At 41.8% G+C, this 144179-nt stretch overlaps 1 protein-coding gene across 1 annotated transcript; it reads right to left on the bottom strand.

The window, feature by feature from the left end:
• Nucleotides 1-38494: 38494 nt before the first annotated feature.
• LOC126424583 (15-hydroxyprostaglandin dehydrogenase [NAD(+)]-like) lies at nt 38495-120550 on the bottom strand. Its single transcript, XM_050087325.1, has 7 exons — nt 120471-120550; nt 77786-77879; nt 61396-61519; nt 60019-60125; nt 49255-49428; nt 44907-45061; nt 38495-40324 (listed from the first exon to the last, which is right to left on the bottom strand). The coding sequence occupies exons 1-7, from the start codon at nt 120548-120550 to the stop codon at nt 40198-40200; spliced, it is 861 nt and encodes a 286-aa protein (XP_049943282.1). The 3' UTR covers nt 38495-40197.
• Nucleotides 120551-144179: the final 23629 nt, after the last annotated feature.

Raw genomic sequence — 144179 nt, 5'->3', positions numbered from 1 at the left:
AAAGAAATAAACTCAGTTAGAAATGCAGTATCTGACATTGAGGGTGTAGTAGAGGATCTGTCGAGGCAGATAGACTCAATCAATATCGAAGAACAGGTTAAGAGCACCGTGAAAGCACACGCGGAGGCATTGTCGGAACACTACAGTGAATGGATAAAGGGTAAAGATATTTTTATCGAAAAGAAGGTCAGGGAGGAGCTTAGGGAGACTGTCAAGGATGTAACTTATGAAATCTTAGCTGCTCCTGGTAAGTCTGGAGACACAGTGGTTTCTGAATTAGGACAGATTCGGAGGACACTTACACGGGATCTTCCCGAGTGGAAGCAGCAAGTAGTGGACGAAGTCAGAATGCTGAGAAACTGGGTAGAAAATCCGCACACACATAGGCAAACTATAGGGAACAACTCTTTAGACGGTGACGAATGTCAGTCAACTCCTTATCGTTCACCGCCTGATTACATGCAAAACAACAGTCCTGTTGAGTCCCGAGTAGGGAAACTAAATGATCCGCCCACAATTGTGAGTTTAATGCAAGAGGAAAGTGTGATTAAGCATCGCACTTTTCCTGTTTTTCATCCGCAGAAGCGAGAAATACACCCCATCGTGTTCCTAAAGAATTTTTCCGGCATATTTCCCAGGAGCTGGACAGACAGACAGCGTATTCAGTTCGTCACTGGCTTTATTTCTGGTGATGCAGCATTATGGGGAACGGAAATGGTAGACACGTGTAGGAATTATGAAGAGTTTGAGAAAATGTTCTTGGCAAAATTTTGGAGTAATGGGGTACAGCAAAGATTAAGGAAGGAGGTGTATGGTGCGGAAATTTTCAATGAGAAGCATGGAAGTCTCCGGTGATACTTTGAGAAGTATCTAGCAAAAATTAAATTCTGGGATTCTCCGATTTCTTCCAAGGACGTAATTATGATTCTCAAAAGCAAACTCCCTGTGTCTATTAGAGAGAAATTAGTAAATGTGTCCGAAGAAGACACGGATGCATTCCTTTCTGTGCTGGATTCCTTAGATTTAATTAGCGAGGATGTGCGCTCCAAGGTTGGCAGCGGCAAATTCTTCCCTGGCAGCCAGCAGAATGCATCGCACGCGGACAACAATGCGCCGAAGGAGAGAGCGAGCTACTGCGACCGCTGTTACCAACCTGCCAGCGGTTATCAAAACGCAAACGGCAATAACTTTAAACGGAAGCAGAAAACCAATTACAGTAATCAGCAGAGATACCACCCAATTTACAACCACCAGGTACAACATCAGTACGGAAACCCACCCTTTAATTCTGCGCCTGAGCAGTATGGAAATTCTGCACAAACTAGTGGTAATTTTTCAGATGGGCCAGTGTACAATCAAAGTTATAGGCCGAAAAATAGCAAGTGGCATGGGCAAGGCGGAGGCCACCCAGCACATCAGAACAACTTTTCACAGAATAGAGGACCGCGGAACAATTTTCAAACGGTACCAAATGCGAACTTTCCTTCACAAGGAAATGGTTCTGCCGGCAACCAAAAGATCGGGCGACATCAGCCTTCTCAAGTATTCTATTCACAAGTGAATGCACCCAGTGGATTTAACCCCTTTACACCGGCATTTGTACCACATAACCAGCACCAATATGAAACGGAACAAACACTTAAGGCCATGAATGACAAACAGGTTAAACATCCTGCGGATTTTGAGTGGGGGCACTAACGAATACTCTGATTCTGAGTATGTTAATGCGATACGGTACGACCATGAGACCGACTTACGAGATGACCTTGCACATGACAAAGAAGCTCAAGACATTAACAACATTTATGATGAACAGGTCCAGGCTTCGATTAAGATTTCTATTGCCAACATTCCTTTCACAGCCGTTGTTGATACAGGAGCAAACATCGTCATGTCACCATGTCTCTTCAGACAGGTGTCTTCTGTTTCAAAAGTTTTATCATTGCCGATTCAGGGCTGCTCCATATCGGGAGCGATTGGTCAATTGAAACAAAGAGTTAGTTTACAGACACAGCCTCAACTGCAGATAGAATCTGTTTCGGTTTCCTGCCTCTTGCGTACTGGAAATTCCCTTGTGTGAACTGTTAATGATAAGTATTGTGTTGAACAGCGCACTGACTACATGGTAACGGCTACTACATGTCATCTTTAAGTATTAAATGCTATGTATGGAAAAATTGTTTATAGTGATGGACATGAACTGATATTTCTTCAACAAGCTGAAGCAGGAAATTGAGGTTGCACCAAGAATTTCAATTTAATTTTAAGTTAGTAATAAGAAAAAAAAGTGCTTGCGAGGTGATTGCCCGGAGCTAAATAAAATATGTAAAGGTGAGAAATGGAGGAGGATGCGTAAATAAGCACTTCTCTCAAGGTACAAGAATATTTATAGATTTATTTTTAGTAATGTAAGTACTTGAAGTTCTGTAGTAAAAGCCCAAATTACCTGCTTAAAAAAAAAAGGGTACATGTTCAAACAGTCCAGACAGTGGACAGGAGTAGAAGAAATAGCTTAAAGTTCAGTTAAAGCGTGCTGTTAAATGGAAAAACAAGTGGTAACCCACATGTGTTCACGCAAGGAGACAATAAGCTGTAGTAAACTAAGTTAGGTGAAATACAGTACAAATAGAGGCAAACCATGAAGCATCAATAATGTAGCGTAAGTACTCCACGAGGCCACTAATTGCTATGAAAGTAAACTATTTCCCTGTGATCTGAGCCCAATGTAAAGAGTATATGAGGAATGTTAGCTGACGAATTGATTTCAGTAGAATCGAGGTACTAAATAACCACACAGCAAGCCCCCTGTATCATAAATAAGTCCAAGTAAAGATCTTCAGAAGATCTGTAGTGTAATCTAGCGACCATTCAATACCCTAATTGAAGGCTAATCTAAAGAACAAGCAATGCAGTGATATTTAAACTTAATATTGACTATAACCTGAGTAAGACGTAGAAGTAGCAAAGCATGCTGTAAGGAAGGAGGTTGAAGTTTATATATGTGCCTATGTTTATTAAGATAATTTTATTTACATGCAGATTTTATTGCAAAAATGTCTCCTAAGACACTCCTCTTATGAAATCCATTTTCCTTGTGCCCGTTCCTTTTGATCCTGGTTCATTAACCCAGACCAAGGGTCGACTTGTAAAAGGCACGTGTGCTTCGAAGCAAAGCAGTGCTTATGAGAAATGAGACACGTAGCGTGATGAACTTCGCTAGCTTTGGTAATGTTTGTTATGGACCGGTTGCGTAAACCCAGTGAACTGTCGGTAATTCCATTCATGCAAAAAAAATAGTAGACACGCGTTACCCTATTTTTTTTTTAACAGAGAACGATTGCTGAGTACATGAAGCGAAGAGGGAGAACTATTGTTATCCAGTCTGCCCTCAAATATAAAAAAAAATTTGGCAAGAACAAAGGAAAGCACAAAAAGAAAAAAAAGAGATTCAGCGTTAAATGTGTACTCGTTAAGTAGTAGATATGCTGCGTGGCAGTAGAAAATGATCTTGGGTGCACTAAAGAATAAATGCAACGAGTGTTGCGAAACCTGTAGTTTTCATAATGAGGAGATGAGCACTTAAAAGAAAGTTTGAAAGAATATTTTTAGGTTCACTAGTGAAAGCAAATCTTGAGATATAAAGAGTCCATTCATAAAGCAGTTGTTCACTGGACTTAACAAAAGGAGTGACCATTAATTGTAAATATTAGCTCGTAAGTGATATTTTGTAAATAGTAGAATATAAGTCTTTCTATACCAGTGGAGGAAACGTGCAAAATTGATTGTTTTGTAAATGAACTCCATCGGCGAAGGAACTAAGCACGAATGCTGTGTGAAGATGCACACTAAAGTGCGACGTGCATAATAAAAGTAACTGTTCACTGTATATTAGTGGTAGTGTTGTACTGCAAGTGTAAAAAGAAGTCAAGGCTACGACAACAGGTGCAACGAAAAGTTCAGTGTTGTTCTAAGTGCAGCGACAGCTAAAACATTCGTCGTCACTTACCTGTGAGCCTCATGGGAGGCAGTTGACAGAGAAGTATGGAGGCAACTTCAGTGTCCGGCTCCTCCGATGGGAAACGCGCGCGAGGTGTTTGTATCGATGCACTCGTGTGATACGAAGTTCACAAAAAAAAAAAAAAAAAAAAAAAAAAAAAAAAAAAAAAGGGAGCAATCGACGACCAGCAGCTCTGTTACAGCCTGAGCGCGAACGGATACTAAGTATTGGAGCTCACGCAACACTGTGCAGCCGCTGTGAGTGGCTGACGTGTGGGTGACGAAACAATCCAAACTTTAAACTGCTAACCGCCATGAACTCAATCGTACATACTGGAGAAAAGATATTTGTACACTTGTGTGACTACATTTTCATATGTAAATTAAGCAATTTTCTTGAGTTGAAGTTAAGATGAGTGAGAAGTAGATTGTTAGATTACTCAGGCCTTAAAGCCATTAATACCGGCACTCCTGAACACTGCTAAAATGAATTATAATCCTGTCTCTTGATGGACAAAGAAAATGAATGTGCACTATAGGAAGACCCTAAACTCCAGACCAGTCCTGATCCTTAACAAATGTATCCAATAGGTTGTAAGTTATACTAATAATTTTCCACTTCTTCTGTTTCATATTGTAAATAAAAACCTGGGAAGCCGCATGAATTCCTGGCACCACAGCGGAAAGGACAGATGTACTGCATGATGAACGCCGTAGACAGCTAACACAGAAAGTGAAAGCATCACGAAGTGTAGTGCTACGTTATTAAACTGTAATTGAACCACAAGGAGTCAACAGATGCTCGAACATTGTCCACTCTAGTTTAGTGAAAATAAGCACTCACTGTACTCATGTATTAGTTGTTAAGCTCAAGAGAAAGTAATTTCTGAATTCTATCCCCTGAAGAGCGAAATGAACGTTCACTTATTGTTATAAGCAAACATGGACCAAACTTAAAAATGCACATAAATGTTAATCTTGGTATTATGGAATGAAGTGACTGATGAACAAAGAATGAAAAACTTTATTTTGAAAAATGATAAATATCTGATATATGTTTATAAATGTGTTTTCAATTTATGTACTTTGTACGCCAGTAACGTTATGTAAATGTCACACCAAAAATCACGAATATCTCATGAGGACATGAGGATCGAGGTAATCCTTCGGCATTCCCTCTCTCCTCATGGGAGGCAATGTGATATTCGCTATTTTTGGCTTAATTAAAACAGCAAATTCAGCCAGAAGGCAAATACTTGTTTATAAAGAATGATTAATGTATAATGAGGCGTCGCATAGCGACGGTGGAATTTTCTAGTGATGTAATTTGTCGTCTTTGGGCGGCAATAAAAACAGAAAAATACGGATAGATATGCGATCCTTCACTATTTTGTTCGCTGGAGAACAAATGAAGCCTTGAGCGCTAAAAAGACTTTTACTGTTTTTCTCGAGTAAGACGGACGCAGATTTGTGGCGGTCTGATCTAATTATTTTTACTAAATAAATAAAAACGTGTTCCGTCTAAGTTTTGAGTGAAGTGTAGGAAGAAGAACTGTTGTAACTTACCGTGACGAAGCACGAGCGACTCAAGAGGACAATGGCTATATAAAAGAGCGCTCAGTGGACATGATATGGACATAAAAATCTACCGTCATTGTAGTATTAAGCTTAAGGTACGATATATGTTTAGTTATAATACATATTTGTTCTGGGAATACTGAATCATTTAGCAGTGCTCATTTCTATTATCTCCTCAGTATTATTTTCATTTTAATTATGCATTTTGCTAATATTACAGACTCCAAGATCAGCAGTCCAATGTGCGTGTTACATTGATAAAAAGAAAACTGTTTTATCGTCTTCTTGCATCAGCTCTAATATTGAATTTCTCTTTTGTGTGATGTTACAGTTGTTTTTGCGCCCTTAAGAACTTTCTGGTCCCTTAGGAAATTTTTTTTGTCATAACAATAACTTCACAACCGGGTATGATCGTATCTACGATCATGAAGTAATTAGAAAGACGATAACGCAACTTCTTAATCAATAGCACGCTAGTTGTGACTGCCTCAAGCCACGCGAAACCGCAAGTAAAAACTATTCACATCTCATAATGCAATATTTTATGACAATGGTCAATCCATGATTCTTACGCCAATTGTGATTGATAAAACAGTTAGTTAAATCTCAATTTCCAACTTTCCATTGAATAGCAACATCACTTCTATTTTGTAACATCACAAGACCCAACTCCCAGCTGCAAGGCAGCAGTCTGCTAGTTTTGGTCCACCCTGGGTACTTTATTTTCCCAGTGTCCACCATATATGGTGAATGTTCCCATATCTGCTAGTTGGCGAGGCTCCTGATGGGAGACAAGTAACTCCACACAATGCATGAATATAATATGAAGTTATCTTCTTCAAAACAATGCAAATGAAACATATGAAAACTGAGTAAACAAATCTAGTAACACACTTTTGATAAAAAAAGGGTAATTTAATTGAGCACAAGTCACTTTTGATAAAAAAAAGGGTAATTTAATTGAGCACAAGTCTTCACAATTTTGATTTACTCATGATGCACCGATATCACTACAAATGAAACATGGCAGTGAGACCAAAGAAATAGAAACACATTCATTCTTACACTTGTGACAGCTCAGTCACACTGTGTGGTATTCAAAAGTTCACATTCTTACAGTACTAGTCGCAAATAACTAGATCAATGGCATCTATTTAAGTTAATAGCAGTAATGGTAAGTAAATAAATAAACAAGTTCTAACACTACTGTACCAGTTGTCAGATGCAATGGATTTTCAACAAATTCTTCAGATGATTAATTACTGAAAGAACAATTCTGATGATTCTCATTAGAATTTAGGACAGAGAAACAGATTTTAGTTTAGGGTAAAATATTCCTTTTCAAGAAGAACACAACTTAAGTTCATTTAAAGCACTATATTCTCAATTGTAATGTGTATGAAATTACTAAGTGGTCAATCTGCAAAACTTAATGAAGCCTAACTAAAGTACAGCAGTTCTTCATCATGTTCCCATAGCTGTTGACATGTAGAAAAATGTTGCCAATGCCACCACCTTCATCAGTGAGCAACTCCACACTTACTATTTCTCCTTAAGAAATGAGATTGTCATCTACAGACATACTCCCCATTTTACCTATTTACGTATGCTCAGTACTCTTCTCCCACATCTGCTCATAATCATATGCAGTTACTCCTTACTGCGCATGCCTGTCTAACAAGAAGCAGACTGAGTGAAGTGACACAGAGGTTAACACACTAGACTAGCATTTGGGAGGACGACTGTTCAGACTCACGTCTCGCCATCCTGGTTTAGGTTTACCGTGATTTCCCTAAATTGCTTCAGGCAAATGCCAGGATGGTTCCTTTGAAAGGGCTTGGCCAACTTCCTTCCCCATCGTTCCCTAATCCGATGGGACAGATGACCTTTCTGTTTGGTCCTCTCCCCAAAACCGACCAACTAACCAAGAAGCAGTTATATCAAAAGTACTTTAGTGCCCCATAGACCATTCACAATATAAGTGCTGTTTACAAAGGTTTTCGAATACATCAAAGCTTTCATTGTGTTTTTTCAGGACAAGTGACTCCACATGTATAAATGTTAAACAAAATCTGAATATGACAATTTACATAAAAATAAATTAACATTTATTTATGTAACTAGCCAACAGATGGCACCACAGAGTTCTCAAACATTGCTTGTGCATAGTCAATATTAAAAACATAGTTCATTAGAAAAAAACAATAATATCAATGTGTATATCCTCAGTAGAGCAATGTATGTGATCTCTTACCTCTTAATAATGAGAACTGCCAATTGATTTAGTTTCTTTCTCAAAAACTGGCATCTTGTATGCTATCGGACAAAGGTAAAAGTATTACCAACAAGAAAGTTGGTTTGAACACCATAGTGCTTTCCTAGACATGGTCCTATTGGAGGAGATAACAGACATCTCCCATTAGCTGAATCCATTGCTGACATACACTGTCTGTCTACATTTGCATAGTATGTAGAACAATCTTTTCCAGTCACCTAATAGTGTCTGGCAGAGCAAAGTAACTTGAAAACATTTGATCAGATGACCATTTGTGATGTGCTTCTCTTTATACATTCAATATTCCTTGTTAGTTTATAAAATATTCTCAGATTCTTGCCACATCAGTTCAGGATAAAACCTTAAGCTTTCAGTGATTTCCATCATAATCTTTATCAGGAATAACTCACTGTCAAAATAGCTGCTATGGTTGTCTTATGTAACCCAAAGACAAGCTTCCAATTGGTTGGCAGTTACATCATGCTGTTGCAGATGGTGTCAACATATGTGCTGATGGTGTCACCGCTCCCGCCTTAGCGTAAACACTGTGAGGAATGTCTCTGGCTCTTCTCTGTATTGAGAGCTCACTTCCATATACTACTAAGGTTATATCTACTGTCACAGTTAAAGATTTTCTCACACACTCTTATTTCTACAGCCTGTTTAATTGTAGAATCCCAGTATGTGGGAGCCTGGGACAAAACTTTAGTTTTGTCAAACATTATTTTCTATTTTTGAGGCTGTGCTCAGCAACTGCAGATTTCTCCAGTTATCAATTTTTATTATTCTGTTGATGTTCTGCACAGTGGTCAGATATGGTGTGGATGGACTGATCAATTTAATCGCTTTTGCACTCACATGGAGTGTTGTAAATCCCAGGAATCTTGAGGATAAGACTGTCCTTAATAGGATGCAGCATCTACTTTATCTTCTTCTTAGTAGATTGGAAAATAGATCTGATATTTTGTATTCCCAGGACTCTGCCTATTTTCCAGGATGTAGCACTGTAGAAGGAAAGGAATGCAATTGTTGGCTCAACATGCAATGTTTACCCTATGATTAGAGTGGTCGTGCCACCAGCACAGATGTTTGTAACCTCCCCCCTCACTTATCGACCTTAATGACAGTGAAAAATTAAACCGCGTGTACCTAATGGAAATATGGGAAAAGCAATCGTCACCGAAGTTAATCTATCGGTAAAGAGGGAGGAAAGGGTTACATCTAAATGAAAGGAAAAATGCAAATGAAACTGGTGGAAATTAATTTTGAAAAGGAGTAAAGTTAATAAAGAAAGTAAATGTGTGGCCGTTACGTTAACAATTAACTAGTGGTAATTAGATATTTGAGATTTGGGGGAAATCACGGTCGCCAGTTCTAAGGGCAATTACTATAGTAACTGAAAAAGAAAGGTTATTACACATATAATTAACACTAGAAGCGTGGCAACTGAAGGTTGACACGTGTAGTGTGAAAACTGAAAGTTTGTCAGAAGTAATAAATTTCGCTACACTCTGACTTAATTTAGCAAAAGAATTAATAAAACCAGAAAATCGAAAGTTAATTTAGTGACTGAAGTTAATAGTGAGCTTTCTTTCTGAAGCACATCGAAATCCAGTAAAATGCGGTTAGTCTTGGACTACCTCAACAATCATTTCAAAAGCAACCTGACTCTACGCAATTTAGAAACAAGAGATTTTACTTTGAACTTGAATTAAATGATTCTGAACTATTAACAATAGTAAAATTTAGTACGTACCAAGCTGAGCTGCAGTCACAGGTCAGCTAAAATATGCTAACAAAACTCGCACTCTAAATTTGTGCTCGTGTAACCTAAATATTGTAGCCAGCTACTGAACTTTGAAATTAAAGCAGTGAAATCTAATTATATTATTTTAATGCTGGCGTTTGAATTTTAACGACACTGGGTTCATTTCGGAAAAGGAAGGGACCCTGCTTGGCAATGCAATTGGGACAATGAGCAACAAAGGTTCATGCTAAGTTGCTGTAATTTTGCGAGGCAAATGGAACAATTTGAAAAGCTGAGGTCTGCCATATAGTTCTGAAACTTTACGGCTTTTAGTCTTCCTTGTGGTTGATTGAAGGTTTGAAGCCGTCGATCGAGTAGGTGGCGACAGTCACTCATTGTCGGCCGTCGCTGTTGCAGAAGCTGGATGTTGGCGCGCCTTCTTCTCGACACGGTCACCAGGCGAAATGGGCTCTTGATGTGCGCCAGCTAATGCTTCCCGTCTGCGACACCATGTCAGAAACTATCATCGCGAGTCGAGCGCAATTACATGCTGCCAAACCCCGAAAGCGCGGCAACTCGCGGGAGCGTCACACAACACCTGCTCCACTCGCTACTCCCGCCAGACTCTCACTGCCCGCGCTCCACGCGGCAGAGTTAACACTACCAAAGATCCTACACACTTTGATTCTTCACACGACCCATCGATGTAATCGTTCGATAGCAGTTTTCCCTAGGCAAGACCAGCGTAAAAATACAAATAATATTTACGAAACAAACCAATTATACATCGACATGAGTGCATAAATATATATATACAAATAGTAAAACAATTACAATATGTAAAGACACAGAAATGTCATATATTCAGGTAACAAAAATAAGGAAAAAAATTATAGTACAATAGATGAAAATAGGAGGATATGCATTTCCGGCGTTACACGTGCCCCACATTGTCTGAGGATGTTCGTGTAACGTAAACAGACTCAGAAAATGTCCCAAAAAAGAAACAGCGGAAATGCATATGCTCAAAACATCAACAAAAGTTAGCATTCGTCTAATTAACCATAAATCAATTTTTAGACAATAATAATTGAGTGGAGACACTCCTAATCTTATTCCACTCTGTCACCTTGCACAAAATAAAACAGGTTGACAACATATTAAAATTCATAGAAAATATAGAAAATGGTTTAGCTATTCCAAAATCATTAAAATTCGTAACACTATGAGAAATGGAATACTATTTGCAAAATTAATTAGATTGCATGGTCATAAAAACAGGTGGATCAAAATACGCAAATAAATAATTAAATAGACTACACATTTTATATAACCTTTTCATAATTAATATTCTCGTCACGAGAATCTACTTAACGCTAAACAGGAAAATAATATTCAGTAGATCGAAAAAAACATAAATATTGACAGCAGAATTCTTTCACATCAGCTGTCCGGGAAGAAAAACTATTCCGCCTTTCGTACCCGCAAGTACAAAGAATGCCGAGAGCGGCACGGAGAGCCTACGGCGGCACAAGAGCCGACAGCGGCTCCGCCTCGTCAGTATTGTTGCGCCCGCCTGTGCGGCACGCTTGATCTCACTCGCCTGTCTAACGGCATTTCCAGAACGTCCGCTTCACTGCATTCTTTGGGAAAAACTCACTCCCGAGTAATCTCAAGGAGTCCATTAACACTATCACAGTGGATAACTCAACACTGTCCATCATCACACGCATGTACTAGCCTAAAACTTAAAACACCGTCTAAGTACATCGGCAGTGACTAGTAAAACACATATTCATGAAATCTTACAGCTAGTTACAAAATCATATTTACATTGCTTAATCTACTGTGACTCAGCTGAAAACTTAAACTAGCAGCTTGGATTTTTCAATTGATAAATAATCACTTTCTCTTAAATCATTTAGTCAAAATTAATTACTTATTAATTACAACTTCTTTAATGTCCTCTTGGTCAGGCAAAAGCATGGCAATCTAGCAAACCTTAAATCTTACACTCTATATTTACATATTGTACAAATTACGCATTGTGTGGTATTAATCGATCCTAGGTTGGTACAATTTCAAGTCTACTATATTCCGTATACCTAATCGTTTTCCAGAGCTTGGATACTCTAAGCAATAAGCATTTGTGTGAGGTATACCAATGACTTTATATGGTCCATTATAAACAAACTTAAATTTAGATATTTCATGGTCTATCTCGCTCGATTTCTCATGAGCTTTTACAAGTACTACGTCTCCGATTGCAAACTTAGCAAAACGAGCTTTAGCGTCATGACGACGTATGCGAGCATCGGCTTTAATCTTCATTACTTCTCGCAAACGATCTTTTTTCACACCAATACTAATGTCGATCCGTGGAGGGAATTTGATTATCTCTTCCAATTCACTTTCTACACTTTTGTCAATGCCGAAATTCCTCACGTTACGGCAGTTCAAATTCATACCTACGTCAATACCACTGGGCCAGTTAACAATGCGTATAGGCTGGTATTGCCTATGCACACCGTCTCCTGCCTCGTCAAAACTAACTACTATTGTTTTATCTTGGGACGTACATGTCAAAGTTTTGCTTTCGCAATTAATCACTGCACGGTACTTTAATAGTCAATCTAACCCGATAATTACTTCCGTAGTTAAGTCTGGCACGACGACAAACTCTTGCTCAAATTGTGCCCAACATATCTCGAAGTTGACAAAAATCTGTTTTGTGACCGGTTTACTGGCCTCCCCAGTAGCACCGATAATTTTCACTCCTGTTACTGGCATAACTATGATGCCGGGTCTGTTTTTCAGTAACTCAAATATTTTCCCAGATACAGCACTCAGTTCTGCACCAGTCTCCATCAACGCGTTTAGTTGTAGGTCGTACATATTAACAGACACTACTATCTGTCTACACTTGTCCTCGACTGTTTCTTTATTTTCCCACAGTAAATCCTCCTCTATATCCAGGTCATTCCAGAACAAACCATCCGGCTTTGATCCTAAATCCGGTTTATCTGGCGGCTTTTTCAGCCTCTGTTCACATACAGTTTTAATTTCAACACGTTTGTCCTGAGGCTTAGTCTGTAGCGTCGCCTCCAATACCGAAACCTTTTCCTGTAACTCGTCAACTAGTGAGTGTTGCTTTGCTATCAATTCACTAACTGTCACCTTCGTTGATTCCTCTTTAATCAGATTGATCTCATCTGCCAATCTACCTGGAGACATGTGCCCAGTAGTATCTGCAATTACTTCCTCTAGATCTGCGCAACCCACACTGTTATCTTCTGACCGTATAATGTCAGCTCTAACCTCATACACGCTGTAATCTACGTGCTTTTCTACCAATCGTGTTCGGCTATCACTAAAATTTTCGTAATCTTTCTCCTTAGTACTCTCGCAATGTTTAAACTGGATGTTCGCGTCGGATGGGTCGGCTACTTCTACCATTACAACTTTCGGTAAAGTCTGCCGGTTAGGGCCAGAACTTTCCGTTACTACTTCAACATTCAACTCCTGCGGGACGAAACACGACGCATCTTGCTCGTGCTCCCCATTAACATCAACTATTTCTAGTAAAGTCTGCCGGTTAGGGCCAGAACTTTCTATCACTTCACAATCACTATCTTCCCGTGGGACGAGACGCGGCAAATCCTGCCCGCGCTCCCCATAAACACTTCTCCCGTACAGGCCCCTATAATCTCTTAGTTCGTCGTATAAGCGACCGAACTGCCTTAACCAGACCTCATCCCTCTCTGCATCTCCTCGCTCGATGACGGACGTTTTATCCCACATCTGATCTTCTTTCAACACTTGCGAATCATTCTTAAACTCAACCTCCAGTTCCGCTGTGGGTATTACAGCTGCCACTTTATGATCGATTTCCGGAACACTACTTAAATTGTTCTCACTGATAGTGAATGTACTTCCTACTGCCGTGTCTACAGCTGATCTACTACTTGTGGGCGCACTCCTTTCTCCTAACACTGGCACACTCTCCCGCCGTTGATTATTCCATCCGGAATTTTCATAACGACGACACCTGGGTTTTCTCCTGTTATTGGGCCGCCAAAATTTCTCCACGCCCGGTCGACCCCTCACCGACGCGGCTAATGGTTTCCCTGTCTTGTCCCAGCAGATACACTCCCCGGATACTGCTGAGGCGGCTGGTCACACCCTCTGGCGTTATTACTATTCTGCGCAGCCCGTATCACGCTAGTATGATACTGGTTTCCGTCATTCCGGTTATTATTTGCATTGTACCGATTGTTATTACGGTCCGAACCATTATTGTTATTGCTGCCATGGTTGCGGTATGCATTATTCCCATGGTTATCGTTGGTGTGGTTGCTGTGGTACCTGTTGTTGTTACCACGGCCTCTACCACTGTCGCGATTATTGCGCCAATTGTCCTCGTCCTCCACTCTTTCCAGGAAATCATTTATTGTCCTGTAATTGCTTCCTACGTAGCGTTTTGTATCATCTGGAAGCTTTTTGTAGAGTTCCCAGACTATTTCGGATTCCGTGCGGCGATCACGCAAATATTCCAACTTGCGGATCCAGCCCTCACAAAACTCCTTCATCGAGCCGCGCGAATTCGCATCGAAAGGCCTCGATACGACAAATTCGCGCCAGACACTTTGCTGTTTTTGCTCTGACCAGTATTCAGCCAGAAACAAATTTTTAAGTTCGTCAAAAGTCAGGTTGGTAATTTTGAGGTTTAGGCCCCAACGCTTGGCATCACCAGCCAACACATCAATAACCGCATTAATTTTTCTCTCATTAGTCCATGATCTGGGTAAAACTCTTTCACAATTTTTAATGAAATCCGTCGGGTGTATACCGCCTTTTTTCAAGGGGTCAAACCGCTCCTCTTTCGTCAACAACTCCGAACTATGTGCACAGATTGGCACATAGCTCTGTTTTTCGTCAAGTTTCCTTTCTAATTCCGACACCCTCGTAATCACTTGGCAAGTGGTTGTCGCAAGCGTTTCCACTTCCCTCCTTTTCTCTTCGCAGGTGTTAGCCTGCTTCGTCACTTTGGTAACTACTTCGGATACTAAAGCCTTTAAAGTTTCCACCTTCTGTTGATCCTCTTTTCTCACTAATTGAATTTGTTCCGTCACCTTATTCTCGATGATCGGAGCAACTGCGTCTCCTACACTTTTCTCGATTCTGCTAATTTCGGAATCAAAACGAGTATTTATGCTCGCAATTTCCGCCTGAACGCCTATCATTTCCTGTTTAAGGTTACCGATTTCGGTATTAATCACGACGATATCGTCTTTGATTTTATCAACTTTTGTGTTAACGACTTCAACATTGTTGTTAACAACATTAATAGCTTTGTTCTGATTGTCTAGCATTCGTTCAATTTTTTCAGACTGAGCTACTTGCTTGGCAGCCTGAGCTGCTTGCTCGGCAGCCTGAGCTTCTTGCTTGGCAGCCTGATCTTTAATTTCTGCCGATTGACTCTTGATTTCGTTAATCAAAACATTCAATAAATCAGTTAAATCCCCGGAAACCACCGGTTTTACTTCCGTAGCGGCTTCCTCTTTCATTGTCCCCCCGTATTCGTCATCAAGGGATTCAGATTTGATTTTCACTTCCGATTCCGAAACATTTTCTAAAGTCTGGAGTTCTATTTCTGCTCTTTGTTGCGTTTCGGCGGTCGCATCTTTCATGCTAGCCGCCTGCCCCGGAACAATGGGTACCGCTGTGCGCGTTTCCCACTGTTCGACCGATTGTTCCGTATCCAAGTCTACCAAATTTTGGTAATTGTTGCCTTCACTCATTTTAATAATTTTCAATATAAATGCAAAATCTCAACTCTAATTAGGATTCCTCACACGAATATTCTCGCTGACGTATCGACCATTTCGTAACCAGTACTTTGTTATGAGATTTGCACAATGCAAAATTCGTGTCCAGAACAACCTTAAATTTGAAGATTGTCCTGTCACCAGGTCGCCACGTGTAACCTCCCCCCTCACTTATCGACCTTAATGACAGTGAAAAATTAAACCGCGTGTACCTAATGGAAATTTGGGAAAAGCAATCGTCACTGAAGTTAATCTATCGGTAAAGAGGGAGGAAAGGGTTACATCTAAATGAAAGGAAAAATGCAAATGAAACTGGTGGAAATTAATTTTGAAAAGGGGTAAAGTTAATAAAGAAAGTAAATGTGTGGCCGTTACGTTAACAATTAACTAGTGGTAATTAGATATTTGAGATTTGGGGGAAATCACGGTCGCCAGTCGTAAGGACAATTACTATAGTAACTGAAAAAGAAAGGTTATTACACATATAATTAACACTAGAAGTGTGGCAACTGAAGGTTGACACGTGTAGTGTGAAAACTGAAAGTTTGTCAGAAGTAATAAATTTCGCTACACTCTGACTTAATTTAGCAAAAGAATTAATAAAACCAGAAAATCGAAAGTTAATTTAGTGACTGAAGTTAATAGTGAGCTTTCTTTCTGAAGCACATCGAAATCCAGTAAAATGCGGTTAGTCTTGGACTACCTCAACAATCATTTCAAAAGCAACTTGACTCTACGCAATTTAGAAACAAGAGATTTTACTTTGAACTTGAATTAAATGATTCTGAACTATTAACAATAGTAAAATTTAGTACGTACCAAGCTGAGCTGCAGTCACAGGTAAGCTAAAATATGCTAACAAAACTCGCACTCTAAATTTGTGCTCGTGTAACCTAAATATTGTAGCCAGCTACTGAACTTTGAAATTAAAGCAGTGAAATCTAATTATATTATTTTAATGCTGGCGTTTGAATTTCAGCGACACTGGGTTCATTTCGGAAAAGGAAGGGACCCTGCTTGGCAATGCAATTGGGACAATGAGCAACAAAGGTTCATGCTAAGTTGCTGTAATTTTGCGAGGCAAATGGAACAATTTGAAAAGCTGAGGTCTGCCATATAGTTCTGAAACTTAACGGCTTTTAGTCTTCCTTGTGGTTGATTGAAGGTTTGAAGCCGTCGATCGAGTAGGTGGCGACAGTCACTCATTGTCGGCCGTCGCTGTTGCAGAAGCTGGATGTTGGCGCGCCTTCTTCTCGACACGGTCACCAGGCGAAATGGGCTCTTGATGTGCGCCAGCTAATGCTTCCCGTCTGCGACACCATGTCAGAAACTATCATCGCGAGTCGAGCGCAATTACATGCTGCCAAACCCCGAAAGCGCGGCAACTCGCGGGAGCGTCACACAACACCTGCTCCACTCGCTACTCCCGCCAGACTCTCACTGCCCGCGCTCCACGCGGCAGAGTTAACACTACCAAAGATCCTACACACTTTGATTCTTCACACGACCCATCGATGTAATCGTTCGATAGCAGTTTTCCCTAGGCAAGACCCAGCGTAAAAATACAAATAATATTTACGAAACAAACCAATTATACATCGACATGAGTGCATAAATATATATATATACAAATAGTAAAACAATTACAATATGTAAAGACACAGAAATGTCATATATTCAGGTAACAAAAATAAGGAAAAAAATTATAGTACAATAGATGAAAATAGGAGGATATGCATTTCCGGCGTTACATATTGACACCATCTGTCACAGTGTGGTGTAACTATTGACCAATTGCAAGCTGTCTGCAGGCTACATAAGGCCACCAAAACAGCAATTTTGACAGTAAGTTACTCCTGATGAAGACAGTGGTGGAAATCATCTAAAGCTCAAGATTTTACCATGAACTACCATGGCAAAAAGTCTGAGAATCTTTTCTACAACAGTACCACTGAGAAAGACTTTCTTCTCATCCCATCTTGGTCATATTGCTATGGATCCTACACACTTGAGAAATATTCCAGAACTGGTCATACAAGTGATTTGTAAGCAGTCCTCCTTGTAGACTGGTTTCACTTCCCCATTAGTCTACCAATGAAACAAAGTCTACCACCTGATTTCGAAAACCTGTGATACATCTATACAGTGTGACAAGGAAACCATGTTGATGATGGGTAGACAGAGCAGTATGAGTTTGGCAAAAAAAAGCAAACATTCGGAAGTATGTGTGAAATGTAAGAAGTTCAACGTATTTAGTGCTGAGAAGTGCATCTCCTGTTGCTTAATTGTGAAGCTTGTGGAAAGAAACACAAAGCACAGTGCTTGTGTAGCTTCAACTTCATAATACAGCCATGAAACTGCACTTCAAGAAGAAACAAACAGCAAACTGTGCTTGTGCAGGAAGAAAGTCATTAAAGGTATCATGTGTTTTAAATGTGTGTTAAATGTGTTTCAAATGCACCTATCAACACCACCTCCAGTAGCAGTCCTTGCAGCAAAAGTAGAAACCAACTCAACATCGACCACACAAGTAAAATGACCAGAGAGATGGAGAACTGCCCCTTTTCACCATCAGGACATTTTCTTATGGCCAATGAGAAAAACCAACTCATGCTTCTAGATGAGAATGAAGATTTCCCACATAATTTAAATTCAGGAATAAAGGTAAGTGGTCAACCAAGTACAATCAGAACATACCTAAAATCTCACCAGGTCACTCTCCTTCATCAGAATATACAGTCAGTTAGGAATAAAATAAGAGGGCTTGAAATCTTGCTATCACGTGAACTCAGATATGTTAATATACTTTGCTTAACTGAACACTGGCTGAAAGAAAATGAGTTAAAGACAGTGAAAATAAGAGATTGTGTATTAGCAGCAAAAACTTGTATAAATCAGTTTACACGTGGAGGGAACTGCATATAGCGTACATATGGAAAGATATCAAATTCAATTACTTAGACAATGATGAATCCTTAAACACTGAGAACGGTTTTGAAATATCAGGCATAGAAATTCCAGCATTCCAGTTAATTGTAATATGTTCATACAGATCTCCAGATACATACCCAAAAAAATTCAATACTCGGCTTGATATTGTACTAAATAAAGTAGTATCAAATCGAAAAACAGTTCTTATATGTGAAGACCTAAATGTAGACTTTAATAAGTGAAGCAATTCAAAATCTGAGCTAATGAACATATTAACAGCCAATAATTTGGAGATTAAAATCCACTCCCCTAAACGTGAAACGAATCATTCTAGTACTACTATAGACCAAATAATAATTAGCTCCAAAACAAAATATAAATCAGTTGCAATTAAATATGGACTGGCAGACCGCCATGCACACGCTATAAGCTTGGGCAGAACTTTCAGTAACACTGCAGTACAAACATTTAAGAATTATCTCCAACAAGAATCATGGGAGCTAGTGTGTAGTACAGATAATATTTCTGATAAGTTTCAGACATTCATGAATATTTTTAAATAGTATTTTGATCTTGCTTTTCCATTGAAAGCCAAAACGACCCAAACCACTAAAAGCAACAAGTGAATTACTAGTGGTATTAGGAAATCTTGTGCTATAAAACGGTACCTTCACAATATTACAAGAAGCTACAACACAACTCATGAGTTTGATAGTTACTTTAAAAAATATAAATCTATCTTAAATAAAATAATAAAGGAGGTAAAGAAATGAGACAATGACAAATACATAGAAGATGCTTCAAACAGAACCAAAGCAATCCGGCAAGTTATAAAGAAAGAAACCAAATCATACAAAAATAGATTTAATAATATAGTATTAAAGGCTGGCTTGGAAAACATTAATAACCCACAGGACATAGGTAATATGTTTAATAACTATTTTATAAATGTAACAGAGAAACAACTACAACTGACCTCTAATAGAAAACAGCATACAGAGACAGGGAAAAAAGTCTCAAGCAGATCAATGTTTCTCTACCCAACAAATGTAGAAGAAGTACAGGTTACAATAAAAAGTCTCAAAATGAAACACTCTGCAGGTGTAGATGAAATACCTGATTTCATTATAAAGAAGTGGGGGACTTGATTACTGAGCCCTTAACCCACCTATGTAACCTATGTTTTGCTACAGGAACTTTTTCTTCATGTTTGAAAATAGCAAAAGTAAAGCCATTATACAAAAAAGGAAACAAAGATGATATTTCCAACTACAGACCACTGACACTTCAGTCTGTTTTCTCAAAAATATTAGAAGGGCTTTTCAATAAGAGGCTAATCAGACTTGTTAGAAGATAATGGCATTCTGTCTGAATCTCAACATGGATTTAGAGCAAACCATTCAACCAAATCAGCAGTTCACTCCTTTCTATTAAAGGCACTGATAGCATTAGACAACAAAAAACTTACCATGGCAATATTTTTAGATTTGTCAAAGGCATTTGACACCATAAATCATGAAAAACTGCTACACAAGCTAGAAAATCTTGGCATTGGGGGAACAGCTAACAACTTGCTCAGCTCTTATCTTAAGAACTGGAAACAATATGTGGAAATAGATCAAGAAAGGGACAATGTCATTAGGAAATATAATTCCAAGCTACTGACTGTTAAATATGGAGTGCCACAAGGATCAGTAATGGGTCCTGTTTTGTTCTTACTCTATGTAAATGACCTAAACATAAGCAATGAGAGCATTAAAATATCCCCTCCCCCCCCCCCCATGATCCATGGACCTTGCTGTTGGTGGAGGCTTATGCACCTCAGCAATATACAGATATCCGTACCGTAGGTGCAACCACAACAGATGGGTATCTGTTGAGAGGCCAGACAAACGTGTGGTTCCTGAAGAGGGGCAGCAGCCTTTTCAGTAGTAGCAGGGCCAACAGTCTGGATGATGGACTGATCTGCCCTTATAACACTAACCAAAATGGCCTTGCTATGCTGGTACTGTGAACGGCTGAAAGCAAGGGGAAACTACGACCGTAATTTTTCCCGAGGGCATGCAGCTTTACTGTATGGATAAATGATGAAGGCGTCATCTTGGGTAAAATATTCCAGATGTAAAACAGTCCCCCATTCGGATCTCCGGGCGGGGACTACGTTGTTATCAGGAGAAAGAAAACTGGTGTTCTACAGATCGGAGCGTAGAATGTCAGATCCCTTAATACGACAGGTAGGTTAGAAAATTTAAAAAGGGTAATGGATAGGTTAAAGTTAGATATAGTGGTAATTAGTGAAGTTCGGTGGCGGGAGGAACAAGTCTTCTGATTAGGTGAATACAGAGTTATAAATATAAACTCAAATAGGGGTAATGCAGGAGTAGGTTTAATAATGAATAGAAAAATAGGAATGCGGGTAAGCTACTACTAACAGCATAGTGAATGCATTATTGTGGTCAAGATAGATACAAAGCCCACTCCCACCACAGTAGTACAAGTTTATATGCCAACTAGCTCCACAGATGATGAAGCGATTGATGAAATGTATGATGAGATAAAAGGAATTATTCAGGTAGTGAAGGGAGACGAAAATTTAATAGTCAAGGGTGACTGGAACTCGACAGTAGGAAAAGGAAGAGAAGGAAATGTAGTAGGTGAATATGGAATGGGAATGAAAGAGGAAGCCGCCTAGTAGAATTCTGCACAGAGCATAACTTAATCATAGCTAACACTTGGTTCAAGAATCATGAAAGAAGGTTGTACACATGGAAGAAGCCTGGAGATACTGGAAGGTATCAGATAGATTATGTAATGGTAAGACAGAGATTCCGGAAACAGGTTTTAAATTGTAAGACATTTCCAGGGGCAGATGTGGACTCTGACCACCATCCATTCGTTATGAACTGTAGATTAAAATTGAAGAAACTGCAAAAAGGTGGGAAATTGAGGAGATAGGACTTGGATAAACTGAAAGAACCAGAGTTTGTAGAGAGCTTCAGGGAGAGCATTAGGCAATGATTGACAAGAATGGGGGAAGAAATACAATAGAAGAAGAATGGGTGGCTTTGAGAGATGAAATAGTGAAGGTAGCATAGGATTAAGTAGGTATAAAGACGAGGGCTAATAGAAATCCTTGGATAACAGATGTTGAATTTAATTGATGAAAGGAGAAAATGTAAAAATGCAGTAAATCAAGCAGGCAAAAAGGAATACAAACATCTCAAAAATGAGATCGACAGGAAGTGCAAAATGGATAAACAGGGATGGCTAAGGGACAAATGTAAGGATGTAGAGGCTTATCTCACGAGGGGTAAGATAGATACTGCCTACAGGAAAATTAAAGAGACCTTTGGAGAGAAGAGAACCACTTGTATGAATATCATGAGCTCAGATGGAAACCCAGTTCTAAGCAAAGAAGGGAAGGCAGAAAGGTGGAAGGAGTATATAGAGGGTCTATACAAGGGCGATGTTCTTGAGGACAATATTATAGAAATGGAAGAGAATGTAGCTGAAGATGAAATATGAGATATGATACTGTGTGAAGAGTTTGACAGAGCACTGAAAGACCTAAGTCGAAACAAGGCCCCGGGAGTAAACAACATCCCATTAGAACTAATGATAACCTTGGGAGAGACAGGCCTAACAAAACTCTACCATCTGGCAAGCAAGATGTATGAGACAGGTGAAATACCCTCAGACTTCAAGAAGAATATAATAATTCCAATCCCTAAAAGGCAGGTGTTGACGGATGGGAAAATTACCGAACTATCAGTTTAATAAAACACAGCTGCAAAATTCTAACACAAATTCTTTACAGACGAATGGAAAAACTGGTAGAAGCTGACCTCAGGGAAGATCAGTCTGGTTTCCATAGAAATATTGGAACACGTGAGGCAATACTGACCCTACGACTTATCTTAGAAAATAGATTAAGGAAAGACAAACCTACATTTCTAGCACTTGTAGACTTAGAGAAAGCTTTTGAGAATCTTGACTGGAATACTCTCTTTCAAATTCTGAAGGTGACAGGTGTAAAACATAGGGAGCAAAAAGCTATTTACAATTTGTAAAGAAACCAGATGGCAGTTATAAGAGTCGAGGGACATGAAAGGGAAGCAGTGGTTGGGAAGGGTGTGAGACCGGGTTTTAGCCTATCCCTGATATTCAATCTGTATATTGAGCAAGCAGTAAAGGAAACAAAGGAAAAATTCGGAGTAGGAATTAAAATCCATGGAAAAGAAATAAAAACTTTGATGTTTACCGACTACATTGTAATTCTGTCAGAGAGAGCAAAGGACCTGGAAGAGCAGTTGAACAGAATGGACAGTGTCTTGAAAGGAGGGTATAAGATGAACATCAACAAAAGCAAAACGAGGATAATGGAATGTAGTCAGATTACATCGGGTGTTGCTGCCGGAATTAGATTAGGAAATGAGACACTTAAAGTAGTAAAGGAGTTTTGCTATTTGGGGAGCAAAATAACTTATGATGCTCGAAGTAGAGAGGATATGAAATGTAGACTGGCAATGGCAAGGAAAGCGTTTCTGAAGAAGAGAAATTTGTTAACATCGAGTATAGATTTAAGTGTCAGGAAGTCGTTTCTGAAAGTATTTGTATGGAGTGTAGCCATGTATGGAAGTGAAATGTAGATGATAAATAGTTTGGATAAGAAGATAATAGAAGCTTTTGAAATGTGGTGCTACAGAAGAATGCTGAAGATTAGATGGGTAGGTCACATAACTAATGAGGAGGTATTGAATAGAATTGGAGAGAAGAAAAATTTGTGGCACAACTTGACTAGAAGAAGGTATCGGCTGGTAGGGAATATTCTGAGGCATCAAGGGATCACCAATTTAGTATTGAAAGGCAGTGTGGAGGGTAAAAATCATAGAGGGAGACCAAGAAATGAATGCACTAAACAGATTCAGAAAGATGTAGGCTGCAGTAGGTACTGGGAGATGAAGAAGCTTGCACAGGATATAGTAGCATGGAGAGAGCTGCATCAAACCAGTCTCTGGACTGAAGACCACAACAACAAGAACAGTAAACTATTTCAATTTGCTGATGATACAAGTAAAATGGAAATGTCGTGTGACGAAGGCCTCCCGTCGGGTAGACCGTTCGCCTGGTGCAAGTCTTTCGATTTGTTCTAATTACAGGAAACTCAGAGGAAATTATTGTAAAAAACATAAAAGAAGCCACAGACTGGCTAACATGTTACTTTGATGACAATGACTTAATATAAACACTGAAAAAACTGTAGCTAATGATATACACACAGCACGAACAAAAAATCTGATATCACCCAATCTAGAGTTATATGGACAGACAATTGCCAAAATAGCCTGTACCAAATTTCTCAAACTTCATCTACGAGACAACTTTAAGTGGAAAGCACATATTGAGCAAATGAAAAAAAAATTAAGTACTTCTTGTTTTGTGTTACATACATTGAAAAACTGTACCAGCTACAACACACTTCAGAGTGTATATTATGCAATTGTACACTCTCATCTCTGGTATGGGATTACACTCTGGGGAAATTCTGGAGATGCCATCAAAACATTCAAAATTCAAAAAAAATTATAACAATAATGGAAGAGGTAGGTAATCGCAAATCATGTGGACCATTGTTTCGAAAAAGGATGATCCTGCCACTTCCTTGCATATATATACTTGAAAATATAATGCATTTAAAGCAAAACTTACATATAAAAAGACCACTCATCACTCAAAATCACACAATACACAGCTATGATACAAGACAAAAACTGGATATACATGTTCAAAGTGCCAACACGATGTTATTTCAAAATGGCATTATCCATCTTCGTCTCAAACCATACAATGCCTTACCAGATACCATTAAACACATACAAAACATTGGTCACTTCAAATCTAAATTGAAGTTGTACTTGGTTGATCACTGCTTTTACATAATAAATGAATACCTACAAAATTAAATTTTTCTATGTTAACCCAATGTAGTCTCTCTGTGTATAGCATAACAATGTTTATTTAAGTATTCATCATTAATTGATATATTAATGTGTGTTATTAAGTACAAAGGTATTTTATATATAAAACTGTTAATATTAACATAAAAATCTAAATATCTCTTGCACATTGTGCAGCTATAGATGAAAGTGGATCAATAAATAAATCAATCAATCAATGTAAAACTTTTTACCATTACAACTATGCAAATGCAGACTCAAAACAAAAGAGTTGTATATGTGATAACTGCATAAACGTGACCACTAAAGACAGCAAAGGAAAAGTAATTGTGTTGTTAGAAGAGCTGCAAATACTGAAAGCTGAAAATGTCAAATTGTCTGCCAAAAGTCAAAGGAATAAATGTGGAAACCAAGGCGACAGAACAATTTGGCACCTGCCCAGGAAGTCAGCAAAACATCCCATCTCTCAACAGTTATGTCATCTGAATACAAGCAACCATTGTAGTGCCTCAAATGATAAAGTTGATGAAACAGATAAATCTTCTCGAGCAGTAAAAAGGGACAATGTTCCTAAAAATCCGTCAGAAAGACCACCTGTGTGTTAGCCAATGAAAAAAACTTTATTACTATCAGACAGTCATGGGCAAAACGGTGCATCTTTGCTAAATGACTTTTTAAAGCCCAAATACTCTACAACATCAGTTGTTAAACCAAATGCATGCATCAGTGATTTAGTTGATGGGCACTGGAACTTACTAGTGATTTCAAATGGAACAATGGAGTTACTATCCTTGCTGGAACAAATGACATTCATAAGCAAAACAACTTTATTCCAGACTTATAAAAGTGGACTGTAGCACTTGATCATACAAACCTATTGTTATCTACCATTCCTTACTGTTATGACAAGCCAGAAGTTAGCAAAACAGTGTACAGATTGAATGAATATACAATGAACTTCTTGTCTAAGTTTACTAATGTTAAAGTGTTTGTAATTAATGTCAATTTATTCTTGAAAAGGTTTGATTACACTGATCATGGTCTGCACTCGAACAAAACATGACGCTGTGCAGAAACATTGCTTCTTCAGTATCAAACCCATGGAAACAGTGTGAAGTAGTAAAAACACTTGCAACAAGCTCTGCAAGGAAAGTCAGATGTTGTGCAGTAGAAGTCAAGCCATGCCAAGATATGCAGAGAACTCACATGAATGAAAGGAACAGATGTATAGCTGTATCTCATCCTGACACTGCCAAATGTAAAGAAAATACTGTATTATCTAGATACATGACTGATCCTTCTTCTAAAACCAGCGGCAGTGATGTAATTTCATCACAAACACCTTCCAAAGATAAATCAGTACCATTCCACACAAAGAACCTCAAGAACTGGAAAGTAATTATGATGCAGTATCTTCAAGGAAAAAGGGTGTTCCACAGTTTTCTACAAGAGGAAGAAGACTGCCGAAGGGAAACTGATTTTTTATGGCCAGCACCAACATGACCTTACCAACGACAACTAGTGAACAAACTTCTAGCTGCAACATAGATCAAAATGCATCCAACACAGTATTGAGCGCACAGGGGAAAATACTGTGAATGGGCAAACAGTCCTGCATAACGACAGTGAAGGTAGCTGTAAGAATCTTATCATTTTTCATCACAATATAAGAAGTCTCAAAAGTAAGTTAGATTTTTTATCTGTAAATCTAGGGATACGGGCAATTGACCCAATGTAACAGTTCGAGTAGAAGAGATTGTGTGTGCGATCGCAAATGTGAAACTCAGTACTCAGTGGTGGCGGAGTGAGAACACGTTCACTGCTGTATGAAGCATTGATATGGCTGAAATCGTCTTCTAGGGTGGGTGAACAAGTTGCAGGCGCGATTGAGTAGTGAACGGCCGGGCGGTAAGCATGCCTAGTGTTGGCGAGTTGTTGACAAGATGCGGGTGCGGTAGCCATGGCGGGATTGCATGTCGCGCAGCTGTTTGTTTTGACAAGGGCAAGGTCAGTGAAGTGCAGGCAGCACACTATTGACGTAAATGATTAAATGTTGCCTGTTGGAATCTTCTGTGACTTGTCAAAGACCTTTGACTGAGTAGACCACAACGTTCTCTTACAGAAGGCTAAGTCTTATGGCTTGGGAGGTAGCATTGGTAGGTGGATTGAATCATAGCTACAAAACAGAAAAAAGAAGGTGATAATTAATGGTGCAAATGATAGTCCCATCTCGTCTGACTGGGGCACATTAAAATGTTGAGTGCTCCGAGTGTCCATTTTGGGACCTTTGCTTTTTCTTAATTTCATCAATGATCTCCCACTTTGTACTGACAACGAGTGTAAATTTACTCTTTTTGCGGTGATACCACTATTCTGCTAACAATGACCCAGAAAATAAATATAATGCTGTACTTGTTGACATCCTACACTGGTTTAAGTGCAATGGACTAACTCTAAATATTATAAAAACTTAGTTTATGCCATTTCATACATGTCAGCAAGAATATGATGTATGCCACTTAAACTGTGGTAAACTAAATACACTACCTGTGAATCATCAAAGTTCTTGAGCATTCTAATTGATGGCAAGTTGAACTGGTCTGTGCATATCGTAGACATTCATAAAAGGCTCAGTGTGGCAACTTATGCTCTGTGTGTAGTCACCCCCATTCGTGGCTTGGATGCTATGAAAGCTGCCTACTTTGGTTATTTCCATTCTATGATGACATATTTTGGGGTAACGAGCTTTTAGCCAAAAAAATATTTACTCGGCAGAAGAGAGCTGTGAGAATCATGAGCAGTGATCATCCAAGATATCCTTACAGAAGTCTGTTCCATGAGTTGGAAATATTAACAGCCACCTCTCGATACATATTTTCTTTCATGATTTTTGTTTCTAATAACCAGTCTCTTTTTAAAACTAACAGTGAACGTCATGATCATGATACTAGGTCAAAAAATTATTTACATAGGAATCTGAAACATTTAAGTCTTTTGCAAAAAGATGTTCATTATTCTGCCACAAAAAATTTCAACTTTCTTCTTTTGGATGTTGAAGATCACGATAATGTCTTACCTACTTTTAAACATAAACTAAGAGGATACATAATGGGAAATTCTTTCTACTCTATTGACGAGTACCTGCAGATAAAGCAATGATTGTTTTTTGTAAATCGTATTGCCATTGGTATTTATATTCTTAAAACTTAGTTTTAATGTGTTTTGCTATAACTCATTTTTAACTGTTTAAGTTGGACAATGTACTATATTTTCCTGTTAAGCAATTGATTTATGTTATTGTAGCTATACCTTTGATTTGATTTTAACTGTCAAGCTTACTCATCATTTTATGGTGCATTTTTGTCATTTTATATACATGTATTATATCTGTGCTATATAATCTTGACTCATTCCACATCCACGTGAATTATCACAATATGGATTGATGGAATATGAAATAAATAAAATATAAATAAAATTTATCTACAGCTAGCCTATGTGATCATTTGTCCCCAGTCCAATCACAAATTTTATTTAATACCACATGTAATCACAGGTGTAGTACAGAGTAGGATGCGTTTGGCAAATCAAGAAATACTTCATCTACCTGACTGCCTTGATTGAAAACTTTCAGTACATCATGTGAGAAAAGTGTAAGTTGGGTTTCACATCATCGATATTTTTGGAGTCCATGATGGTTGGCATTGAGGAGGTCATTCTGATCAAGACACTTCATCATGTTTGAGCTCAGAATATGTTCTAAGATCCTACGACAAATCAATGTCAAGGATATTGGATGGTTGTTTGGATCTCTTCTATTATCCTTCTTGCAGATGGGTGTGATCTGTGCTTTTTTCCAAGAACTGAGCACAGTTTTTTGTTTGAGAGATTACAGTTAAAAGAGGGGCAAACTCAGTCTCAAATTAAGTATATAATCTGACAGGGATTCCATTGGGCAATGTAGCATTGTTCAGTTTTAACGATGTCAGCAGTTTCTCAACACCACTGCCACTAATATTTATTTCATTCATCTTTTCAGTGGTACAAGGATTAAATTGGGAAAATTGTTCTGGGTTTTCCTTGGTAAAGGAAAATTTTAAAACTGAGTTAAACATTTCAGCTTTTGCTGTGCTACGCTCAATTTCAGTTCCTGTCTCATTCACTAGGGACTGGTCACTAAGTTTGGTGCCAGTAACAGCCTTTGTCTGTCAACAATCATAACTCTATGCAAGTACTACTGCTCTCAGTTGTTAAAAGAAGGCTGTCAGCCACTGCATTGTCCATGGCGAGAGATAATACTGAAATTTGGCATTCCCAGCACACTCTTGACAGTGTGAATCTCAGAAAATCGAATTCCCTAATGATTTCTGAAGTAGAATGTCCTATGTCTTAATCCCTGTTAATTCCTGTTGTTCAATGACAATCACATCAGAAACTGTTTCACAAGAATAACCTAGTACAAATAACAGTTCTGCCAATGCCTGCCCTTTTATAGCTTATGTATGTGGTATATCTGCATATAGCTGTCCCATGACTTTTGTCACCTCAGTGTAAACACACGATTGCACAAAGTGTTTAGATGTTTATTTATTAGTCTTTCAGCGTATTTACCATGTAGTTGGCTTTGTCAACTGAAGTTATACATTTACATGTACTTTTCAGTTAAATGCATACAGTTTCTAACACAGTTTCCTGTCTCATGCAACCAGAATTTCTTTGGGTTTTATGAAAGATCATTTGACAATATCCTGCTATTGTAGTCATTGAAGGCATCATGCATTGCTCTCTTAACAGCCAAACATGTTTCATTCAGCATCTCTATCTGTAGTCCTACATCTTATTTTACACCTATAATGCAGGACTAACTGTTTCTTCAGAAGTTTATTTACAATGACTGTATACCTTGGAGATTCCCTCCCATTCTACTTGGTACATTATTTTAAACTTGAGCCATAGTTCCTCTCCAAGCTCCTGTCCTGTGATGAAAGTTTCAAGTTACTCATTGAGGTATGCCACTACTGATTTTTAAAATATCACAGAAGGAAAGTTGCTACTCACCATATAGCGGAGATGCTGAGTCGCTATGGGCACAATAAAAAGATTCACACAATCATAGCTTTCGGCCATTAAGGCCTTTGTCAGCAGTAGACACAAACACACACACACACACACACACACACACACACACACAGGCAAACACAACTTGCCCACTTCAGATAGCTGAAACTACACTGCAAGCAGCAGCAGCAGTGCATGATGGGAGTGGCGACTGGGTGGGGGTATGGAGGAGGCTGGAGTAGGGAGGGGGTAAGTGGCGGACAGTGTAGTGTTGCAGTGTAGATAGAGGGCAGGACAGAAGGTGCTGATGGAGGAGGGGGTAAGTAGTGGAAAGGAGAGAAATAAAAACAATAACAAAAAGGAAAATAATAAGTAAAATAAAAATAAATTAAAAGACTGGGTGTGGCGGTGAAATGACGGCTGTGTAGTGCTGTAATGGGAACAGGGAGGGGGCTGGATGGGTGAGGACAGCGACTAACAAAGGTTGAGGCCAGGAGGGTTATGGGAACATAGGATGTATTGCAGGGAAATTTCCCACCCACACAATTCAGAAAATCTGGTGTCGGTGGTGAGTAGCAACTTTCCTTCTCTGGTATTGTTACATTCCATCCTGGATTTCCCTTTGTTTGACTACTGATTTTTATCTAGTTTACTGAACATACATATCTTTGTGCTTGTTTTAGTTGTCCTTTGTACTTTGTTAATCATTGTTGCCATATTCGTGTCATGGTCAGTGATACTACTTTCAGTGTGGACATCTACTTGTTGCCATTAGATCCAACATACTTATACCATGAGTGGGGTTCCTAAGTATCTATTGTAGGTAGTTTTCAGTGAAGGCATTTAGTAATGCTTCACAGCATGTCTTATGACTCACACCACTATCAAAACTGTAATTTTCCCAGTCAGTTGGGTAATTGAAGTCTCAGCCAATGATTGCAGTATGACTGTGGACCTTACCTGCAAGTGAACTGAGGTTTTCTCTGAAGCTTTTTGTTACATTGGTAGATGAGTCTGGAAGGCAAGAAAAGTCTTCAGTTAGCATTTTATATGCGCACTGTCCATCCCTGGTAGCTGAGCGGTTGGCACGACGGAATGTCATACCTAATGGTCAGAGTTCGATTCCCGGCTGGGTCGGAGATTTTCTCCGCTCAGAGACTGGGTGTTGAGCTGTCCTTGTCATCATCATTTCATCCCCATCGACATGCAAGTCACTGAAGAGGCGTCAACTCGAAAGACTTAAACCAGGTGAACGGTCTACCCGACGAAAGGCCCTAGCATTTCCATTATTTGCGCCCTGACATAGAATCTTATCCAAACAATTTTGCACGTAACTTCAGTTTCTATCTTGGTGGATTTGAGTTTCTTATATACTGCAACAAATACACCTTATCCACTTCCTGTCTGCCTGTTCTTTCAATATACTATTAATTTTTCCCCTAAAATCTCACTTTCAGGTTTCAGTCAGCTTTCTGTATCTAGTATTATGTGAGCTTCACTGCTTTTTATGAGCACTTTGAACTCTGGCACTTTGTTGTGAATGTTTTGGCAGTTTACCATTAGGATTTTAATACTTCCATCTGTGGGAGGCATTTCTTTTTATGTTACTGTTACTTCTGCATTTCCTGCAGCTATTTTTATCTGGACTGGATGGAGAGTCACCTAATCTAATATCCCTTGAGTGCACCCCACACACATTCAGCTACCTGAGTGGCAGCCTTTGTTCAATAGTGCACACCTGACCCATTTAGGGAGACCCTACAGTTCTCAACCCTATGGCGCAAGTCGAGAAACTCACCACCTAGTTTGTCATAGAACCTTCAAAGTCTCTGGTTCAGTCCTTCCACTCAAAGCAAAACCAAAAGCCCACAAACAGTTTTGAAGACAATGCTGCAAATTGTGTGAGCTTCATTGAAACTTGCTGCACAAGGCTGATTCTCTCAACCTTCTCTGCCAGTCACTGTAATGATTGAAGTATATCAAAATACAAGTGAGTGCTGATAACAGTTGGTTAAAGATTATGCAAAAATGATGTGAACAGTAAAATATGTGAATCTTGAACTTCAAATCAACACAAAAATCTTGTACACATGATCTCACACAAACAAAAATTTTGGAGTCGGCTATTATATACACTCCTGGAAATGGAAAAAAGAACACATTGACTCTGGTGTGTCAGACCCACCATACTTGCTCCGGACACTGGGAGAGGGCTGTACAAGCAATGATCACACGCACGGCACAGTGGACACACCAGGAACCGCGGTGTTGGCCGTCGAATGGCGTTAGCTGTGCAGCATTTGTGCACCGCCGCCGTCAGTGTCAGCCAGTTTGCCGTGGCATACAGAGCTCCATCGCAGTCTTTAACACTGGTAGCATGCCGCGACAGCGTGGACGTGAACTGTATGTGCAGTTGACGGACTTTGAGCGAGGGCATATAGTGGGCATGCGGGAGGCCGGGTGGACATACCGCCGAATTGCTCAACACGTGGGGCGTGAGGTCTCCACAGTACATCGATGTTGTCGCCAGTGGTCGGCGGAAGGTGCACGTGCCCGTCGACCTGGGACCGGACTGCAGCGAGGCACGGATGCACGCCAAGACCGTAGGATCCTACGCAGTGCCGTAGGGGACCGCACCGCCACTTCCCAGCAAATTAGGGACACTGTTGCTCCTGGGGTATCGGCGAGGACCATTCGCAACCATCTCCATGAAGCTGGGCTATGGTCCCGCACACCGTTAGGCCGTCTTCCGCTCACGCCCCAACATCGTGCAGCCCGCCTCCAGTGGTGTCGCGACAGGCGTGAATGGAGGCACGAATGGAGACGTGTCGTCTTCAGCGATGAGAGTCGATTCTGCCTTGGTGCCAATGATGGTTGTATGCGTGTTTGGCGCCGTGCAGGTGAGCGCCACAATCAGGACTGCATACGATCGAGGCACACAGGGCCAACACCCGGCATCATGGTGTGGGGAGCGATCTCCTACACTGGCCGTACACCACTGGTGATCGTCGAGGGGACACTGAATAGTGCACGGTACATCCAAACCGTCATCGAACCCATCGTTCTACCATTCCTAGACCGGCAAGGGAACTTGCTGTTCCAACAGGACAATGCACGTCCGCATGTATCCCGTGCCACCTAACGTGCTCTAGAAGGCGTAAGTCAACTACCATGGCCAGCAAGATCTCCGGATCTGTCCCCCATTGAGCATGTTTGGGACTGGATGAAGCGTCGTCTCACACGGTCTGCACGTCCAGCACGAACGCTGGTCCAACTGAGGCGCCAGGTGGAAATGGCATGGCAAGCCGTTCCACAGGACTACATCCAGCATCTCTACGATCGTCTCCATGGGAGAATAGCAGCCTGCATTGCTGCGAAAGGTGGATATACACTGTACTAGTGCCGACATTGTGCATGCTCTGTTGCCTGTGTCTATGTGCCTGTGGTTCTGTCAGTGTGATCATGTGATGTATCTGACCCCAGGAATGTGTCAATAAAGTTTCCCCTTCCTGGGACAATGAATTCACGGTGTTCTTATTTCAATTTCCAGGAGTGTATAAATAAACATGTGTGTTGCATGGATTTTTCGCTTAGCTGTTCTTGTTCACACTTCTACACTGTTGTGCCAAAGAAAAACACTGCAGCATGAGTTTATCTCTGTGAAAATCATTAAAATGTGCAGGACCAACAAAGTTCACCTTTCCCCAGTTGCAGGTAACAATGCAATAAATATAAGTAAAAAATCTAAAGCAAAGACTGGAACAGCTGCTGGTGCAAAGATATAGATAGAATTGTTGAATGAGCATAAAAATACACAAGCTGGGAACAGGTTGTTGACCGTGAAGTCCCTCGTTGTTGGCGCCTAAGCAGACTTTCAACTTCATACGTCAGCTGTGGGGTACCTTACAGGTCTTATTCACCTGCCATATTCTATCTTATCTCATTTTCCTGCCACATTTTTTACCTCACAGACTACCAATGATGTACAAAATCAAACTCTATGAACTATTTAACATGATTCTTGGACCACTTTTCACATATTGGTCATGGTACTCAGCATTTTCCCACACACACAAGCTGCTCTGTATTTACTGTATAAATGATAAATCATTACTGAAAGATGTATCATATTTATGTAACAGGAAACAAAGAACAGCCTTCACAAATAGAGGTCACAGCTACAGCGCAAAATTCAGAATGCAGGAACACTAAGTTCCTTGTTGAATAAGTAGGAGATAGTCACTGGTAGAGTTGAAGCTGTGAGAGAAGGCCATGGTTTTGCCCGGGTACGTCATACACCGAGAACATTGTCCACAAAAGCAACATTTTCAGTTGAGTCCCAGTCTGACACACAATTTTAATCTTCCACAAAGTTTCAAAGCAGCAAGCGTTCCATGGCAGGATGGAAGATTCATCTTGGAATTAAGGTAACAATTTCACTGACCATTATTCCTTCAAATTCACTTATGATTTACATTCATGGCATTCCAGCTGTGGTAAATAACCTCATACAACCACACACACACACACACACACACACACAGAGAGAGAGAGAGAGAGAGAGACTATTTTATGACTGCCACATGATCAAAAAACAACAGTGACAGTAATACAACAAGCATAGAAATTGTTTATAGCAAATAAAGTAACTCAAGATTTAATAGTTCACATTACCAGCAACATACGAGGGCTGTTCAGAAAGTAACCTCCGGTTGATTTAAAAAAATACACCAAGTTAAATAAAAATATTTTAATATATACATCTTACAACTACATCTTTGCACTATTTTTCTACATAGTCTCCATAGCGATTGAGGCACTTATCGTATCTCTTCACAAGCTTTCAAATTCCTTCTGCATAAAAATGACCCGCTTGTGCCTGGAGCCAGCCTGTGACCACATCTTTGAGCTCTTCGTCGTCATGAAACCGCTGTGACCCGAGCCATTTCTTCAAATGCATGAAGAGGTGATAATCACTTGGCGCCAGGTCTGGGCTGTAAGGTGGATGGTTGATAACGTCCCACTTGAAGGACTCAAGAAGGGCTGTTGTTCTGCGAGCAGAGTGAGGACGGGCGTTATCATGCAAAAAAACGATACCGGAAGTCAGCATACCACGGCGTTTGTTCTGTATAGCCCATCGTAACTTTTTTATTGTTTCACACTACACGTCTTGATTAATGGTCATACCACGTTCTATGAATTCAACCAACAACACCCCTTTGGCATCCCAAAACACCGTTGCCATCAGTTTTCTGGCAGAAAAATCTTGCGAGGCTTTTCTTGGTTTGGTAGGCGAATTTGAATGTGCCCACATCTTTGATTGTTCTTTTGTCTCAGGGTTCACGTACTTAATCCAGGTTTCGTCACCGGTCACGATTCTGTTTAACAATGGTTCTCCTTCGTCCTCATAACGTGACAGAAAGTCTAATGCAGCCATTCTTTGAGTTTTGTGGTGGTCGGTAAGAATTTTGGGCACCCATCGTGCACAGAACTTACGGTAACCCAATATTGCTGTCACTATCTCATACAAGAGAGTCTTAGAAATCTGTGGAAAACCAGTGGACAACTCCGACATTGAGAAACGTCGATTTTCACGAACTTTTGCATCAACTGTCTGAACGAGTTTGTCAGTCACCAATGATGGTCTACCACTCCTCTCTTCATCATGAACGTTTTCTCGTCCACTTTTAAATAAACGTACCCATTCACGGACAACTCCTTCACTCATAACTCTTGGTCCGTACACGGCACAAAGCTCACGATGAATAGCTGCTGCAGAATATCCTTTGGCTGTAAAAAACCTTATGACAGCACGCACTTCACATTTGGCGGGGTTTTCTATTGCAGCACACATTTCAAACTGCCACAAAAACTAAACTAGCACAGGTACGACGTTCACTCGACCATGGCTTGATGCCGACTGACCTGTTGAGTGCGTGAACACACAGATGGCGTCGCTACTCCCCCCACAACCCGCACTGTAACCAATCGGAGGTTACTTTCTGAACCGCCCTCGTATTAAAAAAATTCTGGGATGCTGAATGCATAGTTGATCATAATGGAATGAGGGTACTGGTGTACAGTTGTGTAACACAATGTTTTTCTTTTAGAAATAGTTTTCACTATGTTAGGTAAATATAATTGTTTAAAATTTTCAGTTTACTGCACCAGGATCATACTAGAAAAGTGCACAAGAACTGAGAAATTTCTAACTTACACAAACATGCTGTGAGAGTGATTTGTGGAGTGCCAATACAGAAATTTCAATGCAGTCTATAAGACCACCTCAGTACTTAAACTACCCCTTCTCTTCACATACCAACTGATAAAGACTCATTCTGACTTGGTTTAGTCACAGTTTAGATTTTTACAGGGTCTCAGTATCAAGAACACTATTTACTCATACAGTGAGAAGGTACTTAATTCATTAGACAGTAAGACTGCTACATTCTGTGTCTGTCAAAGGTACTTGTGTGAACCAGAATATATTTTAAGTAAGTTATTACAGGAAATGGCAGAAATGGTTCAAATGATCTCTTCCTACCAATAAACAAAGAGTGTCAACAGAAAAGAGTCATGCATTAAGCTATGTCACCATCCTACTGGAAATTAATTGCATGCAATATCACCCCTAATTCCATGTTAGGGCTTTGCTTTTCCTTGAGTCTATAAATCACCTTCCATCAGTAATGTTATCAAATCCCAATTTTCTTTCATTATCAGATGATGAAAACATTACAATAAAAACCAAATCATTAAAGTTTCGGGAAGAACACTTAATGAAATTTTTATGAACATTATCAAGTGGATCCTGACCAATTATTTGCCACTGAACTTTGAAAATACACACTATATGCAGTTCAGTGATTGCAATAGGTTTTCTTCCAGCATATCTAAAATACAATTACAAGCATGTAGAAGAAGTTGACTATTAAATTCTTGGCATTATAACTTGTTAATAAATTCAAGTGGGAGGAGCATACCACAGACTGCTTCAGTACATAAAATAAACTTTATTTCTGCAGATATTGTCAAACAGATGATACAAAAGTAAAAAAATAGCGTACTTGAGTTACTTTCATTCCTTAATTTTATATGTGATACTTTTTCAGGGTAATTTCTCCAATCCAAGACACAGTTTTGTGAGTCTACAATCGAGTAATAAGAATTATTTGTGCTGTGATCTCAAGAACATTCTGCAGCTACCTGCTGAAGGAACTGCAGGTACTAACAACAGCTTCTCAGTATCTGAATTCGGAATTCAGTTTGCAGAACAATGTGGTTATTTTCTAAATATTAATTCGTTGCCTATGACTGGAAAACTGATGGAGAAAAAAAATTGAGAAAGCTTTTACTTTTTAATTTTTCCTGTCAATATTTTTGAAGCTAAGTAAATGTTGAACATGCCATTGTGTTGATAAATATCTGAAAAAAATATTAAATGCCCTCTCCAAATGCTAACAACGATGGAACAAAATGTACCATAATTGTAAGTTGCCACTTAACCTTCTGCAGGAGGTAAACTTATCCATGATGTGATGTACACTGAGCCACAATTGTTAATAGGTATACATTCAAAAACATTATACATATCAAGGCAGCTAATGACTGCATGTTATGGAATACAGCATACTGACATACAAACAAAAAATAATAAAATCACAATAGCTTACAAAATGCTAATAAAAGCTAATACAATGTGAGTTCATTCACATCACTTTGCACATTCAAATGGTCATAAAAGAACTGGATTCAGTAATTACAACATGTTCAACTTTCGTCCCACATACAAAACTTGTTTCACCTGTAGGCCTAAATTTAATTGTACTAGTCAAACATCAGTAAAATGTCTCCATCTCTTAGGACATGCAAAATTTTAGCAGCATAAAATTGTGGGCCTTCTTGTCTGATGGTGTGCTGTGGAACTGATAAATGTAATCAACTGTTGATGCAGTCTAATATTATAGCACTACTTGAAGGACCAGGCAGGACACTGTGTACCATGTGATCATTAACTGGGACATAGCTGCTCCTGAAGCAATAATTATTGCAACCATGGCCACAAGTTCACCTCTATTAGTAAATGGAGGCTGTCCAAGTGCTCTGCAGACTATTTGAGTCAGTGCTATCAGTGACTTCTAGACAGTGGTTGCTGCTACCTTACCCAGCTAGTGTGTGTCTTCTTGCTGAAACTTGTATTTGCATTGGAGGTCAGTTTCATTTTATGAACATCCAGAGTTATACCAGTCCTGCCATTTTCTCTCTTTACCATTTATTCAGTATAGATTTTTGACTCCCCTTAGAAGATTATAATGTCAGAGTGCTGTCGGATTTTTTCTTTAAGCCTTAATGGCTATCACATGCAGTGACAATAAGCCATAGTCAGGATGCATTCTTTCTTGAACTTCTGTGAAAATTTTCAAATATTCATTTCACTGCTTAAAACTGAAATCATCAGTTCCTAAGGTGAAAACCTTTTCTGTACATTGTTTAAGAGTTGCTCTCCAGGCACCAATGAATAATTGTCATATTTGCAAGTAAACTTGTCATTGCGGATATTCTCAATAATTGGTGGTTTTTGTTATGTTATTTTGTCATTATCAATCCTGTAATTCACTGTATGTCTAATTATAATGTTTCTATTGATTTATATATAACAACAATTATAAGAGAGGGCATAAAGGATTTTTGTGGGTTTAACTGAGTGTTTAGTTCAGTTAACCCTCCATACAATATTAAAATTTATTTTGCATCAGCATAACCTCAATTAAAGGGCTGTGTGGCTACAGCGTGCAGACTGAGGTGCCTTTGCACGGTTGGCGCAGCTCCATCCCCCCTCGGAGGTTTGAGTCCTCCCTCGGGTATGGGTGTATGTGTGTGTATTGTCCTTAGCGTAAGTTAGTTTAAGTTAGATTAAGTAGTGTGTGATCCTAGGGACTGACGACCACAGCAGTTTGGTCCCATAGGAATTTACCACAAATTTCCAGAATTTCAATTAAAGGAAAATTTGAAAATAAAATAATAAAAGAACTCTAAAACTCTAGAAAGCACATTTTTCAGTGACATTATCAAAAAAAATTAATTGATAGTTAATAGCAAATGGTAGAATAAAGACAAACAGAAAAATACTTCAAGCTTTATTAATTCAGTAACAATTAATAACACAGCAAATTTTTACTACAAATCATTAGCTAAGGTGATGGAGGCTAACAATGTAAGACAGCGGCATTTCCAAACAACTAAATGACTAAAATCTCCCTACTCAACCACTCATCACAGTATGGTTCATTAATCTCCATGAGCAGTTAATTTCACTTTGTTCTAATGTGTGGCGGTCTGCTATGCAAACATATCTATAATATGAACAATTACAGGAATTTATAGTTTACACCTCATTTGTTAAAGCAGTTTTTCATTTTTAGGGTGTAACTATGAATGGTTTGTATTTACCTTATAGCAGAGGTTGTATTACAGTCATTAAAGCCTATGGAATGAATGTGTTCTATTCAGTCAAACATTGCCCGTAAATTACTCTGCGTGAAATGCTCATGACAGAATGTTCATGCAGGACTGGAGAACAATGTGGAAGGTATGGGTTCTAATGGACGAAAACAAAAATGAGGCAATAAAATTTGTATTCATAGTACCACAACATATATACTGTGATAAATACTAAAGAAAGTTGACACAAGATTGCATAATGTTGTATGCCACTAGATTCAAATTTGTACTTCAAATCTAATTTTGAGTTGCTAAGGACACTTGATACAAATGCTTAATTTGCTTTCACAACAAACTAGATAGTATTCCAAATATAATAATATCACTTTGCCTATGCAGACAACAATATCTCTGATTGACAGCCTATTAAAAACTTTTACTATTACACAATGACAACTTCTATAGTCAGTTCAAAAAATACTTTCTTACTGCTTGTAATTGTCAATGAGTAACTTAAAGAATTTGATTTATTCTTGTATCAGCCAATTAATATTTGTCACATTTTCACATGGTAACAATCACTAGTGTAATAGAATAACAGACAGCTGAAAGAAGGAATAAGCATAATCTTAATGGCTAAAAGCATATATCAAAGACAGTGTGTGAGGATATAGGACCCTCACAGTGAATCCAACTCCAGTCCGTCTTAGCAACTATTGTGCTAGTGGCTAGCCCTCTTCTTCCTGTCCTCCCAATTAAGTTTCAAACATTCCATCAAGCTTAATATCAGTAAAAACACAAAACTTTGATGATTTTATGAGTGGTACACATACAGTGAAAATGTCTCAAAGAAGCTAAGTGTGTCATGTTATTTAACGACAGCCCTCAGAACTACCTGTCACAAACATACCAACTTTATTTTTCTATCTTTTACTCCACGTTAATAAATATTGTGCAGTAATACAGTGCTGTGTATGAAGCTTTTACAGATGCAAAATAGGAATTTTAAGAATGATGGAGAGGATCTTGAGCACTAGTGTTCAGAAATCATAGGTAGAACCAGTGAAAATGAAAGTTTAAATGAGGCCTACAGTTGTGCTGTGCAACCTTTGTGGTTAAAGTTAATGCTTGGAGTGAGCAGGAAATCTGGTTTTGAGCTCTGCTCTGGCCCAAATTTAGAATTGTCTCTACATGTCCATAATTCTGTAGTCCTAGGCATTTGTGTTGTATTTGTGTGTGATATAATATTTATTTGAGTAGCCTGTTTCCTTCTAAGTGTGGAAGTTTTGTACTCAGTTACAGCATAATGAAGTAAACATGAAGTTTACAGCAATGTTTTTTGTATCCATAGAATGTGTATTACATAATTCTTGTTTTCAGACATTCTTATGTAGAAGGCTGCAACAGTCTTGCGTAGATCACTGGTTTGATCATTCCAAGGTTTGCTACCCACACGGATCCAGATTCACCTTCACAAATGACTCGAATTAATCCCTCAGCGATGAACTCTGTCCTGCAAGCAGAAAGCAGAGGACACATAAGATACAGTATTCTGCAGTATTTTCATCCCTCCTCTCCAGGGTAATCATTCACACAGGAGTTGGAGAGAATATTTAAATTGTGCTGGATTCATCCAATCATTCATCCACACATTCTGCTCCATCTTAGTTATTCATGCAGAAACCTAAATAGAAACTTAAGAAGTTTGAGAATAATATACCAATATATACACTGATTGATGTTTTTTGCTATTCATAACCATGTGCACAAACCAAAAACCCCTGTCACAGTCACAACACAATAATAAGATTTGACCTGCTTTGTGAACTACCAAAATCTTAGCACTGCGCAGACTGGAGTTCATTACACAAGAAAGTGTTCAATACTCTCTCTCTCTCATCAAATGAAACCTGCTGCCAAAATGCAAACAGCAGCTAAACAATTTCTAATAGCAACATCAGTTCATAATTTAAATGCATATCTAAACCAACACTAATTATTTCTCTATATTGTAACTCAGAGCACTTCTGTGCATCAAGAAACTCTCACACTGCAAATTAGTCCAGCCAGAACACTTGTGCTTGGATCAGAGGACGCTTTGAGAACCTGATGGGGCAAGTATGTTGTGTAGAAATTATAAAAAAAAGAAACTTTCTGGGGAGGGCAAACACAGCTTGGAGGTATTATGAATAACAATAACATCACTCAGCAACCATTCAAATTATGATAAAAAGTACAACAGTTAAAAAGTGAAGAATGATGAGGTGTTTCCAAAAGGTGCATAGCTATATGAAGGTGCATTATTTGCAGCTACTCGTTTCATGTCAGTATAGACACATCCTCAGGTTTCTGTCAAAAATACAAATCAGTATATGAAATTTTTGAAATGGTAGAAATACGGAACCATAGTGTTGGCATTCAAAAAGGAACAGTGATGGATACTCACTATGGTTATATTTCTGTGTCATAGATGGACAATTATGGAGTCCCAGCTTTTGGGAAGTTATCCATATTAGAAGTCAAATTGCAGTTGTGAGTTGTCATAGAAAAAATGAGTACACCCAAAAGATGCTTATAGAAGTGTACAAAGCTTGATTTCTGAATGAGTAATGCCTAGAAAAAATTTGAATAGTTATTGATTTTTAAATGTTGATATTGTTATTCATAAATAATCGAGCTTATGGGATCAAGGCATTTAATTATGCAGCCGTTCTGTCTGTTCTGAAATGGAGAGAATGATGAGTTTTTGAGTTTCAGAGAAACCTTGGCTAACATTTGTTGATGAAACTCGGCAGGTAACCTGCCCACTGATTCACTCATTGAGTTCTGGCACAAGGGGCACCATAAATGTAGCATGGTGGCTGCGGGAGTTTTACCAATGAGGGGAGCTGGGGTCCAGCCAGCCTCCGTCCTGTGAGTAGCTAGCACCTATGGATTGCAAACTGTCTACAATCCTCTTGGGGGATGTCCACCCTCGGGGTCTCCTAGCCACTGAGACATCTTTGGCCACTGCCCCATTCTACCCCTGGAGGGTGACTGGGACATTACTGCTCAGCATTAGGGCAGTCATGGTGGTAATGGGTATGTACAGGGGTGACTAGTTAGCCACTGTCATTCTCTGCCTGCTGGCAATTGATGTGGTGCCATGGCAGCTGCCACCTGCGACTGTGGACAATGGATGTTGACCACATGACTGGAGGATCAGTGCAGTCTGCAGTCAGCTGAGCATCCATGCACACAGTGCAATCTTGAGGTGGACCAGATTGCCGTATAAAGCTGCATGAATAAACTTTTATCTATACTACCACTGTTTAACTGCACATTCAATTTTCTCTTGCCCATCCTGAAGTGCAGCAGTCTAGAATAGGCCAGGTCATTTCAGCTCTAAGTCTACAAAAGAGATACTTTACGAAATTTAAGAATCACACTAGAACATTTATCGAGTGGATGAGACACATTTCAAATAAGACTAACAAAGGATGTTGAATGTATACAACAAAGAGCAGCATGAATGGTCACACAATTGTTTAACCTATGGGAGAGTAAAACAGAAATTCTGGTAGATGCTGAAGAAAAATGTCAATTATCTTGCCAAACCTAGTAACAAAATTTCAAGAACCACAAAGTATTAGAATTTCTTTCCATGCCATATATGTATATAGTCAGGAAGAATGTTTGCTTAAATTCTTCTGTCTGCACAGTAATTAATAAATCATTTCTTTGTGGTCCCTGTGCAAAGGATATGTGGAAGGCTATAGTATATTCTTAGATTCTTCACTTATACTGTGGGGAGTACCATTCACAGTGGTTTGCAGACTATGGATGTAGATATAAGAGTAGAAGCTTCCTTAACTAGGTGTCATAAGTATGAACAATCTGATGCCAGCATATTGTCACATCAAAACCAAAATCAGGTCTGAATCCAAAGGCGGCACATACACAGGCAAAGAAACTTTATTTGTAGTTGCTTTTTATGGTCTGTGATCAAAATGAACTGTCACCAGTACTTCACACATAAATAATGTGGATTCAATAGCACCACTAATGACTTTTTGAGGGAGAACTTGCAATTTGTCAAGAAGACACATCACCATATCCTATATTACTTGTTTTGGTGTTGCAGAAGAGGCAGTATCTCTTTCTTGAGGTAAGTGTACAATTTCATATGGTTTCTACACTTTCGGATACTGTCATATGCCAAATGTCCTGTGACTAAGCATTTCCTTGTCCAGTAACCCTACCATCAGACTATTTAAAATATAAAATCTCATTTCTTTATCAAGCCACTTATTTTTTACTCTAATATTCTTGAAAATTTAGAGGAATGCTACTATTCTGGATTCTCCTTTATCCATCAGAAAAATGATTATTTCAGTTTAATAAAATTCACTGACATAAAATGAACTGAGTCAATGTGGATGAAATCAATGAAATTGTAATGGAATGAAGTTATATAATTGAAAACCATTCATAACTGCAGAACTTGCAGCATAATGAAAATGTCATGACAAATGAAAATATGTGCCAAACTGAACTTGCTTTTCAGAAACAGTTACATAAACTCCCATTTCTCAGTTTTTCTTTTTTTCAGTCAAGCAACTTGTTGTTCTTTGCCATTAAAATAGATTCCGTCTAGGGATTAAAAACTGGGAAAAATATTAAGCCACAATTACCATCAGACAGTTGACACTCACCAGAATTAAACAGATGTAAATAAGAGCATAAGTTCTTCCTTCTTATACATTTCATATACTATGTACCTGAAGGAGATGTATTTTATCTTCTATAGCACAGGATATATATCCAATTAGAGAATGTCTGGTTACGGTTTTTATGTGTAACGGAAGAAAACATAAACAACTTTCATAGCTTCTCAGTCCCACAGGCATGCTAAGGTAGCCTAGAGATGGAAATTTAGCAATCTTAGCCAGATGTACAAGTAGTATGTGATATGAAGAATTTGTGCAGCACCTGATACAGTCCTGTTCTAGACACTGTTGGATACTAATTTGAGGAAATTGTTTCATTTTGTAATTGAATATTGTAATTGTTAAATTTAATAGTGTATAATAAAAATACAAAAGTATGAGGGACTACATTGTTTATGGAATGTAAATTCTAAATTATTTCAAAACAATGATGTTAACATCAAAAACCAAAACTGATTGTAGTTTTAAAATTATCATATTCACATGGGTGAGTAATGAAACCCAAAATTAGTCATATAAAATCAAGGATGAAATTAGAAATTGAATTGAAAGCATAAATTTGAATTTTTTATGTATGAAGAATCTATTGAGAAGGAAAATAACATTTAAGTCGAAAGAATCAAGTTTAGAAAATTTAATATAATAACTTATGCAAAATCTGTTGCAACACAATGAAACTCATTGTGATAAATTCTATGACAAAAACCAGGGGCACACACTTAGTGGGGCTTGGAGGCAGGCTTTTGATATTGAGCAAATGCAAAGATGTAGGCTTGACACTGGCAGGGACATGGGAGGAGCAGTCAACTGCTTGTACAAATGTGACGTCACTTGTCTCCGTGACGGGACAGAGCTACTAGGAGTGGCCCAACATGCCTTCCACCCCAGCCCTCTCTGCAAGGTTCCACATTGCCATTACATCTACATAAGCAGAGCTCTGTGGCAGTACCAGAAGTCAGTGATTTCAACTCCTCATGCTAATGGTGGAGACAGCTGTCGTAAGCTCCAGTGTTTTATTCAAAATGATGCTGCTTGTAAACTGGGAAGATTTTATTGAAGCATTCCACCATGAAAGACTCCAAGGGCAAAAATATTATGACCAAATTCTTTAGAAAATATAAATATATGATTGGCAGAGGTTATGAGATATTTTGTCTTTTGTCATTGGCCATCTCTATTGTGACGTCACACTGACTTTTTGCCTTACTTATTTAAATACTAGTAGTATAGAAAATTGTCCCATTAAGTGTTTTTAAAAAATTTAATCACTCCCAAGACATTCACATTTTACTTCCCAAGAGAAGCATTTCAGTTTTACCTCTAACTTATCTACCTCCATATTATGTGTTACAAATTAAGCAAGGGTGTTGCAAAGAATTGACATACTTGTTGATGGGGAACATGTTGAGAGCGTGGATGAGGGGTTCCTTGAGGTAGTCGTGAAGCACAAACTGGTGGGCATCGTGCACCAGAGGAGTGTCTGAGGCCCCAGGGCACAGTGCCATTACAGACACTCCAGTCTTGTCCAGGTGCAGTTTATCCTGCAAACACAAAAAGTTCTTCTTTATTTTTATAAATATTACTATCACACTGTTAGTGAAATAACAAATGCAGTGTGGGTAAACATTTGGACTGAAGCATTAATATGAGATCAAACGGCTGGGTATGATAGAAATAATGATATATTTGCATCTCAGGAATTGTCTCAGGTTAAGCTCACAGATATTGTAATTCCATTGAGGGAGAATGTGGAGTATTTTGAATAGGAAGGAAGGTGGAATGAGCTCATAAGTATAAGGGTTTCAAAGATTATGGATACAATGTGGTGTCATGAATCAAGTTTTCTTAAGGATGTAGGTCAAGATATTTTTGGTAATTCACGAGGCGAAGGAATTGTATAATCTGGTACAATACAGTGAGGTGACAGAAGTAGTTGGATGCCTCCTAATATGATGGCAAGCCCCCTCTCACCCGGTGTCGTGCAGCAACTCGATGTGACGTAGACTCGAAAAGTCACTGGAATTCCCTTCAGAAATACTAAGCCATGCAGCCTCTATAGCCATCCATAAATGTGGAAGTGCTGCCAGTGCAGGATTTTGTGCATGAACTGAGTTCTTGATTTGTCCCATAAAAGTTCAGTGTGATTTAAGTCAAGTGATGTGGGTTTCCAAACCATTCACTTAAACTGTCTGTTGTTCAGGAATATGAATCCATTAATGGCTGAAAATCCTCCCCAAGTAGCTGAACATAACCATTTCTAGTCAATGATTGGTTCAGTTGGACCACAGACTGCAGTCCATTCCATGTAAAAACAGCCCACACTGTTATGGAATTACCGCCAGCTTGTACAGCCCCTTGTTGGAACTTGGGTCCAGGGCTTCATGGGGTCTGCAACACACACTAATCCCGACTGTATTTGGGACTCATCTGACCAGGCCATGGTTTTCCAGTCATCTACAGTCCAACTGCTATGGTCACAATTGCTGCAGGTGATATGCTGTTATAGTTCAATTCTTTTATCTTGGCGGTTCGCACATGCCTGCCCAGACGCGGGAGATTGCTGTGTTGCCAGTTGTACGTGCCAAGAGAAGCAGCGCCACAGTATAGTTTGCAAACTTCCGTTTAGGGGGGAGCGCGCAGTTTCTAAAGTAAAGCACCCACAGCTGCATTAACCCTTTCGCTGCTACAGAGACGTGCTCCTTGCATTCCGCGATGGGTGCGATTTTGTCATCATTGCACTGCTCGCCTGTACAGACACATGGTGTTTCGGCTGCTTTGACACACTTTATCATTCAATTTCACAAAAACTATTTGTCCCAAAAATTTGATTTTTACACATCTTTCTTGACTTAATTTTGTTTTGATGTTCAACGCAGTTATTGTGTAGTATTAGATATATTACACCACTGCACGAAATTTTGAAGAGTTTACAGAGATAAAAGTCCATAGCGTATACTTTCCGTACGGTCGATTTTAGTTGCCACTAGAAATTTAAAAAAATTACATTCAAACGAATAAAATTCATGAAGTAAGACACTTTGAAATTGTTTTTAAATAAAGAAAATATTAAGTACTGATCACGGTTTGAACTCAGAACCTTTCACTTAGCAGCCATACACTTTAGCCATTATGCTAATGCAGCTCATCATTCAATATATCTCCAGAGGACTTTAAAATATCACGCAAAATACCGACAAACACTGTTGGTATGATTATGAATTACTCACGTTTCATCAAAGTACAATAGGAAATAAACAATTACCGCTGTTCTTTATTGTGAAACAGCGGTTAGTGAGAATGATACAAACACCTCTCCATGCTATTGCCTGAATTAGGAGGCATATTGCTTGTTTGGTTTAATTAATTAATCGAATATGAAGCGATTGGTATAAAGAATGCTTTTTCCGAACTTTCTATAAAAGAAAGTCGGCTATCAAGACATTGCTTTTGTTCAATTACTTTATTTATGACTGAACGTTTCTAAAACTGAAGACACTCGTCTGAGCTCTGCACTGCAGTCGAGCTCTGCCAACGTCATTCTCTGTTCATTGGTTGAATGTGTTTTGTGATGTCAGATGCGCAGAACGAACCTAAACTCAGCTGCCATCATAAATGATGCGCACTTTAGCAAAGGCACTCCCATCAGTTATCTGCTGCCATAGCCCACTAATGCTAAATTTCTCCACAGTGTCATATTGGACATGTTTTCCACACACCCTTCACTGATTACCGTGGTTATTTCATGTAGTGTTGCTTGCCTCGTAGCACTGACAAGTCTACAAAAACACCGATGCTCTCTGTCATTAAATGAAGGCTGTCAGCCACTGGGTTGTCTATGGGGAGAAGTAATATCCAAAATTTGGTATTCCAAGCACACTCTTGACTGTGAATCTTGGTATATTGAATTCCCTAAGGATTTGCAAAATAGAATGTCCCATGCATCTAGCTCCAACTAACTATCATTCTATCTTCAAAGTCCATTAATTCCCATTGTGTAGCCATAGCCACATTGGAAATCTTTTCACATGGATCAGCTTAGCACAAATGACAGCTCGGTCAATGCACTACCCTTTTATATCTCATTTACACAATACTATGGCCACCTGCATATGCTCATATCATTCTCTCATAACTTGTCACTTCAGTGTGCACGGATGGGAGCAGGTAGCCAAATGTTGAAAGTGAGGCATAGTGGCTATTGTTCAAGAAATTGGTGGGAGTGACAGAACTTGCACAGTATGGAAATGCATGCCACATTCATATGCGTTAGGTTGAGGTACACAATGGTCTTTTATGTGTGGATGATGATCATGTGATTTAGTATCCATGTTCAGACAATTAGTACTTTTAGTAGTTTCAATCTAATTTTGGCGTATTCATGAATGATTAGTGGATTGGGGATTACAAGTGCTTGAGTGGTAGTCCTACTTATTTTACTATTTTAATTAGGTGGGCTGGATGTTTGTATATTTAGGTAAGGAGCTCTGGGATGGCATGGATGGGTAATTTTCCTTATAATTGTTTTTACGGAGCTGATGGAGATGGAATGGTTGATGTGGGCTGAAGGGGGAATTGGAATGAATGGATGGTAGGATGGATGACACAGAAGGCATCAGACTCAATATATTGGTTTGGGTGTATGGGAGAGAACTCAGCTGCATGTAAGCAAAGAAATGGTTATGGTTGTTGTTGTTGTTGTTGTTGTGGTCTTCAGTCCAGAGACTGGTTTGATTCAGCTCTCCATGCAACTCTATCCTGTGCAAGCTTCTTCATCTCCCAGTACTTACTGCAACCTACATCCTTCTGAATCTGCTTAGTGTATTCATCTCTTGGTCCCCCTCTACGATATTTACCCTCCACACTGTCCTCCAATACTAAATTGGTGATCCCTTGATGCCTCAGAACATGTCCTACTAACCGATCCCTTCTTCTAGTCAATTTGTGCCACAAACTTCTCTTCTCCCCAATCCCATTCAATACCTCCTCATTAGTTATGTGTTCTACCCATCTAATCTTCAGCATTCTTCTGTAGCACCACATTTCAAAAGCTTCTATTCTCTTCTTGTCCAAACTATTTATAAAGCTAACAAGATGGATCTTGGCACTTGCTGGATACTGGCCTTCAGAATAATTTTAAATTGTACAAACAATAATTTGATGCAAAATGTAATTCATAATTATGATGTAGTGGTTGGTTGACACAATCATGACATCAGAAGCCACTGTAAGAAAATAAGGAGCCTCTGCTGAAGGCAGGCCATATTTCTGTGAGCTTCAGCAGTTGCTAGCAGGCTGATGACACACTGATGACAGCCATAGCAATATATTTTCTTTTTGTGCTGAATACCATAATAATAAACAATAATAATGCAAAGTTTTTTGTGTTATTCAACTGTTTCACATCACCACAGAAATATCAAGCCATGTGTGTGTGACTCTGAATGAGATGAGTATAAAATGATACGTATAACCATAGGAATTATTGATTTGAGAAACTACTGATAGGAGCTCAAATTTTATGGCAAAAGCTAAACACAGGTAGATCTCAAGACACAGTGTGGAAAGAAAGGTATGTGTGTGGTGGAACAACTGTGTATAATAACTGAAACCAAAGTAAGCTTACAAGGCAGTTCATAAGAACGTGTCAGTGTCCCTGCACCACTTCAGTTGGATGTCTGATTGCTTTACACAACATGTTTATTTTAGAGATGTATAGATGTGAGTAGTTACTGACCCCATAGGAACGGGTCATAGCAGCCACTGCATGCTTTGTGCCTGCATAGATGGGAAGCACAGATACTGGCTCCAGGCCTGCTACAGAGGACAGGTTGACCACGACACCACCGTTTCCACCTTCGTGCTTGCCCATGTGCTTGTAGGCCAGCAACATCGTGTGCACAACACCCTTCTGCAAAGCAAGATAACACAGTCGAATTATATCGCAGAAATAAGACTAAATCTGGAGTGGTTAAACATTAAACAGGGTGTACCGTAAGATTTTGTTCTTGGCTCAGTCCAGTTCTTGACCTACATAAGTGATTTACTAAAGATAATGAATGCCTCTTCCAAAGCTATGGTATATACTATACTATATCAGGTGAATGTTAGATCAGACTTATAAAGTGTTCGTGAGAATCCTATTAAGACTAATACTACAAAATTTAAAAGAAATAAAAATAACATTCAGCTTTTCAGATTGCCAAATTTCGAGGGTATTGGATTTCATTCATTCAGATGTGTATCAGCCTCTTCTTCATTATTGCCATGCATTATCAGTTAATTCAATTTTTCATTTTCATGGTATGAGACACAGTTTCATCATTTCAGGTTCTCTGATTGCTACAAATTTTGTGGAATAATACCTGTACATGTGGTTGCATCACATCCAAATTGACTATATGTTAACTTTCATACATTTTTAGTCACATTATACAGTTGTAACAGTCCAAAAAAATTCTTTCGTTTTATAAAATAATAAATCTAAATTTTAAATAATAATCATATGAAAATTTAAAGGGTAAATTATTTACATAAAAGGCCTGCATGCCAAAACATTCTAAGTTCATCTTTATATTTTTATCTTTGTTTATTATGGCATCTTTGGTTATGGTACAGATAAGATTTGGTATTAGCACGAACCAGCTGTGAAGATGTCTTCTCTCCACAAAAGTAACATTTTGTAAATAAAAGCAAATAAATGCTGTATGCAATGAAAAATTGAAAAGAGAGAGGAGTTGGTGTATAAGAAAATTCAAAGTCAGATTCCACTTGCAGCATTCAAAAGTTGAGACAAACTCAGAGCTATGGTAGAAACTGCAAATTATTTGGCTAGGATCTTTCATGAGTTCCAACGAAACACAAAATGAGTAAATATATGCTGTGATTGCTGTTCTCAAATGTTCCGATATATTTGTTTATTGGAGTAATAAGCAGCCAGGTTTGAAATTAAAATATATAGTGAAAACAGTCTTAAGCTCACAAGATCAGTAAGCACACTCCAGATGACCTCCATTAGTGATGTCCCAGGGCATCCAAGTAAATAATAAATTGAGCTATCACCAATGTGCCTTTAAATTAAGCTAATAGTTCAATTCTGTCTGCTTTCCACTTAAATATCTCTCTCCGTGTGCTGACCTGCAGATGGTATTATTAGCACACTTTCACGCACTACTGTCCTAATCATCTGGAGTAGTACAGCCAGAGTCAAAAAACTATTTATTGTGCATAAACCGATTGTAAGAATGCTATTTAAAGTTGATGCTTGTGTCAGAAGCATTGTTAGGAACATGGGGATACCTACACTTAGACTATGTGCCAAAATGTTTACTCTTTCATGATGCTGTGTACTCCCTCATAACATTATGTGACTTTAACACAAACCATGTATTTAAAAAATGCAGTATCTGATGTAAAAATAATTTGCATACAGACAATGCATTCCTATGCAGAAATTAGAATGGAGTTTTTAAGGTAGTATGTAATACTCTAGATAATTTTTTTGGGAGGGGGAGGGGTCTTTGTTTTAAAGACTGCATATTCTTTAACCCAAATAGGCAAGTCTTCAGTTAAGCATGTATTACCTACAGGGTTGAATCCAATAATAACTCTGAAATCCAAGGTTGATCACAATATTTAGTAAACTATGGCCCAAGCTATACATACATTAATAAGCCACCATATTCATGCAATCCCAAGACAAAAGTGTTTCTATAACATGGCATCTTTTATGTTTTTCTCTAAAGCTAGAAGAAAGAAGACAGTCGAAATCAATTTTTAAAACTCATGAACATTACTGTTTGGAAATTCTTGATATCAGTGAGACTTACTACACAAGTTCCTGATATAATATTTAGGTGACACTGCAGCTTTTTAATATGGTGCAAAAGTCTTGAAATTGAAAATCCACAGATATCCAGAAACAAAGTAAAAGATCATGTTAGATATGTAAATCCCATTTAACAGTAATGTTCTAATTGATCCAGTACACAGGTAGCTGGTACCTGTAGTGTTTTGTGTACAGATACAAAAAATGGTTTATTTGAAGAATTAGGAAAAAAACAGCTGAATAGCTTAAGAGTAGGTTATCTGAATTTGTTGTTAGTACACTATATTTTTAAAAATGTAGGCTGTAGTAGTTGTTCTGCCTACTAATTTTTAATTCAATAAATTTCATGTCCCTGAAGGCTGAGATTAAGGTGCGTATTATATGACTGAGTCAGTATTAGTGAGTCAGCACCCTCGCTGCTGAAAACATTGAATTTCAATCTGATGCCTACCTTCTGTGAAGCCAAGATTTCAGAAGTACAAAGGTTACACCTACATCCAATCTACACCATACTATTCAAAGCACAGTGAACTGTATGACAGTTAAGTTACTCCTGATAACATACAAATAAAATAATAATACTGTTAGAAAAGATTTATTAGAAAAGTTATAGACGTGCATGTTGGTATCAATAATCTACATAATCACAATTCACATTTAAGTGTGTCACACTCCTTAATGGACTGACAAATTCCTTTTGAACAGTTAACAAATCATTCCCTTTATTCGCCCATTAACTATGTGCATTGAATGAATGTAGTCAGTTAATAGCCAGGGCTAATTGCTATAAAACTTCTCATATTTAAGTTATCTACAAATTCATGTCCCTCACTTTGATATGTGTAAATAATATTACTTTCTTACAATCAGATATTCTTTAGTGTTTAAAAGCTATGTGTTATTAATAACTGTTTTATTCCTATTTTGAATTTATGGAATTGCACAAGTTTCTTTATTATACCAGGCAATGCACTAAAAAGTATTTTGGTTTGATGATATACACTTTTTTCATGAATGGCTTTCTAATGTGTGTTGCAATGGAACTGGTCAGGGCACCTCTCTCTCTCTCTCTCTCTCTCTCTCTCTCTCTCTCTCTCTCTCTCCCTCTCTCTCTCTCCTCCCCCCTCTTTCCCTCCTTATCTCTCTCTGTTTTACACACACACACACACACACACACACACACACACACACACACACGCACACAACCCATAGACTATGACATAATCCGGTGTTAATGATTTTTGTTATCTAGATATCAAAATAATTACCATATTTTCTCATAAATAAAACTACTAGACACTATTAACACAAGATTTATTAGCAAATTAATTTGAAACAGTAACTCTAATCTGAAGCTACTATCATTACTCATATTTAGATGATTTATTCTGGAAATCTTTAACAAGAAATAGTAAACTGTATTAGAGTCTTTGAATGTAAAGATTGATGAATTCAAATACTTCTGGGCCGTGAGATATTGTATCTTTGTAGTTAATCATTGTGTATCAGTTTCTGGTAGTAGAACTGCAGCAGTTAGTTGTAAAATGTTATTACAGAAGTAATACTAGTGTCCCAGTGAATTACAGAGGAATATTGTGAAGTGTCTGTCATGACATTGTCATGTTGAAGAATTGAACCAAATTGTGGAATTATACTGAAATATGACATGAAAAACAAAAAGAAAGGATAAAAATTCATTGTACAACAGAGTTCTTATTTGTCAATAACTGACCCAATCATGGTTATGAATGTGATTGTTCAATGCTGAAAATTTATACTTTAATGCACAAGTGTCATTATTTTAAATTTTTTGTATATTTCCTGTATGCCTTTCAATGGGGAACTCGTTTCATTATACCAATAACCCCTTTTCTAAATTAGAAAGTTTCTTTTTCTGTACCTGTATTTCCACAGTAAATCACGCCACAGCTAAGCAAGCAATTCGTATGAGCTTAATAATGAATCTGCTTCCTGAGACTGCAGCCAGCCCATGACAGCATTATGAACAAAGTCACTTTTTCCTGCCCCTAAAGAGACGAAAATAACTTCGAGCCTAATTTGGGCTATAGTACAGACGTACTAAAACTTATCATTTAGGGTCATCATTGACAAAGCAGACTATCTGAGCAGCAAGGCTAGGGCCCATGCTACAAAGAGGCCTGCACCATCGAAATTTAATAGAAAAAATGTCAGCTTCACTACTGGAATGTAGGTCTCCTTACAGTTGTAAAGCACATAAATGTCGATTTTATGGGCTCACTCAGCTGGATCCACCAAAATAGCTGAGTGGTCAGTGTAAATGGCTGCCATAATGACACAGGTTCGACTCACATTACTGTTGAGGTTCTCTCCTTGGTGGGGGAACTGACATGAGGTACACTCAGTCTCATGTTGCCAGTTGGGGTGCTACAGGAATGAGAAGCAGCGGCTGCGCAGTGTGGGAAGTTTACAAAAGGCTCTAATCAAATCCTTGACTCTTCTGCATTCGGGAGGACGACGGTTCAATCCTGCATCCGGCCATCCTGGTTTAGGTTTTCCGTGATTTTCCTAAATTGCTCCAGGCAAATGCCGGTATGGTTACTTTGTAAGGGCACAGCCCACTTCCTTCCCTAATCCGATGAGAGTGATGATCTTGCTGTTTGGGCTCTTCCCCCAAACAACTCAACACAACCCTTGACACTTCAGTTGGTAGAGTCACTAAGAAAAATTTTTACTGAGTCTCGGTGGTTTAAACAAATTTCAGTTTCATGGAAAGCTAATTATTTCCATACCTCATTTCATACAAACCAAGCCCCATAATTACTTTTGGCTCAGTGTTGCTGCCACACACAGATTCTTCATCTCTTGAAGTTGGGATAAACTATTTTCAAATAGGCTAACTTTATTCATTAACAATAAATTCCAATAAATTTATATGAAGGCTTAAGATCAGTAGCATCTGACAGATAGCTTACTGACTCATTTCGTCATAGCTAGGTCATATGACCGTCTTGAGCATTTTAGCAGGAGACTCAATAGTCAACTAAACAATTGAATTTCCCTCAAAAAAATTGTTTTTTGCAGGAAACTATTTTTTATCATAATAGTTACAGTACCATACTACCAATTGCAAATAACTTGAAGCTTTTTTCAACATAACTATTACAATATTACAAAAACAGGGGATGACACATAACTTGTAGAATGGCTGTACAAGTCATAGTAAGTGCATAACAGAAATGTGACAGACTAAAATTTCATTTGTAATAAGATCATTTTCTCTGTAATTAAGTACTACTATAAAATATGAACTACTTTATGTGAAACAGCGAAAGTGCCAAATAAAAGTTATTTTAATCTCATTAGCTTAGCACCCCACAAATTGTAGGCATAGCAAAATTTTATTGACTAATATCAAAGTAACAGAAGAAATATTGAATTTAATTGATGAAAGGAGAAAATATAAAAATACAGTAAATGAAGCAGGCAAAAAGGAATACAAACGTCTCAAAAGTAAGATCGACAGGAAGTGCAAAATGGCTAAGCAGGGATGGCTTCAGGACAAATGTAAATATGTAGACGCTTATCTCACTGGGGGTAAGATAGATCTCAGATGAAAACCCAGTTCTAAGCAAAGAAGGGAAAGCAGAAAGGTGGAAGGAGTCTATAGAGGGTCTATACAAGGGTGATGTACTTGAGGACAATATTATGGAAATAGAAGATGATGTAGATGAAGATGACATGGGAGATACGATACGTGCTGAAGAGTTTGACAGAGCACTGAAAGTCCTGAGTCGAAACAAGGCCCTGGGAGTAGACAACATTCCATTAGAATTACTGACGGCCTTGGGAGAACCAGTCCTGAAAAACTCTACCATCTGGTGAGCAAGATGTATGAGACAGACGAAATACCCTCAGACTTCAATAAGAATATAATAATTCCAATCCCAAACAAAGCAGGTGTTGAGAGAAGTGAAAATTACCGAACTATCAGTTTAAAAAGTGACAGCTGCAAAATGCTAACACGAATTTTTTACCGACGAATGGAAAAACTGGTAGAAGCCGACCTCAGGGAAGATCAGTTTGGATTCCATAGAAATGTTGGAACACATGAGGCACTACTGACTCTACGACTTATCTTAGAAGAAAGATTAAGGAAAGGCAAACCTACGTTTCTAGCATTTGTAGCCTTAGAGAAAGCTTTTGACAATGTTGACTGGAATACTCTCTTTCAAATTCTAAAAGTGGCAGGGTAAAATACAGGGAGCAAAAGGCTATTTACAATTTATACAGAAACCAGATGGCAGTTATAAGAGTCGAGGGGCATGAAAGGGAAGCAGCGGTTGGGAAGGGAGTGAGACAGGGCTGTATCCTCTCCCCGACGATATTCAATCTGTATATTGAGCAAGCAGTAAAGGAAACAAGAGAAAAATTTGGAGTAGGTATTAAAATCCATGGAGAAGAAATAAAAACGTTGAGGTTCGCCGATGACATTGTATTCTGTCAGGGACAGCAAAGGTCTTGGAAGAGCAGTTGAATGAAATGGACAGTGTCTTGAAAGGAGGATATATGATGAACATCAACAAAAGCAAAATGAGGATAACAGAATGTATTCGAATTAAGTCAGGCGATGCTGAGGGAATTAAATTAGGAAATGAGACACTTAAAGTAGTAAAGGAGTTTTGCTATTTGGGGAGCGAAATAAATGATGATGGTCGAAGTAGAGAGGATATAAAATGCAGACTGGCAACGGCAAGGAAAGCGTTTCTGAAGAAGAGAAATTTGTTAACGTCGAGTATAGATTTTAGTGCCAGGAAGTCGTTTCTGAAAGTATTTGTATGGAGCGTAGCCATGTATGGAAGTGAAACATGGACGATAAATACTTTGGACAAGAAGAGAGTAGAAGCTTTCAAAATGTCGTGCTACAGAAGAATGCCGAAGACTAGATGGGTTGATCACATAACTAATGAGGAGGTATTGAATAGAATTGGGGAGAAGAGGAGTTTGTGGCACAAATTGACTAGATGTAGGGATCAGTTGGTAGGACATGTTCTGAGGCATCAAGGGATCACCAATTCAGTACTGGAGGGCAGTGTGGTGGGTAAAAATCGTAGAGGGAGACCAAGAGATGAATACACTAAGCAGATTGAGAAGGATGTGGGCTGCAGTAGGTACTGGGAGATGAAGAAGCTTGCACAGGATAGAGTAGCATGGAGAGCTGCATCAAACCAGTCTCAGGACTGAAGACCACAACAACAACAACAACAACAACAACAACAGTTACAATACCATACTACCAGCTGCAAATAACTTGAAGCATTTGTCAACATAACTATTACAATATTATGAGAACAGGGGATGATACATAACTTGTAGGATGGCTGTACCAGTCATAGTAGCTGCATAACAGAAATGTGACAGACTAAAATTTCATTTGTAATAAGATTATTTTTTCTGTAATTAAGTACTACCATAAAATACAAACTACTTGATGTGAAATGAATAGCGAAAGTGCCAAATAATTTTTTTTTAAATTCTCATTAGCTTAGTACATTACAAATTGTAGGCTATAGCAAAATTTTATTGAATTATATCAAAGTGGTCCCATACTCCAGGAATGAGTGTTGGGGAACATAAGCAGGAATCCTATGTCACAGTTTATTGAAAGGCTCTAATGGAGATAGTTTGACATTGTCTTCCTCCAACCTCTTATAAAGTGTACCCATGACTGTGTTATGTGCCTGACTTCAATATGTGCTTGTACACTCTACTCTCAGATTTGTGTTCCTTTGAGGAAAAAAGGTGAAACCCAGTCATATAGCCTGCTCCTCTCAAATAGCACCAATGAGACAACAGAGTTTAATGTCTCCATCCCATGGACGGGTGACCGTAAACATCGTCACATGCCTTCACCTCAATACACACTGAGGAAAGGTTTGGAATTTAATCCAAAGTCTGGTGACCGGGAACTTTACATCACCCTGCTTCTCCACTTTGCTGTAAAGGCCAATGTAAAACTGCCAATAATACATAACATACCAAGATGGTTATGCACTCAAGTGCCATCCACATGTGAGGTTAACTTGGTGATCTGATGGGAAATGTTGTATCCAATGCAACAAGCCATTGGCACACACATGCCCAATTCCCACAAGGATAGTTTCCCCACCGTCTCTCCCCCAACTCTGCTACAAAATTAATTACAGCTTTATTTCACCATTTGTCCAGAAGAGAGAGGAAATGCCAGGAAGTTCAGCGTCAGAAAGACATCTTCTCCAGGAGCAGGGACATTCTTAAATTCAAACTCTATGGAATGGAACTGCCATGGCTGCAAAAGTGTCGAAATGGGGAGATGAGGAACGTCTTGGTTCAGACATAAGGAATCAGTTTTACCAGCTAATTGAAAGGTGGTTTTGACAAGTTAGAATGCTGGCTGTGAGTCACACTTTACCCAAGTAAGCCAAAATAATAGCTTTCAAAACTCATATTGTTGAACATTAATTATAGATAAGATTAGTACTTGTTCCATAGATCATGAATACAACACTTCATAATGATGTGGAACATGTCATGTTAATAAAAGGTGTCTATACAAGATATTACATTACACAAAATATTACATGACAATATTTTTAATTTTTTTTTCTTTTGTGGGGCTTGGGGAAATTACCCACTTATTATATCCAAAAATTCATATAATGAGCAGAAGGAGTTGCCATTAAGAAATTCTTTTAATTTCATTTTAAATGCTATATGGCTATCAGTCAGACTTTTGATGCCATTAGGTAAGTGACCAAAGACTTTTGTGGCAGCATAATTTACCCTATTCTCAGCCAAAGTTAGATTTAACCTTGAGTATATATATATATATATATATATATATATATATATATATATATATATATATATATATATATATATATATATATATATTGTGAGGCTACAGTAAAGATCTCTAGCTCTTTAAATAAGTGTCTGCAGGATGATCTTGGATGAGCTCCAGCAACTATTCTGATTACACACTTTTGTGCAATGAACACTCTTTTACTCAATGATGAGTTACCCCAGAATATGATGCCATAGGAAAGCAGAGAATGAAAATAGGCGTGGTAAGCTAATTTACTGAGATGTATAGCGCCAAAATTTGCAATGACCCTAATAGCATAAGTAGCTGAACTCAAACGTTTCAGCAGATCCTCAGTGTGTTTTTTCCAGTTCAACCCCTCATCAATGCATACACCTACAAATTTTGAATATTCTACCTTAGCTACTGATTTCTTATCAAAGTCTATATTTATCAATGGTCTCATCCCATTTACTGTGTGGAACTGAATATACTGTGTTTTGTCAAAGTTTAATGAGAGCCCATTTGCAGAGAACCACTTTACCATTTTCTGAAAAACATCGTTTACAATTTCACCAGTTAATTCTTGTCTGTTGGGTGTGATAGCTATACTTGTATCGTCGGCAAAAAGTACCGGCTTTGCATCTTTGTGAATACAGAATGGCAAGTCATTAATATATATTAAGAACAGCAGAGGACCCAAGACCGAACCTTGTGGCAGCCATTCTTGATTGTTTCCCAGTTTGAGAAATCACCAGTTTTTTGCATATTATGTGAACTGCTTATTTCAACTTTCTGCACTCTTCCAGTCAGGTATGATTTAAACCATTTGAGCACTGTCCCATTCATACCACAGTACTTGAGCTTATCTAGAAGTATTCCATGATTTACACAATCAAAAGCCTTTGATAGATCACAAAAAATCCCAACAGGTAACTTCTGGTTACTCAGAGAATTTAATATTTCATTAGTGAAAGTATATGTAGCATTTTCCGATGAAAAACCCTTTTGGAAACCAAACTGACATTTTGTTAAAATTTTATTTTTATAAAAGTGTGAAGCTACTCTACAATACATTACTTTTTCAAAAATTTTGGATAAGGCAGTCAGAAGAGAGATTGGGCGGTAGTTTTTGCCATTTGACGTGTCTCCATTTTTATGCAGTGGTTTAACACTGGCATACTTTAGTCTTTCTGGGAACATACCCTGCTTCAGAGAGCTATTACATATGTGGCTAAGAATGCCACTTATTTCTTGGGAGCAAGCTTTTATTATCCTGCTGGAAATGCGATCAATTCCATGTGAGCTTTTATGCTTCAGAGAGTTTATTATCTTCCTAATTTCAGCAGGAGAGATGGGTGGAATTTCAATTGTATCAAATGGTGTGGGTAAGGCCTCTTCCATTAACTGCCTTGCTTCTTCTAATGAACATTTAGATCCTATTTTCTCTACAACATTTAAAAAATGATTATTCAAAATGTTTTCAACTTCCGGCTTGTTGTTTATCAAGTTTCTATTCGCTTTGATGGTGATGTCATCATCCTGTACTCTTGGTTGCCCTGTCTCCCTTGTAATAACATCAGTCTGTATTTTAAAAATGGCATGAAAATAGTGCAGTGGCTAAGTTAACGTAATCTGATGTGAAGTTTTGTGAGCAAGCAGTGTTATAGATGGCACCTAAGTTACTAAGCTGATGTATAGATACTACTAATGCAATTAAATGTCAAATGCTAAAGATCCCTTGTACTCAACGAATTATTTGGTTGTTTTTGCAATGAAGTGACACGGCGCCACGTGTTTAAATTATTCATCACATACAGTAATTTTATGGCAGCAGCCACAGTACTCACGATGTTGATGTCGATTTGCTTTTCCCACAAGGAGTCTCGCATGATCCCTGCATTGCTGACGACAATGTCGAGGCGCTTGAATGTCGACTTGGCTGCCTTAAACACCTCTGCAAAGAACAGTCAGCCACTTAGTTACATGTTCCAGTGATCATTTACGTGATTTACATAGAAATGATGGCAAGCAAATCATTTTTCATTTTGTATATAAGAGATTTGTTTGTACGTATGTTAGGTGGTATCAATTTAGAGAATATTAAACTGCACAGACTTAACATATTAGTCTGTCATTACTCATGGAAGGATTCTGATACTGTGCAAGGAAAATAACGTGTCTAGAATGAACTTTCATTTTACAGTGGAGTGTGCACTAATTTGAAATTTCCTAGTAATTAAAACTGTGCCGGCCGGGGTGGTCGAGTGGTTCTAGGCGCTACAGTCTGGAACCACGCGACCGCTCTGGTCGCAGGTTCGAATCCTGCCTCGGGCATGGATGTGTGTGATGTCCTGAGGTTGGTTAGGTTTAAGTAGTTCTAAGTTCTAGGAGACTGATGACCTCAGAAGTTAAGCTCTATAGTGCTCAGAGCCATTTGAACCAATTAAAACTGTTTGCCGGACTGCGAGAAAAAGCTGGACCCTTTGCAGAAGTAAAGCTGCGAGGGTGGGCCACGAATTATGCTTGGATAACTCTGTTGGTACAAGACTTATCCATAAAAGGCAAAGGTTCCAAGTTTAATTCCTCATCCAGCAACCAGTTTTAATGGCATCTACTATGGCCCCATTGATCCTGTCAATCCCATATTCGTACAGCTGTCCAACGTTTCCGAGTAATGCAAACAACAGTATTACTGATCTATGGATGTTGGATCCAGATGAAAGCGAGTAACAGCACCAGAGAATCCTAAAACACACTTGCAATATGCCATGGTCCTGATGCTTTCCGATTCCAACATGTTCTGGGAGATGTTTCCCCTTCTTACCCACAGTAAAACACGATCTTCCGGCATACAAATAACAATTTATGAATGGGAAACCCACTGCATAATCTTTCCATACATACAGAATGTAGATGGCTTCAATACTATCTACTTCATACAGTTACGCTAAAATGCTAATAATTTGCATATCCAATCATACAATTCTGACAATTGTTGCAAGCTGCCTTCATGGTGCCGCAGTTGTAACAGCCACATTGTATAAAGTTGACAGATGAAAAAACACACATCAGATCATGAAACTGTATAGCTGAAGACAACTATGAACGGAGATGTCTAGAGAACTCCTTTATCCAGAGCTGGACGTCATATGACTGATGACTATAATGGCGCTGGAAAACGACCTTCCATTTGTGACTTTATTGGCAGCAAGAGCACTTCTCACCTTCCAGGGAAGCAGAGTTGGTGACATCGGCTTTGACAAAGATGGCGTTCCCCTTCCCAAACTCTTTTTCCAGCTCGTCCACTGCCTTTTTGCCAGCCGCCTCATCAACATCCGACAGCACCACCTGAAACCAGTCGAAAGTAGATGGTGTCACATTGGATCGACTGCAGAGGGAGACATGAATGCTGATAATATTTTGTTACATCCAAAAGCCAACGTTAGGAGAATTTTCATCCAGTCATATGAATGTGGCTTAATCTGATTATTGTCTGGAGGCTATGTAAATATTTTTTATTTGCATTCACTGATTAACGTTTCATTTGCACACCATGCAGGCAGCATTGTACAGAGATATCTTTAATGATTAATCTGGTTTCAGAGAATTGTTTACTGACATGTGTACGATATACAAAGATGGGTGGTACTTGAAAAAATAGATACATTGTCCAACTTAAAAAGCTTGCATTGTGACTCGTGAGCACGCTAGATGGCAGGCTTGTGATGGCAATCCACAAGATGGCAGCACTGCAGGAGCCGAGATTTTGTGTGTTAGAATACGTGAAGTGTTTGTTGGTTACGAGCGTTCAGTGTGCATTCATCGTAAGCAATCACGGAAAATGTTGACTTGGCCACCAGAGCATTTTGAGTTGGTTTCGCCAGTTTCGTGATACTGAGTGACAGTCCAAAGGGAAAAGAACAGGACGAACACGTGTCTCATGGGAGATAGTGGCGGGCAAGAGACAGAGCTTTGTGCCACAAACATCAGCTGCGCATGCAATCCGTGAACGGAACTTTCAGCAGAAACCATTGTGGAATATTTCGAGGCGGCATTTTGCATTTCAACCCCTACCACTTGCATCTGTTACAACATATGACCAAGTTTCAGCCATACTTGTCTATTTCTTTGTGTTTGACATTCGTGTAAATCAAGGAAGTCGAGTGATTGTCAAAAAATGAATGAAAAAGAATTTCATGTCGTGATTAAACATTACTTTACGAAAGGCAAAACGCCCTCAGGAGACTAGAGAGAAGATTAATAAACATTATGGTGACTCTGCACCTGTTCGAACAGTTTATAAGTGGTTTCAAAATTTTGGAGTGGCCATGTGGGCACAAGTGATGCTGAACTTTCTGGAAGCCCTGTGGAGGTTACAACTCCAGACATCATTGATAAAATCCATGATATGGTGATAGATGACAGAAGAGTTCAGGTGTCTGAGATTGATAGTACTCTGGGCATCTCGAATGAATGGATAGATAATATTTTGTATAAACGTTTGGACATGAGAAAGCTATCCACAAGATGGGTTCTGCGATTGCTCACACTTGACCAAAAATGGAATCATGTGTAGTGCGACGATGGTTTGCAGCTGCTCAGGAACTATCCGCAGGACTTTAAGCGTCGTTTTGTCACTGTGGATGAAACATGGATACATTACTATACGCCTGAGACCAAACAACAATCTAAACAATGGGTTACCAAGGGAGAATCTGCACCAGAAAAGGCGAAGACCATTCCTTTCGCCAGAAAGGTTATGGCGACTGTCTTTCGGGATTCGCAAGGGATAATCCTCATCGACTATCTGAAAAAGGGTAAAACTATTACAGGTGAATATTATTCATCGTTATTGGGCCGTTTGAAAACCGAGCTGCAAGAAAAACGCCGGCGATTGGACAGCAAAGAAGCCCCTTTTCATCATGACAATGCACCAGCACACACCTCAGCGGTTGTGGTCGCAAAATTAATGGAAATAGGATTCCAACTCGTTTCACATCCCCCCTATTCTCCAGACTTGATTCCCTCGGACTACTATTTGTTCCCCAATTTGAAGAAATGGCTTGTGGGACAAGCAGTTTATTCAAACGAGGAGGCGATTGCAGCAACTAATAGCTATTTTGCAGACTTGGGCATTCCTATTACTGAGAAGGGATCAGCAAATTAGGGCATCGTTGGACGAAGTGTGTAAGTCAAAAAGAAAACTATGCCGAAAAATAAAAAAAGGATTACCTCAAACAAGTAAGTAGTTTTTAATTTTTTCACGGACTCTTCAAACGCCCTTCGTAAATCTGTAAAGATGCATGTTATGCGTACACTTTATAACAGACTATGAACTACTAATGTTCAAAATGATGCGGCAGTGTTACATTTAAATAACAGTCTACATGTCTGATGAAGTCTGTGTGAAAGCTCCATGAAACAAGATTCACGCGAAAGCGATATATTACGACAAGACTATGGAAAAGATATCTGGGCAAGGTATTCCTTTTTACAACTGAACATGAACTTTCATGATGTTTAGTACCCTTTCGCATGTGTTAACAAACTCTCGTGTGACATGTTTAATTATGGTTGGTTGGTTGGTTTATTTTGCGGAGGGGGAACAGACTGCAAGGTCATCGGTCCCATCGGATTAGGGAAGGATGGGGAAGTAAGTCGGTCATGCCCTTTCAAGGGAACCATCCTGGCATTTTCCGGAAGTGATTTAAGGAAATCACGAAAAATCTAAATCAGTATGGCCAGACTCATCTGTCAACCGTCGTCCTCCCGAACTCGTCCACAGCGCCACCTCGCTCGGGCGTATTTAATTATGCAAGACTGGTTATACAGGGTGAAAAGTATTTAAACCGACAAACTCTGGGAGATTGTAGGGGACATAAAAATAAATATTTTCCCTAATGTCATAACGGAAAAATATTTATTTTTAAAATATTTAAATTTTCGATTTTTTATGACCAAGAGACAACACATTAACAGACCCAATTTCAATTACAGTAGATTTTCAAAAACGCCTCCATTGACAAGTAAACAAAGGTTACACCATCGGATCATGTTCTGTCTGACACGGGCAAAAACCGCAGGAGTATCCTGAATTGTTCCTGCTGCTGCTACTATCCGGGCAACCAGATCCTCTTCTGATGCAACAGGAGTTGCGTAAACAAGGTGCGCATCTCTCCCCACACAGAAAAGTCCAGTGGGGACATATCTGGGGATCGAGCAGGCCATGGCACAGGACCACCCCTGCCAATTCACGATTCTGGGAACCGTCAGTCCAGGAATCGACGCACACGACGACTGAAATGTGCTAGCGTCCCTTCATGTTGGAACCACATGCGCTGTCTTGTTGGGAGCGGGACGTCTTCCAGCAATTCTGGCAATGCTCTGGCGAGAAAATTGTAATAGTGCGTGCCATTTAATGGCCTAGGTAGAAGATACTCCTCGATTAAACAGTCCCCAACAACACCGACCCACACATTAACGAAGAACGGCATTTGATGAGCGCTAGTAAGTGTGGCATGTGGGTTATCCTCACTCCAAACATGCGAATTGTGCATGTTGAAGACTCCATCACGCCCGAACGTTGCTTCATCGGTAAACAACACAGAGGATGGAAACGTAGGATGCATTTCACACTGTTCCAGGTACCACTGCGAAAACTGTGCTCTGGGTGGATAATCAACTGGTTCCAGGTTGTGGAGACGCTGTAAGTGAAATGGGAGTAATAATTGCTCTCGAAGGACTGTTCTTACATTCGTCTGATTCGTCCCCATGTTACGTGCAATTGCACGAGTGCTGATTGAAGGATCCCGCTCCACATGCTGGAAGACAGCTTCCTCAAATTGCAGTGTTCTTACCGTGCGACGGCGTCCCTGTCCAGGTAATCTGCTAAATGACCCGGTCTCACGCAGACATTGGTACACAGCAGCAGAGGTCGTATGATGCGGGATTTGGCGATTAGGATATTGTTGTTGATAAACCCGCTGTGCAGCTCGTCCGTTGTGGTGCGCTACGTAGTACGCCCCAACCATATCAGTGTACTCACTCCAGGTGTATCGCTCCATTAGTAAACAGAGACAATGCACTACTACACTGGTGGACACCAGTTGCCTGCAACTGAAGAGCGTAATACACCCTCTAACAACTGAAGAGCGTAATACGGCCTCCACCAGTTTAAATACTCCTCATAGGAAAAAATGACATTAGGGAAAAATATTTGTTTTGATGTCCCCTACAACCTCCCAGAGTTTGTCGGTTTAAATACTTTTCACCCTGTAGAGAATACTGTTAGCTTGCACTTGCTCTACTACTTACTGTTACGTCCGCCCTAAGTCCCTGCAGAAGGTAGCTTACGTTTAAATGAGCCAATTTCACTGGAGACTGATTTATTCTCTGATTTTGAACTTATTGTAACTCATGTCTTTTACATGACATTTAGAGCATCTTATGTATTCTTTGACCATAGCAATATATTTTTTTTATAAATCTATACCGCGTAATGTAAGCATGTCTTACAACCATTGTCTATTACCAATAAGTACCAACAGTTAAGGCTAATACCCCCCCATGAACCATGGACCTTGCCGTTGGTGGGGAGGCTTGCGTGCCTCAGCGATACAGATAGCCGTACCGTAGGTGCAACCACAACGGAGGGGTATCTGTTGAGAGGCCAGACAAACGTGTGGTTCCTGAAGAGGGGCAGCAGGCTTTTCAGTAGTTGCAAGGGCAACAGTCGGGATGATTGACTGATCTGGCCTTGTAACAATAACCAAAACGGCCTTGCCGTGCTGGTACTGCGAACGGCTGAAAGCAAGGGGAAACTACAGCCGTAATTTTTCCCGAGGGCATGCAGCTTTACTGTATGATTACATGATGGTGGCGTCCTCTTGGGTAAAATATTCCGGAGGTAAAATAGTCCCCCATTCGGATCTCCGGGCGGGGACTACTCAAGAGGATGTCGTTATCAGGAGAAAGAAAACTGGCGTTCTACGGATCGGAGCGTGGAATGTTAGATCCCTTAATCGGGCAGGTAGGTTAGAAAATTTAAAAAGGGAAATGGATAGGTTGAAGTTAGATATAGTGGGAATTAGTGAAGTTCGGTGGCAGGAGGAACAAGACTTCTGGTCAGGTGACTACAGGGTTATAAACACAAAATCAAATAGGGGTAATGCAGGAGTAGGTTTAATAATGAATAGGAAAATAGGAATGAGGGTAAGCTACTACAAACAGCATAGTGAACGCATTATTGTGGCCAAGATAGATACGAAGCCCACACCTACTACAGTAGTACAAGTTTATATGCCAACTAGCTCTGCAGATGACGAAGAAATTGAAGAAATGTATGATGAAATAAAAGAAATTATTCAGATTGTGAAGGGAGACGAAAATTTAATAGTCATGGGTGACTGGAATTCGAGTGTAGGAAAAGGGAGAGAAGGAAACATAGTAGGTGAATATGGATTTGGGGACAGAAATGAAAGAGGAAGCCGCCTGGTAGAATTTTGCACAGAGCACAACATAATCATAACTAACACTTGGTTTCAGAATCATGAAAGAAGGTTGTATACATGGAAGAACCCTGGAGATACTAAAAGGTATCAGATAGATTATATAATGGTAAGACAGAGATTTAGGAACCAGGTTTTAAATTGTAAGACATTTCCAGGGGCAGATGTGGACTCTGACCACAATCTATTCGTTATGACCTGTAGATTAAAACTGAAGAAACTGCAAAAATGTGGGAATTTAAGGAGATGGGACCTGGATAAACTAAAAGAACCAGAGGTTGTACAGAGATTCAGGGAGAGCATAAGGGAGCAATTGACAGGAATGGGGGAAATAAATACAGTAGAAGAAGAATGGGTAGCTTTGAGGGATGAAATAGTGAAGGCAGCAGAGGATCAAGTAGATAAAAAGACGAGGGCTAGTAGAAATCCTTGGGTAACAGAAGAAATATTGAATTTAATTGATGAAAGGAGAAAATATAAAAATGCAGTAAGTGAAACAGGCAAAAAGGAATACAAACGTCTCAAAAATGAGATCGACAGGAAGTGCAAAATGGCTAAGCAGGGATGGCTAGAGGACAAATGTAAGGATGTAGAGGTCTATCTCACTAGGGGTAAGATAGATACTGCCTCCAGGAAAATTAAAGAGAAACCTTTTGACAATGTTGACTGGAATACTCTCTTTCAAATTCTAAAGGTGGCCGGGGTAAAATACAGGGAGCGAAAGGCTATTTACAATTTGTACAGAAACCAGATGGCAGTTATAAGAGTCGAGGGACATGAAAGGGAAGCAGTGGTTGGGAAGGGAGTAAGACAGGGTTGTAGCCTGTCCCCGATGTTGTTCAATCTGTATATTGAGCAAGCAGTAAAGGAAACAAAAGAAAAATTCGGAGTAGGTATTAAAATTCATGGAGAAGAAATAAAAACTTTGAGGTTCGCCGATGACATTGTAATTCTGTCAGAGACAGCAAAGGACTTGGAAGAGCAGTTGAATGGAATGGACAGTGTCTTGAAAGGAGGATATAAGATGAACATCAACAAAAGCAAAACAAGGATAATGGAATGTAGTCTAATTAAGTCGGGTGATGCTGAGGGAATTAGATTAGGAAATGAGGCACTTAAAGTAGTAAAGGAGTTTTGCTATTTGGGGAGCAAAATAACTGATGATGGTCGAAGTAGAGAGGATATAAAATGTAGACTGGCAATGGCAAGGAAAGCGTTTCGGAAGAAGAGAAATTTGTTAACATCCAGTATTGATTTAAGTGTCAGGAAGTCATTTCTGAAAGTATTCGTATGGAGTGTAGCCATGTATGGAAGTGAAACATGGACGATAAATAGTTTGGACAAGAAGAGAATAGAAGCTTTCGAAATGTGGTGCTACAGAAGAATGCTGAAGATTAGATGGGTAGATCACATAACTAATGAGGAAGTATTGAATAGGATTGGGGAGAAGAGAAGTTTGTGGCACAACTTGACCAGAAGAAGGGATCGGTTGGTAGGACATGTTCTGAGGCATCAAGGGATCACAAATTTAGTATTGGAGGGCAGCGTGGAGGGTAAAAATCGTAGGGGGAGACCAAGAGATCAATACACTAAGCAGATTCAGAAGGATGTAGGTTGCAGTAGGTACTGGGAGATGAAAAAGCTTGCACAGGATAGAGTAGCATGGAGAGCTGCATCAAACCAGTCTCAGGACTGAAGACCACAACAACAACAACAACACCCTCCAAGCAGCTATTTCAACAGCTAAATATTCTATCTTTACCATGACTCTACATACAAAAAAAGTCTAATTAATCTAAAAAGGTGCATTGAAAATTTCAAAACCAACTCAGACCTGCATTCACATAATACAAATATGCGCAATGATATCCATGTAAAAAGAGTGAACAAGGCTACTGCACAGAAAGAAACAAACATTCAAAGTACAAAATTGTACAACAAACTTCCAGCACATATAAAAGAGATTTTTAAAAAATCGTCTGCATTATTCAAGTTTTTAATGACCAACCGCTATTACAGTGTAAACAAATACCTTCAATAACCTAGCAGGAAGTAATGTTCTATCTTGATACCATATGCCATACTCAATGTCAATAGCATTTTGTGTCAAATGTTTCCTAGGATCTGAATTAATATTCAGAGCAGAAGCGTCCTACATCTACATCTACATCTACAAACATACTCCGCAATCCACAATACGGTGCGTGGCGGAGGGTACCTCGTACCACAACTAGCATCTTCTCTCCCTATTCCACTCCCAAACAGAACGAAGGAAAAATGACTGCCTATATGCCTCTGTACGAGCCCTAATCTCTCTTATCTTATCTTTGTGGTCTTTCCGCGAAATGTAAGTTGGCGGAAGTAAAATTGTACTGCAGTCAGCCTCAAATGCTGGTTCTCTATATTTACTCAGTAGCTATTCACGAAAAGAACGCCTCCTTTCCTCTAGAGACTCCCACCCGAGTTCCTGAAGCATTTCCGTAACACTCGCGTGATGATCAAACCTACCAGTAATAAATATAGCAGCCTGCCTCTGAATTGCTTCTATGTCCTCCCTCAATCCGACCTAATAGGGATCCCAAACGCTCGAGCAGTACTCAAGAATAGGTCGTATTAGTGTTTTATAAGCGGTCTCCTTTACAGATGAACCACATCTTCCCAAAGTTCTACCAATGAACCGAAGACGACTATCCACCTTCCCCACAACTGCCATTACACGCTTGTACCACTTCATATCGCACTGCAATGTCACGCCCAAATATTTAATCGAAGTGACTGTATCAAGCGCTACACTACTAATGGAGTATTCAAACATTACAGGGGTCTTTTTCCTATTCATCTGCATTAATTTACATTTATCTATATTTAGAGTAAGTTGGCATTCTTTACACCAATCATAAATCCTATCCAAGTCATCTTGTATCCTCCTACAGTCACTCAACGACGACACCTTCCCGTACACCACAGCATCATCAGCAAACAGCCGCACATTGCTATCTACCCTATCCAAAAGATCGTTTAAGTAGATAGAAAACAACAGCGGACCTACCACACTTGCCTGGGGCACTCCAGATGATTCCCTCACCTCCGATGAACACTCACCATCGAGGACAACATATTGGGTTCTATTACTTAAGACAACTATTTCTGTTTTTATTTAAATCTCAACTAAGGCTTCCATGAATAATATCTTTTATGCCATTAATCGAAGCTGTGTGTACAATTTCAATGTAACGTTATATAGGGTACTGTACATCCTTATACACGTATATATTTCTACTGCGTATTGTCCGACGAAATCGATGCAATGTAAATTGTCTCTCGATGAATAAACTACTACTACTGCTACTACTAGCTACTACTACTACTTCTACTACTATTAGAGATGCTATGCCGGAGGCGGTGTACGGAGCTTTCTCTAGATATACACGAGCGACTAAGCTCCACTCAACAGTGTTATTGATGGGCCACCTCGGGTTTACACCAAACCGGGTTAACCGATTTGAAAGTTTTCGTAAACCGAGTTCAAAACGACTTGGACGAAAAAACTGAGACAACATTCAACACCGTTCCCTCATTCGCCATTGTGCGGCTTACGATTCAGTTCAGTCAACCAACCGGAGATTCGCGGTTTCCTAACCAGTGATCATATACAAGGTGAGTCACCTAACGTTACCGCTGGATGTATTTCGTAAACCACATCAAATACTGACGAATCGATTCCAAAGACCGCACGTGAGGAGAGGGGCTAGTGTAATTGGTTAATACAAACCATAAAAAAATGCACGGAAGTATGTTTTTTAACACAAACCTATGTTTTTTTAAATGGAACCCCGTTAGTTTTGTTAGCACATCTGAACACATAAACAGATACGTAATCAGTGCCGTTTGTTGCATTGTAAAATGTTAATTACATCCGGAGATATTGTAACCTAAAGTTGACTCTTGAGTACCACTCCTCCGCTGTTCGATCGTGTGTATCGGAGAGCACCGAATTACGTAGGGATCCAAAGGGAACGGTGATGGACCTTAGGTACAGAAGAGACTGGAACAGCAAATTACGTCCGTATGCTAACACCTTTTTATTGGTCTTTTTCACTGACGCACATGTACATTACCATGAGGGGTGAGGAACACGTACACACGTGGTTTCCGTTTTCAATTACGGAGTGGAATAGAGTGTGTCACGACATGTCAGGCCAATAGATGTTCAATGTGGTGGCCATCATTTCCGGCACACAACTGTAATCTCTGGCGTAATGAATGTCGTACACGCCGCAGTACATCTGGTGTAATGTCGCCGCAGGCTGCCACAATACGTTGTTTCATATCCTCTGGGGTTGTAGGCACATCACGGTACACATTCTCCTTTAACGTACCCCACAGGAAGAAGTCCAGAGGTGTAAGATCAGGAGAACGGGCTGGCCAATTTATGCGTCCTCCACGCCCTATGAAACGCCCGTGGAACATCCTGTCAAGGGCCAGCCTAGTGTTAATTGCGGAATGCGCAGGTGCACCATCATGCTGATACCACATACGCCGACGCGTTTCCAGTGGGACATTTTCGAGCAACGTTGGCAGATCATTCTGTAGAAACGCGATGTATGTTGCAGCTGTTTGGGCCCCTGCAATGAAGTGAGGACCAATGAGGTGGTCGCCAATGATTCCGCACCATACATTTACAGTCCACGGTCGCTGTCGCTCTACCTGTCTGAGCCGGCGAGGATTGCCCACGGACCAGTAATGCATGTTCCGTAGATCCACTGCCCGTGGTTTGTGAAACCCGCTTGATCGGTAAACAGGTAGAACTGCAAGGCATTCTCCGTTAATGCCCATTGACAGAATTGCAATCGATGATTAAAGTCATCACTATGTAATTACTGATGTAGCGACACATGAAACGGGTGAAAGCGGTGACGATGCAGTATGCGCATGACACTACTTCGACTCAGTCCACCGGCTCTCGCAGTGTCTCGTGTACTCATGTGTTGGTTCGTGGCAACAGCAGCTAACACACCAACTGCACCTGCTTCTCCCGTGACGGGCCTGTTCCGGACCCGTTTGCGTGCTGCGACCATACCGGTTGCATACAATTGGCGGTAGACGTTTTGCAATGTGCGGCACGTTGGATGCTCTCTGTCCGGGTACCGTTCTGCATACACCCTGCAGGCTTCAGCTGCATTTCGTCGACACTCGCCATAGATGAGTATCATCTCCGCCTTTTCAGAGTTCGAATACACCACGGTCACAGTTCCTATAACACTACACTATCACAGACGTCTGGTAACACGGTGTACTACAGTTGGTCTGCGTGCGGAGACGAATGCAGAATAACAATAGCAGCAAGCGCTACATGCGGACACTGAGACAGCTAGACCAAACCACAACAGTGCACTACAGCCGCACTCGTAAACACGGTCGTCATCGTAAACATGTCCCTGCAGATGCTGCTCGCCGACCGTGGCCTGTGTTTGTAACACGCAACTGAACGTCGGAGGTTTCAAGCGTCAACTTTAGGTTACAATATCTCCGGACGTAATTAACATTTTACAATGCAACAAACGGCACTGATTACGTATTTGTTTGTATGTTCAGATGTGCTAACAAAACGAACGTGGTTCCATTTAAAAAAAAACGTAAGTTTGTGTTAAAAAACATACTTCCGTGGATTTTTGTATGGTTTGTATTAAACAATTAGACTAGCCCCTCTCCTCACGTTCGGTCTGTGGAATCGGTGCGTCAGTAATTGTTGTGGTTTACGAAATATATCCAGCGGTAACGTTAGGTGACTCACCCTGCATACAGCTACACAAGCCGTTATTTTTGGTCTTTCGGCTTGAAAGTTTGAAGATAGATTTGTGAAAAATCCGAAACAAGCTGTACAGATTTTTGACAGTTAACGGACGATCATAAGTTAGGCAAATGGCTGTTCACGATTATGACGGCATACTCCACTACAGGTGGCACTATTGAGTCTGTTCTTTGAAGCTTTGAAAATACACTTGTGAAACATGCAAAATTCAAATTTTAAATTTTGCTAGCCATTGGCCGATCATACGGCAGCCAAAAGCCTGCTGACGAGCATGAATGCGTAATTTGCTACATGCTGCAGTTTTGGGCCTTTTGTTTTAAAATTTGAAAAATAGACTTGTGAATCTTCTAAAACTTGCCATATAGATTTTGACAACTATCAGGCGATCGTGGTAGCCAAATTCCTGTCAACGAGTATGACTGCGAAGCGGGAGTCTTCGAGTCTTTCGACACGAAATTTTGAAGATGGTGATTCGCCCTGAATTTGCTGTAATGGTAATGCAGTCAACGCCTCGTCATGAAGATTAATGGACGCCAAATTACAGACTAAAATTACAGACTAAAATCTGAAAATATGCTCATGAGGCACCGAATTGGATGGTGACAGGACTATCGTAAGGTAGCTAAATGCCTCGTCATGAATGGTTGCTATGTTGTGGGCTGCAATTAAAAATTACTCACGAGACACCCAGAATTTTCTGTACGGATTTTGGTGGCGATACGGCGATCTTACGCTAGCCAGATAGCGCTGCTCGAGCATGAATGTTCACTGTTACCACTTCGTCATCGTTTCCCTCAGACACTTTCTGCGCAAAATCTTAACTCCCGAGTGACCATTACGCTAATGTTGTGAAAAAAAATAAATCACAATAATCTACTGCATTTTTTTTAAGATCACAGTGGGCGAGTCGCGTTCTGTAGGCACAGACTCGACTTGGTTCAAATCGGATTCGGTCGCCGCGACGGCGATAAACTCCAGCCTCGGACGAAACTGTGATCCATAGTGGCAGGAGCCGCGTATGGCGTGTACACAACACGGGTTGTAAGTGAACTCGAGCTGACTTGAAATCCTCTCAACTCGGTTTGGCAACTCGAACCGACCCCCCTCTAAGCAGTCTTCTTCACACCTCTCCAGAGCGAACTGCTGCGCGCCATAGTCCCCTGCTGTCATCAAAGATATGCCAGCCACAGTTTTATATTAGTTTATTCTTCTGATTTTATTCAAGTGCTTTGACCTCATCTTCACAGGGTAAAATGGTCTGACTCCGACCCTATAAGAGATCAAAAGCAGTCAACAAATAACATGGTTCAAATGGTCATCAGTCGCCTAGAACTTAGAACTACTTTAACCCAACTAACCTAAGGACATCACACACATCCATGCCCGAGGCAGGATTCGAACCTGCGACCGTAGCGGTCACGCGGTTCCAGACTGAAGCGCCTAGAAACGCACGGCCACACCGGCCGGTCCCAACGAATAAAATAAATAGCTTACATTCTATCAAGGATGCTTTTTTCCAAATAATTTTTCTATTGTTTTGTCGATCGCTGTTTATTTCCACGAATAATGTTCCAAACATTTCTTACCAAAAAGTCTGTTGCGTTACTTTATCACGAATGAGTGACTGTAAAGAACTGCTTAAGGTCAGGAAGAGGGAGGTTGTTCCTTTTTTTTTTTTTTTTTTTTTTTTTGGACTAGAAGCTAAGTACACACATAAGTAAACAAACTATTGAAGACGTGTGCTGTCGAACGAACGAGTGCAGAGTTATGAACAGCAGCTATTGCAGCTCTTTGACAGTGCCAGGGAAAGGTGCATGACGCCAATAAGTTTGACGGTGGAAAAATTTAAGGTTCTTTTCTCCCACAGTGCTTCTGTACAGATAGTAAATGATATATCTATCAAGCTGGTTCAAACCGGTCCTGTGCTTAAGCAGGAGATACCGAAAACACGAGAGGCGTTCAATAAGTAAGGCAACGCATTTTTTTTTCTCGGCCAATTTCAGTTGAAAAAACGCGTAATTTTTTATACACACATCAAAAAAAGTTTTCCATCACCACGGTTCCGAGAGTTCCGGAATCTGTACAGAAAATTGGAATAGAGATCAACGTAAACATCATTTCCGCCCTTTTTAATGCTTATGAAAACCACACATTGCACAAAGCGAGACCTTCAGAGGTTGTGGTCCAAATTGCTGTACACACCGGTACCTCTAATACCCAGTAGCACATCCTCTTGCATTCATGCATGCCTCTATTCGTCGTGGCATACTATCCACAAGTCCATCAAGGCACTGTTCGTCCAGATTGTCCCACTCCTCAACGGCGATTCCGCGTAGATCCGTCAGAGTGGTTGGTGGGTCACGTCGTCCATAAAGAGCCCTTTTCAGTCTATCCCAGGCATGTTCTATAGGGTTTATGTCTGGAGAACATGCTGGTCTCTCTAGTCGAGCGATGTCAGTATCCTGAAGGAAATCATTCACAATATGTGCACGATGGGGCCGCGAATTGTCGTCCATGAAGACGAATGTCTCCCCAATATGCTGCCGATAAGGTTACACTATCGGTCGGAGAATGGCATCCACGTATCGTACAGCCGTTACGGCGCCTTCCATGGCCACCAGCGGCGTACGTCGGCCCCACGTAACGCCACCCCAAAACCTGCACCTTGCTGCACTCGCTGGACATTGTGTCTTAGGCGTTCAGCCTGACCGGGTTGCCCCCAAACACGTCTCCGACGATTGTCTGGTTGAAGGGTTATGCGACAATCATCGGTGAAGAGAAAGTGATTCTAATCCTAAGCTGTCCATTCGGCATGTTGTTGGGCCCATCTGTACCGCGTTGCATGGTGTCGTGGTTGCAAAGACGGACCTCGCCATAGACGTCCGGAGTGAGGTTGCGCATCATGCAGCCTATTGTGCGCGGTTTGAGTCCTGCGGCTGCACGAAAAGCATGGTGGCGTTGCTGTCAGAGTTCCCCCGAGCCATAACCCGTAGGTAGCGCTCATCCACTGCAGTAGTGGCCCTTGGGCGGCCTGAGCGAGTCATGTTATCGACAGTTCCTGTCTCTCCGTATCTCCTCTATGTCTGAACAACATCGCTTTGGTTCACTCCGAGAAGCCTGGACACTTCCTTTGTTGAGAGCCCTTCCTGGGACAAACAATGCGGACGCGATCTAACCGCTGTATTGACACTCTGGGCGTGGCTGAACTACAAACACGATCCGTGTACCTCCTTCCTGGTGGAATGACTTGAACTGATCCGCTGTGGGAACCCCTCCGTCCCCGCTGGTCATGAATGGTTGTTTACACATTTGGACGGGTTGAGTGACATCTCTGAACAGTGAAAGGGACTGTGTCTGTGATGCAATATGCACAGACAATGTCTATCTTCAGGAATTCTGGGAACTGGGGTGATGCAAAAATTTTTTTGATGTGTGTAGGACATCGTGGAATATTTACGCTTCAGCCCCTAGAGAAATAGGGTGGAAGCGGTTCGATGAATCCTCCGCTGCGTACTTTAGTGTTAAATGCACAGTGGTCATGCAGCTGTAACTTTTCTGACTGTTAGGCCACCTGGCTTGATAGTCAGACTGTAGGGTGTTACCTCAGGCTGGCCGGAGCGGCCGAGCGGTTCTAGACGTTTCAGTCTGGAACTGCGCGACCGCTACGGTCGCAGGTTCGAATCCTGCCTCGGGCATGGATGTGTGTGATATCCATAGGTTAGTTAGGTTTAAGTAGTTCTAAGTTGTAGGGGATGATGACCTCAGATGTTACACTACTGGCCATTAAAATTGCTACACCACGAGGATGACGTGATACAGACGCAAAATTTAACCGACAGGAAGAAGATGCTGTGATACGCAAATGATTAGCTTTTCAGAGCATTCACACAAGGTTGGCGTTGGTGGCGACACCTACAACGTGCTGACATGAGGAAAGTTTCCAACCGATTTCTCATACACAAACAGCAATGGACCGGCGTTGCCAAGTGAAACATTGTTTTGATGCCTCGTGTAAGGAGGAGAAATGCGTACCATCACGTTTCCGATTTTGATAAAGGTCGGATCGTAGCCTATCGCGATTGCGGTTTATCGTATCGCGACATTGCTGCTCGCGTTGGTCGAGATCCAACGACTGTTAGTAGAATATGGAATCGGTGGGTTCAGGAGGGTAATACGGAACGCCGTGCTGGATCCCAACGGCCTCGTGTCACTAGCAGTCGAGATGACAGGCATCTTATCCGCATCGCTGTAACGGATCGTGCAGCCACGTTTCGATCCCTAAATCAACAGATGGGGACGTTTGCAGCAGTATGGACTATCAGCTCGGAGACCATGGCTGCGGTTACCCTTGACGTTGCATCACAGACAGGAGCGCCTGCGATCGTGTACTCAACGACGAACCTGGGTGCATGAATGGCAAAACGTCATTTTTTCGGATGAATCCAGGTTCTGTTTACAGCATCGTGACGGTCGAGTCCGTGTTTGGCGACATCGCGGTGAAAGCACATTGGAAGCGTGTGTTCGTCATCCCCATACTGGCGTATCATCCGGCGTGATGGTATGGGTGCCGTTGGTTACACGTCTCGGTCACCTCTTGTTCACATTGACGGCACACTTTGAACAGTGTACGTTACATTTCAGATGTGTTACGACCCGTGGCTCAACCCCTCATTCGATCCCTTGCGAAACCCTACATTTCAGCAGGAAATGTTCGACTGCTGCCCTGGCCAGCACATTCTCCAGATCTCTCACCAATTGAAAATGTCCGGTCAATGGTGGCTGAGCAACTAGCTCGTCACAATACGCCAGTCACTGCTCTTGATGAACTGTGCTATCGTGTTGAAGCTGCATGGGCAGCTGTACCTGTACACGCCATCCAAGCTCTGTTTGACTCAATACCCTGGCGTATCAGGGCCGTTATTACGGCGAGAAGTGGTTGTTCTGGGTACTGATTTCTCAGGATCGATGCACCCAAATTGCGTGAAAATGTAATCACATGTCAGTTCTAGTAGAATATATTTGTCCAATGAATACCCGTTTATCATCTGCATTTCTTCTTGGTGTAGCAATTTTAATGGCCAGTAGTGTAAGTCCCATAGTGCTCAGAGCCATTTGAACCATTGTGTTACCTCAGACCAGTTGTCTGGCGTGTGTGTTGGCAGGCTGGACGCATGTGCAAGCTCTAGTTGCCTGTTGAAAAGGGACTTCGGGAGTGTATCGAATGATCAGAATCAGATCAGATTGAGGAGACGGGTGCAGATTTCAATAGGACTGCCTCGCTGCCGCAGTGCTGACCTTGGCTCCAGCGGCGAGCAGCGCCCTTGAGAAGGCCCTTCCCAGCCCGCCGGCAGCTCCCGTGATGAGCGCCACTTTGCCTGAGGGATCCATCCTGGAACAACAACAAGAACATCATCAACATCAACAGACCCTGTATCACCATGACGATGTGACGCCGTTTTGCCTCAACCACTAGACTACATCGGTCCACGTCGGGTACTCCAACAAAGACGTTAATATCAGATAATATTCTGCAGTTTTCTTTGCTACCGGACTATTAGGCCGTGGTCAAATGGATTTCACATTAAAACCCAACGTTTGGTCCCCGTCTACGGAGGACATTTTGGAGAGAGATCATAGCTTGTGTGAGTGTCCGATTAGCACCCTGGCCCGCCAAAGACAGCAGGAAAATTCCGTTTACGCTTGCTTCCGCGCAGTGGATGACGTCACACGTTTTGAATAACCGAGCGCAACCAACACCATCTAGACTACAGGCCTGTGCGCACACTTGTGACGTCACATACTGATGGGCGGGTCTGTATCGGAACGCACCTGTTAAGCACTCTGCAGCTGTACGAACTTTACGAGTTTCAGAGCTGAGACCGCATAGAGATACTCGTGCTTTCCTCTCCTATGTGGCCTTGTAATGAAAGTGTGGACATTTATATCATTGCGTAAAGTAACTGAACAAAATTGCCCTATGATATTTCAGGATGTAAAATTATTTTGAAGATATGCCTTAAATACGCGTTTCTAGGCTCGAATACAAACTGTAATTTTAAATTCTCTCTTTTACTGCAGGAGCTATGTTTTCTTGCAGTAAAAAATCGCCAATATGCAGTAACAAGCAAACGTTTTCGGTTTTAAATAAAACAGCTGGAGCTCCTACAGAATTTAAGAATTTGTTTGCCTGGTTATTTTCGTAAACTTTCCTCTCCACTTCAAAATTTGCTGACCTCACACGAAACTCAAATCATTCGACGAAATGGAGCACCTCCTGACGTAATCAGGAAAAATATTTTATTTCCCTGTTTCTCCAGAATTTAAGAACCTTAAACATGAAAAGATTGTTTTTCCTATATCCTTGACTAAAATTCGTGTCACAGAGTGCTGTTAATTTAATCACAATGCACTTACATCGATATTTTGCTTTCAATACTGCTTAATATGTCGAGCACTGAATTCATTAAAGCAATTTTCTAAGGTAGTTTATTTAAATTGAAATTATTTCCGAATAGCTGTATATCTAAAACTGAACAAAATCATTCTGTAGCTCTTCCAAATAAAAGTACTGGGAACTCAATAATCTGGTAGGAATGATGAGGAATACTAAACATTTTCGAGCCACACTAATGAATATAACTATTCTGTGTGACAATAGTTGCTTCGTATTAACCTCGCAGCAATGGTCCAGAATTAAGAAACAAATTATACTGGTAAATGATGCTTAACTGCTTTTAAAAACAATTGGCAAATGTGGTGCAATGGAAACAAATACCACGCTATAAATTTTTTGTCATTTACTTACCCTTGAATGATGCGTAGACACAAATTCCTGTCTGGGAGTAGCTGCAATCCAGCGATTTCTGAACTTCACACATTTGGGAAATCGAAACATGTGCACTTTCATGCCTTTTTGGGATTTATAATTTCCCTGGCAAAAGGGAACGCAACACTTGTATTGCATACTTCGAAGAACTGTAGGCGAATACTTTATGAAATATATATAGCGCTTTCACGTGGCACACACTTTCGACACAACATACACGCCAACAGGACTGCCGACTACAGATAAGATGGCCAACAGTTTGTGACGTCACGTGCCAATATGGCCGCTGTGCGTAGGCCTTGTATCTAGGCAACTGGCGGTTGGCGACTCGTCGAGTCGTGGGCTGTCGCACCCTCTCAAGAGCTCCCTGTCGATCTGTAATGGCTGCTCAGGCTTCCATGACACGCAGATCAAGACCTTTTTGGATCCGGATGTTCTGCTGGACAGAACACGTGTCCCTAGAGATGTGAAGGACTGAGGCCAGGGAACGGAAGTGGTTCTCCTGTCATGATAGCTATCGAATAGCGCGCCTCTAACTCTGAGACCGAAATGTTCTACAGTTCCACCGTGCACAAATCACACGTTTGTCCTTATTTTTAGGAGCACGTCTTCTAGTGTTGGACGGCTTTCAAAATAAAGTTTCCATAGACATCACCTGTAAGACACGCTGGGAGAACGTGTGGCCCTACCAGTAACCAATACAGTTTCAGGCCAGACGTTAATATTAAACTGTGTTGAGCTCTAGCCTGTACTGTAACATGCGGACTGTCATCGATCTACAGGGTGTTACAAAAAGGTGCGGCCAAACTTTCAGGAAACGTTCCTCACACACAAAGAAAGAAAATATGTTATGTGGAGATGTGTCCGGAAACGCTTACTTTCCATGTTAGAGCTCATTTTATTACTTCTCTTCGAATCACATTGATCTTGGAATGGAAACACACAGCAACAGAACGTAACAGCGTGACTTCAAACACTTTGTTACAGGAAATGTTCAAAATGTCCTCCGTTAGCGAGGATACATGCATCCACACTCCGTCGCATAGAATCCCTGATGCGCTGATGCAGCCCTGGAGAATGGCGTATTGTATCACAGCCGTCCACAATACCAGCACGAAGAGTCTCTACATTTGGTACCGGGATTGCGTAGACTAGAGCTTTCAAATGCCCCCATAAATGAAAGTCAAGAGGGTTGAGGTCAGGAAAGCGTGGAGGCCATGGAATTGGTCCGCCTCTACCAATCCATCGGTCACCGAATCTGTTGTTGAGAAGCGTACGAACACTTCGACTGACATGTGCAGGAGCTCCATCGTGCATGAACAACATGTTGTGTCGTACTTGTAAAGGCACATGTTCTAGCAGCACAGGTAGAGTATCCCGTGTGAAATCATGATAACGTGCTCCATTGACCGTAGGTGGAAGAACAAGGGGCCCAGTCAAGACATCACCAACAATGCCTGCCCAAACGTTCACGGAAAATCCGTGTTGATGACGTGATTGCACAATTGCGTGCGGATTCTCGTCAGCCCACACATGTTGATTGTGAAAATTTACAATTTGATCAAGTTGGAATGAACGCTCATCCGTAAAGAGAACACTCGCACTGAAATGAGGATTGACACATTGTTGGATGATCCACTCGCAGAAGTGTACCCGTGGAGGCCAATCAGCTGCTGATAGTGCCTGCACACGCTGTTCATGGTACAGAAACAACTGGTTCTCCCGTAGCACTCGCCATACAGTGACGTGGTCAACGTTACCTTGTACAGCAGCAACTTCTCTGAAGCTGACATTAGGGCTATCGTCAACTGCACGAAGAATTGCCTCGTCCATTGCAGGTGTCCTCGTCGTTCTCGGTCTTCCCCAGTCGCGAGTCATAGGCTGGAATGTTCCGTGCTCCCTAAGACGCCGATCAATTGCTTCGAACGTCTTCCTGTCGGGACACGTTTGTTCTGGAAATCTGTCTCGATACAAACGTACCGCGCCACGGCTATTGCCCCGTGCTAATCCATACATCAAATGGGCATGTGCCAACTCCGCATTTGTAAACATTGCACTGACTGCAAAACCACGTTCGTGATGAACACTAACCTGTTGATGCTACGTACTGATGTGCTTGATGCTAGTACTGTAGAGCAAAGAGTCGCATGTCGACACAAGCACCGAAGTCAACATTACCTTCCTTCAATTGTTCCAACTGGCGGTGAATCGAGGAAGTACAGTACATACTGACGAAACTAAAATGAGCTCTAACATGGAAATTAAGCGTTTCTGGACACATGTCCACATAACATCTCTTCTTTATTTGTTTGTGAGGAATGTTTCCTGAAAGTTTGGCAGTACCTTTTTGTAACACCCTGTATATCTATTGGTTGTGGAAGTTTTGAACCCCCTGTATACAAAATTTAATTCCTCCAGGTGTTCCTGAGTCATGCTCCTGAGTCACCCATTTTTTACACCAGCCTTGTGTGACGTAGGTGGGTCTTTCCCCCACATTGTGTCTGTACAAATAGTAAATAATATGTGTATTAATTTGGCTGAAAGCGGTCCTCCGCTTTAGTAGGAGATGTCGAGAAAATAAGAGGCGTTCAATAAGCAATGCAACACTTTTCTTTCTCAGCCAGTTTCGGTTGAAAAAATGCGGAATTTGTTGTGGGATATCGTGGAATACTCCAGCTTCAGACCCTATAGTTTCACGGTGCTATACGCAGCGTTCAAAATGGCGTCGGTAATGGAGATGCAATCCAGGCAGAGAGTTGTTACTCTTTTGGTGGGAAACTAGAGCATTGCAGATATTCACAGGCGCTTGTCTACGGAGACCTGGCAGTGAACAAAAGCACGGCGAGTCGTCGAGCGAGGTGTCTGTCGTCATCGCAACAAGGTCGCGCAAACCTTTCCGATTTCCCGTGTGTGCGCCGGCCGCTCACAGTTGTGACTCCTGCACTTTTGGGCCGACCAGTCGCGGTACTCAAAGGTGCGTGAGCGCTGGGTTCTTCGCTGCCTGACAGAAGACTATAAAGAGCGACGAAGAACCATCTGTGCGAAATTGTTTTCGCGTTACGAGCCGGGTCGCGACAATATGTTGTCAAACATCATCACTGGTAATGACACCTGGGTTCATCACTTCGAACCGGAAACAAAACGATAATCCAAAGAAGAGGTTCAAAGCCGCAACCTCAACCGTTAAAGTGATGGCGATGGTCTTCTGAGACTCTGAAGGGTTATCTGCCTGATGTACTCCCTCTCATTGCAATGATCAACTCTAAAGTGTATTGTGCTACACTCAGAAGACTGAAGAAACGTCTTCAGCATCTTCATCGCCACAAAGATTCACACGAACTCCATGACAACGCGAGGCCCCACACAAGCCTACGCACCCGAGAGCAGCTCACAAAACATCATGGTAGTGTTCTTCGACATTCGTTATACAGGTCGGGTGTGGCACCTTCCGACTTCCATCTGTTTGGCCCAATGAAGGATGCACTCTGCAGGAAGCTGTACGCCACCCCCTCCACATCCGTCTACCTTCCCCAATTCGTATCCTGCGCCAGCTCACCCACTTCCCGTACCTTCACTTCTTGGAGCACATTCGGATCCAACATTTATTATTATTTATTTAGTGTATGGCTAATACAGACATGTCATGAAATTAAATTACATATACATATGTACATACTGACACGCAAGAAACTTAACTTTGTCTTTACAACTGAATATCCAGTCCTTCAATCCAGCGCACTGCATCTGGAGTTTCTAGCAGGAAGTCGTCTTTGGCGCCGTGATAGGCTCGAATCCTGCATTCACTGACAATGTGGTGAACAGTCTGGTATGGAGCCCCGCCGTCACAGGCTGGATCAGGCAGCTTCTTCCACTTAAAGAGAGCATCCCTGCATCGGCCATGGCAGGTACTGATTCTGTTGAGGGTAGTCCAGGTCTTGCGTGGTAGGTCGAATTAGCACCTGAGAAGATATTATGCAGGTGCACATCTGTCACTGCTTCCCACTGACCTTTCCATTCTTCAAGAGGTTTGAAATCCTTAGCAACCATGTCAGCAGCATCGCACAGAGTTGGATGGCGTGATTTCAGTCTCTTACGATTTAAAAGTGGCAGGTCGCTATGTACGGGTAGGTTAGAATTCCTGGAGATCTTGTGGAATTCTCTCATAACGGCAGTACATCTGCGTAGATCGGGAGGCATTATACCGGTTAACAGTGGAAGCCAATAAACTAGAGTAGATCTGATTGCGCCAGATATTATGCGCATTGTCATATTCAGCTGGGTATCAACAAGCGTTGTATGATGACTGTTCGCCCAAACAGTACAGGACACAAAGCCCAGAGCTGAAGATCGCAGGGTGGTTGCTGAAGATCTCCAGGTAGTTCCGCATAGCTTACGGAGGATATTGTTTCGAGTCCCCAACTTTTGAGCTAAGTTAAGAAGGAGTTGTTTGAAGCAAAGTGTACGATCCAGGATGACACCAAGATATTTTGGGTTCCAATTATGACGAAGAATTCTGCCTCTGAAACTTACTTCCAGTTTCACGTTCGCCAACTGGTTATTCAGATGGAAGCAACACACTTCTGTTTTACTCACACGGGGTTGGAGTCTCCAGATTTTGAAGTAATTATCTAATGCAGACAGGTCATTGGCTAGAGTCTCTTCTGTTGTCTTCATTTCCTGATGTTTTACGGCTAGGGCCAGGCCATCGGCATAGCATAGATATAGGTTGAACAGTAAGGGTGACAGAACTGATCCTTGAGGCAATCCGTTGTTCAGCTTCCTCTCCTTACTTATGTTGCTTCCAGTGATTACCTGGAACTTCAGAGTAACGTTGCTCACGTCCGTAGGTTTAACCTTAAAATACCCTACCCGTGCCTTCTGCGTGGTGCTAATTGAGGAACAGTGATTACAGGCAGCCAGACTATCCATAGGATCTCCTGGCAATGACGTATCAACTAAATAGCAGAAACCTTTTCAGAGCTCATTAACAAGAAACATTGGACCAACTATCGTATCCAACAAATTAACTGTAAATCTTAGCTCCTACGCACAATATCCCCTATCTTCGGCATTACTTCGTTCAAATTTGAATTAATTCAGAGCAGTGGTTTTTGTTACAACTTTTTGAAACTGTAACTTTAACTGTAACCACTGTATATATGACATGTGGTTGAAAGAAGGTGAAACGAGTAGGTGACAATCTTAGGACGCGCGGACCTGATGACAGAATGTGGAGATCTATTTACCGCTCTGTAAGGCAGGATGGGCAGCGATCTGGCCAGAAGTCTTCCTGAACATGTCACTCAGTACATACACAGGCTCCGAGGGTCCGTTTATGTTTTCCGTTATTTCGTTGTGACTTTCAGCTCGGAGTAGTCTGCAAACCCACGACTTGTTACATATTCTCATTATCTGTAGAACAATTTTTACTAAAAACCAGGAGTTGGTAACTCCGATCTTTTAAGGCTTTTATTTATTGAGAAGAGATAGGGGACCCAGTAGTGGAATCAGAATCTAAAACGGCTCGGGAAGACTTAAAATCACATGAGTCAGAAGGGATAGATAACATTCCGTCAGAATTCCTGAAATCATTGCAGCAAGTGTGTAAGTAGGCTGTTCAGGTTTTTATGTTGGTAACATCACGTAGCGCTCTGTATGAAAATCATTGGCTGTGCTATGTGCAATCTGTGGCTGGTTGGCATTGTTGGAATATTCGCTATTGTAGTGTTGGGCAGTTGGATGTGAACAGCGCGTAGCGTTACACAGTTGGAGGTGAGCCGCCAGCAGTGGTGGATGTGGGGAGAGAGATAGCAGAATTTTGAGAGCGGATGATCTGGACGCGTGTACATTAGAGAGAGTAAATTTGTAAGACTGGATGTCATGAATTGATATATATATATATATCTAACTATGGCTATCAGTAGTTAGTGCCTTCAGTAGTTAGAATGTTTTATTTAGCTGGCAGTATTGGCGCTCGCTGTATTGCAGTAGTTCGAGTAGCGAAGATTTTTGTGAGGTAAGTGATTCATAAAAGGTATAGGTTATTGTTAGTCAGGGCCATTCTTTTGTAGGGATTATTGAAAGTCAGATTGCGTTGCGCTAGAAAAATATTGCGTGTCAGTTTAGTGATGATCAGAATAAGTAAAGAGAGAAATGTCTGAGTACGTTCAGTTTTGCTCAGCTGTTTGAAAATCAAATAACGTAGAGGTTTATCAGCACAGTAATTCACTGATTTTTCTAAGGCGACGTTTCAAGTGGCAACAAAACGACTATTCAAGTTGGTGTGCAGAATGTATGAGTCTGGCGACATACCACCTGACTTTCGGGAAAATATCATTCACAAAGCTCCGAAGACTGCAAGAGCTGACAAGTGCGAGAATTATCGCACAATCAGCTTGATAGCTCATGCATCCAACTTGCTGACAAGAATTATATACAGAAGAATGGAAAAGAAAATTGAGGATGTGTTGGATGACGATCAGTTTAGATTCAGGAAGGGTAAAATCACCAGACAGGTAACTCTGACGTTGCGGTTGATAATGGAAGCAAGAGTAAAAAAAATCAAGACACGTTCATAGGATCTGTCAGCCTGGCAAAAGCGTTCGAAAATATAAAATGGTGCAAGATGTTCGAAATTCTGAGAGAAATAGGGATAAGCTACAGAGAGAGACAGGTAATGTACAATATGTACAAGAGCCAAAGGGGAATAATAAGAGTGGATGACCAAGAACGAAGTGATCGGATTAAAAAGGCTGTAACACAGGGATGTAGTCTTTCGCCCCTGCTGTTCAATCCGTACATCGAAGAAGCAATGATGGAAGTAAAAGAAATTTTCAGGAGGGGGATTAAAATTTAAAGTGAAAAGACATAATTGATACGATTCGCTGATAACATTGCTACCCGAAGTGAAAGTGAAGAAGAATTACGTGATGTGCTGGATAGAAAGAACATTCTAATGAGTACAGAATATGGCTGGAGAGAAAATCGAAAGTAATGAAATGTAGCAGAAACGAGAACAGCGAGAAACTTAGCATTAGGGCTGATGGTCACCAAGTTGATGAGGGCAGCAAAACAACCCATGACGCCCGGAGCAAGGAGCACATCAAAAGCAGACTACCACTGACAAAAAGGACATTCCTGGGAAAGAGAATCTACTAATACCAAACATAGACCTTAATTTGAGGAATAAATTTCTGAGAATGTTCGTTTGGAGCACAGCACTGTATGGTAGCAAAACGTGGATTGTGCGGTAACCGGAACAGAAGAAAATTGAAGCATTTGAGATGCGGTGCTACAAACGAACGTTGAAAATTAGGTGGACTGATAAGGTAAGGAATGAGGAGGTTCTGCGCAGAATCGGAGTAGAAAGTAATATGTGGGAAACACTGTCAAGGAGAAAGGACAGGATGATAGGACACCTGTCAAGACATCAGAGGATGATTTTCAGTGTATTACAGGGAGCTGTAGAGGGCAAAAACTGTGATGAAAGACAGAGATTGGAATACATCCAGCAGATAACTGAGCACGCAGGTTGCAAGAGCTACTCTGAGATGAGAAGGTTAGCACACGAGAGGAATTCGTGACGGTCCGCATCAAACTAGTCAGAAGACTGATGACTCAAAAAAAAAAGTGCCCTTAAATACTACGCATATTAGATGATGAGTATCGTGTTACAGCAGACCTTCTTGGTGACGAATAACAAGCGTTTTTTCAGTAGATAAATATGTACATTATTGATACAAACAACTGGTCATTGGCATTCCTTGACAACACGGCCGGCGCACGAGACATTTGGCCGCCTTTGACTGCTTTGTCGTTCAAGACTTCAAGTACGTCTTCGAAGGAGACCAGGCGGAATATCTATGCAAATAATAAAATACAGAAAACAGGACTTGTCCCCTAATAAATCTTCTTACATAATAATTAAAATTTCATGTTATGAACGACAATTCTGGCAACAAAAAATGCATGTAGTTCTGCTAATACAGCTTGTTGATTTATATTCGAAATTAGCTCGAGGTTTCACTTCGACTCAACGAAATTATTTATTTCCAAACTTTGGCTGCAAAATCTCTGGAAAATCTCGTACCCGCGCAAGATCTAGTTTCACTAGGATTTCTATAATGTCTACAACATACTTTCACTTCTGCACCGTTGCAATAGAGTTATCTGGTAAGACCAAAAGTTATAGTACGCTATTCATACGCAGCTGATGGCTATTCACCATACACATTATAGATACACACACACATTGCAGATATCGCAATCTTGACGGCACACCAGACTTTTCCCTACATTCTTCTCGCGTTCCCATTTGTCTTTCGAAAAAGCTGAGACAGCAGGTGTTACGACTCTACGGCGAGCACCGAAAGCCCATTCATTACGACAGGGAAACATTCAGATGCAAATGACACCCGTCCGACGCTTCTTTCCACATGTAAATGAAGTTTTCGACGTAACAGCTTTACAGGGTGTTACAAAAAGGTACGGCCAAACCTTCAGGAAACATTCCTCACACACAAATAAAGAAAAGATGTTATGTGGACATGTGTCCGGAAACGCTTACTTTCCATGTTAGAGCTCATTTTATTACTTCTCTTCAAATCACATTAACCATGGAATGGAAACACACAGCAACAGAACGTACCAGCGTGACTTCAAACACTTTGTTACAGGAAATGTTCGAAATGTCCTCTGTTAGCGAGGATACATGCATCCACCCTCCGTCGCATGCAATCCCTGATGCACTGATGCAGCTCTGGAGAATGGCGTATTGTATCACAGTCGTCCACAGTACGAGCACGAAAAGTCTCTACATTTGGTACCGGGGTTGCGTAGACAAGAGCTTTCAAATGCCCCCATAAATGAAAGTCAAGAGGGTTGAGGTCAGGAGAGCGTGGAGGCCATGGAATTGGTCTGCCTCTACCAATCCATCGGTCACCGAATGTCTTGTTGAGAAGCGTACGAACACTTCGACTGAAATGTGCAGGAGCTCCATCGTGCATGAACCACATGTTGTGTCGTACTTGTAAAGGCACATGTTCTAGTAGCACAGGTAGAGTAACCCGCATAAAATCACGATAACGTGCTCCATTGAGCGTAGGTGGAAGAACATGGGGCCCAATCAAGACATCACCAACAATGCCTGCCCAAACGTTCACAGAAAATCTGTGTTGATGACGTGATTGCACAATGGCGTGCGGATTCTCGTCAGCCCACAGATGTTGATTGCGAAAATTTACAATTTGATCACGTTGGAATGAACCCCTATCTTTAAAGAGAACATTTGCACTGAAATGACGATTGACACATTGTTGGATGAACCACTCGCAGAAGTGTACCCGTGGAGGCCAATCAGCTGCTGATAGTGCCTGCACACGCTTACATGGTACGGAAACAACTGGTTCTCCCGTAGCATTCTTCATACAGTGACGTGGTCAACGTTACCTTGTACAGCAGCAACTTCTCTGACGCTGACATTAGGGCTATCGTCAACTGCACGAAAAATTGCCTCGTCCATTGCAGGTGTCCTCGTCGTTCTGGATCTTCCCCAGTCGCGAGTCATAGGCTGGAATGTTCTGTGCTCCCTAAGACGCCGATCAATTGCTTCGAACGTCTTCCTGTCGGGACACGTTTGTTCTGGAAATCTGTCTCGATACAAACGTACCGCGCCACGGCTATTGCCCCGTGCTAATCCATACATCAAATGGGCATCTGCCAACTACGCATTTGTAAACATTGCACTGACTGCAAAACCACGTTCGTGATTAACACTAACCTGTTGATGCTACGTACTGATGTGCTTGATGTACTGTGGAGCAATGAGTCGCATGTCAACACAAGCACCGAAGTCAACATTACCTTCCTTCAATTGGGCCAACTGGCGGTGAATCGAGGATGTACAGTACATACTGACGAAACTAAAATGAGCTCTAACATGGACATTAAGCGTTTCCGGACACATGTCCACATAACATCTAGTCTTTATTTGTGTGTGAGGAATGTTTCCGGAAAGTTTGGCAGTACCTTTTTGTAACACCCTGTATAAAACACAATAAACAGGAAGAAAATAACTTTCTCGTGGGAACGGCATTTATTTGTAGAACGACAATCACATGAAATTTAAATTTTTGTTTGTGTGACACCCACAACTGTTCTACTACATGTTCACGGTAATGAAATCCGCCACAGTTGTAAAATATTTTTATTGGCCCAAGTCATACACAGCAGAAGCCGCTGCACACTACCACGGTTTCGGTGTATTAGCCCCATCATCAGCTGCATCTGAAATCTAACGTAAAAGGACAGTTGTAACCTACTCCGTTGAACAATTAAGAAACTTTAAAAAGTTAAAGATTAACATTTATAAATTGAAATTATTAAAATTATTAAAAAATAGTCTACCTAGCAGTACTAGGACGTCATATCCATGCCCAAACAACTAGTAGGTAAACATCTACTGTAGATGGACCGTCAAGTAACGTTCCAGAGTAGTTCTCGTCAATGTTTTCCAGATTTTCCTCTCATCGCACATCTGCGGAAAATCACCTCATTTGTCTTATCAACCCACCTAATTTTCAACATGCTTCTGCAGCACATCTTAAATGCTTCGAGTCTCTTCTGTTCAGGTTTTCCCACAGACCATGTTTCGCTATCATAAAATGCTGTGCTCCAAACGTACATTTTCACAAAATTTCTTCCTCAAATTGAGGCTGATAATTCCTACTAGTACAGTTATTTTAGTGTACTGTTTGCCAGTGATAGTCTGCTTTTTATGTACTCCTTGCATTTTGTTTCTGAAGCAGCACACTTCCTTAACTTTGTTTGCTTTGCGGCCCCCAGATGTGATCTTAAGTCTGTCACTAATCTTCTGTCTTCTACTTCTCAGCACTTTTGCATTTTTTGTGTACTCTCAGTCCATAGTGTGTCCACTTTAAGCTATTCATTCCACTTAACAGATCCTGCAAATTTTTCCTCAGTTTCACTCAAGACAGCAGTATCAGCAGCGAATATTAACACTGATATCCTTGCTCTGAATTATGATCCTAGTCATAAGACTCACCTTTTATTTTCGTCATAGCTTCCTCAATGCCTAGAATGGACGGCGGGGGTGAAGGTCTACGTCGTCTCTTGAACCTTTTCTAATCCGGGCACTTTGTTACTGCATTCCATTCTTATTTTCCCATCTTTTTTGTTGTATTAGAATTGCAAAAAACGCTTGCATAAGTGTATAATATCTAATGGGAGCTATTTTGAATGGGATAACATTGATGCAGACGAGAAAGTAAAACTGTTTCCGAAAAACGAATATTCTCTTTATTTTTTAACACGCCTTGTTTACTGGAGTAAAATGTACCCTCCGCCACGCACATCACTGTATTTAGAAGAAAATACGTGTATATATCGATGTATAAGGAGTAATGCTGATAACATAAATGTGAGGTAATAGTGATGCCACAAGAGGGAGTTTTACAACTTCAATGTGCCTACAAAATCCGAAAGGAAAGTTGTGAAATGGAACTCACGATATCGAATAAGTCAGCAGAAAAACCACTGAAAAGTACACGAGAGAGAGAGAGAGAAAGAGAGAAGGAGAGAGAAATCAGAGATACGCATTTTAAGTCGTCGAGGTAACTGAATACGGCGGCAATCTCGGAGAACTACATGCCGTGGACTTCATGTATTCGCCTTGAGGCCTAGTAGTCGCTTTTTCTGGTTAACAACGTTTCGCGTAGTTCAAGGAGATCGACCCGGAAGTATAGCGTGATGCTGAGTCTTTAGAACGTATAATCACTCTCCAAGGCACAGTGGGAATTACAGACCAACTTAACGTGCATCTGTTGCAGGATCCTGTAGCATATTCTAAGCTCGAAGGTAACGACGTCCCTGTAAGGAAAAAAACCACCTCTAAAATGATCTGCATGTATTAGCTTGCTTCAGCCATATGTTGCAAGCACTAGATGCAGGAGAGTAAGTAGATCGCGTCCTTATACGTGTTCGACACTCTACTTAACCGTCGACTACTAACTAACTCTGATCAGTCACCTACACATAAGATTCCTTTCGTACTGTACTCACACGTATCTCTTAAATGTTACTACTCGCATTCGACACCAGCGTAATGAGGGTATTGCTTAACATGATACAAACAGGGTGCCCAAGGAGGAATGGTCAGTATTCAGGGAAACAACAGGAACGATGATCTAAACAAAAAATCTAGTAGCCGGCCGGAGTGGCCGTGCGGTTCTAGGCGCTACAGTCTGGAACCGAGCGACCGCTCCGGTCGCAGGTTCGAATCCTGCCTCGGCTATGGATGTGTGTGATGTCCTTAGGTTAGTTAGATTTAATTAGTTATAAGTTCTAGGCAACTGATGCCCTCAGAAGTTAAGTCGCATAGTGCTCAGAGCCATTTGAACCATTTTTCGGCAATCTGAAACACATCTCTTCTACTGAACGAGTTCTTGTAGCCTTTTAGAGCGTATGTTTACTAGACCTTTTGGTCCTGAATGATCGTTCCTGTCATATTCTCGAATACTGACTATTCCTGGGACACCCTATGTACAGGATGCAACGGGTATGAGTCCAGATATTTTTATAAGTGGTACCTTAATATGAATACAGAGTGAGTCACCTACGTTTCTTTAAATGGAACCCGGTTAGTTTGTTAGCACATCTGAACATATAAACAAATACGTAATCAGTGTCGTTTGTTGCATTGTAAAATGTTAATTACATCCGGAGATATTGTAACCTAAAGTTGACGCTTGAGTACTACTCCTCCGCTGTTCGATAGTGTGTATCGGAGAGCACTGAATTACGTAGGGATCCAAAGGGAACGGTGATGGACCTTAGGTACAGAAGAGACTGGAACAGCACATTACGTCCACATGCTAACACCTTTTTATTGGTCTTTTTCACTGACGCACATGTACATTACCATGAGGGGTGAGGTACACGTCCACACGTGGTTTCCGTTTTCAATTACGGAGTGGAATAGAGTGTGTCCCGACATGTCAGGCCAATAGATGTTCAATGTGGTGGCCATCATTTGCTGCACACAATTGCAATCTCTGGCGTAATGAATGTCGTACACGCCGCAGTACATCTGGTGTAATGTCGCCGCAGGCTGCCACAATACGTTGTTTCATATCCTCTGGGGTTGTAGGCACATCACGGTACACATTCTCCCCTAACGTACACCACAGAAAGAAGTCCAGAGGTGTAAGATCAGGAGAACGGGCTGGCCAATTTATGCGTCCTCCACGTCCTATGAAACGCCCGTCGAACATCCTGTCAAGGGTCAGCCTAGTGTTAATTGCGGAATGTGCAGGTGCACCATCATGCTGATACCACATACGTCGACGCGTTTCCAGTGGGACATTTTCGAGCAACGTTGGCAGATCATTCTGTAGAAACGCGATGTATGTTGCAGCTATTTGGGCCCCTGCAATGAAGTGAGGACCAATGAGGTGGTCGCCAATGATTCCGCACCATACATTTACAGTCCACAGTCGCTGTCGCTCTACCTGTCTGAGCCAGCGACGATTGTCCACGGACCAGTAATGCATGTTCCTTAGATTCACTGCCCCGTGGTTTGTGAAACGCGCTTCATCGGTAAACAGGTAGAACTGCAACGCATTCTCTGTTAATGCGCATTGACAGAATTGCACTCGATGATTAAAGTCATCACCATGTAATTGCTGATGTAGCGACATATGAAACGGGTGAAAGCGGTGACGATGCAGTATGCGCATGACACTACTTTGACTCAGTCCACCGGCTCTCGCAATGTCCCGTCTACTCATGTGTGGGTTCATGGCAACAGCAGCTAACACACCAACTGCACCCGCTTCTCCTGTGACGGGCCTGTTACGGACCCGTTTGCGTGCTACGACCATACCTGTTGCATACCGTTGGCGGTAGATGTCTTGCAATGTGCGGCACGTTGGATGCTCTCTGTCCGGGTACCGTTCTGCATACACCCTGCAGGCTTCAGCTGCATTTCGTCGACACTCGCCATAGATGAGTATCATCTCCGCCTTTTCAGAGTTCGAATACACCATGGTCACAGTTCCTACCACACTACACTATCACAGACGTCTGGTAACACGGTGTACTACAGTTGGTCTGCGTGCGGAGACGAATGCAGAATAACAACAGCAGCAAGCGCTACATGCGGACACTGCGACAGCTAGACCAAACCACAACAGTGCACTACAGCCACACTCGTATAAACATGTCCCTGCAGATGCTGCTCGCCTACCGTGGCCCGTGTTTGTTACAACACGCAACTGAACGTCGGAGGTTTCAAGCGTCAACTTTAGGTTACAATATTTCCGGATGTAATTAACATTTTACAATGCAACAAACGGCACTGATTACGTATTTGTTTATATGTTCAGATGTGCTAGCAAAACTAACGTGGTTACATTTTTAAAAAAAACGTAGGTTTGTGTTAAAAAACATACTTCCGTGCATTTTTGGGGTTTGTATTAAACAATTACACTAGCCCCTCTCCTCACGTTTGGTCTGTAGAATCGGTTCGTCAGTATTTGATGTGGTTTACGAAATATATCCAGCGGTAACGTTAGGTGACTCACCCTGTATACATCAGCGTGTTGATAGCTTTTTCTCTGCGACGAATATTCTTTCCGCAAACACGTCACAGACTTAACGACCTGATGTTTTCTGCATGGCTGTAACTGCATCACTAAGTGGGCTACACCTGTCGGTATAGACTGTTTTCTGTCCACGCGTCCAGACTTGGGAACTTTTACTGGCTGACACGCCCCACAAAACAATGACAGGAAGAAAGCTTATCGCTTACTACATTCTCGGTGTTCATGCAGTAAGACTCGAGCACTGGAAACTGCTTTTAATTTGTTACTTCTTTCCTAACAACTCTATTAGGAACACATTTTGCTTTCAGTGTCCACACATACCGCTGAATGTACCGTGTAAAATTATATCATTGTGCGGCACATAACGCAGGAGATATTATGTCATAAAAATTTAGACCCGTGGAAAACTACCTTCTCTTAGAAAGGTGCGCAAATTACCCACAGTAAACTCATCCAGCGAATAATTCAAAACTAATAAAAGGAACATAATTTGGGTTTTGCGTCTACAACCATAAACGTTTCACATGCTTAACGTCAAACATACGTTATCTCATTGGTAGAGTTATCAGAAGTTTGAAGCTGTTTTATACACTGTGGGTGGATTCTTGAAAGAATCGGTGATGTGTTTCAGGCTATTGACACAAATATACTTCTCTCGGCGAGAAATGCCGATAGAAAAGTAATAGGATGCAATCTTTGTCCGCCCTTGTTCAGCTTGTACTACGAAGAATCACTGACGGAAATAACAGAAAGGTTAAGCGGTGGAAATAAAATTCAGATCGAAAAGATAAGACACGCCTATGACATTGCCATTCTCAGGAAAAAAGAGCGTAGGATATAGGCTGAGCCATCTACATCTACGCAGATGCTCCACAAGTCACCATACGTTGCATAGCGGAGGGTACCCTGTACCACTGCTTGGCATTTCCTTTCCTATTCTATTCGCAGACAGAGCGAGGGAGAAACGACTGTCTCCGTATGACCCCTAATTTCTCATACAGGGTGTCCAGAAAAGGACTCCCTGATTTCAAAATTAAATATCTCGAAAACAAAGATCGATAGAGGAATGCAGTATGTTTATTCTGAAAGCTGTAAGAAGTTTATACAGCAGTTTGAAATAATAGCTACAAAAGCTGCTAACAAATGGCGCTGTAATCGCCATACGTAATGCCTAGTATAAATAGTGATTCGAAGCCCAGAGCGATCAGTTCCACTATTGAAACGTGAAAGGAGGTTAGCGTACCGAAGGAAGAGATTAAAACCATGTACTCCATTGAAAAACGCGTTTTTCTGGTGCTGGAGTACCACAGGTTAGAAGAGAGTCCTACGGCAACAAGGCGAAGTGTTCAAGCACGATTTAATGTTCCAAAAGGACCCGATGCGAAAACCATTCGTACGCTCTTCGCAAAATTTCAACGAACAGGCAGCGTAACTGATGATCTAGTGGGGCATGTTGGCCGCAAGCAAACCGCAGTTACGCCTCAAAAAAAACCCACAGTTTCTGGAATTATTCAGCGAAATCCAATGTCATCCGTCCGTAGAATTGCATCTGAGACTGGTTTGAAGCGTTCCAGCACGCAGAAAATACTGAGAAAGAGCCTACACATGTTTCCATTCAAAATTCAAACGCACCAGGCCATACCCGTACGAGCTGTGCAACAAAGGGTTGCCTTTGCTAATCAGATGCTCACAATGATTGATAGTGAAGGATTTGATGTTGGCTGCATCTGGTTTACAGATGAAGCACACTTCCACCTGAATGGATACGTGAATAAGCAGAACTGGCGATTTTGGGGTTCCGAAAAGCCATATTGGTGTCAAGCGAAACCCCTGTATTCTCCTAAAGTTACTGTGTGGGCTGCAGCATGCAGCAGAGGCGTCATTGGCCCTTTTTTCATTCGAGAAACAGTCACTGGTGCACGTTACGTTGCAATTTTGGAACAATTTGTCGCCACACAGCAAGCGTTGGAGGATCGACCAGGTACTGAATGGTTTATGCAAGATGGAGCCCGACCACATCGGATCGAACAAGTGTTTCGCTTTCTTGACGAATACTTCGGGAATCGAGTCATTGCTTTGGAATATCCCAAATTTACTGGTGCAAGCATGGATTGGCCTCCATATTCGCCGGATTTCACTCCCTGTGACTTTTTTTGTGGGGCACAGTGAAAGACATGGTCTACCCCAAGCATCCCGTCACGCTGGGCGAGCTTGAATCGGCGATCTCTGTGGCATGTGAATCCATTTCGGTTGAGACACTACGAAATGTGATGACGAATTTCATTCTTCGTTTGCGCCACCTCTGTAGTGCCAATGGTGAACATTTTGAAAACATTGTGATGTGATTGTTTGCAAAGATTGTTTTCATACGATTATTTCACTTATGTATTCTGATATGAGCTCTACAGCGTACAGCGCCATCTGTTAGCAGCTTTTGTAACCATTATTTCAAACTGCTGTATAAACTTCTTACAGCTTTCACAATAAACATACCGTTTACTGCATTCCTCTATTGATCTTTGTTTTCGAGGTATTTAATTCTGAAATCAGGGAGCCCTTTTCTGGACACCCTGTATCTTATCCTCGTGGTACTTACGCGCAATGTATGTTGGCAGCAGTAGAATCTTTCGGCAGTCTGATTCAAATGCTGGTTCTCTAAATTTTCTCAATGGCGTTTCTCGAAAAGAACCGTCGCCTTCCTTCCAGGGATTCCCATCCGAGTTTCGGAAGCATCTCCGTAACACGTGTTGTTCGGATCTACCGGTAACAAATCTAGCTACCCACCTCTGAATTGCTTCGATAGCTTCCATCAATCCGACCTGGTACGGACCCCAAACACTCTAACAGTACTCAAGAATAGGTCGCACCAGCGGCTTATATGGTGTCTTCTTTACAGTTGAGTCACTATTTCCTAAGTTCTCCTAACAAAAAGAAGTCGAGCATTCGCCTTCCCTACCACAGTTCATACATGCTCGTTCCATTTCGAAGTCGCTTTGCAACATTACGCCCAGATATTTGAACGAATTGACTGTGTCAAGCAGCACGTTAGTAATACTGTATATGAAAACGACAGGTCTGTTCTTCCTACTCATCCGCACTTTATTTTTCCAGATTTTTCTGCCATTTACCCGCCATGGTAGCCGAAAGTGCTAACGCGCTGCTTCCTGGACTCGGGTAGGCGCGCCGGCCCCGGATCGAATCCGCCCGGAGGATTAACTACGAGGGCCGGTGTACTGGCCAGCCTGGATGTGGTTTTTAGGCGGTTTTCCACATCCCGCTAGGTGAATACCGGGCTGGTCCCCACGTTCCGCCTCAGTTACAAGACTCGCAGACATCTGAACACGCTCACGCTATTCCATTAATTACACTCGACGCAGACAGTAGGGGTACACTAATTCCGTCCCGAGGGGTATGGGGTGGTGGCAGGAAGGGCATCCGGCCACCCTTCTCCACTAACATTGCCCAATCCGTACCTAACAATGTCGACCCTGTGACAGTGCGGGACATGGCACTAGTGAAAGAAAGAAAGAAAGAGCTATCTGCCATTCACCATGTCAACTAGAAATTTTGTCTAAGTCATCTTGTACCTTCCTACAGTCACTCAACTTCGACACCCTACCATGCACCAGGGCATCATCAGCTAACAACCGGAGACTGCTGCCCAACCTGACTGCCAAATCGTTTATATATGTAGAGGACAACAGCAGTCCTGTCATACTTCATTGCCGCGCTGAGTAGCCGCGCGGTCTGAGGCGTCTTGTCACGGTCCGCGCGGCTCCGCCCTTTAGAGGTTGAAGTCCTCCCTCGGGCATGGGTGTATGTGTCGTCCTTGCCGTACCTTAGTTCACGTTAGATTTAATACTGTGTAACCTTAGGGGCCGATGACCTCAGCAGTATGGTCCGATAAGATCTTACCACAAATTTCCAATTTCATACTTCTTTGGGTGTAGACTTAGAGGAAGCTTTTGACAATGTTGACTGGAATACTCTCTTTCAAATTCTAAAGGTGGCAGGGGTAAAATGCAGGGAGCGAAAGGCTATTTACAATTTGTACAGAAACCAGGTGGCAGTTATAAGAGTCGAGGGGCATGAAAGGGAAGCAGTGGTTGGGAAGGGAGTGAGACAGGGTTGTAGCCTCTCCCCGATGTTATTCAATCTGTATATTGAGCAACCAGTAATGGAAACAAAAGAAAAATTCGGTGTAGGTATTAAAATCCATGGAGTAGAAATAAAAACTTTGAGGTTCGCCGATGACATTGTAATTCTGTCAGAGACAGCAAAGGACTTGGAAGACCAGTTGAACGGAATGGATGATGTCTTGAAAGGAGGATATAAGATGAACATCAACAAAAGCAAAACGAGGATAATGGAATGTAGTCGAATTAAGTCGGGTGATGCAGAGGGAATTAGATTAGGAAATGAGACACTTAAAGTAGTTAAGGAGTTTTGTTATTTGGGGAGCAAAATAACTGATGATGGTCGAAGTAGAGAGGATATAAAATGTAGACTGGCAATGGTAAGGAAAGCGTTTCTCAAGAAGAGAAATTTATTAACATATAGATTTAAATGTCACGAAGTCGTTTCTAAAAGTATTTGTATGGAGTGTAGCCATGCATGGAAGTGAAACGTGGACGATAAATAGTTTGGACTAGAAGAGAATAGAAGCTTTCGAGGTGTGGTGCTACAGAACAATGCTGAAGATTAGATGGGTAAATCACATAACTAATGAGGAGGTACTGAATAGAACTGGGGAGAAGTGGATTTTACGGCACAACTTGACAAGAAGAAGGGACCGGTTGGTAGGACATGTTCTGAGGCATCAGGGGATCACAAATTTAGCATTGGAGGGCAGCGTGGAGGGTAAAAAACGTAGAGGGAGACCAAGAGATGAATACACTAAGCAGATTCAGAAGGATGTAGGTTGCAGTAAGTACTGGGAGATGAAGAAGCTTGCACAGGATAGAGTAGCATGGAGAGCTGCATCAAACCAGTCTCAGGACTGAAGACCATAACAACTTCATTGGGGCACACCTCACTGTAACTTTGACTCTGATGAACACTCGCCGTCGAGAATAACGTACTGGGTTCTATTACTTAAGAAGTCGTCGAGGCACTCACGTATCTGTGAACTTATTCCACACGCTCGTACCAACGCTCACAGCCTGCGCGGGGAAATCTAGAAATATGCATTTGCCTGTTGGCCTTCATCCAAAGTTCGCACTATACCATCAACATCGGTGGTCACAAAGTAGAAACGAAAAGGTGTGCTACCTTGAAAGCAAAATCATGCAGATTGGACGAAACAGTGAGGGCGTAAGAAACAGATTAGCACCGACAAAGAGGGCAGTAGCCGTTACAAAAGTCTACTAGTGTCAAACATAGGCCTCATTTTGAAAAAGAAATTTCTGACAACGTGCGTGTGGGGCATAGCATTGTATGGAAGCCGATCTCGGACTCAGATAACAGAAAGCATGTGCAAACAGACCTTATCAAACAGAAAGCGGGTTACAGCTCTTAGGTACACAGGTTGCATTACTGCTCTAAGACGTGCAGGGGTCGAGTTTTACGTAACACAGAGGTTTTTTGATGTTGGTGATAGCGTGTAGGTGGATTGCTTTTACACGAAGAAATTTGTCAGTGAAGTAGAAGGGGAAGATCACAAATAAATCATTCGGCATCCCTTAAACAGACCTTTATATGTAGCTAACTATATTATGAGTGCTTGCAAGTTATTGAAAATGTGTGTTGCTGGCCAATGGAGGCCTTTCAGACCTATAGTGACTCTGAATCTTTATAAAGATTATTCCTAATTCTATGATCTGCTCTATTATTTGGAAAAAGAGGTATGCGAGGTGTGTGAAAAGTAATGAGATTGATTTTTTATCTACCAAAGTTTTTACGTTTTTCAAACAACAAAATTGTCCCCTCAGATTAGTTCCCTTCGGCAGCTGTACACCGGTGGGGTCGTTCTTTCCAGTCTTGGTAGCAGCACCGAAAGATTTTAATTAATAGGGCCTTTAACATGCAGATCACATTCTTTTGCATCTTCTCCAGAGTCCCAAAATAAGGTCCTTTTAAAGCATTTTTCAATTTCGGAAAAAGAAAAAAGTCTCAAGGACTCAGATCAGCTGAAAAGAGGGGCCGTTGAGCAACAGGAACGCCTTTTGAGGTCAAAAATTCCTTGATGGGAGTGTCTGTGAGACGTGGGGCGTTGTAATGATGCACCATCCACTTGTTTGCAAAGTCCGGTCTCACTCGATTCATCCTTTCCTTGAGCCTGTGTCCACAGTTTGTCCTAGAGTAACAAATTCTATAGGAAGGTGTCCCTAATGTCAACAAAGCAGATCAGCCTTGATTTGAACTATGATTTTCTCATTCGAACTTTTTTCGGTCGTGGAGGAGTCTCACTTTGACGTTTTGTCTCAGAAACGTGCTCAAAAATCCAGGATTCATCACCTGTTACCACACGATTCAACCATTCATCGTCATTAGCAGTCCCCTCAAGAAGATCAATGCACACATTTCTTCGATTGCCGTTTGCTCAGTTGTGAGGCTTTTCGGCACCATTTTCGCACAAACCTTTGCGCAAATCTAAGGTCGAAATTCGATGTACGGTGACAGTGTTTAACAGGTCACTTATCATCTCTAATGTTAAACGTCGGTCTGATCTCACAAGAGAAAGCACACGTTGGCGTTTTCGTGAGTTTTTGCAGTTTAAGACCTCTTGAGCGAGGTTCGTCTTCAACTTGTTGTCGGCCTTGCAGAAAATGATTTGAGCCAGCGAAAAACTTTGTGCTCTTGATAAGGAATGTTCCCTATAGGCCTGTTTCAGCTTTTCAGTGGTCACACTGGCGAATTCCGCAATTTTAACACAGAACTCGGTGGCATAACGTTGCTCTGAACTCTGCTCTTTCATTTTCGCAATGCACGACAAAAGCAGAACTTCAGTGAAGGCGCTCTCAAGACTAATGTGATGGCTGTATGGGGCTGAACCTCCGACTGAGCATCGGGAAAGGATGGACACACCGGTCTGCACAAGCAGAACAACACAGCGTTGCCAGGTCGCTCGAAGAGTTGTCAGTCTCTTTACTTTTCTCACACACCTCGTACCATTTACGACAAATTTGTCATGTTCAGATAAAATAATTGCCACAGCTCTCCCTGAGTGACCTAACTATGCTTTTCCACAGTTCTAACATGTAATTTTATACCCGCACCTCTGTGCGAATGGCTGCAGTTTGTCGTTACTACTGAATAAAATTCTTGATTTGCTGTTGATATTATAAAAAGCAAATCGGTAGTTGCGAGACGAAATTTTTCACGAGGTTATTTGAAAGTCTGCCAATGTATGGGGTGATGCACTAATTTTAGTACCTCCTGACAGGTTCCTGTTGACCAACGCCCAGACGTGGTGTAATTTTAGGCATTTTCTTTCTCCATAGTATACCATCAATCAGGGCAGAGCGACAGACATCAATGGAAGCGAGTTGTAAGATCGTCTGAGAAAAGCAGAGGTTTAAGGCAGAAAAAGTAAACCTTTGCCTGCCATCTTTTCACAGAAAACCAGTCTTATGGTGTGCAATGTGAAGTTTTACATTCTGTTTAGAAATGCAGGAAGGAGACTGTACTGGAAATTCACTAACATGTGCCACAGAATGTCAGCTTAGTATTAAACGCAATTTCCTTTTCCCCCCTCTGTTAAATTAGTGTAAATTTTGTTTTATCTCTTCATCTGTTGTTAAATGTATCTTCACATATAAACTTTATATTTGCTGTTTAATCAAATGGTTCAAATGGCTCGTAGCACTATGGGACTTAACATCTGTGGACATCAGTCCCCTAGAACTTAGAACTACTTAAACCTAACTAACCTAAAGACATCACACACATCTATCCCCGAGGCAGGATTCAAAACCTGCGACCGTATCGGTCACGCGGTTCCAGACTGAAGCGTCCAGAACCGCACGGCCACACCGGCCGGCTTTGCTGTTTAAGTTAATGTAGTTATTTCCGCGTGACCTCTTCATCAGTTGTTAAATGTATCTCCACACAAAAACTTTACTTTTCCTATTTAAGTTAATGTAACTATTTCCGCGTGACAAAAAATGTAATTATTTCATCTAAACACTTAACATGCCATCATTTTTGTACCTTTCGTATCGTCCCACATCAGTATCGTCTCTATAAATAATATCTGTGTAAGTCTCGCGCTATTTTATGTGTTTACATTCAACTGTCACCTGAATATAGCCTAAGAAGCCGAAAGCTCTTTCGTGACTAAATAAATATAATATTCTGTTTCGTGACTACATAAATATAATATAGATGAGCAATAGGACGTGTCTCCTGTTTAATATTACAATCATTATCTGCCAGACACCGACGTATAATTTAATATTAAGTAGCTATTTAATATAACTGAGGAAGAATAAACTTTTTTCGAAGCATTTGCTATCTTTTTTTATATTTACGATGTGAAATTAACCTGTCGTAAGCTAAGACCGCATTAAGCCGTATAGTGATACTTTACTATGTACTATGAAGCTTTTGCTTCAACTTTTTGATTTATTACATGCTGGCGCTCTTCTGGGTCTTCGGCCGACGGTCGTTTTCAGTTTTTTCTGACGTTTCGCAAGCACGAGTGGCTAGCATTGTCAAATATTCACACTCTATTTCTGTCTGCGGACTTCAGTTACCAGCAATGCAGGGTGAACATGTCAAAATGCCAGGCGATCCAAAATTTTTCTTCTGACGGAACTCTTTGAGAATCCTGATATTTTGATGGAACACCTAGTTCACTTTGAAGGGTAATAAAACTAATAAAATTTTAATACGAGAGGAAAAAATAATTTAGTGAATAGCTGAACGCCCACTGCTTCGCTCGCACCGACTGTACGGTCTGCGTAGATTTTTTGTTTTTCTGTAATTGAATTTTTATGTTGTCCACAAATTGCAACATATTCTAAGCTTTTCACTCGTATTAAAGCCATAGAAGCATTTAGCCATGCCTTTTGTGTTCTTGTGGTGATATTTTCATAGGAACTTTCGTCCCCTCACATATATTTCTTTATATCTAACCGAGAAGTTACATAGCAGTTTTCATAGATTTAGCTTTAAAAATTTTTATTGTAACGAAATATTTTCTTAAATATTTTTATCCCCTGTTTCATCCCTTAGAGTTTGAATTTCCAAAAATAGTGGAATAAGCGTTCTTTACTTCATAGATTTAGCTTTGAAAATGCTTTCATTATGAAATAATTTCCTAAAACTTTTAATCCTCTATTTAACTCCCTTAGGGGGTTGAATTTCCAGAAACACTGAAACATGCATTTTTTTATTTCTAGCGTAGAAGTCAAATACCAACTTTCATGACTGTAGCATTAAAATGGCTTTAGTAGTTCTTTAATAAAGATGATGAGAAATCACTCACTACAATCATTTTTTTATTTCTGATGGAGAAAGCTAATACCAATTTCCATGGTTCTGTCTCCTTAATTGCCTCAATAGCTACATATTTGTAAAAGGCCCTTCATCCTTTATTTCACCCCTCTTAGTAGTGGAATTTCGAGCAATCCCTTCTTAAACGATGTCTACAGTATAAGATCCACATCCTCTCCAAATTTCAAGTTTCTATCCTTAACGGTTTGGATTGAGCAGTGACGTGTCAGTAAATCAACGTACGCTAGTTGACTCCCTCGAGGGTTGAATTTCAGAAACAGTGAAATACATATTTACCATTTCGAACTAAGAAGCCAAATACCAGTTATCGTAGATCTAGCAGTAAAAAGGTTTTCAGAATGAAATATTTTCACGAAACATTTCACCTCTTATTTCACCCCCCTATAGGGGTAGAATTTCCAAAAACATTGAAAGCTGTATTTTTTTATTTGTAACCGAGAAGTTAAATACAAATTTTCATAGATGTAGCTTTGAAAATAATCTAATAGTTCTTTAATAATGATTTATTATTAAAAATCTTTCACGCACTACTTCGCCTCCATAGAGACTAAATCTCCAAAAATGCTGAAACACGTATTTCTTTGTTTCTGACCGAGAAAGCAAAAATCTTTTGTCATACGTCTCGCTTCAAAATTGCCTTCTTAGCGATATATTTCGAAACAGTTTTTCATCCCGTAGGTATTCCACCTCTAAGGAAAGAAATTTCGGGAAACGCATTCTTAAACTATTCCTGCAGTATAAGAAAACAACACCCTCTCCAAATTACAAGTTTAGCGGTTTTGGCTGGACGACGATGAGTCGGAAGAGATTACTTCCATTTTAAATCATAAATAATAAGAAAAAAACCATAATAATTTTTTTAAAAAAATAAGAAAAAATGTGGAAAAAGCCCAGCGTTATTAATTATTCATTTTCGCGTTAATTATACAATTTCGCGGAGCAGTTATTCAATTCCTGTGGAACACCAGTGATCCGTGGGACACAACTTGGGAAACTCTGTGCTAGGCACTAATGAGTGCGAAACTCCAGAAAAAGCTCTAAAAGACCGTCTGCTGAAGTTCCGGGGCGAGTGATTGTGGCCTTTTTGTTATTAAAGCGTACGTCTGTGTACCACCTCATTTGTGTGTGGCGGAGGGTAGTTTAGGTACCACTTTCAATTCGCCCCTTCCTGTTCCAAACGCGAAGTTACGGGGAAAGAACGATTCCTAGTGAGCCTCTGTGTCGGATCGAACTTCTCAAATCTTTCCAAAAAGAAGAAGGAATCTCTATTGTAAAAGTAGTTACTGCTAATGACGCGTTTCGGACGATTGATTCCTCTTCATAATGTTTGCAAGTAATGACACAAAAGTTTCTGTTACATGGAAGTGTGTGAATCTCTCTGACACTAACAATCACTGAGATGGAGTGTAAAAATTACTGTACCTCCCTCAAAACAGCGAAAGACCCATTAGTCAGATAGTCGGAAGCCTCAGTAACAGAAGGTTTAAACGAAATAAGCAGTAGTCAACTTTGGATAAGGAGAATGGCGAAATGAGTGAAGTTATATTAAAATTATTAAAAATTCTATTGACCTAAGAATCAACACGTAACGCACTTGATATAAGGAATAATCAGAGTACGGAAGTAAATACTCACCAAGCTAAAGTTGAAAGCGCTGCATGGCTAGGAAGGCTGTCATAAACATTTAATACATTTGAACAGACAATGTAGCGTATCTACGTAACAATCAGAGTAAGTGGATCGGTTGAGGTAACCAATTCGGCCCTTTCTTGGACCTCGCTAGTCCCTATTATAAGGGAGTCGTACGAACTTCCCCTCACCGGTTTCAGACATGTTGGCCGGTTGTGTAAGACACGACTAACATATCTAAACAGGAAGATGCAACTCTTAACCATTTTCGAGAAAATAATAGTTTGAAAATTTTATGCCCTCCTACGTACCCCGAAAAATCATCATCATCCAAGGAGTCCGCAGCTGGGAGAGTTAAGTGGTTAGTTTCATAATCGCGAGGTCCCTTGATCGAATCTGGCTGCTGACACTTTTTTCATTCTCATGTTATTCTGCCAACGTGCAATATTAATGCAATACCCTCTCAAATGTGTTACGCTGGTGCAGCCAAGCGATTTTTGTGTTTAAATGCAAGAGAAGAACATCATAAAACGATTACAAAATTGTGGGTATATCATCGAAAAGAATAGCTTCTGTAGTAGACGTTATAAAAATTCAATCAATCGTACACCATCATTCGTCAGTAGCATTATCGGGCGAATTATTTATTTGTAATTTCTGCTACTAATCACTTTTCTTTGTTTTATGTTTAATCTAAAATAATACAACGCATTTCGAACACGTTCTGCTCGCCATCAGGCGATTGTACATACATATATACATACAGAGCAATGTTACTGAAAAATAAATTGTCTTAAACTAAATTAACCTAGAAGTTTTTGTCCATTGTTCGTTACTATAGTGGCTGGTGTGGCATTTGAGGGAGAAGGGGCCAGTGGATGCCCACATATTGATGTCAGAGATATCTTCTGCTGGTTTTTGTTGTTGTTGGTTATGTATGTCGTCATAGCCTGTACGGGATTCAGATAGTTTTGCATCAGTTGTGTGTTGCGAAAACCGTTTGAAAGGCTTTTATAGACGCGCGGTTAGAGGCGCTATGTAACGGATTGCGCGGCCCCTCCCGCCGGAGGTTCGAGTCTTCCCTCGGGCATTAGTGTGTGTGTTGTTCTTAGTATACGTTAGTTTAAGTTAGTTTAAGTAGTGTGTAAGTCTAGGGACCGATGACCTCAGCAGTTTGGTCCCTTAGGTATTCACACACAATTTTTATGTCGGAATAATTGTTGTTTTCCAAGTTCCTACTATCATCATCATTCTGATTCGCGCAGAGCTCCATAAATTACATACAATACTTATCAAAAATGTAAATACAATAATATAAATTAAATAACTATAATGATTTGATTGACAGTTCCCTTGCACCCTTTTTTTATTTCCTTATATCCTTACGAAAAATATTTTTCCCTTTCTTCAGGATAATTTTTTTTTAAATAATTAATGAAAAATTAAATATTGATAATTTGAATAGTCGTAATAAATCCGTTGTTAGAATTACGTGGGAATCAAAAAATTACCAACAGCGGGGTTCGATCAAGAGACCTCGCACATACGCGCTTACTTTTTTCACCTTACCACTTTTTTTCCATTTCCTTGTTTTTTTTGGGGGGGGGGGCATCAGGTCATAGGCTGGCGGAGGCAGGGGGGACAAGGGTCGCAACAGGAGGCTTGGCCATAATGTCTCCACCCTCCCTTTTCTGGGTATGTGGTCCAATATGTGAAAGGGATTTTATAATTTTTTTCATTTCATATTTTTTTAAATTTTTATTTGAGGTATTTTCTGTGGCTATGGATTTTTATTGCCTTTCATGGGTACTAAACACAACATACAAAATCTAAAGATGCCATTCAACACATCCAAACGTAATAAGGGCTCCTAACGACGTCTAGAGAGATCACTAGAAAAAGAAAGAAAAGAAAACGGGACGCTGCAGAGGCCCTGTTGGCGTGTATCCATGTCGGCTCCCCGCCAACTGTCCACTGAAAACATCGGGCATGAACGTTAGTTCGTCAACGTTGAGCTATCTCCTCATTTCACTTCTCATACCCTACGACTTATCTTATCTTAGAAGCTAGATTATGAAAAGGCAAACCTACGTTTCTAACATTTGTAGACTTAGAGAAAGCTTTTGACAATGTTGACTGGAATACTCTCTTTCAAATTCTGAAGGTGGCAGGGGTAAAATACAGGGAGCGAAAAGCTATTTACAGTTTGTACAGAAACCAGATGGCAGTTATAAGAGTCGAGGGGCATGAAAGGGAAGCAGTGGTTGAGAAGGGAGTGAGACAGGGTTGTAGCCTCTCCCCGGTGTTATTCAATCTGTATATTGAGCAAGCAGTAAAGGAGACAAAAGAAAAATTTGGAATAGGTATTAAAATCCATGGAGTAGAAATAAAAACTTTGAGGTTCGCCGACGTCATTGTAATTCTGTCAGAGACAGCAAAGGACGTGGAACAGCAGTTGAACGGAATGGACAGTGCCTTGAAAGGAGGGTATAAGATGAACATCAACAAAAGCAAAACGAGGATAATGGAATGTAGTCGAATTAAGTCGGGTGATGCTGAGGGAATTAGATTAGGAAATGAGACACTTAAAGTAGTAAAGGAGTTTTGCAATTTGGGGAGCAAAATAACTGATGATGGTCGAAGTAGACTGGCAATGGCAAGGAAAGCGTTTCTGATGAAGAGAAATTTGTTAAAATCGAGTATAGATTTAAGTGTCAGGAAGCCGTTTCTGAAAGTATTTGTATAGAGTGTAGCCATGTATGGAAGTGAAACATGGACGATAAATAGTTTGGACAAGAAGACAATAGAAGCTTTCGAAATGTGGTGCTACAGAAGAATGCTGAAGATTAGATGGGTAGATCACATAACTAATGAGGAGGTATTGAACGGAATTGGAGAGGAGTTTGTGGCGCAACTTGACAAGAAGAAGAGACCGGTTGGTAGGACATGTTTTGAGGCATCAAGGGATCACAAATTTAGCAATGGAGGGCAGCGTGGGGGGTAAAAATCGTAGAGGGAGACCAAGAGATGAATCCACTAATCAGATTCAGAAGGATGTAGGTTGCAGTAAGTACTGGGAGATGAAGAAGCTTGGGCAGCATAGAGTAGCATGGAGAGCAGCATCAAACCAGTCTCAGGACTGAATACCACAACAACAACAACCCGGAACACCCCAATTAGCAGGAGGGTCTACATCTACACCTACAAGGATAGTCTGCAAATAACATTTAAGTGCCTGGCAGAGGGTTCATCGAACTACCTTCACAATTCTCTATTATTCCAATCTCGTATAGCGCGTGGAAAGAATGAACACCCGTATCTTTCCGTACGGGCTCTGATTTCCCTAATTTTATCGTGGTGATAGTTCCTCTCTATGTAGCTCCGTGTCAAGAATATTTTCGCATTCGGAGGAGAATTTCGTGAGGAGATTCCGTAGCAACGAAAAACGCCTTTCTTTTTATGATATCCAGCGCAAATCCTGTATCATTTCTGTGACTCTGCCATATTTCTCGATCATACAAAACGTACTGCCCTTTTTTGAACTTTTTCGAAGTACTCCGTCAGTCCTATCTGGTAAGGATCCCAAACCGCGCAGCAGTATTCTAAAAGAGGACAGTCTGCTTAGTAGATCTGTTACATTATCCAAGTGTCCTGCCAATAAAACGCAGTCTTTCATTAGCTTTGCTCACAACATTTTCTATCTGTTCCTTCCGTGAATAACGAATCAAAGTAACTGGAAAAGCATGTTCTGTATTTCACGTGTCGCCGCAAGATATTATGTTGCTCTTGCAGAATGTACCAGAAGTCTATGACGTTCTCGTCATCGGTGCGATACAGATAATACGTGGCCATCCCCCTTCATCCAGCTTACGGCGTTTGTCCTGCCGGTGGGAAAGTATACTTTGCCCTGGAACAGTACGTCTTCAGCTTTGATTTATTCGCTCGGCTGCGAAGTGCTTGAGTATTTGCTACCATACTTGGTATATAGGGAAGTCAAAAAGTTTCAAACTCGATGTTCTTGAAAACGGCTGAGAGATGCGTCTTCCTGTTTGCATATGTTGATGTTCTGGTGGTGCCCTAAACACACTACCATCATGAATCAGCTCGTTAAGGGGAGTTCGTAGGGTCCTCCTTGTTAGCTTACCTAGCGATCCATTCGCTACGGTCGTTATCTGTGATCGCTGCATTGCCTGATCACACGTCGTATTACATGTTTGTCGTCGTCTTCATATCGATGCTAAGCTTTACACTTCAGCTTTGTGTTTACTTTTGTTTTATTACACTACTGGCCATTAAAATTTCTACACGAAGAAGAAATGCAGATGATAAACGGGTATTCATTGGAGAAATATATTATACTAGAACTGCCTTGTGATTACAGTTTCACGCAATTTGGGTTTATAGATCTTGAGAAAACAGTACCCGGAACAACCAGCTCTGGCCTTGATACGCCTGGGCATTGAGTCAGAGCTTGGATGGCGTGTACAGGTACAGCTGCCCATGCAGCTTCAACACGATACCACAGTTCATCAAGAGTGACTGGCGTATTGTGACGAACCAGTTGCTCGGCCACCATTGACCAGGCGTTTTGAATTGGTTAGAGATCTGGAGAATGTGCTGGCCAGGGCAGCAGTCGGACATTTTCTGTATCCAGAACGACCCGTACAGGACCTGCAATATGCGGTCGTGCATTATCCTGCTGAAAAGTAGTGTTTCGCAGGGATCGAATGAAGGGTAGAGCCACGGGTCGTAACACATCTGAAATGTAACGTCCACTGTTCAAAGTGCCGTCAATGCGAACAAGAGGTGACCGAGACGTGTAACCAATGCCACCCCATACCATCACGCCGGGTGATACGCCAGTATGGCGATGACGAATACACGCTTCCAATATGCATTAACCGCGATGTCGCCAAACACAGATGCGACCATCATGATGCTGTAAACAGAACCTGGATTCATCCGAAAAAATGACGTTTTGCCATTCGTGCACACAGGTCCGTCGTTGAGTACACCATCGCAGTCGCTCCTGTCTGTGATGCAGCGTCAAGGGTAACCGCAGTCATGGTCTCCGAAGCTGATAGTCCATGCTGCTGCAAACGTCGTCGATCTGTTCGTGCAGATAGTTGTTGTCTTGCAAACGTCATCTCGACTGCTAGTGATACGAGGCCGTTGGGATCCAGCACGGCGTTCCTTATTACCCTCCTGAACCCATCGATTCCGTATTCTGCTAACAGTCATTGGATCTCGACCAACGCGAGCAGCAATGTCGCGATACGATAAACCGCAATCACGATAGGCTACAATCTGGCCTTTATCAAAGTCGGAAACGTGATGGTACGCATTTCTCCTCCTTACACGAGGCATCACAAAAACCTTTCACTGGGCAACGCCGGTCAACTGCTGTTTGTGTATGAGAAATCGGTTGGAAACTTTCCTCGTGTCAGCACGTTGTAGGTGTCGCCACCGGCGCCAACCTTGTGTGAATGCTATGGAAAGCTAATCATTTGCATATCACAGCATCTTCTTCCTGTAGGTTAAATTTCGCGTGTGTAGCACGTCATCTTCATGGTGTAGCAATTTTAATGGCCAATAGTGTATTATTCCTTAACTCACGTGGATTTGATATTATTTACGAGCTCAATAGGATTCTCAGCGATTTTAATATAACTTGTCTCATCTTGGCATTGTGCGCCGTCCTCCTGGTCCAGACTTGACAACTGCGTATTTCGTGTTACTTACGGTATTGCTGTGCCGATGTTATTCTGATGACGTTTCACCGCGGCGACCACAGCCGTTACTAAACACATCAGATGACTTCGCAATTACGAATAATGACTATCATCAGCTGTTGAATGGAATAACGTGAAAATGTGTGCCAGACGGTGGATTCGATCTCGGATTTCCCGCTCATCGCGAGGAGTCACCTTACCGTTTCGTTATCCGCACACGACTGACTGCCAAACCCAGACTTCTGTATGTGGTCAACTATACGTCTACGATGTATACTCGCACATCCGTTACGTGTATTCCCGTACGGATCAGACGACGTCTCTCAGCGTGTTCGGTCAGATAAGAAAGAACTGAGTTAATGTATCAACGATGAACTTGAACAAGCGTCTTGGGACGTCTATCCCTAACAAATACAACGACCAATAACGAACAAAAATAAAAGAAAATGGTAAGGCGGGAAATCCGGGTTCGAGTCTCGGTCCGGCACAAATTTTCATTGTCGTCATTCCATTCAACAGCTGATGGTTGTCATTATTCGCAACTGCGATTTCATCTTATGTGTTATGTTACTTATGCTCCCAATATGACTAATGAGGCTTATGCTATTTCAAGTCAAGTACAATAATTTTATACCGCACCATCAGCTCATTCTCGGTGATTGTCGGTGCCAGATACGTTCGCGTACCTTCATGTAAAAGTTTTTTTTTTTGTTATGACTTGCAGATAATCTGAACGTCTGCCAACCGCGTCAAACGTGGCATTAGCGTCGGCCGGAGTGGCCGAGGGGTTCTAGGCGCTACAGTCTGGAACCGCGAGACCGCTACGGTCGTAGATTCGAATCCTGCCTTGGGCATGGATGTGTGTGATGTCTTTAGGTTAGTTAGGTTTAAGTAGTTCTAAGTTCTAGGGCACTGATGACACCAGATGTTAAGTCCCATAGTGCTCAGAGCCATTTGAAACTTTTTTTTGTCATTAGCGATAGTGCCTTTTGCAACACAGACTTTTTTTCCTTTTGGAATGGTTAATTCCTGTTGCTGCACTGGGGCCGCGGAGTCGAATAACGCGCCCTCTAATTTTACTTCCCTGGACTTTTCGCGTGATATATGTACACTCATGCTCATAAATTACGGATAATGCTGATACATGGTGAAAAATTGGTCTGGTGGGCGGTTTGCGGGTTTCAACCACCTCGGGGTATGACCATGCAGTGCATTTGACCTGTGGTCGTAGCACGGTGGCGCTGGCAGCAGTCCACATACGCAGAGGTGTGTTGCTGCATGTCAGAGTACTGTGCATCGAGTAAGTGTGCACGCGTTTTCAGACGAGCTAATGGTGACTGTGTGTTGAAAATGGCTAAAAGATCACATATTGACGACGTTATGAGGGGTAGAATACTAGGGCGACTGGAGGCTGGTCAAATGCAGCAGGTCGTAGCACGGGCCGTCCGTGTGCCACAAGGTGTGATCTCAAGATTATGGCAACGATTCCAGCAGACAGGAATCGTGTCCAGTCGCTATAGTACGGGACGTTCACAGTGTACAACACCACAACAAGTCCGATATCTCACCATCAGTGCCCGCAGACGGCCACGGAGTACTGCAGGTAGCCTTGCTCGGGACCTTACCGCAGCCACTGGAACAGTTGTCTCCAGACACACTACAGACGACTGAACAGACATGTTTTATTCGCCCGGAGAAATGCAAGGTGCGTTCCACTGACCCTGGTCACATGACAGCCCGTAAAGCCTGGTGTCAAGAACACAGTACGTGGTCATTGGAACAGTGGTCCCAGGTTACGTTCATGGACAAGTCCACGAGTAGTCCGAACAGTGATTCTCGACGGGTTTTCATCTGGCGTGAACCAGGAACCAAATAACAACACCTTACTGTCCTTGAAAGGGACCTGTATGGATGTCGTGGCTTGATAGTGTGGGGCGGGATTACGATTGGTGCACGTACACCCCTGCATGTCTTTGACAGAGGAACTGTAACAGATCAGGTGTATCGGGACGTCATTTTGCACCAGTATGTCCGCCTTTTCAGGGTGCAGTGGGACCCACTTTCCTCCTGATGGATGATAACGCACAGCCCCACCGAGCTGCTATCGTGGAGGAGTACCTTGAAACAGAAGATATCAGGCGAATGGAGTGGCCTGCCTGTTCTCCAGACCTAAACCCCATCGAGCACGTCTGGGATGCTCTCGGTCGACGTATCGCTGCACGTCCTCAAACCCCTAGGACACTTCAGGAGCTCCGGCAGGCACTGGTGCAAGAATGGTGGGCTATACCCCAGCAGCTGCTCGACCACCTGATCCAGAGTATGCCAACCCGTTGTGTGACCTGTGTACGTGTGCATGGTGATAATATCCCATATTGATGTCGGATTACATGCGCAGGAAACAGTGACGTTTTGTAGTACATTTGTTTAGGGAAGGTTTTCTCAAGTTATCACCAATACCGTGGACTTAGAGATCTGTGTCGTGTCTGTTCCCTATATGCCTATGCTATTAGCGCCAGTTTTGCGTAGTGCCACGTTGTGTGCCGCCACAGTCTGCAATTGTCCTCGATTTATTAGCATGAGTGTAGATGGAAGCGATATATTTGTTGATTCCTCTAGGAACGCACTCTCTCAGAACCTTGTATGTACTGTATTGTATTGTATGTTAACCGGGGAACTAGAAACGACGGAAAGGCTCCGTCCCCGCCGCAGCCGCAGTGGTCCACAACCCCACGACGACTACCGCAGTCCACTTCACCCCTCCGCCGCCCTACACCGAACCCAGGGTTATTGCGTGGTGCGGCCCCCGGTGGACCCCCCAGGGAACGTTTCACACCAGACGAGTGTAACCCCTATGTTTGCGTGGTAGAGTAATGGTGGTGTACGCGTACGTAGAGAACTTGTTTGCGCAGCAATCGCCGACATAGTATAACTGAGGCGGAATAAAGGGAACCAACCCACATTTGCCGAGGCAGATGGAAAACCGTCTAAAAACCATCCACAGACTGGCCGGTTCACCGGACCTCGACACAAGTCCGCCGGGCGGATTCGTGCCGGGGACCCAGGCGCTCCTTCCCGCCCAGAAAGCCGTGCGTTAGACCGCACGGCCAACCGGGCGGGCTTCTCAGAACCTTAACAGTAGACCACGATGTGATGCAAGGCGCCTCTCTTGTAGCGTCTGCCGCTGGTGGTGGATAAACCTCTGCGTGACGCTTTCGCGCTTACTAAATGAATCTGTAACGAAACGCACTGCTCTCCTTTGGATCCTCCCTATTTCCTGCATCAATTCTAATTGGTTCAAATTCAAATGTCTCTGAGCACTATGGGACCCAACTGCTTAGGTCATCAGTCCCCTAGAACTTAGAACTGCTTAAACCTAACTAACCTAAGGATATCACACACAGCCATGCCCGAGGCAGGATTCGAACCTGCGACCGTAGCGGTCGCGCGGTTCCAGACTGTAGCGCCTAGAACCGCTCGGCCCCTTCGGCCGGTTTCTAATTGGTATGGATAGCAGTCTGATGAGCGGTATTCAAGTATCGGTCGAACGACGGTTTTGTAATCTACCTCCTTCGTGGGTGAAGTACAATTCCTGAGGAATATTACAATGAATTATGGCTGCCTCAGCTGTAATTGGTCGTATGTGGCTTTCGTATTTCAAGTCGCTCGGTGTGCATATTCCCAATTGTTTAACAGATATGATCGCTTTGGTAATCGTGTCATTATACACTATCTGGTCTCTGCGTCCATCTGTGTGCAATACGTCACATTTGCAGGGTGACAGTTATTGTACTCCAGGAAATCAAATCATCGCAACTTCTGAACGGTTTGCGTTAGGACGTTCATACTGTACTGTTGGTCGCGGGACATGATGGGAATTACTGTGCGCATGTATGGCCTGGCTTAGCGACGAAGCCCACTTTCGTTTGGATGGGCTGAGTGACCACCATCAAACGTTCATTTCTGAGGAAGAGGATGTGGAACAAAAATGGAAAAAATTCAGAAACATCGTCCAGTACGCCTTAGATAAGTTCGTACCGACTAAGGTCCAAAGCGAGGGGAAAGATCCACCGTGGTATAACAATCATGTACGAAAGGTACTACGGAAACAAAGAAAGCTTCATCATAGGTTTAAGAGTAGTCGAATCATAGCTGATAAGGAAAAGCTGAACGAAGCGAAAAAGAGCGTAAAGAGAGCAATGAGAGAAGCATTCAACGAATTCGAACATAAAACATTGGCAAACAATCTAAACAAGAACCCTAAAAAGTTTTGGTCATATGTAAAATCGGTAAGCGGATCTAAATCCCCTATTCAGTCACTCGTTGATCAGGATGGCACCGAAACAGAGGACGACCGAAGAAAGGCAGAAATACTGAATTCAGTGTTCCGAAACTGTTTCACTGCGGAAAATCGTAACACGGTCCCTGACTTCAGCCGTCGCACGGACGCCAAAATGGAAAATATTGAAATAAACGATATCGGAATTGAAAAACAACTGCTATCACTTAGTAGCGGAAAAGCATCCGGACCAGACGAGATACCCTTAAGATTCTACAGTGATTATGCTAAAGAACTTGCCCCCTTTCTATCAGCAATTTATCGTAGATCGCTGGAAGAACGTAAAGTACCTAGCGACTGGAAGAAAGCGCAGGTCGTTCCCATTTTCAAGAAGGGTCATAAATCAGATGCGAATAATTATAGGCCTATTTCGCTTATGTCAATCTGTTGTAGAATAATGGAACATGTTTTGTGTTCTCGTATTATGACGTTCTTAGATAATACAACTCTCCTTCATCATAACCAACATGGATTCCGCAAACAGAGATCATGTGAAACTCAGCTCGCCCTATTTGCCCAAGAAATTCACAGTGCCGTAGACACTGGCGAGCAGATTGATGCCGTATTCCTGGACTTCAGGAAGGCATTTGATACGGTTCCGCACTTACGTTTAGTGAAAAAAATACGAGCTTACGGAATATCGGACCAGGTTTGTGATTGGATTCAGGATTTCCTAGAAGAAAGAACACAACATGTCATTCTTAACGGTTCAAAATCTGCAGATGTAGAGGTAATTTCGGGAGTACCGCAGGGAAGCGTGATAGGACCTTTATTGTTTACAATATACATAAATGACTTAGTTGACAACATCGGTAGCTCCGTGAGGCTATTTGCAGATGACACGGTTGTCTACAAGAAAGTAGCAACATCAGAAGACTCGTTCGTACTCCAGGAGGACCTGCAGAGGATTAATGCATGGTGCGACAGCTGGCAGCTTTCCCTAAACGTAGATAAATGTAATATAATGCGCATACATAGGGGCAGAAATCCATTCCAGTACGATTATGCCATAGGTGGTAAATCATTGGAAGCGGTAACGACCGTAAAATACTTAGGAGTTACTATCCGGAGCGATCTGAAGTGGAATGATCACATAAAACAAATAGTGGGAAAAGCAGGCGCCAGGTTGAGATTCATAGGAAGAATTCTAAGAAAATGTGACTCATCGACGAAAGAAGTAGCTTACAAAACGCTTGTTCGTCCGATTCTTGAGTATTGCTCATCAGTATGGGACCCTTACCAGGTTGGATTAATAGAAGAGATAGACATGATCCAGCGAAAAGCAGCGCGATTCGTCATGGGGACATTTAGTCAGCGCGAGAGCGTTACGGAGATGCTGAACAAGCTCCAGTGGCGGACACTTCAAGAAAGGCGTTACGCAATACGGAGAGGTTTATTATCGAAATTACGAGAGAGCATATTCCGGGAAGAGATGGGCAACGTATTACTACCGCCCACATATATCTCGCGTAATGATCACAACGAAAAGATCCGAGAAATTAGAGCAAATACGGAGCAGTCGTTCTTCCCACGCACAATTCGTGAATGGAACAGGGAAGGGGGGATCAGATAGTGGTACAATAAGTACCCTCCGCCACACACCGTAAGGTGGCTCGCGGAGTATAGATGTAGATGTAGATGTAGAATAAGCAAAATTGGCGCGTTTGGCGGACCGAGAATTCGCATTTCGTGGTCGAGAAGTCTCTTCACCCTCAACGGGTGACTGTGTGATATGCAATGTCCAGTCACGGCATAATCGGTGCGATATTCCTTAATAGCACGGTGACTACCGATCGGCACGTGAAGGTATTGGAAGATGATTCCATCCCCGTTATTCAAAAGGACCCTCATTCTGACAAGATGTGGTTCGTGCAAGACGGAGCTCGACGCCATCGAAGCAAGAGAGTGCTTGGTGTCCTGGAGGAGCACGTTGCGGGCGGAATTCTAGTTCTGGCATTGGCTTCGGTTGGCCACCGTATTCTCCGGATCTGAACACATGCGACTCTTTTTTGTGGGGCTATGTTAAAGACAGGGTGTGCAGCAATAGTTCCCAAACCATTGCTGAGCTGAAAACAGCTATTCAGGAGGTCATGGACAGCATCGAAGCTCCGACATGGGTCATGTAGAATTTAGCTATTCGTCTGAGCCACATCTTCGTCCATGATGGCAGGAACATCGAACATGTCAGAACCTAAATCCGAATATCTGTGGTGACGTTTACATGTTGAATAAAGTATGTGCACGCCGTAGTTTGTAAGTAATATAAGTTTATTTTCATATAGTTCAGTAATTGTCACCCTATATGTTGCGGACCACAGCTAATTCCTGCAACAAGCGACGTTACTCGACAGCTCTTTCTGCATTTCGCTATAATTTTCTAGCCTTGCGATTTCTCTGTGTAGAACACCACAATCCGCGAAATGCCTTACGGAGATTCCGACGTTATACTGCGCGCCATTTAAATACCGGGTGATCAAAAAGTCAGTATAAATTTGAAAACCGAATAAATCACGGAATAATGTAGATAGAGAGGTACAAATTGACACACATGTTTGGAATGACATGGGGTTTTATTAGAACCAAAAAATACATAACTTCAAAAAATGTCCGACAGATGGCGCTTCATCTGATCAGAATAGCAATAATTAGCATAACGAAGTAAGACAAAGCAAAGATTATGTTCTTTACAGGAAATGCTCAATATGTCCACCATCATTCCTCAACAATAGCTGTAGTCGAGGAATAATATTGTGAACAGCACTGTAAAGCATGTCCGGAGTTATGGTGAGGCATTGGCGTCGGATGTAGTCTTTCAGCATCCCTAGAGACGTCGGTCGATCACGATACACTTGCGACTTCAGGTAACCCCAAAGCCAATAATCGCACGGACTGAGGTCTAGGGACCTGGGAGGCCAAGTATGACGAAAGTGGCGGCTGAGCACACGATCATCACCAAACGACGCGCGCAAGAGATCTTTCACGCGTCTAGCAATATGGAGTGGAACGCCATCCTGCATAAACATCGTACGTTCCAGCAGGTGTTTATCAGCCAGGCTGGGGACGATGCGATTCTGTAACATATCGGCGTACCTCTCACCCGTCACGGTAGCAGTTACTGCCTTTTGCTGTCCAGTGCCATCTGTCGGACATTTCGTGAACTTTCCTTTTTTTTTTTTTACCCCAATAAAACCCTATGTCATTCCAAGCATGTGTGTTAACTTTTACCTCTCTATCTACATTATTCCGTGGTTTATTAAGTTTTCAAATTTATACTGACTTTTCGATCACCCTGTATATTCTGAGCTGCAGATTGTGCGGCTAGTCCCGGGGGAGGTTCGAATCCCCCGCTCGGGCATGGGTGTGTGTGTTTGTCCCTAGGGTACTTTAGGTCGCTTAGGGACTGATGACCTTCGCAGTTAAGTCCCATAAGATTTCACACACATCTGAACATTTTTTTTTTAAATATATTCTGATAAGTAACGGTACTGCAACATTCGCTTAGGGTAAACTCGAAATTACATTTACGTATGATGATTTCTCTCGATTAACAGGAGAAGATGTGTTCTACTTGCGCTCGCTCACATTCGCCCGCTCGGAACTATATCGAATGCCTTCCGGTAGGAATACGGCAACTACCTCGGCGGCATTATCTGTTGCGTTCTATGTTTTGTGAACTGTCAGAGCGAAGAGGGTTTCACACGATCGTTATAAACCCATTCACTTATTAATATTTTTCCCCATAGTCGTTCCCATATTTGCTATTTAAATTTACGAAAATCAGCGTATTTCGTTGTAGACACTTTTCTCAAAATTATATATCTTTCGACAGGAATTCTTTATAAATTTGTGCTTACTAACTGTTGAAGATATGAGGAGTGAAGATAACACTGTTTTAGAAGGGGCTCTGCATCTTGTTGTAATGTTGTAAGTAGGCTTTTAAGGTTTTTATGTTGGTAACGTCACCTAGCGCTCTGTATGAAAATCACTGGCTGTGCTGTGTGCAGTCTGTGGCTGGTTGGCATTGTTGGAATATTCGCCATTGTAGTGCTGGGCAGTTGGATGAGAACAGCGCGTAGCGTTGCGCAGTTGGAGGTGAGCCGCCAGCAGTGGTGGATGTGGGGAGAGAGATGCCAGAGTTTTGAGAGCTGACGATCTGGACGTGTGTCCGCCAAATAGACTAAATTTGTAATACTGGATATGATGAACTGATATATATAAGATTTTTATAGAGAACAAACAAGGTATTTACCTTAATAATGTTCAAAAGTATGTGATGACTTTTGAACATTATTAAGGTAAATACATTGTTTGTTCTCTATAAAAATCTTTCATTTGCTGACTATGCCTATCAGTTGTTAGTGGCTTCAGTAGTTTGAATCTTTTATTTAGCTGGCAGTAGTGGCGCTCGCTGTGTTGCAGTAGTTCGAGTAACGAAGATTTTTGTGAGGTAAGTGATTTGTGAAAGGTATACGTTATTGTTAGTCAGGGCCATTCTTTCGTAGGGATTATTGAAAGATTGCGTTGCGCTAAAAAGATTGTGTGTCAGTTTGGTGGTGATCAGAATAAGTGAAGAGAGAAACGTCTGAGTACGTTCAGTTCTGCCCAGCTGTTTGAAAATCAAATAACGTACATCTACATCTACATCTACATCCATACTCCGCAAGCCACCTGACGGTGGGTGTCGGAGGGTACCTTGAGTACCTCTATCGGTTCTCCCTTCTATTCCAGTCTCGTATTGTTCGTGGAAAGAAGGATTGTCGGTATGCCTCTGTGTGGGCTCTAATCTCTCTGATTTTATCCTCACGATCTCTTCGCGAGATATACGTAGGAGGCAGCAATATACTGCTTGACTCTTCGGTGAAGGTATGTTCTCGAAACTTCAACAAAAGCCCGTACCGAGCTACTGAGCGTCTCTCCTGCAGAGTCTTCCACTGGAGTTTAGATATAATCTCCGTAACGCTTTCGCGATTACTAAATGATCCTGTAACGAAGCGCGCTGCTCTCCGTTGGATCTTCTCTATCTCTTCTATCAACCTTATCTGGTACGGATCCCACACTGCTGAGCAGTATTCAAGCAGTGGGCAAACAAGCGTACTGTAACCTACTTCCTTTGTTTTCGAATTTCATTTCCTTAGGATTCGTAAGAGCTTTATCAGCACAGTCATTCATTAATTTTTCTAAAGGGACGTTTCAATGTGCGGAGCAATTTGAGTGAGTGAATGAATGACGAAGGGTGTAAGTGCTACTCTGCGATGAACATTCCGATATGGGAGAGGCGAACGACCAGAAGACTTGACAACTGCTAACCCTATGCCCCCTCAGAGAGCGTAAACAAGAGGCCTGTAAACGTGAAGCGAGAGAACCTTGCCAGACGTACCTCTCAGCGATGCTGCGCGTCGGTGCCTCGCTGGCAGACTGTGAAGGATTTGAGTGGAGGCAGCCACGGCGCATGCGCATAGGGTGCAAGGTCGCGACTTCCGGCACCTGATAGCTGACTCACGGCGTTATGACACCAATCTTGGTTCACGTAAGCTGATAAACACAGCGCGCTCTACTCATGCTAGACGTATTGGAAACAACAGGTGCACGTCAACAGGTAGACTGAAGCGGCAAAACGTTACGACCACCTACTCGATGCGGTAGACCAGGATAGAAGATTCGAACAACTTACGGGTTTGCTGACGGGTGACGTCGTCGACCACCGCCGATATTTCGACAGTAGCACACCCTGCCATTCTCAGGGCACCCGATGCAACGAGGAAGAAATGTGCAAGGAAATTTAATACCTCGGTTCACAGAGGAGAAACAAGGAAGATACCACACACAGAACAAGTGTCAACACAAACAGAGATGACCAACACCAGAAATATCGATAGAGACTAATCAACAGGTGAGATAGCACTAATTCTGTCCCTCTGTTTTTTGATGAGTGACAGAGCCGGATTCCAAGCAGCATTTAAACAAAATCCACCATCTCTGTTAATAAGGTTGCTTGATAGTCTGATTTCAATAGCTTCCTTAATAACACTATCCCAATAGCTGGACGTGCAAGCCAGAATCTCCGTGTTGTTGTATTCCATAGGATGACCGGTGTCAAGGAAGTGTTCCGCAATAGCGGATTTGCTCGGCTGTTGTAAGCATGTGTGACGCTTATGCTCAATACACCCGTCTTCCACAGTCCTGATTGTCTGACCCATATATGAAATGCCACAATTGCAAGGAATACGATAGACACCAGCCTTACGCAAACCAAGATCATCCTTTACGGACGCCAACAGGTCCTTAATCTTAGAAGGTGGTCCAAAAACACATTTTGTTGTGGGTTGGCAGGAGAGCCAACACCGGTATACTAGAGGAAGCCGAAAGGCACGCGCTTTAGCTCACGCAGGCTGGCGTGAGGTCTGGAACAGGACAAGGAAATTAGACTTTAGAAAAATGGACGTAGCTGGTGGAATACTTAACTTTAATCCATAAATGGTGAACATCGCTCTTGACGGTACATTATTCATAATCTCAATAGTGGTAATGGCTCCTTGCTAGGTCGTAGCAAATGACGTAGCTGAAGGCTATGCTAACTATCGTCTCGGCAAATTGGAGCGTATTTTGTCAGTGAACCATCGGTAGCAAAGTCGGTTGTACAACTGGGGCGAGTGCTAGGAAGTCTCTCTAGACCTTCCGTGTGGCGGCGCTCGGTCTGCAATCACTGATAGTGGCGAGACGCGGGTCCGACGTATACTGACGGACCGCGGCCGATTTAAAGGCTACCACCTAGCAAGTGTGGTGTCTGGCGGTGACATCATATTTCCGCAAAATACGGCCAATCTTGTTGGAAATGCTTCCTGCGTAAGGCAAAAAGGCCGTAGACTTAGGTGCCACTTCGTTGCTATCGTCACTCACCCGTTGCACAGAAGGCTGATGGCGCACAGCACGTTTGATCTGCCTCTCACTATAACCATTCTCACGAAAGGTGACTTGGAGATGTGCTAGCTCAGCTGCCAAACTTTCAGGGTCTGAGATAACGTGGGCCCTGTGAACCAAGGTGCGAAGTACTCCTTCACGCTGAGCTGGATGGTGACAACTATCAGCTCGCAGATACAAGTCAGTGTGGGTAGGCTTCCCATAAACAGAATGTCCCAACGTACCATCAGTCTTTCTTTTGACCAACACATCAAGGAAGGGAAGGCATCCATTCTTTTCCACCTCCATAGTGAACTGAATATTCGGGTGGATTGAATTCCGATGATCCAAAAACTGGTTTAAATTCTCACTACCACCAGGCCAAACAACAAAAGTATCTTCTACATATCTGAAAAAACACGCAGGTTTCAAGGTCGCTGACTCCAATGCACGTTCCTCAAAGTCCTCCATAAACAAATTGGCCACAATAGGTGACAACGGGCTTCCCATTGCAACTCCCTGTTGGCGTCCGTAAAAGATGATCTTGGTTTGCGTAAGGCTGGGGTCTATCGTATTCCTTACAGTTGTGGCATGTCATATATTGGTCAGACAATCAGGACTGTGGAAAACCGGTGCATTGAACATAAGCGTCACACACGCTTACAACAGCCGAGCAAATCCTCTATTGCAGAACACTGCCTTGACACCGGTCATCGTATGGAATACAACAACACGGAGATTCTGGCTTGCAGGTCCAGCTATTGGGATAGTGTTATTAAGGGAGCTGTTGAAATCAGACTATTAAGCAACCTTATTAACAGAGATGGCGGATTTTGTTTAAATGCTGCTTGGAATCCGGCTCTGTCTCTCATCAAAAAACAAAGGGACAGAATTAGTGCTACCTCACCTGATGATTAGTCACCATCGATATTTGTGGTATTGGTCATCTTTGTTTGTGTTGACACTTGTTCTGTGTGCGGTATCTTCCTTGTTTCTCCTCTGTGAACCGAGGTATTAAATTTCCTTGCACATTTCTTCCTCGTTGCATTTGTGCCTTGAGAATGGCAGGGTGTGCTCCTGTCGAAATATCGGCGGTGTTCGACGACGTCAGCCGGCAGGAAACCCGTAAGTTGTTCGAACATTCATTTCGCCGGGAAAAGTTAAGGTATCACAGGATAGAAGACAGCTTGCTATTTTCTCACATGACATACTGCCTACTATTGATGAAGAGAGCCGGCCGCTGTGGCCGAGCGGTTCTAGGCGCTTCAGTCCGGAACCGCGCTGCTGCTACGGTCGCAGGTTCGAATCCTGCCTCGGGCATGGATGTTTGTGATGTCCTTAGGTTAGTTAGGTTTAGATAGTTATAAGTCTAGGGGACTGATGACCTCAGATGTTAAGTCCCATACTGCTTAGAGCCATTTGAACCAACTTTTTTTTAATTTTTTTTTTATGAAGAGTTTCCCCAGAATTGCCGGCTGCTACGGAAGGTGATGATGTCCTCCTCGCCGTCAGTCGTTTAGTCCGTATCGTGGCGGGCTCGGATGTGGCTTGAAAAACCGAGCTTTCCTTTGAAGATTCGGTCACACGAAGTGCAATACAGCTACCCAGTGGAGTTATACGTATAGATGTAATTAGGCTTGGACTTAGATCTGCGGAGCTCTCGTTTATCGTCCAGGTTCTTTAGACGGATATGCTCGAGTTGTTCCACAGTGTACAGTTGAGCGCCACTCTGATCGGTGCAATGCAAGCTCCTCCCAACACTTGCTCGGAATGCCACAGGCTGTGAGGTGGCGTTTGGTGGTGTCCTTATATCGCAGGTGTTGGCCACCATGCCGCCGCTTTCCACACGATAGCTCTGAGTAGAACACCGTTTTGGGAAGTCTAGTGTTGTCCATGCGTATGATACGGCCACTCCACCTCAGTTGGTGTCTCATTAAGAGAGCTTCGACGCCAGGCAGTTTCACGCTACGCAAAAACTCCGTGTCTGGATTATGGTCTTCCCATTTCATGCGGAGAATTGATCTCAGACAGCGAAAATGAAAGATGTCTAGCCTCCTAATGTTAGCTTTATAACAGTACCAGGTTTCCGAGGCATAAAGTTGGTTATATCATTGCTTTGTAGACCGCAGTTTTAGTTTGTAATCTGAGATCATGTGATTTCCGTATTCGGTGATTCAGTTTACCGAAAACTGAGGCTGCATCGGCTATACGAGCCGCAATTTCTGTTGTCAGGCTGTTATCGCTTCTAATTTGGCTACCTATATATTTAAAGTGTGACACGTTTTCCAAATGTTTGTTGTCCAACTTAATATTGCAGTCGCCTGCATTGGAAGGAAGGTGCTGCACGATCATATGTAATAGATTCCGGATATATGAGAGTGGCTAGAAGACTTCTTAAGTTATGTTCTCCTCGACGGATAGTGCTCAACAGAGAAGGTATCGTCAGGAATGCCCCAACGAATTGTGAAAGCAACGCTATTATTCTCTGTATACACCGGGTGATCCAAAAGTCAGTGTAAATTTGAAAACTGAATGAATAACGGAATAATGTAGATAGAGAGGTACAAATTGACACACATGTTTGGAATGACATGGGGTTTTATTAGAACCAAAAAAATACAAAAGTTCAAAAAATGTCCGACAGATGGCGTTACATCTGATCAGAATAGCAATAATTAACATAACAAAGTAAGACAAAGCAAAGATGATGTTCTTTACAGGAAATGCTCAATATGTCCACCATCATTCCTCAACAATAGCCGTAGTCGAGGAATAATGTTGTGAACAGCACTATAAAGCATGTCCGGAGTTATGGTGAGGCATTGGCGTTGGATGTTGTCTTTCAGCATCCCTAGAGATGTCGGTCGATCACGGTACACTTGCGACTTCAGGTAACCCCAAAGCCAATAATCGCACGGACTGAGGTCTGGGGACCTGGGAGGCCAAGCATGACTAAAGTGGCGGCTGAGCACATGATCATCACCAAACGACGCGCGCAAGAGATCTCTCCCGCGTCTTCCAATATGGGGTGGAGCGCCATCCTGCATAAACATCGTACGTTCCAGCAGGTGTTTATCAGCCAGGCTGGGCATGATGCGATTCTGTAACATATCAGCGTACCTCTCACCCGTCACGGTAGCAGTTACAAAACCAGAATCACGCATTTCCTCGAAGGAAAAAGGCACGATAACGGTAGATGTCGTAAATCCAACCCATACCGTGACTTTCTCGTCGGGCAATGGGTTTTCCACGACAGTGCTACGATTTTCGGTAGCCCAAATTCTGCAGTATTTATTTATTTATTTAGCGTATGGCAAGTACAAATCACGTGTGAAAAATCTAGAAGTACATAACACACAAAGCAGTTACAATATCACAAACAAACATCTAGGTTAGAAATATAATCGATTGCACTGTTAGTCGCATCCATGAAGGCCCTCAGAGGGCATTCTACCACGATATGGTGAATTGTCTGCCTGTCAGCGCCGCAGTCGCACTGTGGTGATGGCACTATGCTCCATTTGTACAAGGAGTCCGCACAACGGCCGTGGCTCGTCCTGATCCTGTTAAGGGTAGACCAGATTTCGCGGGGCAAATCAAAGCCCCGAGGTCTGTTAGATGTTCCCAATATGGTGTTAACCTGAGGCGGTGTCTTTTCCTCCCATTCTTCTCTCCAGCGGTCCTCAAGAATAAAAGCGTTCTTTACCAGATCTTTGGCACTTGCGAGAGGGGGGTGTCTGAATTTCAATCTATTTTGCTCAATTCCATTACTCAGGGTGTGGATAGGAAGATCTGGGCTATTTTGGATTTTTCGACACTCCCTGACAAGTGCGTGTTCTCTGCGCAAATGTGGCGGCGGGATATGGCTCAATACAGGCAGCCATTGGACAGGAGTTGACCTGATCGTTCCAGAGATAATCCTCATCGTTTGGTTCAAGACTGCATCCACCTTCTTGATGTGAGCACTATTTAACCATATTGGGGAACAGTACTCTGCTGCAGAATAGACAATTCCTAGTGCAGAGCTACGCAGAACGGAGGCAGTGGACCCCCAACTAGTGCCACAAAGCTTTTGGACAATGTTGTTTCTAGTTCTGACTTTTTCAGCAGTGTTTACAAGGTGTTGTTTATAGCTCAATGTTCTATCGAGTGTCACGCCCAGATACTTTGGTGTTCTATTATATGGAAGAATGCCGCCATCAAAGCGGATCTTGAGCTCTTTGTTTGCTAATTTGTTATTCAGGTGGAAACAAGTGGCCTCTGTTTTGGATGGGCTGGGTTGGAGCCTCCAGTCACGGAAGTATTTTCCTAGAGTGGTCAAATCGCTGGATAGTGTGATCTCAGTTTCCTCCATCACTCGGTGTTGTGTGGCCAAGGTCCTGTCGTCCGCATATCCGAACATTTTGGATCTCGTCCTAGGCATATCGGCTATATACATGCTGAAAAGCAGTGGAGCCAGTACTGAACCTTGGGGCAGGCCATTATTACGTTTCATGAATTTACTTCTGTTGTTACCGATGACAACCTGGAATGGTCTATTGCAGAGCATTTCGTTGATAAGGTTAGCCGTTTTTAGACATGGCACGATGCGGAGGAGCTTATAAATCAGGCCCTGTCTCCAGACAGTGTCGATCGCCGCCGTCAGGTCAACAAATACCACTGATGTTTTTTGCTGTCTTTGGAAGCCCGCCTCGATGTAGGTTGTTAGAGCGAGGACCTGATCCGTGCAGCTTCTTTTCGGCCGGAAGCCCGCCTGTTCTACCGGTACAGCCTCCAGGATGACTTCGCTCATTCTGTTGTACATAAGTCTCTCCAGTAATTCTGCAGTTGTGGGCGCTGACAGACCTTCGGAGCGTGAAATGAGATTCGTCGGACCACAACACGTTACTCAATCAATCGTCATCTTCCGCCATCTTTTGAAATGCCCACACCACAAATGCCCTCCGCTTCACTAAATAGCCAGGTAACAGTTCATCATGCCGATACACGTTTGTCATGTGCAGTCACTGACGTTTTGCTGTCCAGCGCCATCTGTCGGACATTTTGTGAATTTTTTTTGTTCTAATAAAACCCCATGTCATTCCAAGCATGTGTGTCAATTTTTACCTCTCTATCTACATTATTCCAAGGTTTATTAAATTTTCAAATTTATACTGACTTGTTGATCACCCGGTGTAACTGATATGGCGGACAGAGTGAGTATCAATCTCCGGCTGCCTACTGATGGTGTCGTGGGGTACAGTAAGGGGTCGAGGTTGAGTAACTGTAAGAGGATACAAGATGACTCAGACAGCATTTCTATTTGGTGTGATGAACGGCAGATAGGTCTTAATGTAGAAAAATGTAGGTAGACGCACATGGGTAGGGCGAACAAACGCATAATTTCGGGTACAGCATTAGTAGTGTCTTGGTTGACACAGCCACATCGTTTAAATATCTATTCTTGAGTACTGATCGAGTGTTTGGGATACGTACCAGGTCGGATTAAAGGAAGACATCGAAGCAATTCAGAGGCGGGCTGCTAGATTTGTTGCTGGTAGGTTTGAACAACCCGCAAGTGTTACGAAAATGCCTTGGAGACTCAAATGAGAATCCCTGGATTGAAGGCGACATTCTTTTCGAGGAAAAAGACTACGAAAATTTAGAGAAGCGGCGTTTGAAGCTGACTGCCGAAAGGTTCTGTTCTCTCCAACATAAACTACGCTCAAGGTTCAAATGGTTAAAAATGTCTCTAAGCACTAGGGGACGTCTGAGGTCATCAGTCCCCTAGACAGAACTACTTAAACCTAACTAAAATAAGGACATCACACATATCCACGCCCAAGGCAGGATTCGAACCTGCGATCGTAGCAGCCTGGTGGTTCCGGAGTGAAGCGCCTACAACCGCATGGCCACAGCGGCCGGCTGGCGCTCAAGAACCACGAAAATAAGATACGAGTAATTAGGGCTCATATGGAGGCTTATAGACAGTCGTTTTTGCTCGTTCTTTCTGCGAGGGGAACAGGAAACGAAATGACTAGTAGTGGTACTGTTTACCCTCCGCCACGCGCCGTAAGGTGGATTACGGGGTATCGATACAGATGTAGATGTAAAAATTTTTTTGAGCCTAATTTCTTTTATTGGCTTTAAATGTTCCTTCGAGAGTCTATCTTTATCATCATTCATATAAAGTGTCCCATAAATGTTAAAAAAATACGTTAAAACTACGATTTACTGCGTGAGGGTCTGGCGCAATCTAGCGCTCAGTGCAGTCCATGTAATACTATAATAGTTAGCGACGGAGTAGGGATCCTGTTAGTTTCGCATAATATCACAGAGGGAATTAGTATCAACTAAAATACCGATTTTAAGAAGATTCCTCTTCGTTAAATGATTCGTTTGTGGCAAACAGCTCCGACGAAGAGGTGAAAGAAGAGTTTAAACATTTAGCTATTTTTCGACATAATCACCATTTCTGTCGATGCATTTTTGTAGACGCTGTGGCAGTTTTTGTATGTCCATGTCATACCAGCTCGCCGCCATGCTGTTCAGAAAGTTACGAACCTCTTCTTTCACCTCGTCGTCGGAGCTGAATCGCTGAGACCACAATTAACGCTGACAGGTACTGTAAGACTATGAAAAAACTTAAACGGGCAATTCAGAACCGGAGAAGAGGAATGTTGAGTAAGGGCGTACACATTCTCCGTGACAACGCTCGTCCACACATCGCTCGGCAAACCGTTGCTCTCCTGCAACAGTTTCAGAGGAACATAATCACCCACCCACCCTATATTCCTGACTTGGCGCCCAGTGACTATCATCTGCTCCCTAGGTTAAAAGAACATTTAGCCGGAAAGCGATTCAGCTCCGACGACGAGGTGAAAGAAGAGGTTCATAACTTTCAGAACAGCATGGCGGCGAGCTGGTATGACATGGGCGTACAAAAACTGCCACAGCGTCTACAAAAATGCATCGACAGAAATGGTGATTATGTCAAAAAATAGCTAAATGTTCAAGCTGTAAACTGATGTAAACCATTGTAGAAATAAACAGGTCTATGTACTTATAAAAAATAGGAGACATTTTGGAATTACCCTCGTAATAATATCGCGACACCCCTGTGTAATACGGAACTGACCGCTAAATGTTATGAGAGATGGACCCCCAGTGTCAAAGGAGGATGGGCGTTTTGTGTTGGCAATACAGAAGTAGTAGCAGCAGAATGGCCTGCTCAGGAGGGATCAGTGACATCGAATGTGGACTAGTCCTTGGAAGTCACCTAAGTGGCAAATCCATCAGGCACAGTTTAACCCTTCTAGAACTCCCAAAGTCAACTGCTGCTGATGCGTTTGTGAAGTGGAAATGCGATCGAATAACCACAGATAAACCAAGACCACACAGACCTCATGTAGTGACGAACAGGGACGGTCGAACATTGATGATGATGATGATGATGTTTGGTTTGTAGTGCACTCAACTGCGCGGTTATCAGCGCCCGTACAAATTCCCAACCTTTGCTCAGTCCTAACTCGCTACATTCGTGAATGATGATGAAATGATGAGGACAACACAAACACCCAGTCATCTCAAGGCAGGTGAAAATACCTGACCCCGCCGGAAATCGATCCCGGGACGCCGCGCTCGGGAAGCGAGAACGCGACCGCACGACCACGAGCTGCGGACGGTCGAACATTCCACAGGGTGGTCGTTTAAAATCGCATTAAACTGGGGAAAGAAATCACTCGTGAGTCCCAGCAACCTAGCTAGTAAACTGACTGTGCGCGGTGAGTTACAAAGGCTGGGGTACAATGTTACATAACCCATACATTTCAGTAGTAAATGTTAGGCGACGCTTGAGGTGGTGTAAAGACAGTGGACGACTGGGAACCAGTGATTCGGAGCGACGAACCGTGCTGTGCCCGGTGGCAGTCCTATGGGAGCGTCGGGATTGGCTGAATGCCTGGAAAATGTTACTATGCGTCATTTACGACGGCGGCCGAGTTTAGGTTCGTTCTGCGCATCTGACGTCACAAAACACAGTCAGCCAATGAACAGAGAACGACATTGCCAGACCTCGACTGCAGTGCAGAGCACAGACGAGTGTCTTCAGTTTTAGACAAGCAATGTCATGATAGCAGACTTTCTTTTACAGAAAGTTTGGAAAAAGCATTCTTTATACCAATTGCTTCATATTCTACAAATTAATTAAACCAAACAAGCAACAAGCCTCCTAATTCAGGCGATAGCAAGGAAAGGTGTTTGTATCGTTCTCACGAACCGCTTTTTCGCAATGAAGAACAGCAGTAATTGTTTATTTCCTATTGTACTTCAACGAAACGTGAGTAATTCATAGTCATAACAACAGTGTTTGTCGGTATTTTGCGTGACATTTTGGAGTCCTCCAGGAATTCTGAAGGAAAGCAAGTTTCGGTAGTGTTATGGTTAAGATGTTTGACTGCCAAGCAAACGGTTCTAAGTTCAAACCTTGTTCGGTACTTAATATTTTCTTTATTTAAAAACAATATCGAAATGTCTCACTTCATGAATTTTTTTCGCTTGAATGTAATTTTTTGAAATGTCTATTGCTTCGTCTCTTCATTATAATCATAATAAGTTTTCGGTTTTTCTAATTTTGTCCTCCAATATTTCTTTTTACAGCAACTAAAACAATGAAAAGTCACACATACAATATTCATGTTATCTGTTTTGTTTGTATATCTTCTCTTCCGCAGTCGCTGTTTTACTATTCATATTGAGATATATGCTTTTGCGACACTATTAAAAGTATTATTTAGAGCAGAATTTCGGCTCGTACGTTGCCGAACTACTTGATTGTCTGACGCAATTCTTTGTTTCGCTGCTTTGGCAACATCATCATACTCAATGTTTTCGTCGACTGATCTATGTTTTCGCAAGTATTTGCTGTCCGTTGTGACAAACACAAATTGTTTGCGCACTACGCTTCACTGACAATGTATTTTAGTTTCTGTGTTTTATTACGTCCGCAATTCAGTTTTGTGTACTTCGCCAACTTTGTTTTAATCAGAACTTTTTAGAAACACGCAAAATGACTCTGGTATAAATTAAACTTTTACTATAGTCGCGAAAGACGGAATATTTCTTAATATTACATACGACACCTATCGGTACTTAAATGAGATATTGTTACACAGTAAATTTTATATGAATTTTAGGTATCTTGTCCACATGTCATTCTCAACATTGTGGCAACTAAAATCGACCATACGGAAAGTACACGCCATGGATTGTTACCTCTGGAAACTCTTCAAAATTTCGTGCAATGGTTTACTACATTTAATGCTGCACAATAACTGCGTTGAACATCGAAACAAAATTAATTCATTTATGGGGGGAAGGTATCTGTCAAGAATATGTGTAAAAATCAAATTTTTGAGACAAATTGGTTTTGTGAAATTGAATGACAAGTGTGTCAAAGCAGTCGGAACACCATGTGTCTGCACAGGCGAGCAGTGCAGTGATGACAAAATCGCGCACAGCGCGGAATGCGGGGAGCACGTCTCTGTAGCAGCGAAAGGGTTAATGCAGCCGTGGTGGCTTTACTTCATAAACTGCGCGCTCCCCCCTAAACGTAAGTTTGCAAACTATACTACACTATGGCGCTGCATCTCTTGGGGCGTGCGTCGTTTGCAACTGGCAACGCAGCAATCACCCGCGTCTGGGCGGGTATGCGCGAGCCGCCAAGATCAAAGAATTGAACTATAGTCATCATGTCTGGTACGTAGAATGGAGTACAGGGAAGGTGGTGTTACGGTCTGGGTTCGTTTGGCGTCGTTAGGACTATAGTTCCTTTACTGCAAACGGTGAACAGCTTGGAGACGATGACTCTGTGACAGAGCACCCTGCCGTAAAGCGGCATCTGTGGGGCAGTGGTTTGTAGACAATAACATTTCTGAAACCGACTAGCCTGCCTGAAGTCTGGGGGAAAAACAAGTTTCCTCAGTACAAGCACTATGGGACTAAACATCTGAGGTCATCAGTCCCCTAGACTTAGAACTACTTAAACCTAACTAACCTAAGGACACCACACACATCCATGCCCGGCAGGTTTCGAACCTCCGACCGTAGCAGCAGCGCGGTTCCGGACTGAAGCGCCTAGAACAAATTTATGAGCCAGGAATCAACTATAAAGCTACGTTGTCAGTTAAATAAAGCAACTGGGAAACCACGTCATGAGTTGTGAAACGAGAGTAACCGAAGACAAACTCACCGAATAAAAACACACGAACACAAGTGGCAAATGTATAGATAGTCCCGCTGGAGTTTATTTAACTGACAATGTAGCTTTACAGCTGATGCCTGGATCATAAAGTTTTGCTGAGGAAACTTGTTTTTCTCCCAGATGTCTGATGATGATCCTGTGAGAGTGAAGCGAGTCGCAAATTAAATAAATAAAAAACCATTTTGCATCCGAGACTGCCTACTCATTCCTAATACCTAAAGCATGGAAAAATAAATCACATCAAAAGAACTACGGTACAAAATGTCATTGCCAACGAGCAGAAGAAATTGAAGTCTAAAAGAAGTGAACATACTCGTTTATAGTCAAAAATATTCCACGAAATAGGCGTACATAATTTAAGACGTGCGGAAATACAGGTTACATCACTTCGATGTAATGCACCATGGAGCCATCTAAGTAGTTGTAAATGTAAAATAAACGCTTAAGAAGTCGAAAGTTAAAAGAAACTTTGAACGTAGTTGTTTACAGTCACAAAAAATCCGTAAAATCGCAGTAAGCGTTAATTTGCAATTATTGTTTGGAGTAATGAAGACGAATGCAAATAAAGTACCATTCTTTGGTTAGTCTTGAGCAAAAACATGATATTACATCAAGGGAGGCGCTGCACAGTAATTGTCATAAAACAAACTGGGCGTATTAAGATAGTCATGAATAAAAAGTAAAAACCTAAGCAAGTTGCAAGATTGTTGTCAGACTATTGCAATTTACGAAGCAAGTAATCAACTTCCTTGCAGTTAAGACAGATTTGACAGTTGGCTTCAAAATGTTTAGTCCTTTTTGGATTGTATCTGGTGACAGGGTTAATTTAAGTATTCTGTAAATCACAGATTTGAAAAAAAAAGGCTTTTTTCGTATTTAGAAGGATGACATGAAATATCTGCGTTAATAATTAATTATACATGAGGCGTTCGGCTTCCTGTAAATGGTAAAACTATAATAAATGAAAAGCACTAGTTTGCTTTCGGTTGAAGCGGAAACGTACAATAAATAAATAACATCTTTGACGGATGTTATTTACTGTACGTTTCTGCTTCAGTCTAGATGTGTAATTTCTTTTCCAATAGCAACAAATGCAGCCAATGGTAAGTGAAAAAAGGTGAAATACAAATGTAAAAGAATAAATTATTTTCTTATATTTTTGAACTTCCGCCACTATAAATCTAAATCCTGAATCCTTTCTGGTCATTCTGAAAAAGTTTTATGAATTTATTCGTAAAAGTATAGACAGTGGAAATTAAAATGTCCTGTGGTGTCTCTCCTGCTCCAAGTCGGCCCGTTTGACGTCCTACCCCCTTTAACACAATAAAAGTGATAATGTAGAATGAAAGAAAACTAGTGGTTTTCATTTATTGTAATGTTGTTCTACCAAGAACCGACGGAAGATTCAGTTAACAAGGTAGAATTATGTTTATCACTGCAATATAAAGTGACTATATCTAAAACGTTCTCAAAAGTTACACGGTATTATCTTGATGCCTCCTCTAGGTGACTGACGCTTGTCCAGTGTGCCAATGTTCCAATGTATGAAAAAAAAAAGGTACAACCAAAATAGCCTAAAGCTGTACCTGTAAGAGTGATTCTTCCGTCAGCGTCCGCTACGCAACTGCCGACAAGACGCCTTCGTGTGCGTTTATATGAGCCCCGCTTCCGTACAAAGTCCACGACCGCGACTTGTCTCACCGTGTTATCAGTCAAGTGCTCCTCATACGGACCGCCCACTCCGATACCTAATTGTAGCGCTAACACCTGAGGTACTAGAAAACACGCTGTTTCACTGGGATAGCGGTCCAGGTGCGGTCCAGGTGCTACAATCTAGTTTCTCCTTTGCAAAGGAATTTTTGGCTCAGAGCTATACTGGGTGAAAAGCATTCAAACCGACAAACTCTTGGAGGTTGTAGGGGACACCAAAACAAATATTTTTCCCTAATGTCATTTTTTCCTATGAGGAGTATTCAAACCGATAGAGGAAGATTCCTCTGGCGGCAAATTAATTAAACCAACGAACACTTTTCCATTTTTTTACGACCAAGAGACAACACATTAACACAACCCAATTTCAGTTACAGTATATTTTCAAAAATGCCTCCATTGACACGTAAACAAAGGTTACACCGTCGGATGATGTTCTGTCTGACACGGGCAAAAACCCCAGGAGTATCCTGAATTACTCCTCCTGCTGCTACTGTCCGGGCAACCAGATCCTCTTCTGATGCAACAGGAGTTGCGTAAACAAGGTAGCGCATCTCTCCCCACACAAAAAAATCCAGAGGGGACATATCTGGGGATCGAGCAGGCTATGGTACAGGACCACCTCTGCTAATCCGCGTTTCTCGGAACCGTCGGTCCAGGAATCGACGCACACGACGACTGAAATGTGCCGGCGTCCCGTCATGTTGGCGTTGTCTTGTAGGGAGCGGGACGTCTTCCAGCCGTTCTGGCAATGCTCTGGCGAGAAAATTGTAATAGTGCCTGCCATTTAATGGTCTAGGTAGCAGATACGGTCCAATTAAACAGTCCCCAACAACACCGACCCACACATTAACGAAGAGCCGCACTTGATGAGCGCTAGTAACTGTGGCATGTGGGTTATCCTCACTCCAAACATGCGAATTGTGCATGTTGAAGACTCCATCACTCCCGAACGTTGCTTCATCGGTAAACAACACAGAGGATGGAAATGTAGGATGCATTTCACACTGTTCCAGGTACCACTGCGAAAACTGTGCTCTGGGTGGACAGTCAACTGGTTCCAGGTTGTGGACACACTGAAGTGAAATGGACGTAACAACTGCTCTCGAAGGACTGCTCTTACATTCGTCTGATTCGTCCCCATGTTACGTGCAATTGCACGAGTGCTGATTGAAGGATCCCGCTCCACATGCTGCAAGACAGCTTCCTCAAATTGCAGCGTTCTTACCGTGCGACGGCGTCCCTGTCCACGTAATCTGCTAAATGCCCCATCTCACGCAGACGTTGGTACACAGCAGCAAAGGTCCTATGATGCCGGACACGGCGATTAGGATATTGTTGTTGATAAACCCGCTGTGCAGCTCGTCCGTTGTGGTGCGCTACGTAGTACGCACCAAGCATATCAGTGTACTCACTCCAGGTGTATAGCTCCATTAGTAAACAGAGACAATGCACTACTACACTGGTGGACAGCAGTTGCCTACAACTGAAGAGCGTAATACGCCCTCTAACAACTGAAGATCGTAATACGACCTCTAACAACTGAAGAGTGTAATACGACCTCCACCGGTTTAAATAATCCTCGTAGCAAAAAGTGACATTAGGGTAAAATATTTGTTTTGATGTCCCCTACAACCTCCCAGAGTTTGTCGGTTTAAATACTATTCACCCTGTATTTGCGACTATTTAGAAATCACATGATATTTTATCCGTCTGTTTATTTCACGTTAGCTAATTACAAACTCGTGAAACGTAACGAGGCGGCTCCATTCCTTAAAACAACATTTTTTTGTAATTGTTTGCTGGTATAAACTGAAGAGCCAAAGAAGTTGGTACACCTGCCCAATACAATGTAGGCACGCAGAACGGCCGCAACAGGACGTGGCATGGACTCGAGCAATGTCTGGAGTAGTTCAGGAGGTAGCTGACAACATGAATCCTGCAGGGCTGTCGATAAATCCGTAAGAGCAGGAGGGGGTGAAGATCTCTTCTGAACAGCACGTTGCAAGGCATCCAAGACATGCTCAGTAATGTTCATGTCTGGGGAGTCTGGCAGCCAGTGTAACTGTTTAAACTCAGAAGAGTGTTCCTGGAGCCACTCTGTAGCAATTCTGAAAGTGTGGGATGTCGCATTGTCCTGCTGGAACTGCCCAAGTCCGTCGAAATGCACAATGGACACGAATGGATGCAGGTGATCAGACAGGATACCCACGTACGTGTCACCTGTCACACTCGTATCTAGATGTACCAGGGGTCCCATATCACTGCAACTGCACACGCCAGACACCATTACAGAGCCTCCACCAGCTTGAAAAGTCACATGTTGACATGCAAGGTCCCCATGGAGGTTGTCTCCATCCGTTCAGTACAACTTGAAACGAGACTCGTCTGACCAGGTAACATGTTTTCAGTCATCAACAGTCTAATGTCGGTGTCGACCGGCTGAGGCTAGGCGAAGCTTTCTGTCCTCCAGTCGTGAAGGGTACACGAGTGGGCTTTGGGCTGCGAAAGCCAATATCGATGATGTTTCAGTGAATGGTTCGCACTCTGATGGCCCTGCATTGTAATATGCAGAAATTGGTGGAAGGGCTGCACTTCTGTCATGCTGAACGATTCTTTTCAGTGGTCGTTGGTACCGTTCTGGCAGGATCTTTTTCCGGCCGCAGCGATGTCGGAGATTTGCTGTTTTACCGGATTCCTGACATTCAGGCTACACTCGTGAAATGGTCGTGTGCGAAAATCCTCGTTCATCGCTGTCTCGGAAACAGTGTGTCCCATCGCTCGTGCGCCGACTATAACACCACGTTCAAACTAACTTAAATGTTGGTAACCTGCCATTGTAGCAGCAGCAGCAACCGATCTAACAACTGCGCCAGACACTTGTCTCTTATAGGTGCTGCTGCCAGCAGCGCCATATTCTGCCCGTTTATATACACTCCTGGAAATGGAAAAAAGAACACATTGACACCGGTGTGTCAGACCCACCATACTTGCTCCGAACACTGCGAGAGGGCTGTACAAGCAATGATCACACGCACGGCACAGCGGACACACCAGGAACCGCGGTGTTGGCCGTCGAATGGCGCTAGCTGCGCAGCATTTGTGCACCGCCGCCGTCAGTGTCAGCCAGTTTGCCGTGGCATACGGAGCTCCATCGCAGTCTTTAACACTGGTAGCATGCCGCGACAGCGTGGACGTGAACCGTATGTGCAGTTGACGGACTTTGAGCGAGGGCGTATAGTGGGCATGCGGGAGGCCGGGTGGACGTACCGCCGAATTGCTCAACACGTGGGGCGTGAGGTCTCCACAGTACATCGATGTTGTCGCCAGTGGTCGGCGGAAGGTGCACGTGCCCGTCGACCTGGGACCGGACCGCAGTGACGCACGGATGCACGCCAAGACCGTAGGATCCTACGCAGTGCCGTAGGGGACGGCACCGCCACTTCCCAGCAAATTAGGGACACTGTTGCTCCTGGGGTATCGGCGAGGACCATTCGCAACCGTCTCCATGAAGCTGGGCTACGGTCCCGCACACCGTTAGGCTGTCTTCCGCTCACGCCCCAACATCGTGCAGCCCGCCTCCAGTGGTGTCGCGACAGGCGTGAATGGAGGGACGAATGGAGACGTGTCGTCTTCAGCGATGAGAGTCGCTTCTGCCTTGGTGCCAATGATGGTCGTATGCGTGTTTGGCGCCGTGCAGGTGAGCGCCACAATCAGGACTGCATACGACCGAGGCACACAGGGCCAACACCCGGCATCATGGTGTGGGGAGCGATCTCCTACACTGGCCGTACACCACTGGTGATCGTCGAGGGGACACTGAATAGTGCACGGTACATCCAAACCGTCATCGAACCCATCGTTCTACCATTCCTAGAGCGGCAAGGGAACTTGCTGTTCCAACAGGACAATGCACGTCCGCATGTATCCCGTGCCACCCAATGTGCTCTAGAAGGTGTAAGTCAACTACCCTGGCAAGCAAGATCTCCGGATCTGTCCCCCATTGAGCATGTTTGGGACTGGATGAAGCGTCGTCTCACGCGGTCTGCACGTCCAGCACGAACGCTGGTCCAACTGAGGCGCCAGGTGGAAATGGCATGGCAAGCCGTTCCACAGGACTACATCCAGCATCTCTACGATCGTCTCCATGGGCGAATAGCAGCCTGCATTGCTGCGAAAGGTGGATATACACTGTACTAGTGCCGACATTGTGCATACTCTGTTGCCTGTGTCTATGTGCCTGTGGTTCTGTCAGTGTGATCATGTGATGTATCTGACCCCAGGAATGTGACAATAAAGTTTCCCCTTCCTGGGACAATGAATTCACGGTGTTCTTATTTCAATTTCCAGGAGTGTATAAAACTGCTTCTCCTTCCAGACGTTTCGTTGCCTACTGCGGGCAACATCTTCTGAGGTGAGTCGGCGACTGGCTGCTAGGCGTTGGAGGTCCAGCCTATATAGAGCACTTAGATGGCGCCACCACTCGTCACGTGCTTTCGACTTTAAAACTATCTCTGGCTAGTGCCACCTCTCTCGATCACAGGTAATCGATTGCCACTTCGTTGGTACAGAGTCGACCGCCATATCTTGTCTAGTTGTAATCCTTCTTCTTTTCTATTAAAATTGTTTCCGTGCTTGTAGATCTCTATAGCTTCTCTATACATGCGAGTATAATAATGTGAGGTGCTAGCTATCACGTTTGTCTCACTAAATTTTATTTCGTGATCACCGTCTTTGAAAACGTGTTCCGCTACAGCTGATTTGTCAATTTGTTCCAGTCTACAGTTCCTTTTGTGTTCCGTTAGGCTGTTATTAACCCTCCTTTTAGTCGTTCCAATATAAACCATGCCACAGCTACACGGAATTCTATATACACCTGGGGTAGCTAAGGGGTGTCGTTCGTCTTTCACCGATCTTAAACTTTCACTAATTTTCTTGGTAGGTCGAAAGATTGTCTCCACTTGAAACTTGGCCAAAACTTTACCAATACGGTCCGTGATGTTATGAATAAATGGAAGAAAAACTTTTCCAGTCGACGGTTGTTTTGGTCGTGTATTTTCGGACACTTTTCTTCTAGAGTGGAGTGCTCTCGATCTATTTCCTTGTCAGTATACCCATTTCTCTTGAAAGCTGTTCGCAAATGGCTTGATTCATCTTGCAAGTAAATTGGCTCACAGATGTTATTAGCTCTGTCCACTAAAGTTTTTATGACTCCTCTCTTCTGCCTAGGATGATGATTCGAATCCTTATGTAGGTAACGATCAGTTGCGTGTCTTTCCTATATACCTTGTGCCCTAAAGTCCGATCTGCCCGTTTAATAACCAATACATCCAAACAATTTAGTTCTCCATTACACTCTTTCTCCATGGTGACTTGTATCTTTGGATTGAAACAGTTTATGTGCACCAAAAAATCACTCAGTTCCTCTTCAGCATGATTCCATATCACAAAGGTGTCATCCACGTATCGATACCATTTCAAAGGGCTTTTATTGGCCGACTGTAGCACCTGTTGTTCGAAAAATTCCATAAATAGATTAGCAATAGCAGGGCTTAGAGGGCTACCCATGACAACCACATCAATTTGTTCATAAAACTCGTTGTTATATTGAAAATAAGTCGAGGATAGACAATGTCGAAACGAAGCTATTATGTCAGTAGGGACCATGGTGAACAGGGATACTACATAGAAACTGACAAGGATGACACTTGGACTAACTATGATCTCCCTCAGTTTTTCGATAAAATGCATCGAATTTTTAATATGAATGTCAGTTTTTCCTATATACGGTTGCAACAAAGAAGCAAGATATCTAGCCAGCTCTTGAGTAGGAGCCCCAATGGCACTTACTATCGGTCTCAATGGGACATTGGGCTTGTGTATCTTAGGTAACCCATACAGTCTAGGAGGGTAAGCTTCAGTTTTGCAAAGGTATCTTTTATCTTCTGTGGGAATGGAAGAGCTTTTTATTAATCGCTGGGTAGCACTTAACACGTTCGTTGTAGGGTCCTTTTTCAGTTTTTTATAGGTGGTAGGATCCAAGAAGTCACTGATATTTCTGTGATAATCCTCACTCTTTAGCACGACAGTAGCATTACCCTTATCAGCAGTAAGTACAATAATATTCCTGTCCGCATTAATCTCCCGTAACTCCTTCCTTTCTCCTAGGGATAAAATACTACTAGGTGGCTTGGCTGTACGTAATATCCTGGCTGTTTCCATCCTAATTTCGTCGGCAGAATGCGGTGATAACAGACGAATCCCTGCTTCTATATTGGCAACGATATCTTCCATGGGAATCTGTGATGGAGTGATGGCAAAATTTCCTCCTTTCGAAAGAACAGAGACTTCCTCCTTGGATAGTTCTTTCCCAGACAAGTTGATAACTGTATGGGAATTCTTCGTAATCAATGTTTCCGGTTTGAGCATTGAGGGGTTGCATGGTTGAGACAAATTGCTCCCAATAATCCTGCAGCCTTTTGTTTATCAAAAACCACGCATCCGCCCAGTGGCTCTTGATTGTTATTACATTATCCAAAGAGGGATGCGTTTGTGTCATTGAAGCGCCCTTTGGCGTTCCCTGATAGCTGTGGATATATCTTCAGACCATCATGGCACCGGCGGTCGACGGGATGAGCCATAGTACGGCTCCAGCATGACTAATAATATCAACAGGCTCCCCGGTAGATGCCATTTTCCTTGACTTCCGGAAGCCGTTCGATACAGTTCCGCACTGTCGCCTGATAAAGTAAGAGCCTACGGAATATCAGACCAGCTGTGTGGCTGGATTGAAGGGTTTTTAGCAAACAGAACACAGCATGTTGTTCTCAATGGAGAGACGTCTACAGACGTTAAAGTAACCTCTGGCGTGCCACAGGGGAGTGTTATGGGACCATTGCTTCTCACAATATATATAAATGACCTAGTAGATAGTGTGGGAAGTTCCATGCGGCTTTTCGCGGATGATGTTGTAGTATACCGAGAAGTTGCAGCATTAGAAAATTGCAGTGAACTGCAGGAAGATCTGCAGCTGATAGGCACTTGGTGCAGGGAGTGGCAACTGACCCTTAACATAGACAAATGTAATGTATTGCGAATACATAGAAAGAAGGATCCTTTATTGTAAGATATGATAGCGGAACAAACACTGGTAGCAGTTACTTCTGTAAAATATCTGGGAGTATGCGTGCGGAACGATTTGAAGTGGAATGATCATATAAAATTAATTATTGGTAAGGCGGGTGCCAGGTTGAGATTCCTTAGGAAATGTAGTCCATCAACAAAGGAGGTGGCTTACAAAACACTCGTTCGACCTGTACTTGAGCATTGCTCATCAGTGTGGGATCCGTACCAGGTCGGGTTGACGGAGGAGATGGAGAAGATCCAAAGAAGAGCGGCGCGTTTCGTCACAGGGTTATTTGGTAAGCGTGACAGCGTTACGGAGATGTTTAGCAAACTCAAGTGGCAGACTCTGCAAGAGAGGCGCTCTACATCGCGGTGTAGCTTGCTGTCCAGGTTTCGAGAGGGTGCGTTTCTGAATGAGGTATCGAATATATTGCTCCCCCCTACTTATACCTCCCGAGGAGATCACGAATGTAAAATTAGAGAGATTCGAGTGCGCACGGAGGCTTTCCGGCAGTTGTTCTTCCCGCGAACCATACGCGACTGGAACAGGAAAGGGAGGTAATGACAGTGGCACGTAAAGTGCCCTCCGCCACACACCGTTGCGTGGCTTAAGGAGTATAAATGTAGATGTAGATGCAGATGCGATGTCTGCGTTGTCAGGAGATCACCACCGAGAGGATACATAACTCCACCACGACGGACTGGCTACTGCGCTGGATTCTGGGTGCAAATATGGATCCACTTGTTTGGTAGGTGCAAAAAATAATAGTGCATAGTGGAGAGTTAACGCACCACAGTAAGGCGACCTTCCCCAAATGGCCCACACTTCTGTAAAAGGTCAAACCCAAAAATGGGGACCAAGATTTAAAAAGCCAAAAAAGACGGGGGAGAGAAGCGTTGGAAAAGCGAAAAGAGCGAAAACCGTCAGATGCCCAAAGAATAGTCAAAACAGCAAGATAATATCGTGACCAAATAAAGAGTCCTATTAGTCGCCTCTTACGACAGACAAGGAATGGACGCGTGTCAATTCTAATCCCGACACCGTAGAGGCTATTGTTGTTGTGGTCTTCAGTCCAGAGACTGGTTTGATGCAGCTCTCCATGCTACTCCATCCTGAGCAAGCTTCTTCATCTCCCAGTACCTATTGCAACCTACATCCTTCTGAATCTGTTCAGTGTATTCATCACTTGGCCTCCCTCTACGATTTTTACCCTCCACGCTGCCCTCCAATACTAAATTGGTGATCCCTTGATGCCTCAGAATATGTCCTACCAACCGATCCCTTCTTCTAGCGAAGTTGTGCCACAAATTTCTCTTCTCCCCAATTCTGTTCAATACCTCCTCATTAGTTATGTGATCTACCCATCTAATCTTCATCTTTCTTCTGTAGCACCACATTTCGAAAGCTTCTCTTCTCTTCTTGTCTAAGCTATTTATTGTCCACATTTCAGTTCCATACATGCCTACACTCCATGGTTCATTATCACCTCGAATTAATCGAGTTAAGTATTTAATTATTTGCCTCTTAACAGACATGTACTTTGTATGACCAAAGGGCCAGTTGTGTTTGGAAGTAGTTTAAATACGTATCGTATAGGTGGGAAAATATCACTTTCATTTACCAGGGAATATATTTCTGAACAAGGGAATATTTCTCTAAACAACACATACATAAAGAAAGTCGATGGCTGTGCAGATTCAAGCTTTGCCCTCAACTGCGTCTTCTTTAGCTCACGGTTCAACTGCTGAAATGCTGACTCGGTCGTTACGTAACGTTTCGTCACGTTAGTATCCGACGCTCGCGTCTTGCGCACTGTTTCTGACCTTGGAGACAGATATAGCGACCGTACTCAGATTAATTACTCCGCAACACGCCGGCGGAGACAGACCACGCCTCTCTGTTCAGCTATCCATCTATCTGTGCAGTACAATCGACCTGACATGTGACCAAAAACTACGATTTCTGTCAGCGTCAGAAGCAGACGTTAATGGCCATGAACTTCCTAGCAAATACAACTTCCATAGAGAATTCGGAGTACCTGAGAAATTAAGGAACTAGTCAAAGTATGTACAACAAAGGAGAAAGTTAGTTAGATAACAAGTAGGAATGATAAAGGGAGCGGAGATCCAAACTAGGGTAGAGAAATATAACGCATTGTCACACATTATGTAACCTTGTCCTTATGCATTATTTAACCCTGCCCTTGAAAAAGTTCTACGCGAGGTGAAAACGGTAGGAAACGTCATCAATCTAAATGAAAGTTCGCAAATGATACCATCTGTAGATGATATGACAGCCGATTAGTTTCAAAGAATGATAGTGGAGCGGCTGAGCTATAGTGCAGGGAATGTGGGCTTCAGCATACATCTACAAGATTTCCCTACAATTCACAATTAAGTGCCTGGTTAAGGATTCATCGAACTACCTTCAAGCTACTTCTCTACCGTTCCACTCTCGAATACCGCATGGGAAAAATTAACACTTAACTCTTTCTGGCCGGCCGGAGTGGCCGAGCGGTTCTAGGCGCTACAGTCTGGAACCGCGCGACCGCTACGGTCCCAGGTTCGAATCCTGCCTCGGGAATGGACTTGTGTGATGTCCTTAGGTTATTTAGGTTTAAGTAGTTCTAAGTTCTAGGGGACTGATGACCTCAGCAGTTAAGTCCCATAGTGCTCAGATCCATTTGAACCATTTTTTGAACTCTTTCTGTGGCAGCTCTGGTTTCTCTTATTTTATTATGATCATTATTCACCCCATGTAAGCTGGCGTCAACAAAATATTTTCACATTCTGAGGAGAAAGCTGGCGATTGAAATGTCTTGACAGAATACAGCCGCAACGAAAAAGTCTTTCTTTTAATCATTTCCACCCCAATTCACGTATTACATCCGCGGCGCTCTCCCATATTTCGCAATAGTTCAAAATGAGCTACTCTTCTTAGAACTTGCTCGACATCCTCCATCGGTCCTATCTGATGCGACCGCACATCAATACTCCAGAAGAGGGCTGATTCAAATCAAATGGCTCTAAGCACTATGGGACTTAACATCAGTCCCTTAGAACAACTTAAACCTAACTAACCTAAGGACATCACACACATCCATGACCGAGGGA

Source organism: Schistocerca serialis, chromosome 10 (genome assembly GCF_023864345.2).
Source record: "Schistocerca serialis cubense isolate TAMUIC-IGC-003099 chromosome 10, iqSchSeri2.2, whole genome shotgun sequence".
NCBI classification, from domain to species: domain Eukaryota; kingdom Metazoa; phylum Arthropoda; class Insecta; order Orthoptera; family Acrididae; genus Schistocerca; species Schistocerca serialis.
Note: the sequence above shows the minus strand (reverse complement) of the source record. Positions and strands in the feature narration are given on the sequence as shown.

What these genes read in the sequence shown, in the direction of transcription:
- LOC126424583 (XM_050087325.1), bottom strand. Translation starts at nt 120,550, where the DNA reads ATGCGCATGCGCCGTGGCTGCCTCCACTCAAATCCTTCACAGTCTGCC. An exon ending in CAACTCTGCTTCCCTGGAAG is followed by an intron (nt 60,126 to 61,395) that starts GTGAGAAGTGCT and finishes TGTTCTTTGCAG; the next exon opens with AGGTGTTTAAGGCAGCCAAG. An exon ending in AGCAAATCGACATCAACATC is followed by an intron (nt 49,429 to 60,018) that starts GTGAGTACTGTG and finishes CTTGCTTTGCAG; the next exon opens with AAGGGTGTTGTGCACACGAT.